General features: G+C 36.3%; 2 pseudogenes; both read left to right on the top strand.

Annotated features, from left to right (window-relative positions):
- Positions 1–59,665: 59,665 nt before the first annotated feature.
- On the top strand, positions 59,666–101,681 carry LOC149828500 (uncharacterized; annotated as a pseudogene).
- A 6,582-nt stretch (positions 101,682–108,263) lies between these two features.
- LOC149828499 (uncharacterized) lies at positions 108,264–109,156 on the top strand (annotated as a pseudogene).
- The last annotated feature ends 35,023 nt before the right edge of the window (positions 109,157–144,179 follow it).

Raw genomic sequence — 144,179 nt, 5'->3', positions numbered from 1 at the left:
CTTTTTAACCTTATATCCCTTTATATATTTTTCGTTAATACTACCAGCCACCAACTGTGGTTTGTATTCACTCATACTTCCTATTGTATCAGTATATCACATTCCATCCATGGCCCTTCCTTCACTTAGCACAATTTTTTTTTCTCCACAACAGTAGCTATCGTAAGCCATGTTCATATACGCAACCTCCATGGCATTCGTTGTGTGCCTTGCATCATTACCTGTCACCTTTGGTTGTGGCATCATTGTGCGTATGTTCATCACTTGCTGAATTCTTCACCATTACACCCATTTATCACCGAGGGCATCAGTAGCTATGTCTTACTTGTATACCACGTAGGATATCCTCTGTATTACAGCCCATGACAGTTAGAACCCATTCCCCATGTGAATTTTCTACCAGCACCACTGCACCTTTCACTGCTGCAACTACAACAGTAGTTGCATCTCATCCATCTCTACCCTGCTGCAAATCCATACATATTGGCAGCTATACCTCAGCCACACTGTGCAATTAACCCTCTACTTACTCTTCACAGTATCAATCATCTTCCAGCTCCAACACATGATAGCACTACTATCATGAGCTGCTGCAAACCAGTTTTCTGCACTCATTTTATTTCGTAACTTCCATTTCTATAGCCATTCCAATTGTCACCTATACCTCCTCTATCTCACTAACTATCATCCACCTATGTTGCATGTAGGCCATAGATGTATATACATACCTATATATATATATATATATATATATATATATATATATATATATATATATATATATATATATATATATATATACATGTATGTATATGGGTATATACCGTTTTTTTCATCTTTCCACATCATATATACCTTGGCCTGTGAGCATCTTTTGATATCCATATGATATATACAAATTTTCTCCATTTTTATACTAATCAGGTGTTTTGCAGGGAATATGTGGAAAATATCATTATTTGGAGTTGTAAATTCAATTTCGATGTATTGTAATAGTTAGATCTTAATGAGAATTTACATTTCTTGTTTTATTTAGAATGAATGAGCATTGTAAAGATCATAAATTGCTTTTTTTTATACTTTTTTTCTTTTTTTTCTACCTTTATTTTTCCAAAATCTCACAAATGGGAACACGAATGGCACGTGCACCATTTCGTAAGAGGCAATTAATCCTAAGTTGATGATTTACATCAATGGCCATAGTCAGGATGTAAACAAAACTTAGGATTTTTATCTTTTATAAAATAACATTGGATCCACACTGAATCCCTCTTAAAAAAAAATCATCATATTTTTAAATATTTTCTTCTTTTATCAGAGTTTGATTTAAAATTAATTCAATCTATATATCAATGGCCATAGTCAGGATATATTGAAAATTAATTTCATTTTAAACTCTATAAAAGCACTAAAATGTATTTTATTCTTCATTTGAATTTAGATATGATTATTATATAATACATTCAATGACCATAGTCAAGGATGTATTATATCTTCAATCTTATTTTAATTCATTTAAAGAATGAAATAGCTTTTCAAAATCCAATTTCAAATTCTTTAAATTCATTCATCATTTAGGATAGAATTGCATCATATTTTGAAAATTTCCTTTTTCAAAATTCCAAGTGATTCTTTTCTCAGATCAAATCTTATTCATAGATTCAAATTCAATTCTATCTCATTTCAAGATTCCAAAACTCAACTTCAAAGTCCAATTTGACTTTGGAATTTCAAAATCATTTTATATTCAAACTCCAAAATTCCAATTCAATTCAAAATTCAATTTAACTTTGAAGTTTTGATTCATTCTCAAAATCAAAATCAAGTTTTATCTTCTTACCTTCAAATTCAAAATCAAGGTTTGAGATTGATTCTGAATCTCAAAACTTGACTCTTCTTAAAATTTTAAATTCAAATCTGGGTTTTCAAAACCCAGATCCATCTTCAGAAGTCTGATTTGGACTTTCAGAATCCAAGTCCAAAGTTAGATCCTAATCCCAACTTGGATCCAGATGTCCAAGTACAAATCTCCACTTTTTGGATCTCAGACTTCAGATCCAATTCCATTTTAGGATCCAGAATCCAATTCTACTTTGGATTTCAAACTTTAGATCCAAATCCATTTAGGATCCAGAATCCAATTTCATCTTGGATCTCAGACTTCAGGTCCAATTCTATTTTAGGATCCAAAATCTAGTTCCACCTTGGATCTCAGACTTCAGATCCAATTCTATTTTAGGATCCAAAAATCCAGTTCCACCTTGGATCTCAGACTTCAGATCCAATTCCATTTTAGGATCCAGAATCCAATTCCATCTTGGATCTTAGACTTCAGATCTAAATTCTATTTAGGATCCAGAGTCCAACTCTATCTTGGATCTTAGATTTCCGATCCTAAATCCATTTTAAGATCCAAAATCCATTTTAGGATTCAGAATCCAATTCCATCTTGGATTCCAGATCTTGGATCCAATTCTATTTAGGATCCAGAATCCAATTCCATTCCCAATTCCAATTTTTCAAATCCAACTTCATTTCATTCTAGATTTCAAAAACCAAGTTTATCTTGATTCCTAAAAATTCCAAAAGCCAATTCCATTTCTCAATCTTATTTGGATCTCTTAGAACTCATTCTGATTTCAAACTTCAAAGTTAGAATTCAATTACATTCCAAACATTTATCCAAGTTCTAAACTCTAAAGTCCATTTATGACTTTAAAGTTTCCTTCCTTCTCCTTTTATCTTAATTTCAGGATCCTTCCTTATTTTTCCAAGCTCTGATTATTCCAAAAACTCAGAATTTTTTTTCTGAGTTAGAAACCATTTCTTCACTCTATTTCATCTCAAAAACACCTGGAGATTTCCAAAATCATGTTTTGAAAGAGCATACATCCTTGCATTTGCACAAGCATGATTCTTTGTGCATTTAAACTTAGGATAAATTCTTAGATAATTTTCTTAGCAAAGCAAAAGCATGAATTTGACCCTTGGTAAAGGCGCCAGGAACGGTCGAACCTCGTACCGACGAGCGAATCCCGTCTCCCAGTTTTCACGCAAATTTTCAAAAACGGAGGAGAGTTAATTTTCTAAATATTTTCAAATCAAGGTCAAGTGAGACCCCGCAAAAGAGTTCCTCTTCTCTTCTTCCTTTCTTTTCTCTTCTCTCTTCTTTTCTGTCTTTTATTCTTCTGCTTTCAAAAAGGAGGAAAATAGAGGTTAGAAAAGGAAAAAAGAAGGAAAAGAGAGAAACCACAAGAGAGGAAAAATTTTGCGATGATCACAGTTTTGGCGACCGTGATGGTAGCCGTCTTCGTCTGGTTGAATCTATGCCTTTGCTTTGCATTAATCTTATCTAAGTCTCTATTCTATAAATGTCAGCTACATTTCTATGCAAACCTTAGGAGCCTAGAGTCTGTCCTAAGCTGACATCATTGCATATATCTAAGTATGGTTTGGTAAGACCATATTGAGAAAATTATTCCATGTTTACATTAGACTTAGGTCTGAAATACAACTCTCCTCAATTTTAGGGATTGAATGCAAACAATGTATGCAAGTGTATGCTTCTTTTGATTTAAATCTATCTCTTTTAGGACTTACATTAGAGCTTTTCTGGTTTTATTGCATGTTGATCATGTTTTCAAAAACATCTCTACCTATATTATCCCGGTCTTCACGATGCTGGGCTGTCTCACTGAACCATAGTTCGGGAGAGAGCCTCACAACTGGGCCACTTATTGGGTTTGCGCCCTCCTACCACGTAACTAAGGGCCATAGTCCGAGGTATATCGGTAGGTGCTCAAGGATGTTGGGAAGCCTTTACCATAGAACCAAAGAGATATTTTTATATGCCACGTACTTCGAGCTTCGGCTTGAGTATATCAGCATACCTTGATTGGAATCACATGATCTAAATCTTAGAGTTAGGATTAAGGTCCTATTAGCCATTTCAAATATTGCATATAGAGTCAGCCTTAGGGAGTGTTGTTTGTGCATCCTTGTTTGTATATCTGTGATTGTCTGATATTTTATATATTTCTTATGTTTTCCAAAACCCTGGGTATATATTATTCAAAACTTTCTCTTTTTAAAACCCAGGTGTATTTTGCTTCTTCTTCTTTTCTTCTTCTAAAATTTCTTCAAAATTCTTCTGATCCCGCCTGCAAGTTCTTCAAATTTTAAATCTTTACCATTTATTCTCAAAATTTCATTTTCCCTCTTATTTTTCTGATTTTATATTCTTATTTATATTTTCATAAAATCTCTTTCCGTCAAGAGATATCCTTTTCAAAATAAGCATTTTTTCGTATTTTAGTTGGTTACTCTCCCTCGTAGAGTAAACAACGCAATTGTCACAAATTTCGTGGCGACTCAAATTTTAGTAATGGGATATAATTTTTAACAGATTTCAACCTAATCTTTCCTCTTGTCAAAACTTCTCCAAAGGTTTCTTCGGTCTAAAAACCTCCACTTTCCTCTACAGGGAGCGCTGATATTAAAAAATGGTTCAGACAAGAGTTGGAAAAGAAACAGTTCCTCAACACAGCGACAGTGAGACGGAAGGGATAAACTCTCCTAAATCGGTCAGGGGACAGGGTCAGAACAAAGGAGATGACATTGACCCCGCTATGTATGGTATGTTCCAAAAGATGATGGCAAAGATGATGTCAGAGCAAAACGAGGCCAATCTGAAAGAGGCAGTTCCTAAAAGCAAGCTGAGGAAGAAGCCTGTAAAAAAGCAAGTCAGAATCATCAGAAAGAAGGTACAACCAGATGCTACTTCTGAGGAATCAGAGTCAGTCAAGGAAGAATCAGAAGAGGAAGAGCAGATTGTCTACAAACAGAATCCTCTGAGGCAGTCTGTAAAGATAGCTGCAGAAGAGCTCGAATCCGTCAACAAGCCCAAGTCTGGGACCCCAGCAGAGGACCCGATGGGTAAGCAAATGAAGGAGATGAATCGAGCAATCAAGGGCATTCAAGCCAAGGGTAAGGGCAAGCAGACCTACACTGGCAAGGATTTTTACGATGGCCTAGATGAGGATGATAACTTAGAGAATCTTCCTCGCAAGTTTCTCAAATTTGACGGGACTGGCAACCCTAAAGCCCACTTAGCCACCTTTTATGCAGAATGTTGCCAATTTAGAAAGGATAACAGGGCTGTATTCATTCGTTTTCCCCGCAGTCTGTTGGGTATAGCAGCCAGGTGGTATGCCGACCACATCAATCCTATCGAACTATGAGAGTTCGATAAAGTGGTAAATTTGTTCAATGAGCACTTCTTATTCAACATTGAGGCCTCACCTACACTCAATCACCTTTACAACTTAAAGCAGAATGAGACTGAAAGAGTAGAAGAATTCATTCACAGGTGGAGAAGCACCTACAACAAGATGAAAGTTCTCATTCCAGAGGAGCATGCATTGCAAATAATCCTCAGCAATTTCTCTCAGCCCCTAAGAAGCCTCATTGCCACTTCTCCAGCAAAATCCTTTATCAAATTGATTGAGCGAGCCGAATGGCTCGAGGCAGGAATAGAAAGCGGGCTTTACGAGGGCATGCCTCTGGCCAAAAGCATCCAAGACCAGAAAAAGAAAGTGCAGTTCACTCGTGGAGCTGATACCTCTGGCAATGATCATGACAGCAGCAGAAGAAACAAAAATGACAGCAAGAATGGCCAGAACCACGACGCAACTCAAAGAGAGAAGTCTTCCAAGCAGAATGATAAGCCGTCTCAGTCTAACTTTCCGCAAAAAGAAAAGATAAAGCACGAAGGTTGGAGTAATGATCGTGAGTTCACTCCTCTGAAGCAAACACTCGAAGAATCCCTTGAATTCATGCTTACCAAAGGGTTGGTGAAACTCCCAAAAGTCACAAATCCTACCACAGTTATGGGAAGGTTCATGAATTAGTTCTGCAAGTTCCATCGAGCAATGGGGCATGACACCGATCACTGCTTCGTCTTCAAAAATATTGTTCAGGATTGCGTCGACAAAAGTCTCTTTGTTGAAGACGAAGAGGAAGACGAGCTAGCCGTGATGACCAAGCCTCTCTCGGGCTACTCAGAAGACTGAAGATGCCAGAATTTTCCTACTTTTCTCTCCTTTTGTCAGTCACCTTGTAAGGGGCCAGTCAACCCAGTCCTTTTGTGACCTTTTGGTCAAAGTACTTGTAAATATTTCAGTCATTTGTTATCAGTTTTGCTCATCAATAAAATGTCAATTTTCCTTCATATCTTTGACATCAAAATACTTCCTTCCTCTGCCACATAGGGGCATTTATTTTTGAAAATCTATATTTCAAAAATCTCTTCATCAGCTTCTATTAAAATCACATTTTAATTCCTGTTCTTTTCAGAATGTGGGACCGATTCTGACATCATTCACGAGAGAAATGATATTACCTATGAGGGTTTTTCAAAAATCATGAAATTTTGAAAGTCTTTATAAAAAAAAGTTCAAATATTCTTTTATCCAACTTTTGTCAAAGATCAACCTTCGTGTTGATCATATTTTCAAAAATAGGTTTTGAACCATTGCATTGAAAGATCAACCCTCGTGTTGATCATATCTTTCAAAAATAGGCTTTCAAACCATTGCATTGAAAGATCAACCCTCGTGTTGATCATATCTTTCAAAAATAGGCTTTCAAATCATTATATTCAAAGATCAACCCTTATGTTGGTCTTATCTTCCAAAATGGGTTTCAAATCATTATATTCAAAGATCAACCCTTGTATTGATCTTATTATCAATTTCAAACTGTTATTTTCAGAAATCAGATCTATTGTTGATCTTCTTTTTCAAAAATTGGTTTTCAAACCATTGCCTTCAAAAATTGACCCTCATGATGATCTCTCGTGTTTGATTCCCTTTCAGAGATTCAGTCCTCGCACTGATCATTCTTCTCACAATTGATTTCTCTTCCCAAAAATGATTTCTCACTTATCCCTTTAAATGAACATATTCCTTTCAAGATCCCATATGCAGGCAGGATCAGAAACACTCATTTTTCTCAAATCTTATAAATTTTCAGCTAATTTTGTTATCTTTATCAATTTCATTCATTTTATTCATATTTTTATCAAGTTTATATCAATTTTTATCAAATTTTATCAAGTTTTATCAAATTTTTCTCAATTTTATTAAATTTTATCGAAACTGAACCCTTTCAAGTTAAGGGGTAAACCTGATGCCTCTTTTCAATGAGGTATTCTTTTCTTTACCCTTTCAGGTTAAGGGACAAACCTGACCCTCGTTGTTCGAGGTGTTCCCATTCAGGACAAGGGAAAATCCTGAGACCTCTCGTAGGAGCAATAACGCTACCTATGAGAATTCTTTTGCAAATACAAGTTTCATCAATCTTTATTGATTTTCTAAATTTATATCAATTTCTCTTCATTAAATTTTCTTAAATTCTTGTCCCCATTCAGGATAAGGGATAGTCCTGAAACCCCTCATAGGAGCAACAAGGCTACCTGTGAGAATTCTTTTCAAAAACAAAATTATCATAAATTTATTTGATCTTTTCCCACTTTTTATAAATTTTATTCTTTACCCTTTCAGGTTAAGGGATAAACCTGATGCCTCTTTCCCATGAAGTATTCCTTTCCCCTTTCAGGTTAAGGGATAAACCTGAACCTCGGTCTTCGAGGTATTTTCTTTTTTCCTTTCAGGTTAAGATGAACCTGAACCTCATTTATCGAGACATTTCTCCTTCTTCCTTCAGGATAAGGGATAATCGTGAAGTCTTTTATCATAAAATTTTCCACCAATTTTACCAAGTTTTCATCAGACTTTCGTCAGTCCTTATCAATTTTTATTCCTTGTCAATTTTTGCCAAATTTATTGATTCTTTATCAATTTTTATCAATTTTATTTGATGCTTTGTCAATATTTTTCAAACCTTTTCTTTATTAAAATTTTTATCAATTTTATTCTTCATCAACTCTTATCACTTTTTGTCAAAATCTATTTCCTTTTTTCTCTTCAGGGTAAGGGATAATCCTGAAAACCCCGACAATCATTCTCACTTTAAATTTCCAAATAGATGCCGGTCTCCTCTTCTGACTCTCGGTCAAAAAAGCCAAAGCTCGTGCGGGTACAATTTCAAAATCTCGTACTCATACTGGGGCATTTCTTGAAAAACCCAGTGCTCGCACTAATACATCTAGTGCTCGTTCTAGTGTTTGGCTGACCGATCAGTTAGCCCCTCAGGTTCAGTCTTTGCACTAACCATTCATCAAAAAGCTCTAAATCCAATTTTTACCTTCGGGTTATTTAAATCTCAATTTCAAGCCTTCATGTTATAATCTTTTCTCAATTTTCCTTAATTTCTGCTAATCTTTCAAAAAAATCTTCTCATCAAACTCTCCTTTGAGATTCAAGCCCTGACTCGAACTTTCCTGCTTTCCTTTGAAGATTTGAGTTTTAACTCAAATCTTCTTTCCTTCAATATCTAAAGCATTCCAGTTTCCTTTTGAGATTCGAGCCCTGACTCAAACTTTTCTGCTTTCCTCCGAAGATTTGAGATTTAACTCGAGTTTTCTTTCCTTCAAAAATCATAATTTTCCAGTTTTTCTTTTGAGATTCGAGCCCTGACTCGAACTTTTTTGCTTTCCTTCAAAGATTTGAGTTTTTAACTCGAGTTTTCTTTCCTTCAAAATCTGAACTTCCCAGTTTTCCTTTGAGATTCGAGCCCCGACTCGAACAATCCAGCTTTCCTTTGAATATTTGAGTTTCGACTCGAATTTTCTTTTCTTCAAAAATCTGAATTGGTCTGGTTTTTCCTTTGAAGATTTGGGTTTTGACCCGAACTTTCTCTCCTTAGAAACCAAAATCTTCCTAGCTTTCTTTCGAAGGCTCAAGTTTCGACTCGAATCTTCTAGCTTTCGGTTGGTCTTTCAAAACCAACTTTTGAGTTAGGCTTACCTTCAAAATCTAGTTTTATGCCAAGCTTGCCTTCAGAACTTTAAATTTATATTTACCTTCAGAATTCAGCCTCGTGTTGGGTTTCTCTCCAGAATCCCACTGATGTGTCAAAAACTCGATGTTAAGCAAAGTTTTTTTTCATCAAAAAATTCGGGAATATCTTGCCAAATTGCCATAAAATAGTTGTTGATCTCAAACTTTTATTACATAAAGAATTTCCTCAAATCTCCTTAGTATTCCTTCCAAAAAGGTGAAGCTTTTGTGAAGAAAGGCTCAAACTTCAAGCTTTCTGTTGGTCAACCAAGAGGATGAAGAAAAATCCTCGATATGATTGGCGAAGGAAAATTCAATGACGTTGAAAAGCCATAAGTGAGCTGATATTGATCATAACCATGGCACATTCTTAAAGATTATTCTTTGGCAGTAAGATAGTGGAAATATCCTGGGCAGTAAAAAGAACCTACCCAATCCATATCTCCTCAATCATTTGAACTGCAATCAAATATCCGCAAAAGGGATCTCTCAATTGTCGTCAAGATGAAGACGAATAGGCGAGTTAGATCTCTGGGGCCAAAGAAGATTTGGATCATCTCTGAGATGAAGGGGTTTGTAAAGGATCCTTCCAGGGAAAGTTTAGATCACTGTCGAGATGAAGGCGAGTGTGATGAACCTACCGGCAAACCCTAAAAGATATTTGATTTCTGCTATCATCTAAAGACCTTTTAGGACCGATATCATTAAGCCTAATCTCTGAGAATGAAAAAAAAAGATCGGAGCATCTTCAAGATGAAGGAGTTTGTGACGTACCCTTCCCCGAAAAAGTGAGAAAAGTCAGGACATCTCCAAAATGAAGGATGGTGTAAAAAGCCCAAGAAAGCTCCATGACTCAAAAAGAGTGCGAAAAGATCATCATGGGAAAACCCCAGGATATCAAACTGCCCAAACTATCAAGAATCTTCTTTATCTATGTAAAATTCTTCTATTAATATCTTTTCATTCAATTGCTTTTATGAAGCTAAGAATATTTCCTCTCTTTTCATATCAAGGAAATTGATAGCTTCCTTGAAAAAAACCAACAAACAATAATTTGACTTTGATTCTGGACTCTATAGAGTTAACCCAGTTGGGGGTAATACTCTAGGTAGAAGAGGAAACATCTTTCAAAAGTGCTCACCTTCAATAACCTTGAAACAACTACAACTTTTATCACTTTGGCAATATTTTCCTGCTTTCTTGATAAAAAATAATAACTTGATGTCTGTTTTGATACATGTTGGTGTTGCCTTTTCCTTCTTTCGCATAGTCGAAAGAGTTGCCTTCCCCTCTTTCATAAGAGTTGCTTTCTCCATCTTTCGCTTTGATCGAAAGATTCACCTTCTCCTTGCCAAAAGGATTGCCTTCTCCATCTTTCGCTTTGATCGAAAGATTCGCCTTCTCCTTGATAAAAGGATCGCCTTCTCCGTCTTTCGCTTTGATCGAAAGATTCACTTTCTCCTTGATAAAAGGATCGCCTTCTCCGTCTTTCACTTTGATCGAAAGATTCACCTTCTCCTTGATAAAAGGATTGCCTTATTCATCTTTCGCTTTGATCGAAAGATTTGCCTTCTCTTTTCTAAAAAAGATCGCCTTATTCATCTTTCGCTTTGATCGAAAGATTTGCCTTCTCCTTACCAAAAGGATTGCCTTATTCATCTTTCGCTTTGATCGAAAGATTTGCCTTCTCCTTGCTAAAAGGATTACTTTCTTCATATTTCACTTTTGCCTTCTCCTTGCTAAAAGGATTACCATCTTCATATTTCGTTTTCACCTTCTCCTTTCCAAAAAGGATTGCCCTCCTCATCTTTCGCTTTGATCGAAAGGCTTGCCTTCTCCTTACTAAAAGGATCGCCTTATTCCATCTTTTGCCTTGTCAAAAGATTCTCCTTCTCCTTGCTAAAAGGATCGCCTTATTATCTTTCACACCATCGAAAGATTCGCCTCCTGTTACCTTATTCATCGTTCATTTTTTTTAAAATAATTGTCTCACATCTCCTTATTTTCCATCTTTCACATTCCCAGAAGAGTTGCCTCATTCAGCTGAAGTATCTCTCTTGTCCCATCACGGTTTCTCCATTTGAGAATTCCGTATGGTCGTACCCATTCAGATTAAGGGTCAAACCTGTACCTTTTGCGATAGGTCATTGATTTCAAAAGCTATTTCAGTCTCAGCAATGACACGCTCAAAATAATTCCTTTTTCAAGCTTTAGGGAACCCCATTTTTCTCCTTTCGCAAACCTTTTTCGGATTTGTTCGTCCAAACCCCGAAGGTCCCATCATGGTTTCTTCGTTCGAGGATTCCACTTGGTTGTCCCCTTCAGGATAAGGGTTAAGCCTGAACCTCACTCCTCAAGGTATCTTCCTTTTTCAGGTTTTGGTTAAACCTGAATCTCGTTTCAATGAGGTTCCTCGTTTCAACGAGATGTTTTCTTCCAATCCCATCATGGTTCTTCCCATCGAGGAACCCATGCCTTGTATATCCATCCAGGACAGGATCCTACTTAAGCATTATCTTCTTTTCCAAAAATGTCCCATCAAGGTCATCATATATTCCTTCCCTCATTCAAATTATCTTGATATATCTTCGTCCCATCCAGATTAAGGGCTAAAAACCTGAGTCGTTCCAAAAAGCTTATCTCGCCTCACCCACGAGACTTGATCTAAATTCTTATCCTTCATCATTTTGGGATCTTCATCAAAAGTCCCATCACGATTTCCTCATCCTCTATTATTCAGTCATGTCATTTTCGAGGATTTTGTCTCCCCCAAGCCATCCAGGATAAGGTTTTAAACCTGAAACCATGTCCTTCAAAAAAATTCTTCCGCACCTAGTTCAGGTTTGCTAAACTGGGGCATTTTTCAAAATTTGGAGTGTTTTCTTTGCCACTAAGCTCGGCTTTCAACCGGCTTAGTAGCAAAGAGGGGCATCTGTGAACACTCCAATTTTTTTAAAATCTTTTAAATATTCCCTTTTTGCCCCTGATTTCATTGAGTCACTTTTTAAATCTAAATTCTAGTTCATTTCTCAAATTTTACTGAAATTAAATTCATTTTACATATCTGACTCAATTTCGGATCCGGATCCAGATAAAAGATCTAAATCTAAGCTTCGTTATCCAATCTTAAAATCAAATTCTCGAAATTTCCAAAATAACTTTTTGAAAAGCTCAGACAGTTCATCCGGTATCCGTTTGGATCCATCGAGTTGTATTTCTCAAATTCGAGGTTTAAAACTCAAATATCTTCTGAAAGCTTGGGTCCAAACTCATTTTCTGAAGAAATTTTCTCCAAAATAGCCTTGAAACCCTTCTTTTGTAAATATTTCTCAAAAATACAAAAAAAATTATTTTAAATCCTTGTTTTCTCGTAAATTTTAGGATTTTATTCCAAAAATGTCAAATATATATATATATATATATATATATATATATATATATATATATATATATATATAATGAAGAAAAGAACAAAAAAATAAAAATATAGAAAAGAAACAAAAATCGGATTTTGAAAAACTCTTTTTGAAAACAATCTTTTTAACTAAAACTAGTTTTCTGTAAAAACTTTTGGAAAAGAACCGGCCTTTTGAAAATCTTTAAAACGGGAGGGTTTTAACGAAAAAAAGAAATGTGTTTTCTTTAGGGTTACGAAGGCCCTCTCATTCCTTCTTCTCCGCCCTTCACGAAGCTTCCAACTTCCTCTCCCTATCAAGCCCCTCCATGGCCAACCCCACCGATGGACCTTCCTCTCTTTGCCACCCTCCGATCCTCCATGGCCATCTTCCACCCTCGATCCCTAACTACTCCATTCGGGATCCTTCCTCCCCCTCTTTAAAAATCGGTTAAGGGGAAACCCTCAGACCATCGCTTCTTCACCACCGCACCCTTCGTTCCTTCTCCTTCGTCTCTACGATCCGCCCTCTACCCTGAAGCTTCTCCTCTAATCGATTGAAAGATCTTCAGTTCCAATAATACAAATAAGCCAGGGGCGGCTGAAGAGACATCGATTCTCTCCTTCAGGACCCCTGTATGATCACGGTGAGTCCTCTCTCCCCTTTCCTTCCATATTATTTATCCCACCTGTGTCTTCACTACATGCTTTTCTGATTTTTTCTTTTCTTTTAATAAGTTTCCTTTTCCCTTTGGGGCTTTCCATAAGATTTCTTTTGCATAATTGGCAAGATCGACTTGCATATCGCAACGTCGATCTACCTGATGCTATAGTGAAGGAACATTCATATTCCAATAGACTTACCTTTTTTTTTTACTCTGAATATCTGCTTATGTTTGATTCCTTGTTTTAATGGTATCAGATCGTATCTCATGTACCTTCCTTAACGATATTCCATTCAAGCTAATGGCGATGGCACTATGCTATCTACTGCATTCCGGTTTGATTTCATCCAATTCTCTGGATTTTTCTCAAGAGTTCCTGCGTTCTATGGCTCTTCTGTTTATTCGTGTATTTTGCATAACTTCATACCCTCGATTGGAGATCAGACTAACCCAGGACAGAGGTGTACAACAGAGGTTGTACAGGATCCCTATCTGAGAATGTTTGAAGCTCTCGAAGCTCAAACCATGCCCTCAAATGTTTGGCTGAGGGCTCTATTTGAAAGCCCCGTGAATCAAAAGGTGTGAGGATTCTGTTTCAAATATTGTAAAGACTTCAAACTTTTTAACTGTCCAACCTTCGCATCTACTTTTGGTTTTCCTCCTTTGTGTCCATATCTGTACAACCCATGGCATTCATATTCTATTTTTCTGTAGTATAAGTTCATCATGGTACAATGATATTGTGTTCCCTGTAATTTTTAGTGTTTCTTTTGCACAAGGGTCATGAAGGACCTATCGGTCTGTTGCATAACTCACTCATCTGCTAACCAAATATATCAAAAATGGGTTGATCATAAGTCCATCATATTTTTGCTAGATAATTCCATCTCATCTCATCGATTTCCAATATATATCGTACATGCTTCTCACGCTGGATTGGATTATAAATAACATACAAGAACGTTACGCTGCTGCCGGCAATACTTTGTGAATCGCCTGAGTTGCGGAAGTTGAATTCCATCAGTTATTCTCTGCCTTCCCATTAATCATTCTACTATGCAGAGTAGTCATCAGGTATAATCGTTCTATCTGGCCACTATAATCGCTGGAAACTGAATACTTTTACAACACTCTATAGGCCAGGATTGAAAATTGTAGTAGCGTGGTATTGCATTTTTGTGGTTGCTTTCTCTTTTCTGATTAACATCTGCTTTGTGATGCTTGGCATGTGTAAATGAGTTCCCTAAGGCAGAACTGCGTGAGATGAGAATACCCAACGCATCTCAAATGCTTTGGATAAGTCTGTTTCCCATCTCAATCTTCGCTTTGTATTTTGATTCCGGTGCACCAGGGGTTCGATATCACAAAAAAAAATTGTCCTGTGTCTGAAGCCAAAATCAGGAGAGCAATTTTTCATTTTGCTTATGGTAAGATTTTCAAAATTGAACTTATCCCATCTGAGATAATTATATGCAAGTGAGGTTGTAGATATTGAGAATCTTCAAGATATGTGTTCAAAATTATGCTTGATAAATCAAGACTTATGGATGACCAAATCGAATCAGGTAAGAAAGATGCGTCATCAACACCTACCTTACCTAGTGCATTCAGCTTGCCCCTGTATTCATACCTTGCTGCATCCTTTTGCCTTACGTAATGTCTTGTCATTTACTTGTTAATATTTAGTCTATCTAATTTCAGTTATATAATCCCATGTTGTGATATGTTATTAGATCGATCTTCGTTTGTTGTAATTTGTGGGTGTCATTGAAACATGTAGTTTATGGGTGACCTGTACGTTATCACAGGAAGCTATACATTAGGAGTTGTCTAATTCGTACTTATGAAATGGGATCTGATAATGCTCCTTTGTCTAAAACTTGATCCAAGTGTGTTGTATAAGACAACCCTCTTGTTGCTGGTACTACCTACTAGTTTCCCTTGAAAGTTGGTCATGATCTGTGTCATCTCTACCTACTATACACTCAGGCTATTGATCCGAGTGCACACTACTTAGGACTGGCATTCAGAATTCTGAAAGATCTTCAATGCATCTCGGTTATTTGTGAGTTTAATGCTGGGATATTCGAAGCCCGTACATTGTCTTTTGGCACTAAAATCTGGAATCTTGTGTTTACAGGAATCTAAAATTTTAGGATTGTACAGTTATATCACCAGGAAAGTGTGAGATATTCATGCCTGCAACCTAGTTACCGGATGGGATGGTGTTATCGTCGCGAAATTTTTCCCCGTCTTCCCTTCCTTGCGGAAGAGAAAAAGAGGAAACGCTTTCACGCTTCAAACTTGACCAGATTTTGGAAATTGTTTTGAAATACTCGCCTCCGTTTTGAAAAATGCAGGAAAATCTATGGGATGGGGCTCGACCTGTCGGTACGAGGTTTGACCGTTCCTGCCGCCTTTAACAGGGGTAATCGAACCAAGGACCAAAATTGTGCTTGACTTAGTTAAATCATCAAAATCGTGTTCTATCCTATATGCACAGAGAATTCAGGCATGTGCTATGAGACTTTGGAAAATGTAAGTTGGAAAACATGATGTATGCTCAGAAAACATTTGGAGTTGGAAAGAATCTCTCAGGAAAAATGTCAATTTCTCAGGAAACTCAGATAAAAAGGGTTTTTGAAAACATGAGAAAGTTCATAAAGATGTGAGAAAATCATGAATAGTTGAAAATCCTGGGAAAATAGAAGTGATTCTTGAGAAAAGGTGAACGTTTGAAAAGGGAAACACTTCTTAGGCAAACTCGAACTTTGAGAATTTTCTCAGGAAAATGATGGAAAATTTATAGGAAAACTCATTGGAGAAGGAAATTCAAAACTTGAAATCCTGGGAATCTTATCCTTGGAATACTTGGAAATCAAATTTTTTTTTTCTTGAGAAAGATTGGAAAACTCTTTTTGAAGATCATAAGAAAATAACCTTTTCCAAGGAAAGTTGAGGGAAACTTTTATCTTGGAAATCCAACTTAGAAGTTTTCTTGAGGGACTGGTTTTCATGGGAAACTGTGAAAACTTGACTTGGGAAAACCGATTTTGGAAAATCTTCAGAGTTTCTTGAGAAATCGATTTCTTGATAATGAAGTTTTCCTAAGAAAATCATGAGAAAATCGATGATCTCATGATGCAAATGACATGAGTAAATGAATGCCCTTTGAAAAGACTTTCTGAGGAATTGGTTGGAAAATGTGCATTAAGTCCAAATAAATCCTTCACATATTCTGACTGTGGCCATGAATATGTTCGGAACTTAGTTGATTTGATGCACATGGTTTTGAAAACTTTGGAAATATGATGTGCATTTTAAGATAGCCTAAGAGTGTAGGCTCAATGTGACTAGTAGAAAGATGACGGATCTGGGTCTCGTCCATATTCCGACTAGGGCCGTAAATATGGATTCCACCGAGTCCATCAACTCCCTAAGAGTTGGTGCGCGTGCCATTTGTGAACATCCATAGTGCTTTTGAAATAAGATGTATGCATCACATAAGCAGGATATTTGTATAAATTCAAACTATATGATATGCATCCTAGTCTAAGCAGGAAATTAACTCTCTTATTCCAAAATTTACATTATTACATCACTAAATAAAGGAAATAAATGGAAATTGCAGACTTCAGCTCCTTCTTTTGAATGTCCCTGCCAAACTTGAAATAAGGTTAGCTCAAATATGTGGGTTTTTCCAAGATTTTCCAATAATATTATGAAATCATTGGACTTAATTGGATATAAACCCTATTCTCATGCTTCCTTGATATTTTGAAATGATGAAAATGCTAGAAATTCAGTAGAAAACAATTTGAAATTCGGAATTGAGGTTAAAATGACCAAAATACCCCTAAATTTAAAGTTACATCTTTAAAATCAGGGTTTTTTGAAGGAAAACTAGGTAAAATTGAGATTTCGAAATTCAAATTGAATCCAATGATGATAAAATGAAGTATGAGGCATGATGACATGCTGCCAAACATATTATGACTGTAAAATAAGACTTTGACATTTTGAAATTTAGCCAAAATAGCGAATTTCGCTTGTTTTTCGCTTGGATCCGGGTCCTGCGGGACCCTGTTTTGGTATTATGGCTAATCCGAACCTCAAATGGATTCCAAATTGCACCAAATTCGGTATGAAGCATCTAATTACTCTGATAAACAACCTAGAATGCTAAAAATCACGAAATGATATGATTTAAATGCTAAAATTTAAAGAAAGTCCTAAAATGGTGGATTTTGCCTATGGATCCGAACCAAATGCAATGCCTAATATGATAATGCAAAATTTACACCATGGAAACTTCTGATATTTTGCAGACTGCTAAAAGACCCTAAATGGAACATTTTGTATTTTTACAGTCTCGGGATTTGAGCCATGGTGAGTTCGGCAACGGGGGTTTAGTTCTGACAGAGGTAAAAATCACACTAATCTTATGTAAAATGCCAAAAAAATATAAAAAAGCCATGGAAATTTATGCAATTAATAAGAGCTATGCACGACACCTACATGAACAACTTTTATGTTTATGACTTTGGCATTTGATCAACAGAAACACAGATAAAAATATAACTAATCCTACCTAAACTAACAGAACAGACAAATGTAGCAAAACAGGGGACTGACAAGAAAAATCCGAATCAGGGGTCAACACTGTTCTAAAAATTACAGGCTTTCAGATGCAAACAGAAGATATCACAGACATAACTTTCACTTTTTACAGTTTTGGATTTTGAGCAACACACAAAGAGAAACCATCGCCCTAAGTCGATCCAATATCTCAGAGGCCCAAATTAGGCTCTGACACGTGTCCCGAACTCTCAGATTTTTGTCAGATAAAAAAAAATCAGAAAAATCTGAAAACATCATATTACAAATTAGACATTCTCCTGAGTTCAGAACATTTTTCGGATTGAAAATTGAATCTCCCATGAGGGATATCTCGATTTTACAAGTCGGCAAATGATTTTCAAAATGCATCCCGAGTAAAAAAACCCGACTTGCCATTTTGAATGTTTACCATAGTAAACAAATTCAAATGCCTCCAAATTTCTGGAAAAATTTTAGGGACACATAAGGGCGCATTCCTTGATTTTTTTGGGATTTTTAATAAAAAATAAATGCATGAAATGACGTGTGGACTGACTGACAAAAACAGAGACCTACTGAAGATAAGCAGAATTGAAATAAATGCTAAATTAATCCTAATTAATTCATGAAATGTGCTAAATGAATGAAATAAAATGCAAATTAAATCTAGCTAACTACATGCATGTTAAAAATCATCAAGGAAGCATAATGAAACATTTGATATATGTCGTTTTGTGAGAATAGCTCAATTCATCCCTCGGATGAGCTCTTTCTTCAAACGACTCCCGATTCGAATTATAGAATCAAATCAATGGGGAAAAGAAGTGCACCTTGTTTCGTTACTCAGCGTAGGAGCTCTTGAAAGGGGCAGCTATCACGAGCTTCCTTCGTTCTTCGCTCCGGGCTTCAGATGGTTCACAAAAATCGACCTCTATTGGAATCGAATTGGCCACAGCACGAGCTCTACTCCACCTTCTTCAATGCGCCAAAGGGGGCACGATTTCCACAGTTCAAAATCTGATTCTAGGAAGGCTAGGTCGGATTTTCCAAGTTCACCAGAGCTAAAAAAAGAGATGATCCTCCTAGGCTGGGCGTGAACCCTTGTTTTTATAAATTTTCTGAAAAATTTTGAAATTCAAACAGGCTCGATCTGAGCCCTCCATGTGGCGCCATCTCAGGGGGTGCCATTTGAGGGGTTTGAAATTCGAATTTGTCTTTTGCAGGGAGCCCTCAGGTGGCGCCACCTCAAAAGGCTATTTTGATTTTTTGAGAAAAATAAAAAATGGAAATTTTGTGGGTGAGACACCTTAGCAGGGGGAATTTGGAATTTTTTAAAAGTTTGCTTGATTCTCTCTGCAGGGAACTCCCAGGAGGCGCCACCTCAGAGGGTGCTCTCTTGGAGTTTGAATTTCAAATTCACTTTTTGTAGGGAGTCCTCAGGTGGCACCACCTCATGGTGGGCTACCTTTATTAAAAATAAAATAAAAAATAAAAATGGAGCCAAGTGGAGTCTTGGAATGGTGCCACCTCAAAAGGTGTTTGACACATGTCAGAAGGTCAGAGCAGTGGGCTCAGAAGGTGCCACCTCAAAGGAATTTGAATTTTGCTTTTTCTGGTGAAAGGAGATCTGGACATGTGGCAGTCCAGGATGGTTCCAAGTGTCAGCCTGCTGGAGGAGGTTCTTCAGATGGCGCCACCTCAGAGGAGAATTCGAATTTCAAATGGAGGTTGGCCCTAGAGGAATGGAGGAGGGACATGTGGCGCCACCTCAGGGTGGCTTCTACAATGCCATGTGGCAAGAGGGAGGAAAAAGAGGGCAGTGACATGTGTCTCCTACTTTTCTGAAAAAAATAGGGAGAAGACATGTGTCCTCTACTTTTTCTGAAAGAAGCAGAGAATGACACGTGGCAGAGGGAAGAGAAGGTGGGCCAGGCCATGTGGCGCCATCTCAGACAACCTGGAAAAGGTAGAAGTTCAGGATTTTCGCCACCTATGAGGAGTTTTGAACTTTTGAATTCTAGTTTTTCTGAAGAAAGCAGAAAACGACACATGGCGTGTACTTTTTCTGAGAAACTGAGAGATTGCCATGTGTCCTCTGCAGGAGACACTCCAGATGGCGCCACCTCAGAGGAGACAAGCCTACCTTTTCTATAGGAATTTAGGAGTGACATGTGTCTCCTACTTTTCTGAGAAAAGTAGGGAGAAGACATGTGTCAGGCTACTTTTCTAGAAGGAGTAAGAGGTTGACATGTGTCCCCTGTAGGAGACACACTTCAAGTGGCGCCACCTCAGAGGAGACAAGCTCCACTTTTCTAGACAGGACAACCTATGACACTTGGCATCTCCTGGTAGTCTTTGCAATGACACATGGCGCAAGATGGATAGGGTGACACATGGCAGATAATTGGGATGACATGTGGCGGCTTCTGAAGGTAACCCCCACACTGACACGTGGCAGAAGAGGGAAGGTGACATGTGGCACCAACTCTAGGTGAACCCTATGCTGACACATGGCATGTAAATGGAAGGAGAGAGAAATGACAAGTGGCACCAATCCAGGGGACAAGGCTCCTATATTTTTGGGTTTTTTCAAAATTCAAATTTTTCAAAAGAAAAGCTTGTGTGACACCACCTCAGTGTGGGTCCCACATTGCTTCTTTATTGAAATAAGGATAAAACCACAACTTCTTTTAGGAATTTTCATAAAATCTGGACTAATGGGCAAAACAGGAATTTTGGAAAGAGTTGGCCCTTGTAGGGCGATTTTGTAAAAGAAAGATATTTGAAATTGTCAAAAAGGGCAAAATCTGAGGTGAAGTGACTGAAATCCACATTAAAAACTATCCAGATCGTCTTACTGAGAAAATATTTTGACATTCAGAGTCCTGGGGGTAAAATGGGAAGAATTGATAATTTTGAAGACCCAGGGTTTTGAAATCAATTTTGAAAAGAGTTGAAATTCTAATCTGGATTGAAAATTTTGAAACCAGGAGTTCTAAACCTCGAAATGACATGCTGTGCAGTGCAGTGATTTGAAATGCTCATGCAATGATATGCAATGTCATGTCTTATGAAATGCAATCTTGAACCAAGACTCTGGAGATGTCTGTCTCCTGTCAGGAGTAAAATCTTGAATATCTGAGATAAAAATAGAGAAAAATTGAGAGTTTCAGATGAAATTTGGACTTTTGCAAGGTCCGGGCTCAGAAAATGACCATTTTTCCCTCCAGCGATTTCAGAGGCTGGATGATGATGCTTGGTGAAAATGTAGGGGAGGTGAGTGAAAATTTGGGGTATTTACAGATGGTTATCTTCAGTCGAATTCTATTATGTAGCCAGAGTCTATTCAGGCCATCATCAGCATGATTGATCCAACACCATCTCTATTCGCCAAGGAATCAATGCCTATCCTTAAGGAAGCTGCTTTGGGCATTCTCCCCTCAGCTTAACACGAAAACCCTAACTATTTGGTAAGTAATGTTTTTTTTTTGTGCTTCTTAACTATTGACTGTATCAGCTAAAAAAAAAAAGAGAATTACTTGGAAATTGCTTAACTATGGACAGTTTGTGTTGCTTAAGTATTGCCTAGATACCCTCAGTAATGGCCTTTGGATACAATTGTATGTCTTGTTGTTTCTCCCTTATCCTTGTTGCTTACTACAGCTCCGGGTAACATAAGTTGCTCTTATATCTTGTTTAGTTTGTTTATTCCTGAGGATGCCTAGGCAAGCCACAACCCAGTCAACTAGCTGGCATGGTAATAAACTGTTGACAGTGGGTGTCTTTTTTATCGAAATGGGTCCACCAAAATGCAAAATGGCTCCAGGTTTGTTTGCAGATCCACTCAGGAGCAATGATAAATAAAGGAATGGGGAAAATGTTTTATTTCATTTGCATCAAATAAAAGCAAGCAAAAGAGAGGATGCTATATATATATATATATATATATATATATATATATATATATATATATATATATATATATATGTAGATATTTCTCTTCATCAGCATTGAAGCCCCAACCGTTAGGATTTCTCTTGGTAATTGTTTTCTCTCACCTTCTTTCAGCATGTCCAAGTTACAGGGAAACATACTATGGGAGTCTACTGAGATTACCCCTTTCCATTTTTCAAGTTGTTAAAGAGGTAATAGTAGCATCTGAAGGGAAAAGACAGAGTTAAAGTTTTCGTTTTTGAAGAAAGAAAAGAGGTTGTGGGCTCAAAAGAAGACTATCTTGATAATGATGTTGGTCATGCATCAAGGCTCTCTTTAGGGGGGGGGTGGGCCTTGAATCAGTAATTTGTCATGGTTTCCCTGAGCTTTCACATTCCACTATTCAGGAATAGTGGTGTTACTAAAATATTGTGATAGGAATAGGGTTGACAGCCCTAGAATCGGTTGTAAGAAGGACTCTTCTTTTCTTTTTGGCAATTCCATCATCAATGTCACAATGACAATACATACAGATGGTGTTTCACAGTTCAAAAAGCTTCAATAACAGTAGTATTATTTATCACTTCACATCACCATTTGCTGTAACTACACCTGCAGTCCATTGTTTATCATTTACTACATCTATCTTATGCACATTCCTATCAGATTTTCACAACACCTTCCTGTTGTATGTGTCTAACAACACCCTGTTGTTATCACTCACAACACTATCTGCACCCTCACCATCTAACCTACACGGCCGCATACCACCTTCACTCACATTATTTCCAGACCCATCATACGTATTGTCACTATCCAGGGTAGTATTTCTTCCTTGTTACTTATTGAAAGTATAGCCACACACCCCTTGTGCTGCATCATACCCAACATTACCTGTTGCATCTTCATGCCTACCATATGCATCTACCTAACTTCAACCCCACACCTACACAGCAACACCTATCACATTGCTCATACAACAGCCACCAACTTGTTGGCAATATTACCTCTTGCAGCACTTGACCCCCAATCCCAGCATAACATCCATTGTTATACTATTGCAGCCACATGCTTATGTTGTGCAATCTCACATCAGCCATCTGCTATACTACCGCTGCCATGAGTATTTGATGCAAACTTGATTCACATATTGCTGTAGGACAAAAGAATTTGGCTGTAAAATTCTGATGCACAAATTCTTTAGTTGAGTCTTTGGTAGGTTTGCCAAATCAAAGTTTATATTTAAGAAGTATATTCTTAATTCAATGCTAGATATGTATCTTATCCATTTGCATAATATCATCACATAAGTATCCTGGTCGGCCTAAGACATCATTCATATATTTTAGTGTTGATTGTTCATTGGTTTGGGATATTTCAAGCACATTTTGATATTTCATTCCTCATTAATTTGATACATCGTTCCAATACAGGTTTTGTCACTTACATTGCACCCTCACTTGTATGTGCTTGAATACTTCATTAGGTCCAATGTGATATCATGTAAATTGCCCTCTGTACATATCTTATGCTAACTTGAAGTTTTGCAGGAATCAGTTAGAAATTGCTTCTTCCTTCTTAGTTTAGGAACTTCAATTTCCATTTGACCTCAAATTTGTAATAGCTAAATGTTAATGAGAAAAACTTCATTTCAAGTACTAGATTAGAATGGATGAGCATGCAAATACCGTTTGTCTCATTATTTTCTTTTATTTCAAAATTTCACAAATTGTGAAACACGAATGGCACGTGCACCATTCTAATAGGAGATAATTAATCCTAAGTTGATGATTTGCATCAATGGCCATAGTCAGGATGTGAACAAAACTTAAGATTTTCATCTTTTATGGAAAAACACTGATCCACACTAGATCCTCTTCAAAAATCATCATATTTTCAAATATTTTCTTCTTTTTTTAGAGTTTAACTTAAAATTGGCTCAAAACAAATATCAATGGCCATAGTCAGGATATATTGAGAACTAATTTCATTCTAAACTGTATAAAAGCACCAAAATATGTTTTATTCTTCACCTGAATTTAAATATAGATTATTTTATAATACATTCAATGACCATAGTCAAGGATGTATTATATTTTCAATCTTATTTTGATTTATTTAAAGAATGAGATATGCTTTTCAAAATCCAATTTTAAATTCTTTAAATTCATTCATCATCTAGGATAGAATTGCATCATATTTTCAAAATTCTTATTCAAAAATCCAAGTGATTTCCTTCAAAATATCTTCTTCACTTCTGAAGTCAATTTTCAACTCTTATAAATTCAAATATCATCTTCAGATTCTAACTTTAAATTCAAAGTCCAATTTGACTTTGAAATCCATTTGTATATCCAAGATTCAAACTCTAATTCAAATCAAATTTCAAAGTTCAATTTAAACTTTGCAATTTCCGATTCATCTTTTGATTCAAAATCAAGTTTATTTTTCTCATCTTTAAGGTTTGAGATCGATTCTGAAATCTCAAAACTTGACCTTTCTTAGATTTTAAATTCAATTTGGGTTTTCAAAACCCAGATCCATCTTCGAAGGTCCCATTTTGGACTTTCAGAATCCAAATCCAAAGTTAGATCCTAATCTCAACTTGGATCCAGTAAACACCCCAAATTTTCACTCACCTTCTTGACATCACCCTCAATCGGCACATTTCAGTTCTTCAGAAGCAATAAAGGGCAAAATAGTCATTTTTCAAGATTGAACCTTGCAGAAAGTCCTAAATTTCATTCTTGAGCATCAAAATTTCTATATTTAGGTTCAGAGACATCTTCAAATTGCGAAATTTCAAAATCCTTTTTCTGGACAAAAAGCTAAAATTTCCAAGTTTGAGCTCAGAGTGACATTTCATAGAACATGTCTTTGCATAGCATTGCATTATTTCACTGCACAGCATGTCATTTTGAGATCCAGAACTCCTGATTTTCAAAATTGTCAATCCATATTTGATTTTAAACTTTTTTAAATTGATTTTTAAAAACCCTCGGTATTCAAAGTTACCAATTTTTCCCATTTTACCCCCAGGACTTCGAATTACAAAAGTTTTTCTCAAGGAAAACAATCTGGATATTTGGATATTGATTTTAAAATTTTTATCTCAAGACTTTTTGCAAAAAGAATTTAAATCTCTTTACAAATTTTTTACATTTATCCATATTTTTGCCCTAAAAAACCAATTTTTCCAAATTCTTGAAAACAAATAATGTTTTATCTCGTATTTTCAAATAAATAGAGCGGGACCCGCCTTTGAACTAGCATCATACTTAGACTCTCAGGTAAGTTGTGTATTCTCAAGCGGGACCCACCCAGAGTTCGTACCAATGTGCAAAATTTTCTTTTTAAATTCTCAATACTTATTTATTTATTTTTTTAGTTAGTGGGCCCACACACATGTAGCACACCAATTGAAAATAAAAGACTTTCAAAAACAAAACAAAAACTTTATTTTCAAAAAGGATTTTAAAAGTGGGTTGAGGTGGCATTTCAATACTCACTTTTTATTTTATTTCTTTTTATTGATTTGTTTAAATAAATTTTTTTTTAGAAGGAGGCAGCCTTAAATGGCACAGCCGAATTTCCCTAAAGTCATAAATTTGATTTTGCCTAAAACTTAGGGAAATGAAACCAAATTTTGAAAAAAAAAGGGAATGCGCCCCTCTTGAAACGGCTATTTCAAAGAAAAAAAATTCAAAAAATGAGGTAACGGAACCTCATAAATGGAGGGCTGCAGTTTTCTCTAAGAGGACATTCAAAATTCTTTAAGAAGGGAGGCTATGGATCGATGAAAAGGAGGGGGGAGGAATTTTGATTTGGGGTTTTCTTTTGATTTGGCAGGAGAGGATATTCAACGTGGAGCTCTCCACCTCCAAGAGCAGCTGTCCACCTTCTTCAGCCCATCCTTCACCCTGCTTTCAGCAGAAGAAATCCAGGATTTCCTTCTCAGCATAGATATCCCTTTCACCTCCAACGTGGTGCTGCCATCCCTCTTCCACCTTCAGCCAACTGCATCCACATCCCCTCCAACCCAACGTCTTCATCCATTTCCAGCCCAACCTCATTTCAGTCCAGCTGCAACCCAGCAGAAGACGTGGTCTTCATCCCCTTCTTCAAGCTACGAGAGGCTGCCATACACCACCAGCAACAGGGGATCCATCAGCCAAACTGCATCTACAGCAGCCCAGCAGGAGAACGTGGCTGCCATCACCTTCAGCCCATCAACGTTTTACCCATCTTCCTTCAGCCGCAGGACATTGCCCCTTTCTTGCTGGTGCAGGGGATTCACACGAAGGTCTCCTCCAACAGCAGCTACATTGTGAGTCCCTCTTCATCTTCTTCATCTTCTTCATTCTTCTTCTTCTTTGTCTTTTCAATTTATTTCTGTTTTATAAAAAAAGAAAAAGAAAAAAAGAAAAAGAAAAAGAAAAACCCATTTCTCTATTGTTTTTCCCGTTTCAATGCATCGTGTAATTTTTGTTTTCTGTTTTAGTCTAGATTAGCTAATATTGTTTTACATTTCATTTCCTGTAATTGGCTTTGTGAATGGCTGTGTGAAAACCAACTGTTTTGGTTGTGTGAATGGCTCATGAAGATCATTTCCTGCAATTGGGCTGTGTGAATGGCTCATGAAGATCATTTCCTGCAATTGGGCTGTGTGAATGGCTCAAAAAGATTATTTCCTGCAATTAGCTGTGTGAATGGCTGTGTGAAAAAAATTCATTTCCTACAAGTAGATGTGTGAATGGCTGCAAAAAGATCATTTCCTGCAATTGGCTGTGTGAATGGCTGCAAAAGATCATTTCCTGCAAGTAGTTGTGTGAATGGCTGTGTGAAAAATCATTTCCTGCAAGTAGCTGTGTGAATGGCTGTGTGAAAAAAATCATTTCCTGCAAGTAGCTATGTGAATGGCTGTGTAAAAAAAAATCATTTCCGATGATTAGCTGTGTGAAAAAAAATCATTTCCTGCAAGTAGCTGTGTGAATGGCTGTGTAAAAAAAAATCATTTCCTGCGATTAGCTGCGTGAATGGGCTGTGTGAAAATAAACTATTTTAGCTATGACAAGGTTGTAAGGATCACTAAATACTTGGAAAAAGTCATTCGCCATGAAGGGCCTTCAACTGGTTATTATGGCTACATAGATGGTTCCGCATTTGCTGTCAAGGTAATGAAGGATGCATTGTCAAAAGTTAAAATGTTCATTGTAGAGATTGAGATTCTATTAAGGATCCATCACAAGAACTTGATTTCTTTAATCGGGTATTGTGAAGAAGGTAACAACCTCATCCTTGTATATGGCCAATGGAAGATTTCTCTATGTTACTGTCAAACAAATCAAACATGAGTAGAGTCTTAACCTGGAATCGATGATTTCAAATAGCACTATGTGCAGCAATAGGTTTGGAATATCTACCTGGTTGCAAACCAATAGTCATTCACAGGGATGTTAAGTCCACACCATCTTCACCTCTCCACTAAGTTTTCACATTCTTATCATAATATTCTTGAAAACAGCTCATTGCTCCCACAGTGCATTTCCTGCACATATCCATTTTCTGCTGCAAATGTGCAGTCTTGACAATCGGCTATGTTCATGAACGAATATATCCATATCCGTTCATGATCTATATGCCATCTTTGGCATGCTTTGTTATTGGTATATGGGGAAGCTCCATACCCATTTTTATTGAAAAATACATTATAATTTGAGAAATATGGCTTCGTGAAATCCCCTACAGAAACTGTATGTACCTGTATTTTCTGATTTTACCCATTATATGGATTTTCCATTAATATGTATATTTTCTCATTACATGTATATATATATATATATATATATATATTGTATATCTACCTATATGTATATATATATATGTATATATATATATGCATATATATATACTTATATATATATATATATATATATATATATATATATATATATATATATATATATATATATATATATATATATATATATATATATATATATATTCCTTCATGTGCACTTGTTATCACATATATTTTCTTTTCTTTTACTTTTTTGTGAATATATCTTCATTACCATATATCATTTAGCATAAATTCAAATATTTCTATGTCTACATATATATCTTCGTTGTACTAACTCTCATTTTGCAGGAAAATCTAGAAGATGCTGATTCTTTTGCTCCATTTCAATTTTTTTTACTTTATGTTAGCAATGTAACAATCCAATGTAAACCTTGGAATAAGATTTACTTTTACTGCTTAGATTAGGCTGCATCTCATATAGTTCGATTTCAGTAATATCCTGATTCTATGATGCATATATCTCAATTTTCCAAATTCACCATGGATGAACACGAATGGCACGTGCACCAACTCTTAGAGAGTTGATGAACTCGGTGGAGTCCATATTTACGGCGCTAGTCGGAATATGGACGAGACCCAGATCCATCATCTCTCTACCAGTCACATTGAGCCTACACTCTTAGGCTATCTTGAAAATGCACCTCATATTTCTAAATTTTCAAAATATTGTGAATTAACTCAAGTAAGCTCTAAACATATTCATGGCCACAGTCAGAATATGTGAAGGATTTACTTTGGCTTAATCCACATTTTTCCAACCAATTTTTCAGAAATCTTTTCAAAGTGCATTCATTCATTCACATCATCTGTTTTTCCCATGATTTTCTCAAGAGATTTTCACTTTATGGAACCGATTTCTCAAGAAACTATGATGATATTCGGAGTTGGATTTCCCAAATCAAAGTTTTCCCGTGATTTTCCTTAAAAAGTTATTTTCTTAAGATCCATTTTCAAAAGGAATTTTCATCTTTCTCAAGAATAAAAAGCTGATTTTCAGATATTTCAAAAGATGAAATTCTCAGGATTTCAATTTCCTAAGTTCTAAATTTCCGTCTCCAATGAATTTTCCTATAAATTTTCTATCCTTTTCTTAAGAAAATTCTCAAAGTCCAAGTTTTCTCTATATTTATCTTTTCTCAAGAATTCCTTCCATTTTCCCGAAATTCTCATTTCTTCATAGTTTTCCAAGTCTTTATAAATTTTCTCAACATTTTTCGGAGATTCTCATTTCTTCATAGTTTTTTAAGTATTTCTAAACTTTCTCAAGATTTTCTTGAGATTCTCACTTCTTCAAAATTTTCCAACTCTTTATAAACTTTCTCGAGATTTCAAATCTTCTTCGTCTGAGTTTTCCTGAGAGATTAATTTCCATCTTTTCCTGAGAAATGCTTTTCAACTCCAAATGTTTTCTAATCATACATCATATTTTCCAATTTACATTTTCCAAAATTCTCATAGCACATGCCTGAATTCTCTGTGCATTTAGGATAGAACACAATTTCGGTAACTTCACTAAGTCAAGCACAATTTTGGTCCTTGGTTCGATTACCCCTGTTAAAGGCGGCAGGAACGGTCGAACCTCGTACCGACAGGTCGAGCCCCATCCCATGGATTTTTCCCACAATTTTCAAAAACGAAGGCGAGTATTTCAAAACAATTTTCAAAATCCGGTCAAGTTTGAATCGCAAAAGCCTTTCCATCTCTCTTCCGCAAGGAAGGGAAGACGGGAAAAATTTTGCGACGATAATAGGTTTGGCGACCGTGATGGGACTGTCCTTGTCTGACCTAAATTGTGCTTGACTTAGTTCAATTATCGAAATTGTGTTCACAATATGTCAGCTCTTTACGTTTGCTATCATGCGAACCTAGGAGCTTAGATTCTGACCTAGCTGACATTGATTGCATATAACTTAGGCATGGTTTGGTAGGACCAGATTGAGGAGAAATTTTCATGCTCACATAGACTTAGGTCTAAATACAACTCTCCTCAATTTAGGATCTGAATGCAAACAATGTATGCTTCTTCAAAGTTTTCAAAATCTATCTCTCTAGGACTTAGAGCCCTCTATTTCTAGCATGTGATCATTTTTTCAAACCTCACTTACCTACTTTTACCCGATCTTCACGTTGCTGGGCTCTCTTCCAGAACCCTAGTTCGGGACAGAGCCTCACAACTGGGCCAATTTTTTGGGTTAACACCCCCTACCACGTACCGCGGGCCACAGTCCGAAGTATATCGGTAGGCGCTCAAGGATGTTGGAAAACCTTACCTTAGAACCGAAGTTGAAATTATATGCCACGTACCTCGGATTTCGATTCGGGTATATCGGCGTAACTGGATTGGACAAAGATGATCTGAACTTAGAGTTAGGATTAAGGTCCTACAACTGTTTTTCAAAATGATGCATCTAGAGTCAGCCTTTTAGGGAGTGCTGTATGTGCATAAATGTTTGTGCAGGATGTGATTGTTCGTATATTACTTCTATTTCCTTACATTTTCCCAAAATATTTTCAAATATCCATATTTCTCATCTTTTCCCTTTATTTTCTCAAACCCTGGAAGATTTTCCCAAATATCCAATTTCTTTCAAAACTCCAGGTGATTTTTTCCATTCTACTGGATCTCGAATTTTCAGCTGCATTTTTATCCTGCCTGCAATCTTTCAAAATCATATGTTTTCTTTCATTAGATTTTCAATCCTTTTTGTCTATTTGCAAAATTCTTCATCTTATTTTCCTCGTGCATACCTTGATTATTGCGGTGGAAATTGTTTACCCACTTGCCTTCTCCTAATTCTGAATCCGTTTGCGGATTGTTTTTCCAAGAGATATCTCTTTCCTTCAAAATGGTGTTTTCCTCGTGGTTGACGACCTCGCCTAGGTAACAAGGCACATTTCTCGTTGTTTATTTCCCTTGCAAAAGGATGACAACACAATTGTCATAATCCTTATGACGACTCAATCCCTAGTAATGGGATACTCTTCCAATGGTCTACCATATTTTCCTCAATATTTTCCTCCAAAAATCCAAAAAATTTCCTCAAAATTTGATCCTGTCTTTGCCCTGCAGAGTCCTGCAGAGAGCCTTCTTTAAATTTTATTCCCTCTCCCTAGTTACACTGGGGCATCTTTTGAAAATTCATTTTCAAACATTCTGTATGCAGGCAGGATAAACCAATCTCTCATTTTGCATGTATATGCACCCACTTGCATTAATTTTGCATTCATTTACATTTCATGTGCATTTGCATTTCATTTTGCATTAATTCTGCATCCATTTTCCTTCCCCTTCATGTTAAGGGATAAACCTGAATCATTTCTCATAATTTCCCCAAAATTCTCTAAATTCTAGTCATATCCCTGTTCAGGATAAGGGGTTTAATCCTGAAAATCAGACCACATACATCTAAATATGATGGTCTTTTTCATTGCAAGTCAAATAATCCAGTCCTCGAACTGGCCATTCTCAAAACTTTCAATCCCAGCTCTCGCACTGTCGATTTTCAAAATTCAATCTTCTAATTAAAGACTTTCCTTTGAGATTCGAGCCCTGACTCGAACTTTCCTGCTTTCCTTCGAAGATTTAAGTTTTAACTCAAGTTTTCTTTCCTTCAAAATCTGAACTTCCCAGTTTTCCTTTGAGATTCGAGCCCCGACTCGAACTTTCCAAATTTCCTTTGAATATTTGAGTTTCGACTCAAACTGAATTGACCTAACTTTTCCTTTTAAGATTTGGGTTTCGACCCAAACTTTATCTCCTTAGAAACCGAACTTCCTAGCTTTCCTTCGAAGGCTCGAGTTTTGACTCGAATCTTCCAGCTTTCCCTGTAAAACCTGAGTCCTCATTCGGATGGTCTTTCAAAACCAACTTTTGAGTTAGGCTTACCTTCAAAATCCAGTATTATGCTAGGACTTACCTTCAAAATTCCAACTTCGTATTGGATTTACCTTCAAAATTGAGTACCATCTCAGGGATGTGTGAATTCGGATGTCAAGCGATCTCTTTTACTAAGGATTTCAAGAACACTTTGTCAATTTGTCAATCAATTACCTGTTGATTTCAGAATTTTATTGCACAAATTTTTACCTCAGTTTACCTTCAGTATTACTTCCAAAAGGGCAAATCTTTTGTGAAGAAGGATTCAAAATCCAAATTCTTTCTATTGGCCAACCAAAAGGATGAAGGATAAATCCTCGATATGGCCAGAAAAGAAGATTCAATGTTTTTGCAAAGCCATAAATGATTGATATTGATCGCAGTCAATGACACATTTTTAAAGACCATTCTTGTGAAAATGAGGCAGTGGAAATATCCTGAGCGCTAGAAAAAGAGAGAATTCATCCAAGCCCTGTCTCCTCAAAATCACCTAAGCTGCAATTAAATATCCGCAAAAGGGATCTCTCAATTGTCGTCAAGATGAAGGCAAATTAAGCGAGCAGACCCCGGGGGCCAAAGAAGATTTGAAACATCTCCAAGATGACGAAGTTTGTGACGGATCCTTCCAGGGAAAGTCCAAAGCACTGTCGAGATGAAGGCAGATGCGATGAACCTCCCGACAATCCCCAAAAGATATTTAATTTCCGCTATCATCCAAAGATCTCTAGCCCATGAGCCAATATCGTCAAAGAAGGATCGAAACATCTCCAAGTTGAAGAAGTTTGTAACGTACCCTTCCAAAAAAGAGAGAAAGAGAGGAAAAAGAAAGAGAGAAAAAGTCAGAACATCTCCAAAATGAAGGAGAATGTAGCAAAAACCCAAGAGAGTCAAAAGAGCGCAGGAAAATTATCATGAGAGAAGCTCCCAGGATATCAAACTGTCAAATCTATCAAGAAATCTTATTTAAATTTGTGAAATGCTATTATCAGTATTCTTTCATCAATGGCTTTCATAATATCAAATTCTCTTTCCTGTTCATATCAAGGAAATTGATAACTTCTTTGAAGAAGGTCAATCGCAAGCAATTTGGATTTCAAATCTTGATTCTACGAAGTGAATCTCGTTTGGAGGTAATACTTCAGGTAGAAAAGAAGGAATATTTTCACAACAATGAGCATCATTTTCAATTACTTTGAATCAACAAAATTTTCAACATTTTGACAATATTTTCTAGCTATTCTGACGTTAAGTGAGAGCTTGATGTCCATATTGATGCATCTTGACCCCTTTGAGAGATTTTCCTTTGTCGTCTTTTACATTGTTGAAAGATTAGCCTTATCTTCGAAAGGATAGCCTTTATCATCTTTCACGTTGTTGAAAGATTAGCCTTCTCTCTGAAAGGATAGCCTTTTATCTTCTTTCGCGTTGTCGAAAGAATAGCCTTAATCCTTTGGATTACCTTTGTCATCTTTCGCGTTGTCGAAAGAATCACTTTTCTCCTTTGGATTACCTTTGTCATCTTTCGCGGTGTCGAAAGAATCGCCTTTCTCCTTTGGATCGCCTTTTTCATCTTTCGCGTTGTCGAAAGACTCGCCTTATTCCTTTGGATTGCCTTTATCATCTTTCGCATTGTTGAAAGAATCACCTTATTCCTTTGGATTACCTTTGTCATCTTTCGCATTGTCGAAAGACTCGCCTTGTTCCTTTGGATTGCCTTTTGTCATCTTTCGCATTGTCGAAAGAATCGCCTTGCTCCTTTGGATTACCTTTGTCGTCTTTCATGGTGTCGAAAGACTCGCCTTATTCCTTTGGATTACCTTTTGTCATCTTTCGCGTTGTCGAAAGAATTGCCTTATTCCTTTTGGATTACCTTTGTCATCTTTCGCGTTGTCGAAAGAATCGCCTTACTCCTTTGGATTGCCTTATCATCTTTCGCGTTGTCGAAAGAATCGCCTTACTCCTTTGGATCCCCTTATCATCTTTTGCGTTGTCGAAGACTCGCCTTGTTCCTTTGGATTACCTTTGGCATCTTTCGCGTTGTCGAAAGATTCACCTTACTACTTTGGATCGCCTTATCATCTTTCGCGTTGTCGAAAGACTTGCCTTGTTCCTTTGGATTACCTTTGTTATCTTTCGCGTTGTCGAAAGAATTGCCTTATTCCTTTGGATTGCCTTTATCATCTTTCGCGTTGTCGAAAGAATCGCCCTACTCCTTTGGATCACCTTTGTCATCTTTCGCATTGTCGAAAGAATTGCCTTATTCCTTTGGATTGCTTTTATCATCTTTCGCGTTGTCGAAAGAATTGCCTTATTCCTTTTGATTGCCTTTATCATCTTTCGCATTGTCGAAAGAATTGCCTTACTCCTTTGGATCGCCTTATCATCTTTCGCGTTGTCGAAAGAATCGTCTTACTCCTTTGGATTGCCTTATCATCTTTCGCGTTGTCGAAAGAATCGCCTTACTCCTTTGGATTGCCTTATCATCTTTTGCGTTGTCGAAAGACTCACCTTATTCCTTTGGATTGCCTTTGTTATCTTTCACGTTGTCGAAAGAATTGCCTTATTCCTTTGGATTGCCTTTATCATCTTTCGCGTTGTCGAAAGAATAGCCTTACTCCTTTGGATCGCCTTATCATCTTTCGCGTTGTCGAAAGACTCGCCTTGTTCCTTTGGATTACCTTTGGCATCTTTCGCGTTGTCGAAAGAATCACCTTGCTCCTTTGGATTGCCTTTGTTATCTTTCGCGTTGTCGAAAGAATTGCCTTATTCTTTTGGATTGCCTTTATCATCTTTCGCGGTGTCGAAAGAATCGCCTTGTTCCTTTGGATTGCCTTATCATCTTTCGCGTTGTCGAAAGACTCACCTTGTTCCTTTGGATTACCTTTGGCATCTTTCGCGTTGTCGAAAGAATCACCTTACTCCTTTGGATTGCCTTTATCATCTTTCGCGTTGTCGAAAGACTCGCCTTGTTCCTTTGGATTACCTTTGTTATCTTTCGCGTTGTCGAAAGAATTGCCTTATTCCTTTGGATTGCCTTTATAATCTTTCGCGTTGTCGAAAGAATCGCCTTACTCCTTTGGATTGCCTTATCATCTTTCGCGTTGTCGAAAGAATCGCCTTACTCCTTTGGATTGCCTTATCATTGATCATGCATATAATTCAGGGTTTATTAACATTTAAATATGCATGATTTTATGAAATAATGTTTTAAAAACCCAATTTTATGTTAGTTTTTGAGTAAATGTGCTAAAATGATTTAAAAATAGAAAATGCATGAAAAATAGTTTTATTTTTACATTTTTATACATATTTTAGTTTTTGTTATATTCATAGTAGTTTAGTTTTAGTTTGCAATTAAAAATGAAATAAAAATAATAATATAGAAAAATATTTTTTCATTTTAAGTGTTTGTTTTTTTTAAAAAAGAGAAAAAAAAATTTTAATAGTTTTTTTTTAGTTCTTCATAAATAAGTTTTGTTTTTAAATCGTTGAAAATTTTATATAGTTTTTGATTTTTGAAAATTGCAAAAATAAACACGAACCGGTTCACCCGGTTTGCTTTTAAAAAAATAAATAAACAAACCGGCTTGAACCGGTTTGCATTTGTTTCAAACCGGTTCCAGCCGGTTCGTTACTTTTAAAAACCCCAAAAACAGGGAGCGGAAGGCGCCTCCCCCATTTACGCCTGAAACCTCTCCTCTTTCCCCTCTTTCCCTCTCTTTCCCTCTTTTCTTACCATCTTCCACTAACACCGGTGGCTATTCCCTTCCCTACCTTCCCTTTCTCCCTCTTTCTCTGTCAAATCCGGCAATCGGCGGTGGTGGAACTTCCTTCCGGCGACGGCAGCGGTGGTGGAGGTCGCCAGCTTCTTCCCTCAGGTTCACGGTGCGGTGAGTGTTGAGTCTTTCTCTTCTTCTTCTTCTACTTCTTCTTCTTCTTCTTCAGAACTTCCTCTTCTTTTTCATTTCTATTTCTTCATCCGTTTCTTCTTCTGCAGCTTCTTCTTTTTCCACTTCTTCTTCCGATCTCTTCTTCTTCTTCTTCTTTTTTTTCCTCCGATCTTCAGCATTTTCTTCTTCCAATTGTTTTTCTTCTTCCGATTTTGATTTCTTCTTCAGTTTCTTCTTCTTCTGCAGCTTCTTCTTCTTCTTCTGATATTCTTCTTCTTCTTCTTCTTCAGCTTCGTTAATTCTTTTTCTTCATCTTGTATTTCATTTCTGATTGTGCTGTTTTACTTCTGAAAAAAAAAAACGGGAATAAATAGATCAAAATACAGATTATGTAGTTGTTCTGGTTTTTATCAATTACAGATTTGTTCAATTTTTTAGATTTGAGTTCCTGTTATGTTTTTTTTTTCTTTTGGTTGTTGTTTTTCATTCATTAAGTTTACTCTTTTGCATTAGTTAATATCATGTTTACTTTTATTGAATTTCTGATTTTTTTAGTTTGGCATATTCTGTTTTACATTCTTTCATGTAATTGTCTGTTTGATTTTTGTGTCGCTGCTATAGTCTAGGTTAGATTGATTTTTAATTTCTGTTCTGCAATTCATATTTGTTGTTTTCCTTTATTCAATTTACATATTCTTAGTTGCTTTCAATTCAATTGCTGTTTGTTGAATTTTACATTTCATGTTGTTAGTTTAATTTTCCTGTTTTCTACACAATTAGTTGCCTTTCTTCTGCAATTTGTTCGTTTGTTTTTGTTCATTCTGAAATTCCTGTTTTTCATTAGTTTCTTATTATCTTAGTTGTTTTCTTGTAAATCATTTCATGTTTGCTTTTATTCTTGTAGCAGTTATTTTCTAATTCATTGTCTAGTATACATGTTATTTCTTCTATATCTGGTACTGCTCGTGTTCCTTTGAATTGTGCAGGATAGCACAGACTGGAGCGGAAGCGATTACGTGACACGAAGTACGAAAAATAAAGTCTTTTTACTTTTTAGTTTAGATTTAGGAATTTAATTGGGTTTGTAAATATTGCACTTTACGCCCTCTGCGAAGGGTATTCATTTGTTGTAATAGCTAGTTGTGTTTACTTTTCTGAACATTTTACATTTCCATAATTCGGCAATAAAAAATAGTTTAGATTTGTGTACTTGAATACAATATATTCCCGTTCCCTGAGTTCGACCCGGTCTCATCCACTAGTGAGAACCGGTTTTTATTATTTGATGTCTGGTTTTCACATGTTTTTCATATAAAAATCTTTTCAAAATTACAACGATTTAAAAGAAGACATCAAATTTTTGGCGCCGTTGCCGGGGAACGGCGTAATATTAGTATTCGCTTTATTGCCTAGTGTTTGTGAGCATTTAGGTTTAGAACCACGTATGTGCATATCTTAGAGACGAGCTTACTTTTCTGCACAGCCCACCTATTAGGATCCCCTTAGAGGTGACTGTGTACGATTGGTACCGTACACATAGATTCATATTTCTTATGCATAATCTTTGTTATGTGTAACTGCGTGGTGTTTGTTTAGTTTCTGTTGTTTTTAGTTCACTCGCTTTGTGGTTTGCGTGGTTTGGCCGCTTAGTGCGTTAGTTAGGTAGAAAACCCAAAGTTAGGACGTGTGCTACACCGGTCTACTCTAAGGTGTACGCAATGGCTGACGATCATCATTTGATCCGTCCTTTGAGGGAGTACTTCATGCCAAATACGTATACTCCCACCTCCTGCATCACGAGACCTGATGTAGGAGCGAGCCATTTTGAGATTAAGGCCAGTGTGATTCAAATGTTACCTTCGTTTTATGGCCTTAGCAATGAAGACCCATATCGTCATCTCGACGAATTCCTTGAGATTTGCTCGACTGTGCGAATCAATAATTTTGGAGACGACGCTATGAGGTTAACTTTGTTTCCGTTCTCTCTCAAAGATAAAGCCAAGCACTGGTTAAAATCTCTTGAGACGGTTCGTATTACTACTTGGGAAGGAATGCAAAAAGAATTTTTAAAAAAATATTTCTCAATTAGTAAAACGAACCAGTTTCGTAAAGCTATAACCAGTTTTTCTCAAATTGAGGGAGAACAATTTCACGAGTCTTGGGAGAGATTGAAAGATCTTCTCCGCAAGTGTCCCCATCACCAGGTGCCTCGTTGGCAGTTGGTGCAGTATTTTTATGATGGGCTTACTAAAAAGCATCGTCAAATGGTTGATTCGTCTTGTGGGGGCACTTTTATGCTCAAGAGTGAAGATGAGGCGTGGTCTCTATTTGAGACCTTGAGTGAAAACACGATGCATCATAATTTGTCTTCACGGCTCGATAGGACTACATCTCTGCCTAGTGGTCCTAGGAAGGTTGGGATTTCCGAAGTTGGGTCCGAATTAGAATTGCGTACCAAGGTTGACCAATTGACTAGGAAGTTAGATCAATTCCTAGCCAATTCTTCGAGAAATCCAGTAGAAAGAGTGTGCGAGCTATGTACTAGCCCTGCACATTGTGTTTCAGATTATCCGGCAGCGCCATTATATCCTGAATTTGTTCAGGAGCAGGTGAATGCTGCCCAAGGTTGGCGAAACCAATCCATTCCCCTATCCCATCAGCCCTCCCAGACACAGTATAGACCCAGTAACCCTTCATAAGGTTACTCGCACCCCATTTTTTCACAGGTTCATCCCCCAGCCCAACATGCTTATCATCAACCCCATCCTCATGAGCCTTCATTTAGTCAATCCTTCCAAGATAGGATATTACAAGTTTTGAGTTCCCATACGCAGTCAATAGCCAAGCTAGAGACTCAAATGGGACAATTGGTTGAGACTTTCAGTAGGCAAAGCGAGGTGAACCCATCTAGTCATTCTGTTGTCACATCCAAGGGAGAGGATTTCATGTCATTTGACTTGCAACCCACTGATTCACATCATGAGCAAGTCAAATCTGTTACATCCCTTCAGTATGGGAAGGCGTGTCACCCCACTCAGGAATCAACTCATGAACCTCATATAATTTCTACTGACGAGTCGATCTTCATGATACCTCAGCAGAAAGGGCATTACTCACAGCATACATTTTCATCATATAAAGCCCCATTTTCTCAGCCTTTAGGATCACCAATTTTTACTAAGCAAGAGGAACAGATGCAGAAGGTGCTTGACCAAGTCAAGCCAGATCATATTCACCACTTGTCTGAAGTTGCATTCATTGATACTCGGTCGGTCCTAGACTCTCGATTCTTGACCAGTCTCTCAGATGAGACTAATCTCCGTTCTTCACGTCGAGAGAGTTATGATCATACAGTTGGAGGTAGAAGGGATGGAAACACAGTGCGTAGTGTCACAGATGATACTCTTTTCTTCATAGAGCCCGGTTGAGTCTGACTTCATGTCCATTGATCTCATGGATGATGAAGGTTTTTCCAGGGATCCGTCTGGCTGGAGACGTGAAACTTAGCGCTTTATGGGAAGCAACCCATATCTTGTATATTATTAGATTTGATTAGAATTTATAGATTTTATTGTATTTTTACTTTTTCATGAGTTTTTCATGTTCTTTTTGTTTCATTCATGAGTTTTATGTTTTGTCATGTATACATTGCATTTATTATATTCATAGAACGTTTATTTTTAATTCATGTCAGGTCATTCTACTCTTTTCCCTCATTTATTCTTCTCATGAGCATTCACTTAGTTTCATTCAAGCATGGGGGGAGTGCCACTGGGACAGTGTCATTCAAGCATGGGGGAGGGTGTAGAATGCACACCTTGATATTTTTGTTTACGTTCTTGCACATGTATACACATCTCTCATAAAAAGTAGATTTTTAAAGAAAGAGTTTGAACTTATATGAATGTTATTTCAAATCTGATGTTTTTAGAGGATTTTTAAGCCCCACGAATTTTTTTTTCTGACATAGATCTAAAAATTATGGTTGTTTATGCGGATTTCGAGGAAATGATGATAGATACATGTTAGAATTTATTTTGAATCATAAATATGAATATGCACAGTTTTATTTTTGAAAAACTAAGCAAATGAACAAAAGCATAAAAATGAGCTCAAAAAGTGAAATATAGCATGCGTTAGGTTGTTTGGATAATTCCACAATCCTTAGTAGATGGAACTTAGATGTAAGTTGAAACTTTTAATTCCATTTTCGAAAAGGAGAGTGGAAAACTTCATGATCCTAAGTAACTGAGAACAGATACAAGTTGAAATGTTTGACTCTCATGTTATAAGGGTGAATGAAGGAAGTCACTTTTATGTCTTAGTTGATATCTTTTGATATGTATTGAAAAAAAAGTATAAAAGATGTTGACATTGCACAAGGCATAAAAGCAGACCACACGCAATCTATATGAGAAAAATAAGTGCGCAAAAAAAAAGAAAAAACGTGAAAAGAAAAAAAAGAGGAAAGAGCTTAAAAAGAAAGAAAAGTTCAATGCTTAGAAGTATGATTGAGAAAACCTGTGTAGAAAACATATGAGTGAGGATAAGTAAATAATAATATGTTTTTATTGGATTTTCTAAGAATAAAACATAAATAACTGTGATATTTAGAAAAGTGAAAGAAATTCTTTTTCTGTGGTGGTACATAAAAAACTCTAATTATATTTTGATTTTGAAATAACAGGAAATATTTGTGAAAATAAAGTCTTTGATTACCTACTGATTGTGAGGATGTGTAATATTATGCATACATGACAGAGATGTTTGTGGGTAGCATCACTGCAAACCCTCACGAGACCTTACTCGTCCACTGGGGTAACCCAGGGGTTGAAAGGGCTTGTTGCATGAGCTAAATGCAACCGTGATTCCTACGAAAGTGAGTTAGGTGATAGTTTGATTTCTTGCATTTTTCTAGTTTGCTCGAGGACTAGCAAAACATAAGCATGGGGGTATTTGATCATGCATATAATTCAGGGTTTATTAACATTTAAATATGCATGATTTTATGAAATAATGTTTCAAAAACCCAATTTTATGTTAGTTTTTGAGTAAATGTGCTAAAATGATTTAAAAATAGAAAATGCATGAAAAATAGTTTTATTTTTACATTTTTATACATATTTTAGTTTTTGTTATATTCATAGTAGTTTAGTTTTAGTTTGCAATTAAAAATGAAATAAAAATAATAATATAGAAAAATATTTTTTCATTTTAAGTGTTTGTTTTTTTTAAAAAAGAGAAAAAAAAATTTAATAGTTTTTTTTAGTTCTTCATAAATAAGTTTTGTTTTTAAATCTTTGAAAATTTTATATAGTTTTTGATTTTTGAAAATTGAAAAAATAAACACAAACCGGTTCACCCGGTTTGCTTTTAAAAAAATAAATAAACAAACCGGCTTGAACCGGTTTGCATTTGTTTCAAACCGGTTCCAGCCGGTTCGTTACTTTTAAAAACCCCAAAAACAGGGAGCGGAAGGCGCCTCCCCCATTTACGCCTGAAACCTCTCCTCTTTCCCCTCTTTCCCTCTCTTTCCTTCTTTTCTCACCATCTTCCACTAACACCGGTGGCTATTCCCTTCCCTACCTTCCCTTTCTCCCTCTTTCTCTGTCAAATCCGGCAACCGGCGGTGGTGGAACTTCCTTCCGGCGACGGCAGCGGTGGTGGAGGTCGCCAGCTTCTTCCCTCAGGTTCACGGTGCGGTGAGTGCTGAGTCTTTCGCTTCTTCTTCTTCTACTTCTTCTTCTTCTTCTTCAGAACTTCCTCTTCTTTTTCATTTCTATTTCTTCATCCGTTTCTTCTTCTGCAGCTTCTTCTTTTTCCACTTCTTCTTCCGATCTCTTCTTCTTCTTCTTCTTCTTCTTTTTCTTCCTCCGATCTTCAGCATTTTCTTCTTCCAATTGTTTTTCTTCTTCCGATTTCGATTTCTTCTTCTTCTGCAGCTTCTTCTTCTTCTTCTGATATTCTTCTTCTTCTTCTTCTTCAGCTTCGTTAATTCTTTTTCTTCATCTTGTATTTCATTTCTGATTGTGCTGTTTTACTTCTGAAAAAAAAAAAACGGGAATAAATAGATCAAAATACAGATTATGTAGTTGTTCTGGTTTTTATCAATTACAGATTTGTTTAATTTTTTAGATTTGAGTTCCTGTTATGTTTTTTTTTTCTTTCGGTTGTTGTTTTTCATTCATTAAGTTTACTCTTTTGCATTAGTTAATATCATGTTTACTTTCATTGAATTTCTGATTTTTTTAGTTTGGCATATTCTGTTTTACATTCTTTCATGTAATTGTTTGTTTGATTTTTGTGTCGCTGCTATAGTCTAGGTTAGATCGATTTTTAATTTCTGTTCTGCAATTCATATTTGTTGTTTTCCTTTATTCAATTTACATATTCTTAGTTGCTTTCAATTCAATTGCTGTTTGTTGAATTTTACATTTCATGTTGTTAGTTTAATTTTCCTGTTTTCTACACAATTAGTTGCCTTTCTTCTGCAATTTGTTCGTTTGTTTTTGTTCACTCTAAAATTCCTGTTTTTCATTAGTTTCTTATTATCTTAGTTGTTTTCTTGTAAATCATTTCATGTTTGCTTTTATTCTTGTAGCAGTTATTTTCTAATTCATTGTCTAGTATACATGTTATTTCTTCTATATCTGGTACTGCTCGTGTTCCTTTGAATTGTGCAGGATAGCACAGACTGGAGCGGAAGCGATTACGTGACACAAAGTACGAAAAATAAAGTCTTTTTACTTTTTAGTTTAGATTTAGGAATTTAATTGGGTTTGTAAATATTGCACTTTACGCCCTCTGCGAAGGGTATTCATTTGTTGTAATAGCTAGTTGTGTTTACTTTTCTGAACATTTTACATTTCCATAATTCGACAATAAAGAATAGTTTAGATTTGTGTACTTGAATACAATATATTCCCGTTCCCTGAGTTTGACCCGGTCTCATCCACTAGTGAGAACCGGTTTTTATTAGTTGATGTCTGGTTTTCACATGTTTTTCATATAAAAATCTTTTCAAAATTACAACGATTTAAAAGAAGACATCAATCATCTTTCGCATTGTCGAAAGACTCGCCTTATTCCTTTGGATTGCCTTTGTTATCTTTCGCGTTGTCGAAAGAATTGCCTTATTCCTTTGGATTGGATTTATCATCTTTCGCGTTGTCGAAAGAATCGCCTTACTCCTTTGGATCGCCTTATCATCTTTCGCGTTGTCGAAAGACTCGCCTTGTTCCTTTGGATTACCTTTGGCATCTTTCGCGTTGTCGAAAGAATCACCTTGCTCTTTTGGATTGCCTTTGTTATCTTTCGCGTTGTCGAAAGAATTGCCTTATTCCTTTGGATTGCCTTTATCATCTTTCGTGGTGTCGAAAGAATCGCCTTGTTCCTTTGGATCGCCTTATCATCTTTCGCGTTGTCGAAAGACTCGCCTTGTTCCTTTGGATTACCTTTGGCATCTTTCGCGTTGTCGAAAGAATCACCTTACTCCTTTGGATTGCCTTTATCATCTTTCGCGTTGTCAAAAGAATCGCCTTGTTCCTTTGGATTACCTTTATCATTTTTTGCGTTATAAAAAATCGCCTTGTTTCTTTGGATCGCCTGCGTTCATCTTTCGCATTGCCGAAAGATTTGCCTTATTCTTCGTTGAAAAAATTGTCTTATTCATCTTTTGCATTGTCAAAAGAGTTGCCTTACTCTTCTTTGAAAGAGTTTGCCTTGTTTGTCTTTCGCGTTGCCGAAATAGTTACCTTATTCTCGTCAAAAGATTGCCATATCCATCTTTCACATTGTTGAAAGAGTCGTCTTACTCCTTACCTTCTTCATATTTCACAATGATGAAAAATTCACCGGATCGTCTTGATCATTTTCCAAAATTTCCTATTACAATTCCATTTCCATCGCCTCGTTCATCTTCAAGAAAAGTTGCCTTATTCACCTTCCAAATATTTCATTTTTCACCCGATCAGGATAAGGGTATAAACTTGAGCCTCATTCAAAGAGGTATTCCATTTTCCGCCTAATCAGGTTAAGGGTACAAACCTGAGTCTCATTTCTATGAGATATTTTAATCCCCAATCAGGTTAAGGGTCAAACCTGAGCTTCGTTCCATGCGAGGTATTTCTGTCCCATCGAGGTTAAGGGCAAAAATCTGAACTTCGCTCTCTCAGAGCAAATCTATTTTCTCTTTATTCTCCATTTCATATCTATCATATTCCTCGGGCTTAATTTCTTCATACTCAGTTAGATCCTTCTAACTGGGGCATTTTTTTTATATAGCCCAAATTTGGTGTGTTTTCTTTGCCACTAAGCTCGGCCATAAGCCGGCTTAGTAGCAAAGAGGGGCATCTGTAAACACCCCAAATTTTCACTCACCTTCTTGACATCACCCTCAATCGGCACATTTCAGTTCTTCAGAAGCAATGAAGGGCAAAATACTCATTTTTCAAGATTGAACCTTGCAGAAAGTCCTAAATTTCATTCTTGAGCCTCAAAATTTCTATATTTAGGTTCAGAGACATCTTCAAATTGCGAAATTTCAAAATCCTTTTTCTGGACAAAAAGCTAAAATTTCCAAGTTCGAGCTCAGAGTGACATTTCATAGAACATGTCTTTGCATAGCATTGCATCATTTCACTGCACAGCATGTCATTTTGAGATCCAGAACTCCTGATTTTCAAAATTGTCAATCCAGATTTGATTTTAAACTTTTTCAAATTGATTTTTAAAAACCCTGGGTATTCAAAGTTACCAATTTTTCCCATTTTACCCCCAGGACTTCGAATTACAAAAGTTTTTCTCAAGGAAAACAATCTGGATATTTGGATATTGATTTTAAAAATTTTATCTCAAGACTTTTTGCAAAAAGATTTTAAATCTCTTTACAAAATTTTTTACATTTATCCATATTTTTGCCCTGAAAAACCAATTTTTCCAAATTCTTGAAAACAAATAATGTTTTATCTCGTATTTTCAAATAAATGGAGCGGGACCCGCCTTTGAACTAGCATCATACTTAGACTCTCAGGTAAGTTGTGTATTCTCAAGCGGGAACCACCCGGAGTTCGTACCAATGTGCAAAATTTTCTTTTTAATTTCTTAATACTTATTTATTTATTTTTTTAGTTAGTGGGCGCACACACATGTGGCACCCCAATTGAAAATAAAATACTTTCAAAAACAAAACAAAAACTTTATTTTCAAAAGGATTTTAAAAGTGGGTTGAGGTGGCATTTCCATAAAAGCCTCTCATTTATTTCAATACTCATTTTTATTTTATTTCTTTTTATTGATTTGTTTAAATAAAATTTTTTTTAGAAGGAGGCAGCCTTAAATGGCACAGCCGAATTTCCCTAAAGTCATAAATTTGATTTTGCCTAAAACTTAGGGAAATGAAACCAAATTTTAAAAAAAAAAAGGGAATGCGCCCCTCTTGAAACGGCTATTTCAAAGAAAAAAATTTCAAAAAATGAGGTAACGGAACCTCATAAATGGAGGGTTGCGGTTTTCTTCAAGAGGACATTCAAAATTCTTTAAGAACGGAGGCTATGGATCGATGAAAAGGAGGGGGGTGGAATTTTGATTTGGGGTTTTCTTTTGATTTGGCAGGAGAGGATATTCAACGTGGATCTCTCCTCCACCTCCAAGAGCAGTTGTTCACCTTCTTCAGCCCATCCTTCACCCTGCTTTCAGCAGAAGAAATCCAGGATTTCCTTCTCAGCATAGATATCCCTTTCACCTCCAACGTGTTGCTGCCATCCCTCTTCCACCTTCAGCCAACTGCATCCACATCCCCTCCAACCCAACGTCTTCATCCATTTCCAGCCCAACCTCATTTCAGCCCAGTAGAAGACGTGGTCTTCATCCCCTTCTTCAAGCCACCAGAGGCTGCCATACACCACCAGCAACAGGGGATCCATCAGCCAAACTGCATCTACAGCAGCCCAGCAGGAGAACGTGGCTGCCATCACCTTCAGCCCATCAACGTTTTACCCATCTTCCTTCAGCCGCAGGACATTGCCCCTTTCTTGCTGGTGCAGGGGATTCACACGAAGGTCTCTTCCAACAGCAGCTACATTGTGAGTCCCTCTTCATCTTCTTCATTCTTCTTCTTCTTTGTCTTTTCAATTTATTTCTGTTTTATAAAAAAAAAGAAAAAGAAAAACCCATTTCTCTATTGTTTTTCCTGTTTCAATGCATCGTGTAATTTTTGTTTTCTGTTTTAGTCTAGATTAGCTAATATTGTTTTACATTTCATTTCCTGTAATTGGCTTTGTGAATGGCTGTGTGAAAACCAACTGTTTTGGTTGTGTGAATGGCTCATGAAGATCATTTCCTGCAATTGGGCTGTGTGAATGGCTCATGAAGATCATTTCCTGCAATTGGGCTGTGTGAATGACTCAAAAAGATCATTTCCTGCAATTAGCTGTGTGAAAAAAATTCATTTCCTGCAAGTAGCTGTGTGAATGGCTGCAAAAAGATCATTGCCTGCAATTGGCTGTGTGAATGGCTGCAAAAGATCATTTCCTGCAAGTAGCTGTGTGAATGGCTGTGTGAAAAATCATTTCCTGCAAGTAGCTATGTGAATGGCTGTGTGAAAAAAATCATTTCCTGCAAGCAGCTGTGTGAATGGCTGTGTAAAAAAAAATCATTTCCTGCGATTAGCTATGTGAAAAAAAATCATTTCCTGCAAGTAGCTGTGTGAATGGCTGTGTAAAAAAAAATCATTTCCTGCGATTAGCTGCGTGAATGGGCTGTGTGAAAATAAACTATTTTAGCTATGACAAGGTTGTAAGGATCACTAAATACTTGAAAAAAGTCATTCGCCATGAAGGGCCTTCAACTGGTTATTATGGCTACATAGATGGTTCCGCATTTGCTGTCAAGGTAATGAAGGATGCATTGTCAAAAGTGAAAATGTTCGTTGCAGAGATTGAGATTCTATTAAGGATCCATCACAAGAACTTGATTTCTTTAATCGGGTATTGTGAAGAAGGTAACAACCTCATCCTTGTATATGGCCAATGGAAGATTTCTCTATGTTACTGTCAAACAAATCAAACATGAGTAGAGTCTTAACCTGGAATCGATGATTTCAAATAGCACTATGTGCAGCAATAGGTTTGGAATATCTACCTGGTTGCAAACCAATAGTCATTCACAGGGATGTTAAGTCCACACCATCTTCACCTCTCCACTAAGTTTTCACATTCTTATCATAATATTCTTGAAAACAGCTCATTGCTCCCACAGTGCATTTCCTGCACATATCCATTTTCTGCTGCAAATGTGCAGTCTTGACAATCGGCTATGTTCATGAACAGATATATCCATATCCGTTCATGATCTATATGCCATCTTTGGCATGCTTTGTTATTGGTATATGGGGAAGCTCCATACCCATTTTTATTGAAAAATACATTATAATTTGAGAAATATGGCTTCATGAAATCCCCTACAGAAACTGTATATACCTGTATTTTCTGATTTTACCCATTATATGGATTTTCCATTAATATGTATATTTTCTCATTACATGTATATATATATATATATATATATATATATATATATATCTATTGTATATCTACCTATATGTATACGTATATATGTATATATATGTATATATATATATGCATATATATATATATATATACTTATATATATATATATATATATATATTCTTTCATGTGTACTTGTTATTACATATATTTTCTTTTCTTTTACTTTTTTGTGAATATATCTTCATTACCATATATCATTTAGCATAAATTCAAATATTTCTATGTCTACATATATATCTTCGTTGTACTAACTCTCATTTTGCAGGAAAATCTAGAAGATGCTGATTCCTTTGCTCCATTTCAATTTTTTTTACTTTATGTTAGCAATGTAACAATCCAATGTAAACCTTGGAATAAGATTTACTTTTACTGCTTAGATTATGCCGCATCTCATATAGTTCGATTTCAGTAATATCCTGATTCTATGATGCATATATCTCAATTTTCCAAATTCATCGTGGATGAACACGAATGGCACGTGCACCAACTCTTAGAGAGTTGATGAACTTGGTGGAGTCCATATTTACGGCCCTAGTCGGAATATGGACGAGACCCAGATCCATTATCTCTCTACCAGTCACATTGAGTCTACACTCTTAGGCTATCTTGAAAATGCACCTCATATTTCTAAATTTTCAAAATATTGTGAATAAACTCAAGTAAGCTCTAAACATATTCATGGCCTCAGTCAGAATATGTGAAAGATTTACTTTGGCTTAATCCACATTTTTCCAACCAATTTTTCAGAAATCTTTTCAAAGTGCATTCATTCATTCACATCATCTGCATCATCTGTTTTTCCCATGATTTTCTCAAGAGATTTTCACTTCATGGAACCGATTTCTCAAGAAACTATGATGATATTCGGAGTTGGATTTCCCGAATCAATGTTTTCCTGTGATTTTCCTTAAAAAGTTATTTTCTTAAGATCCATTTTCAAAAGGAATTTTCATCTTTCTCAAGAATAAAAAGCTGATTTTCAGATATTTCAAAAGATGAAATTCTCAGGATTTCAATTTCCTAAGTTCTAAATTTCCGTCTCCAATGAATTTTCCTATAAATTTTCTATCCTTTTCTTAAGAAAATTCTAAAAGTCCAAGTTTTCCCGATAAATGTTTTCTCTATATTTATCTTTTCTCAAGAATTCCTTCCATTTTTCCCGAAATTCTCATTTCTTCATAGTTTTCCAAGTCTTTATAAATTTTCTCAAAATTTTTCAGAGATTCTCATTTCTTCATAGTTTTCTAAGTATTTCTAAACTTTCTCAAGATTTTCTCGAGAGTCTCACTTCTTCAAGATTTTCCAACTCTTTATAAACTTTCTCGAGATTTCAAATCTTCTTCGTCTGAGTTTTCCTGAGAGATTGATTTCCATCTTTTCCTGAGAAATGCTTTTCAACTCCAAATGTTTTCTAATCATACATCATATTTTCCAATTTACATTTTCCAAAATTTTCATAGCACATGTCTGAATTCTCTGTGCATTTAGGATAGAACACAATTTCGGTAACTTCACTAAGTCAAGCACAATTTTGGTCCTTGGTTCGATTACCCTTGTTAAAGGCGGCAGGAACGGTCGAACCTCGTACCGACAGGTCGAGCCCCATCCCATGGATTTTCCCGCAATTTTCAAAAACGGAGGCGAGTATTTCAAAACAATTTTCAAAATCCGGTCAAGTTTGAATCGCGAAAGCCTTTCCATCTCTCTTCCGCAAGGAAGGGAAGACGGGAAAAATTTTGCGACGATAACAGATCCAGATTTCCAAGTACAATCTCTACTCTTGGATCTCAGACTTCAGATCCAATTCCATTTTAGGATCCAAAATCCAACTCCACTTTGGATCTCAGACTTCAGATCCAATTCCATTTTAGGATCCAGAATCCAACTCCACTTTGGATCTCAGACTTCAGATCCAAAATTCATTTTAGGATCCAGAATCCAGTTCCATATTGGATCTCAGGTCCAAATTCCATCTAGAATCCAATTCCCTCTCGGATCTTAAACTTCAGATCCAAAATCCCTTTAGGATCCAGAATTCAATTTTACCTTAGATCTCAGATCCAAATTCTATTCCAGATCTTGGATCCAATTCCATTCTAAAACCAGAATTCAATTTCATCTTGGATTTCAAATCTATTTTAGGTCCAGACCTTGGATTCAAAATCCATTCTCAATTCCAATTTTTCAAATCCAACTCCATTTCATTCTAGATTTCAAAAACCAAGTTTATCTTGATTCCTAAAAATTCCAAAAGTCAATTCCATTTCTCAACCTTATTTGGATCTCTTAGAACTTCAAAGTTAGAATTCAAAACATTTATCCAAGTTCTAAACTCTAATTCAAAGTCCATTTATGACTTTGAAGTTTCCTTTCTTCTCCTTTTATCTCAATTTCAAGATCCTTCCTTTTAAAAGTCTAGATGATTTTCCCAAGCTCTGATTATTCCAAAAATTCAGAATTTTAAATCTTAAGTTCTGAGTTAGAAACCATTTCTTCACTCTATTCATCTCAGAAATACTTGGAGAGTTCCAAATCATTTTCTCAAAAGAGCATACATCCTTGCATTGCACAAGCATGATTCTTTGTGCATTTAGATTTAGAATAAATTTATAGATAATATTTAAGTAAAGCAAAAAGGCATAAATTCGATCCTTGGTTCGATTACCCCTGGTAAAGGCGCCAGGAACAGTCGAACCTCGTACCGACGAGCGAATCCCGTCTCTCCATTTTCCCACAATATTTTCAAAACGGAGGTGAGTAATTCTCTAAATATTTTCAAATCAAGGTCAAGTGAGACCCCGCAAAAGAGTCTCCTCTTCTCTTCTTTTCTTTTTTCTTCTCTCTTCTTTTGTCTTTTATTTTTCTCCCTTTAAAAAGGAGGAAAATAGAGGTTCGAAAAGGAAAAGAGAAAGGAAAAGAGAAAAACACAAAGAGAGGAAAAAATTTGCGATGATCACAGTTTTGTCTGTGAACACCCCAAATTTTTTAAAATCTTTAATATATCCCCTTTTTGCCCCTGATTTCATTTTTTTAGCAATTGAGTCACTTTTACATCTAAATTCCAGTTTATTTCTCAATTTTTTCTAAATTTAAATTCATTTTATACATCTGACTCAATTTCGGATCCGGATCCAGATAAAAGATCCAAATTTGAGCTTCGTTGTCCAATTTTTGAATCAAATTCTCAAAATTACCAAAATAACCTTTTAACAGGCTCAAACAGTTCATCTAATATCCGTTTGGATCCATCACATTATGTTCCTCGATTCGAGGTTTAAAACTCGAATATTTTTCTCAAAACTTGGGTCCAAACTCATTTTTCTGAAGAAATTTTCCTCAAAATAGCCTTGAAAACCTTCTTTTTGTGAATATTTCTCAAAAATACAAAAAAATTAGTTTAAATCCTAGTTTTTCCGTAAATTTTAGGATTTTTATTCCAAAAATATCAAAAAATATAGAAAATGAAGAAAATAACAAAAAAATAAAAATATAAAAAAAAAAAGTAGAAACGAAAATCGGTTTTTTTAAAAAACTTCTTTTTGAAAAATAAGCCTTTTTTTTACTAAAAACAGTTTTTGCAAATGCTTTTGAAAAAAGAATCGGCTTTTTAAAAAAAAATCTTTGATAAAAAAATCTTTGATAAAAAAATCTTTTTAACAAAAAAAACCGAGGGTTATAAGGGCTCCCTCCATTCTCTCTCTCTCCCTGTCCTCTCTCTCGGACACTCTCGAACCTTCTCTCTGGGCATCTCTTCCATCCACCCTCCATCACCAATCCTCCACGAGCTTCTCCATAGCCACCGCCCATCATCAACGGCTTGCCGCACCCCTCATCCGCCCTTCATCTGCAACAACCTTGTACACCTCCTTCATCCCCTTCGCTCATCTTGAACGAAATCCTCCCCTTCTCTCTCTCGCAGGCTCGACGCATCGATTACATCCATCATCACCCTTCAATCACCACACTCTCTTCCTCCACCCACGATTTCCAACAAAATCGCCATCGTTCCTTCCAAAATCCTCCTCCTCTCCTATAAAAGGGGAGCCCAGAGGGAAGAAAGGAGGATCGTTTTGAGCCCCCCCCTAACTTCCTCGATTCCCCCCACTAAAAGGGAGATCTCTCAAAGTATTTCATCTGGGGTCGCTGGAAGGGAACCGAGACCCTCTGCAAACAAGCTGAAAAGGGGTTCAACGAAAGGATAAAAAGAGAGCTCTCTGCTTCAGGATTGGATTCCAACAAAGTCACGGTAGGTGACCCTCCTCCTCCCTTTCTCTTCGATTTTCTTTCTTTTATATAAATGATTCCTTACAACATCGTTCTACTATAATTTTGTTCTTCTTCATTTTCCTTTTGTTGCTTTCTTTCTCTTCTTTTCATTTTTTTTTTCTTCTTTCAAGGCAACAACGGTAGGATCGATCTGCGTATAGCAAGATCGATCCGCCTAATGCTACAACAATGGAGCAAACTGACTCCAGCACTTGTTTTGTTTCTTTTTAAATTCCTTTATGTTTAAGCATTTTGAATCATAATTTGATCGAGCATTTCATTTCTGTGTATTATGGTTATCGTGCATCATGTTTTATCACATACAACAGATGTTTATGCTGGGTTGTGGCACAAACATATTCCCTCAGTTCTCGAGGTTTTGATGTAAGCATATGTTTAGGCTTCAATCATAGCTTAAACACACACTTCACCCTCTCCATCATCAAAAAGAAAATCCTGGAGGCTGCCTCGATTCAGATAAAGCAAAATTATGGGCCTCAGAATCCATTTGTTTTAATCGTTGCATACACCACCGCTCACAACACTGACAGTTCTAGCTTCAAATACTTGATCCAGGAGGTGGTTGTCTTTCTGGGTTGCTTATGGGCTTATTGCATATCTTCTTGGAGTTACCATTGATGTATCAGTAGCGTTTATTTCGTGGTGAAATGATCGAAAAGTTATTAATTATTTCAAACTTGAAAGATTACTCACAATCACACTTCTCAAGTTATTGACATGTGAATTTCCAGAATCTAATGGTTGCTTTGAGCAGCAATCCAATCAAGGCCTTGTTGCCTCAGAACAACTTGTTGTTTTTATTTTTGTTTTTTTTTATCAGTGCTATTCCAGTTATTTTGTAATTTCTTCAGCATATGGTCTCCATCTTAGTTTTGATTGATTTCAAAGTCATGTTAGGAATTCCATAAATTTGTTTTTGCTTGGTTTGTCTGTCGATCGGCCTATTAGGGGTGGTCAATATAACACTCAGCTTCATCCACAATATGCTGGTTATTAAATATATATATATATATATATATATATATATATATATATATATATATATATATATATATATATATATACACATACACCAACAATTAACATGAAGTGGAGATCTAAATCCTTGAGCCAAAAAAAAATATATAAAATTAAATTAAATTAAGTTGTTAACACTCCTGTAGTTGAGATAACTGCTGCCAGTTCACCTGGATTGTGCAAATCATGATCATTAGATCCCCAACATTCTCTTTGACAATTGGCAGTTCTGAATATATATTCATACTGGGTCTAATGACCCCTCTTTGGCGTCATCACCATGACTGTAAAGCTGCATTATATGTCCATTATATCTTCTTTTATTATCTCTAGTATACCTTAGCTTCAGATTCTATAATGTAGTTGCTTTCTCTGTTAGACTCTGGTCTTCTCTGCGTTATTTTCCACAACATTCATCCATCTTTTTTAGAAAATCCCTAAGTTTGGCACTACCGCCATATGCATTCATCACCTAATATCCCTATTATACCCCCATTCTGTGGGTTTTTATATAAAGACAAGTGCTAGGTTGGGTCGCTAATTCGAGCATCATCGCAGAGCTCAATGGATGGTTTGGTATGCTCACTTACCTTAATGGCAATCGAAGTAAGCTAAGAGGCAGTAACTCAGATTGCATCGCTGTTTTCCTGCTTCTTCTTCTTCCTCTAAATGATTGCAATGTAATATCTGTTGGCGAGATGAAGACTAACATTCTTTCAGCTGCTTATAGGTTGGTGTCTATCGTGATTTTGGTGTAATCCCTGCAGGTGATAGGTCGTGATACAGGGGTAAGTAATGTTATTTTTAACTATGATGTAATTAGTAAGATTTGTTCATATTCTTGCAATACCATGAATTGTTTTTTTTTTCTTTTTAGACTATGGAATTGTTTTCTGCTAAAACCTATACTGTTAAGAATTCATCCTCTATTAAAACCCACAATCTAATGTGCTTCCCATTTCAATTGATTAGGACCCCGAAAACTTAGATCTGATAAAGATAGAAAAGATGTTGGGTTTGTTCATTCTAGACCCACTTCTTCAGCCATCAAGAAATTGAAATTCCCCTCCCTCTCCACACGCTGCTAGTCAGTATCACTGGGCCCTGTGATAACTTTCTTAACTGCACCAGAGATGAATGTGACTCTAAAAAGGGGTTGTCGCTTCATCAGCCATATTTCTTAGTGCTTCCACCACTGCCGCACTCCACTGATTTGTGAACCCTTATGTTCACAAACTCAAATGGGTGCCTGGTTCAAATACATTTGAGGTTGGGATGATGTCATGATTGGCAGGACAATAAGGTTTATTGATGGCAAACCACCAGGCACCGAATGGCCATCTGTGACTTTCAAAGTCAATTACTTCATCAATGAAGGGCACTGTCGAAGCAAGGCTCTCTTAGCAAGGTTGACACTCAAGGGACCAATGCACGAATCAGCTTTCAAGAACTTGTGATCACATACTATGCGTGCGTTACTCTCCTTGTAGCATGCAACAGGAGTTGGTCTTCCAAGAACAAGTTTGAGACATAAATAATTGAGGTAGATCAATTTTACAGGGTGAAACCATGGTAGGATCTCTTGAATTCCATTACAGTTAAAATTTTGTATTTTGTCACACTTCCATTTATAAATAGTTTGTTTGGTTTAATATTAATCCTTGCTTTGCGGCAAGATTTCTTTTTCTTTTCATATAAGCTCAACATGAATTATGCCATATCCACCTTCCACAGCCTATATTTACATACCATCAGTCTAGCTGTTGTAGCCATTCTTTCTTTAAAAAAAAAAATTAATCGTTTTAACCCTATATCCCTTTATATATTTTTCGTTAATACTACCAGCCACCAACTGTGGTTTGTATTCACTCATACTTCCTACTGTATCAGTATATCACATTCCATCCATGGCCCTTCCTTTACTTAGCACAGTTTTTTTTTTCTCCACAACAATAGCTTTTGTAAGCCATGTTCATATACTCAACCTCCATGGCATTCGTTGTGTGCCTTGCATGATTACCTGTCACCTCTGGTTGTGGCATCACCTGTGCGTATGTTCATCACTTGCTGAATTCTTCACCCTTACACCCCTTTATCACCGAGGGCATCATTAGCTATGTCTTACTTGCATACCACGTAGGATATCCCCTGTATTACAGCCCATGACAGTTAGAACCCATTCCCCATGTGAATTTTCTACCAGCATCATTGCACTTTTCACTGCTGCAACTACAACAGTAGTTGCATCTCATCCATCTCTACCCTGCTGCAAATCCATACATATTGGCAGCTATACCTCAGCCACACTGTGCAATTAACCCTCTACTTACTCTTCACAGTATCAATCATCTTCCAGCTCCAACACATGATAGCACTACTATCATGAGCTGCTGCAAACCAGTTTTCTGCACTCATTTTATTTCGTAACTTCCACTTCTATAGCCATTCCAATTGTCACCTATACCTCCTCTATCTCACTAACTATCATCCACCTATGTTGCATGTAGGCCATAGATGTATATACATACCTATATATATATACCCTTTTTTTCATCTTTCCACATCATAAATACCTTGGCCTGTGAGCATCTTTTGATATCCATATGATATATACAAATTTTTTCCATTTTTATACTAATTAGGTGTTTTGCAAGGAATATGTAGAAAATATCATTATTTGGAGTTGTAAATTCAATTTCATGTATTGTAATAGTTAGATCTTAATAAAAATTTACATTTCTTGTTTTAGATAGAATGAATGAGCATTGTAAAGATCATAAATTGCTTATTTTCATGCTTTTTTTATTTTTTTTACCTTTATTTTTTCAAAATCTCACAAATGGGAACACGAATGGCACGTGCACCATTTCGTAAGAGGCAATTAATCCTAAGTTGATGATTTACATCAATGGCCATAGTCAGGATGTAAACAAAACTTAGAATTTTTATCTTTTATAAAATAACATTGGATCCACACTGGATCCCTCTTAAAAAAAATCATCATATTTTTAAATATTTTCTTTTTTTATCAGAGTTTGATTTAAAATTAATTCAATATATATATCAATGGCCATAGTCAGGATATATTGAGAATTAATTTCATTTTAAACTCTATAAAAGCACTAAAATGTATTTTATTCTTCATTTGAATTTAGATATGATTATTATATAATACATTCAACGACCATAGTCAAGGATGCATTATATCTTCAATCTTATTTTAATTCATTTAAAGAATGAAATATCTTTTCAAAATCCAATTTCAAATTCTTTAAATTCATTCATCATTTAGGATAGAATTGCATCATATTTTCAAATTTTCCTTTTTCAAAATTCCAAGTGATTCTTTTCTCAGATCAAATCTTATTCATAGATTCAAATTCAATTCTATCGCTTTTTAAGATTCAAAAACTCAATTTCAAAGTCCAATTTGACTTTGGAATTTCAAAATCATTTTATATTCAAACTCCAAAATTCCAATTCAATTCAAAATTCAATTTAACTTTGAAGTTTTGATTCATTCTCAAAATTAAAATCAAGTTTTATCTTCTTACCTTTAAATTCAAAATCAAGGTTTGAGATTGATTCTGAATCTCAAAACTTGACCCTTCTTAAAATTTTAAATTCAAATCTGGGTTTTCAAAACCCAGATCCATCTTCAGAAGTCCCATTTGGACTTTCAGAATCCAAATACAAAGTTAGATCCTAATCCCAACTTGGATCCAGATTTCCAAGTACAAATCTCCACTTTTTGGATCTTAGACTTCAGATCCAATTCCATTTTAGGATCCATAATCCAATTCTACTTTGGATTTCAAACTTCATATCCAAATCCATTTAGGATCCAGAATCCAATTCTATCTTGGGTCTCAGACTTCAGGTCCAATTCTATTTTAGGATCCAAAATCTAGTTCCACCTTGGATCTCAGACTTCAGATCCAATTCTATTTTAGGTTCCAAAAATCGAGTTCTACCTTAGATCTCAGACTTCAGATCCAATTCCATTTTAGGATCTAGAATCCAATTTCATCTTGGATCTCAGACTTCAGATCCAAATTTCATTTAGAATCCAGAGTCCAATTCTATCTTGGATCTTAGATTTAAGATCCTAAATCCATTTTAAGATCCAAAATCCATTTTAGGATTCAGAATCCAATTCCATTTTGGATTCCAGATCATGGATCCAAATCTATTTAGGATCCAGAATCCAATTCCATTCCCAATTCCAATTTTTCAAATCCAACTCCATTTCATTATAGATTTCAAAAACCAAGTTTATCTTGATTCCTAAAAATTCCAAAAGCCAATTCCATTTCTCAATCTTATTCGGATCTCTTAGAACTCATTATGATTTCAAACTTCAAAGTTAGAATTCAATTACATTCCAAACATTTATCTAAGTTCTAAACTCTAAAGTACACTTATGACTTTGAAGTTTCCTTCCTTCTCCTTTTATCTCAATTTCAGGATCCTTCCTTATTTTCCCAAGATTTGATTATTCCAAAAACTCAGAAATTTTTTTCTGAGTTAGAAGCCATTTCTTCACTCTATTCATCTCAAAAACACTTGGAGATTTCCAAAATCATTTTTTGAAAGAGCATATATCCTTGCATTTGCATAAGCATGGTTCTTTGTGTATTTGAACTTAGGATAAATTCTTAGTTTCTTAGCAAAGCAAAAGGCATGAATTCGACCCTTGGTTTGATTAGCCCTGGTAAAGGCGCTAGGAACAATTGAACCTCGTACCGACGAGCGAATCTCGTCTCCCAGTTTTCCCACAAATTTTCAAAAATGGAGGCGAATTAATTTCCTAAATATTTTCAAATCAAGGTCAAGTGAGACCCCGCAAAAGAGTTCCTCTTTTCTCTTCTCTCTTCTTTTTTGTCTTTTATTTTCTCCCTTCAAAAAGGAGGAAATAGGGATTAGAAAGGAAAAGAGAAGGAAGAGAGAGAAACCACAAGAGAGGAAAATTTTTGCGATGATCACAGTTTTGGCGACCGAGATGGAACCCGTCTTGGTCCGGTCGGATTTGTGCCTTTGCTTTGCTTTAATATTCTCTAAGTCTTTATTTTTCTATGTCAGCTTCATTTTCCATGCAAACCTTAGGAGCCTAGACTCTGTCCTAAGCTGACATCATTGCATATAGGATCTAAGTATGGTTTGGTAGGACCATGTTGAGGAGATTATTCCATTAGATTTAGGTTTGAAATGCAAATCTCCTCAATTCTAGGGATTGAATACAAACAATGTATGCAAGTGTATGCTTCTATTCATTTGAATTCTATCTCTTTAGGACTTGTATTAGAGCCTTGTGACTTTATTTTGCATGTTGATCATGTTTTTGAAATCATCCCTACCTATATTGTCCCGGTCTTCACATTGCTGGGTTGTCTCACTGAACCATAGTTCGGGAGAGAGCCTCACAACTGGACCACTTATTTGGGTTCGCGCTCCCCTACCACGTACCTAAGGGCCATAGTCGGAGGTATATCGGTAGGCGCTCAAGGATGTTGGGAAGCCAGTACCTTAGAATCGGAGAATTATTTCTATGCCACGTACTTCGAGCTTTGGCTTGAGTATATCGGCATGCCTTGATTGGAATCAGATGATCTGAACCATAGAGTTAGGATTAAGGTTCTACAAGCTATCTCAAAAATTGCATTTAGAGTCAGCTTTTAGGGAGTGTTGTGTGTGCATCCTTGTTGGTGCAGCTCTGATTGTGCGATGTTTTCTTGTATTCTCCTATATATATCGAAACCCTGGGTGTATTATTCAAAATTTCCTCTTATTTTAAAAAACCCCAGGTGTATATTTTTTCTTTTCCTACATTCTTTTTCTCTTTTATCAAATTTTCCTTAAAAACCCTGGAAATTCTTTTTTAAATCCCTTGATCTTTCAAAATTTCCAAGAGTTGTGTCTATCCTCTTTTTCATCAAGAGTCTATTTGTAAGTCCTGCATTCTATCTGATTCTCTTCCTCTTTTGCCTCAGTATCATTCCGATGGCGTCTGATTCTCTCGATGTTATCTTTCCCAGGGATCATATCTTCTATCAAATGAGGGATGGAACCCCGGATCATGGGGTTATCCAGTCTCATTCCATCTTCCCTCGGTGGTATTATTCTTGGTTCGCCACCTTCTCGCGTATGTTCCCAGACCACTTGGATGATTATGGATTGGAGATGACATCAGCAGTGGGCAAGCGAACCATCAATGATAGTTTGATTCAGGCTATGGCAGAACAATGGAATCCACGTACCTGTACATTTTGGTTTCCATGGGGAGAGATGACTCTCCTAATAGATAAGTTCAGTGACATCATGGGATTGCCAGAGCCAGTTATTCAGCCAGATGACCCTGTCGAGCAGCAATTCCTGATCAACGTCAAGGGGATAGATGCTCAAGAAGCATTAGCCAGGGCTACAGGGAGCAGATCTTGGCCTCTCACGGAGATCAACAGAAGTCAGTTCATCAATCTGTTCAGACTCTATCGCAAGTATGAAGCCTACGAGGAAGTTGACACCTTGTCTCGGGCAGCGAAGGAAAGAATCCAGCACGCCATGGTCCTATGCACAGTAGGATTAGCGTTCTTTCAAGACGGTTAGAATTTCATCGATGTCAGAATTGCTCAACACTTTCGAAGATGGGGAAGCAAGCAGACTCGTCAGCTTTCAGTATCTATTGCAGCTCTAGCCTTTCTCTATAGAGGCTTAGCTCATTTTGCCCTTGGAGAGACTATTTTGGTGGAAGGATGCACGTATGCCTTGCAGTCTTGGTTCTTGCGACATGTGTCGTCGAAAGCCAGTTCCTTCAGGTTCAACAACAAGAAGCCAAAGTCTGTTGTTCAGTACCAAACTTTGTTCGAGAATCTGCACCAGGAAGAGATCCTCTGGGATTACTTTGGCAGACAAGAATCAGTTCCTCGCTACACTTATGCTCGTAGCAAGCGTTATAGATTGCTTGGACCTTTCTTCTGTGTCGACTATCAGCCAGAGAGATGTCTCAGACAGTTCTCGCAGCGGCAGATTTGTGTCAACACTCGCTTCCCGATGGGCCACATACCAGAATTCGATCTACAGTCGAATCAGTGGTCTGGGGCATACCATGTAACCAAATACACTTGGGACTCCTTCATTACTTTGTCTGTGTTTCTTGGTCATAATGTATCTTCGGAATATCGAGAATGGTGGCAAAATGTCTGCCCACTTTCTCTTTGTATTTGAATTTTGTCATCAATAAGAATACAACTTTGTGTTCTGTTAAAAAGCTCTTTGTGGCCAAAATTTTATTTTCTTATTTTGTTTTATATGGTCACGATCCCTGTGACGACCTCATCCCTAATTATAAGACTTTGCCTTATATTCTTCTTCAAATTATCTCTTATCATGATGGACGACCTCGCCTAGGTAACAAGGTGCATTCTTTGTTACCGCAAGATGGTGACACAATTATCACAAAATTTGTGATGACCTAATCCCTGGTGATGGGATAACTTGTTTAATTGTCTATCAATTCCCCCTTTCCTGTCTTTTTCTAAAAAGGTCGTGTTTTCAAAAATTCCTCCGAGCTCTAACCATTCCTTTATTCTGCAAGAAAATCATTGGCATTGACAAGATGGTGCAGACCAGAGCTGGAAAAGAGACTGCTCCTCAGCACAGCGACAACGAAGTCAAAGCAACGAACTCTCCCAAGTCAGTCAGAGGGCAAAATCAGAACAAAGGCGATGATATTGATCCTGCTATGTACAGCTTGTTTCAGAGAATAATGGCCAGAATGATGTCAGAGCAAGCTGAGGCCAGTCAGAAGGAGGTCGTTCCGAAGAGCAAACTGAAAAAGAAAGTTGTGAAAAAGCCGGTCAGGATCATCATAAAGAATGTCCAGCCTGACACCACTTCTAGGGGATCAGAATTAGAGGAAGAAGAGCAGTTTGTCTACCATCAGAATCCTCTGCAGCAGTTCATGAAGATCACCGTAGAACCTGAATCTGTGAATAAGCCTATTCCAGTTAATAATCTGATGCACGAGCAGATGAAAGAAATAAATCGGGCCATTAAGGATATTCAGGCCAAAAGCAAAGGCAAACAGACTTACTCTGGTGAGGATTTTTACAATGGCCTGGACAGAGATGACAATCTGGAAAATCTCCCTCGAAAGTTCCTCAAATTTGACGAAACAGGCAACCCTAAGGCTTATTTGGCCACATTCTATGCTGAGTGCGGCCGTTTCACGAAAGACAACTGGGCATTATTCATTTGCTTTCCTCGAAGCCTAGAGGGAACAACCGCCAGGTGGTATGCAGACCACATTAATCCTATCGAACTACGAGAGTTCGATAAAGTTGTTAACTTGTTCATTGAACACTTCATGTTCAATGTCGAAGCATCACCAACCCTCAACCATCTATACAATTTGAAGCAACACGAGAATTAAAAAGCTAGTGAATTCATCCACAGGTGGAGGAGCACTTGTAACAGAATGAAGGTTCCCATCCCGGAGGAACACGCCCTACAAAATATTTTGAATAACTTTGCTCAGCCTCCGAGGAACCTCATTTCTACATCTCCCGCCAAATCATTCATCAAGTTGATTGAGAGAGCCGAGTGGCTCGAGACCGGCTTGGACAATGGTCTGTATGAAGGATATCCTTTTGTCAGAGGGAATCCTGATCAAAAGAAGAAGGCGCACGTCGCCTATTCTACAGAGTTTTTGGATCATGGCAGCGGCTGTAACAGCAAGAAGAGCAAGAAAAACCGCAACAAGAATGTCGAACACTCCAGGGTCGAAAGAACGAACTCTGCAGCCCAAAAGGGAAAATTTGTCAAGCCACAACCTGTTCAGTCAGCGCCGCAGCCAGAAGCAAAACAGCCAGAAAAGTCGAAGCATGAAGGCTGGAGTTATGATCGGGAATTCACGGCCCTAGAGCAGTCTCGCGAAGACATCTTGGAATATATGATGTCGAAGGGAATGATCAAACTCCCCAAGGTGGCAGATCCTCCCGTTGCTATGGAAAAATGGACTGATAAGTTCTGCAAGTTTCACCGGACTGTTGGACATGACACCGAGCATTGTTTTGTCCTTAAAAATATCATTCAGGACTATATTGACAAAAACTTGTTAATCGAAGATGAGGAAGAAGAGCCGAAAATCTTGTCCAAGCCATTTCCTAAACATTCTACATCGGTGATTTCAGAACAAAAAGTCTTTCTCAAGAACAGTATCCAGCCATGTTCCAGCCAGGACATTCAGGATCCGCATCAGGTCCTGGTCCTTCGTCAAGCGTAGTCTTCCGCCAAGAGGGTGGATATTACTGTATTTTCCATCAACAAAAAAGCAACCAAGGAGCCAGCAAAGGTGACAACAGAGATTGCCAAACAAGTTCTCAGGATTCCAAAGCGCTTCGTCAAGGCAGCTTTGAAAAAGGGAGAAACTTCAAGGTCAGTTCAGAAGCCAATTACTACTCTATGGAACATTTCTATTTTAGACTTGACCCACGCTTCGCCTGAGCACCAGCAAGTGCTAGAAGATCTGCTAAGAAAGATCAAAGTCAAGCCTAGCACCACTCCGCAGGATATGGCTCAGATCGTCAATAAAGCAATGACGAATGCACCAATCACTTTTTCTGATGAAGATTTGCCGAAGCCTCATTCTTTCTACAACAACGCTCTCTATATAGTGGTGCGGACCAGGGGCATGACAGTCCCTCATGTATTGGTCGATGGAGGCAGCAGCCTCAATATCTGTCCCGAGATGATAGCCAAGGCCTTGGGACTGAAAGAAGAAGAGTATACCTCAGATCCCATAATGATCTACGGTTTCGACAACCATGGGAAGACAACCAAGGGGAAGATATTTCTCGAAATTTTCATCAACTACTTGGTGCATACCGTGCTCTTCCACGTGGTCAATGTGCTGCCCACATACAATCTTTTGCTCGGGCGCACTTGGATCCACAATGCCAACGCTGTCCCTTCAACCCTTCACCAATGCATCAAATGGTCGAAGGGAGGCATGATCACTACGGTCCTAGGAGAGGACCCGAAAGAGCGACTCCTGCAGCCAATGATACCCCGTCCTACTTTCACTGCCAACATCCCAAGCATCAAGGAAGTCGATGAAATCAATCTGAGTGAAAGTCTAGACATGTTAAAGTTAAAAGAGGTCTAGCCGACAGAAAGCGTGGCAACAGTAACCCAGTGGTAGGGGCCTCACTTCTTCAAGCTAGGTGGGCGCCTCGGCTGCACTTTCTTCAATGATCACCCTCTATTTTCTCAATTCTTGAAAACTAAGAAAGGGTTTGATCTTCTGATGAAACATGGCTACCAGCCCTTCAGGGGCCTTGGTAAGAATGGGGATGGCATTCTGGAGCCAATCATCCCCGCTCGGCATGTCACCAGTGCAGGTTTGGGTTTCTCAAGACAGTCATCCGGCAAGCACACTACCTTCATCAAAGGAGCAAAATGAAGACAATGCCAGTGTTTTTCTGCTTTTCCTTCTTTAATGTCATCTTGTAGGGGCAAAAATCCGCCCCAGTTTTTTTTCTATCTTCAACAAATCATATGTAAATATCAAAGAGATTTTTGATCAATGAAATTTCGGTTTCCTATTCTCATCTTGGTGTACACAAATTCTCTAATTATATCTTTTTCTATGATTGTCATTCTTTGTTTCTGTACAAAAGGCTACTTTCAAACCTTTTATCCTTTTCTCAAAAACCTTCTTTGCGCTTACAGGGGATTGCCGAAATCATGGCTCCTAAATCGCTCAAAAGGCTCATTATCAATAACAACTTTTCTCAAAATAAATCCAAACCGGCCAGAATCTGCAAGGCAAAGGCAGGGGCAAAGGTCAGCAAGGTAACGGAGCAGATCGAAGAGTTAGCAGAGTTCGACTCAGCGATTCAAGAGTTGCCAGAGATTGTCATTATTCAGAAGCAGGATGATTCATCGCCGTTGGTTCAGGATCCAACAAAGGATGTCAACATCGGTTCAGATGATGATCCAAAAATCCTCAAAATTGGCTCCAGCTTAAGTTCAGATGAGAAGAAGAAACTCATCCATTTCCTCAAACAGCACCAAGAAGTCTTTGCTTGGACTTATGTGGATATGTCGGGCTTAGATCCCAAGCTGGTCGAACATCGTCTTGTGCTTAGACCGGATTGCAAGCCAATCAAGCAGAAACTGAGGAAGATGGATCCCCAAGTAGCACCGCAAGTTAAAGAAGGACTTGAAGAGTTGCTAAAGGCAGGATTCATCCGGACTATTGAATACCCAAACTGGTTGGCGAACATCGTGGCAGTTCCCAAAAAGAATGGCAAAGTTCGAATCTATATCAATTTCAGGGATTTGAACAATGCCACCCGAAAGGATGATTATCCATTCCCCAACATCGATCTTTTGATCGATAGCACGACGGGCCATGCCATGTTTTCCTTTATGGATGGGTACTCAGGCTATAATCAGATCAAATTGGCCGCTCGTGACCAATCCAAAACTTCTTTTACCATGCCTTGGGGTACATTTTGCTATACAGTCATGCCATTTGGGCTCAAAAATGCTAGGGCAACCTATCAGAGAGCAATGGAAGTTATTTTTCATGACCAGATGCACAAGAACATGGATGCCTATGTGGATGACATCCTGGTCAAGTCAAAAGAAGGAGAGGATCATCTTGATGCTCTCGGCCAAGTCTTTGAAAGACTTATTCTCTACAAGTTGAGACTCAATCCGCAGAAGTGTGTCTTCGAAGTAGAGTCAGGAAAGCTACTTGGCTACATGATCAGCAAGAAAGGCATAGAGGTAGATCCTGCCAAGGCAAAGGCACCTCCCACCAATTTGAAAGAACTGCGAAGTCTTCAAGGGCGCATTCAGTCTATCCGTCGTTTTATCTTCAATTTGGCCATGAGATGCGAACCCTTCAATCACTTGCTGAGAAAAAAGTGAAATTTGAGTGGGAACCAGAGTGTCAGCTCTCGTTTGAGCGCATCAAGCAATATCTCTTCAATCCACCTATTCTGAAGCCACCAGAACTAGGGAAGCCACTTCTCTTATACATTTCTGTCAATCATAATGCTTGTGGCGGATTTCTCGCACAGTATGAGGAAGGTAGCCGGATAGAGCACACCATCTACTACATCAGCAAGACTTTCATTGATTATGAAAAGAGATACTCTCAAATAGAGAAGACATGTCTGACATTAGTGTGGATGTGTCAAAAGCTGAGACATTATCTTTTAGCTTCAGAAATCAAAATTTTATCAAGACTCAATCCTCTCAAGTACATCCTTGAGCAGCCTTTCCTTACTGGACGGATTGCGAAATGACAAGTCCTCTTGATGCAGTACGATTTGGAATATGTATCTCAGAAGTCAGTCAAGGGTCAGTCCATCGCAGATCAGATGGCAGATTTCCCGTTGACAGAAGAGATCAAGGCAGAAGATGATTTTCTCAATGATTGCATCTGCAGTATTCAAGAGTCCCCAGTTTGGACTCTGTTCTTCGACGAAGCCAGAAATATGTCCGTCATAGGGATTGGGATCTTGTTAATCACTCTCGAAAAGGAGATGATCCCTTATTCCCTCAAACTCAGCTTTGAATGTACTCACAATATGGCCGAGTATGAAGCTCTAATACAAGGCCTCAAAATTTTGCAAGATTTCAATGTCAAGAGAGTACATGCCTTTGGCGACTCATTGCTTGTTGTCAGTCAAGTTAATGCTGAATGGCAAGTTAAGGATTCAAAATTAATTCCCTATCAGAAGATTGCCTTAGCTCTCATAGGCAACTTTGAAGGATTTCAACTCAACCATGTTAAGAGGGAATACAACCACATAGCGGATGGCCTAGCCTGTCTGGGTTCCATTTTGTCTTTTAAAGACAGTGAATCCTGTCGTTCCTTCAAGATTGGAAAACTTGATCAACCTGCCTTCATTCCAGTTGAGCAAGTGAACCAAGCTGCTCAGAAAGAGAAGCCTTGGTACCAAGACATCAAAAGCTTTATTGAAACTGGTGAATTTCCATCTGAAATGCCAAGAAAGGAGCAACATGCGATCCAACGCATGTCGGCCCGTTATTTCATCCTTGCCAATACTCTTTACCGTCGTGGGTTCAGTGCTGAGTACGCCAAATGCTTAGACAAGGATGAAGCCATGGAAGTTGTCCGAGAGGCACATGAAGGAATTTATGGTGGTCACATCGGCTACCAAACACTTGTCAAACAGATTATCCGAGCAGGGTATTACTGGAAAACCATGCACCAGGATTGCCGTCAATTTGTAATGAAGTGCGTCAAATGTACGCACCTTCCATTCATCCGCCAACCGCATATTTGCAGTATGTGGTTTCTCCTTGGCCTTTCTCGATGTGGGCTTTCGACGTAGTATGTCCGATCACCCCTTCGGCCTCTAACGGCCACCGATATTTCCTCGTAGCTACAGAATACTTCACCAAATAGGTCAAAGTTGTAACTCTGTGAACAATGGAAGGCCGACATGTGGTTTCTTTTATCCATAAAAATCTTCTTTCCCGCTTCGGCGTCCCACATGATATTGTGTCAGACAATGGCAATCACTTTAAGAATGAGAGGATGAAGACTTTCTGCTCGAAGTTCAGGATTCATCATCATTTCTCAGCTCCTTATTATCCTCAAGGAAATGGCCAGGCAGAGGTCACCAACAAGATTTTGATCCGCATCCTGGAAAGAACTGTGGAGACGGGCCGCGATTGGCACGAGAAGATGCATGATGCACTTTGGGCGTATCAAACCACCATTCGAACCCCAACCAATGCTACTCCTTCAGAGCTTGTCTACGGGACCGAGGTAGTATTACCTCTCCACGTTCAGAAGCCTGCACTCAAGTTTGCATCACTCATCGAACTTTCACTTGATCAATATCAGCAACAGAGGTTAGTACAGCTAGATTTGCTAGACGAGAGAAGACTCAAGGCAACAGAGGATGCTCAAGCCTATCGTCAGAGGATAGCTCGACACTACGCCAAATCAGTTATTGAGAGAAGATTTTGTGCTCAGATCAACAGCTCATCTCAGGTATCGGCCAAAGGGCAAGTGGTCACCCAATTGGGAAGGCTCTTATGTGGTCAAGGAAGTGCTGCCTCACAATTCCTATCGCCTGATCAACGCAGATGGGGTGGAACTGCCAGACCCTATCAATGCTCTACATTTGAAGAGATTTTACACTTAAATTGTTCATCCTAGCCTTTTGTACTCTTCAAAAGTCTCTTTCAATAAAGCAATAATCTTCTATTGAATTCTCACATACTTCTCCCTGATACTGGGGAATTTTATTTTGATCTATACTTATCTCCCTTCATCATATGCAGGCAGGATCAGATGAAATCTTTTTCTAAAATCTTATCAAATTTTTTAATCTTGTTATCTTTATTAACTGCATTCATTTCATTTTCAAATTTAATCAAGTTTTCATCAATTTATTGTCAATTTCATCAATTTTTGTCAAGTTTTATTGATTTTTACTAAATTTTATCAAATCTTTATAAAACTCTTTCAGGATAAGGGATAAGCCTGATGCCTTGTTTCAATGAGGTATTTCCCTTTCAGGTTAAGGGCTAAACCTGAGCCTCGTTCCGCGAGGTCCTTCTTCCTTCAGGATAGAGGATAATCCTAAATTCTTCTATCATCAGTTTTTTCTCAAATTTCTGTCAATTTCTACTAAAATCTTTATTGTCAATTTCATTAATTTATTCCTTTTGTCAATCCTTTTTATCCTTTATCAATTTCTATCAATCTTTTAGATGTTGTCAAATTCTCTTCGGGATAGGGGACAAAATCCTGAAAACCATCCTAAATAAAATTCAAATCTCAGCCCATCTTGGGTCGAGGATCTTGAATAAGTTTTTGTCCTCATCGTCGGAATCTATTCACGCTTTTTGTCGATCTTTCTGAAATCCGACTTTTGGGAAAGAGTTATTTCCTTCCCGTCTGAGTTCCGACTCAGGTTTTGTTTTCATTTTTTATTTCTGGAAGATCCGAGTCCTGACTCGGGTTTTCCCCTTTAATCTTTTGTCTGAAGCTTCGAGTTCCGACTTGGGCTTCCTTTTGGTCCCAATGTTCGCATTGGACCAATTGCTACGTCAAGAATTTGAGTTCTCAAACTCGATTCTCATTCATTCTTTTATTTTGAAAAATCGGGTTCCGACTCGGATTTTCCCTTTTGTATATTCTTATTTCTGAAGCTTCGAGTTCCGACTTGGGCTTCTTTTTGGTCCTGATATTCGCATTGGACCAATTGCTACATCAAGAATTCGAGTTCTCAAACTCGATTCTCATTCATTCTTTTATTTTGAAAAGTCGGGTTCCGACTCAGATTTTCCCTTTTGTATATTCTTATTTCTGAAGCTTTGAGTTCCGACTTGGGCTTCTTTTTGGTCCTGATATTCGCATTGGACCAATTGCTACGTCAAGAATTCGAGTTCTCAAACTCTATTCTCATTCATTCTTTTATTTTGAAAAACCGGGTTCTGACTCAGATTTTCCCTTTTGTATACTCTTATTTCTGAAGCTTCGAGTTCCGACTTGGACTTCCTTTTGGATCCAATGCTCATGTTGGAACCAATCGTTGCGTCGAGAATTCGAGTTCTCAAACTCAATTCTCACTCATTCTTTTTTGAAGAACCGAGTTCCGACTCGGATTTTCGTTTTTGTATATTCTTATTCTCTCGAGTTCCGACTCAAATTTCTCCTGTTGATCCAATGCTCGTATTGGACCAAAAGTTCTCCTTGCCTTTTCGCTTTCAGGTTAAGGGACAAACCTGAACTTCCCCTTCAGGATAAGGGATAATCCTGAAACACCGAAAATCATTCTTGCTTAAATTCTCAAATATCTTCAAATGTCGGTCTCTTTCTCAAATCTCCGTTGGAAAACCCAGTGCTGGTATGCATTTTCGAAACCCCGTGCTCGTGCTGGTATGCATTTTTAAAAACCCAGTGCTCGTGCTGGTGTGCACTTTTGAAACCCAGTGCTCGTACTGGTGTGCATTTCAAAACCCAGTGCTCGTGCTGGTATGCAATTTCGAAAACCCAGTGCTCGTACTGATACAACTTCAAATCCAGTGCTTATGCTGGTACATCTAGCGCTCGTGCTAGTGTTTGGATGACTAATCAGTTAGCTCTCCAGGTTCAGTCCTTGTACTAACGAATCATCAACAATTCAAGCTCTAAATTCTCAAATTCAACCTTCGGGTTATCATTTTGTCAAAAATTCAAAATCTTGTTCTCTTGCGAAGGACCCTCTTCAGGGAGAGTTCGAGGGAGCTCGTTCCTTTCGCATGCCACCATCTTTCGTTCGCAAGAACCCTCTTCTAGGGAGAGTTTGAAGGGACTCATTTTCTTCGTGAATAGTTTGCAAAACGACAACCAACTTTACACAAAAGAACCCTTTTCCCAGAGAGAGCTTCGACGGAAGCTCGTTTCTTTTCGTGGCCCCCGTTTTTCTCATCTTTGGCCAACCCCTTCACAGAGGACCCTCTTCTAGGGAGAGTGTGATGGACTCATTTCTCTGTGATACTTTTTCAACTTCGTTTTTCGGTCGCCTTTTCATAAGAGAAGCCTAAAGATAGGGAGTTTTGACGAAAACTTAATTTCTCTTCGAAAGTTCCGTTTTGCAAACACCTCATCTTTGGGGAAGAGAGGAGTATTTTCAACTTCCCATTCAGGTAAGGGCTAAGCCTGAGTCTCTCTTTTGGGGGAAAAAGAGAGGAGAATTTTGTCATGGACGTGTCGATTCGATATTGAGCAATTACACTCATCAAGGATTTCTAGAATATTTTGCCAATTTGCTATCAAAAGTCATTGTTGATCTCAAAGTTTTCATCATATAAAGAATTATCTCAAACTACCTTTCGTATTATTTCCAAAAGAGCAAGACTTTTGCGAAATAAGAACTAAATTCAAGCTTTTTCTGTTGGCCGACCAAGAGGATGAAGAAAAATCTTCGATATGACCGGCAAAGGGAAATTCAATGATGTTGAAAAGCCATAAGTGAATTGATATTGATGATAGCTATGGCACATTCTTAAAAATCATTCTCTTGGCAGTAAGACAGTGGAAATATCCTGGGCAGTAAAAAGAAACCTACCCAATCCATATATCCTCAGTCCTTCAAAGATGCAATCAAATATCTGCAAAAGGGATCTCTCAATTGTCGTCAAGATGAAGACGAATATGCGAGTTAGACCCTCGGGGCAAAAGAAGATCTGGATCATCTCCGAGATGAAGGAGTTTGTGAAGGATCTTTCCAGGGAACGTTCAGAGCACCGTCAAGATGAAGGCGACTGCAATGAACCTCCCGACAAACCCTAAAAGATATTTGATTTCTGCTATCATCTAGAGAGATTTTGACCAATGAATCTATATCATCAAGCCTAATTCCTGAAAAAGAAAAAGAAGAATCGGAGCATCTCCAAGATGAAGGAGTTTGTGACGTACCCTTCCCCGAAAAAGAGAGAAAAATCAGGACATCTCCAAAATGAAGGATGATGTAAAAGACCAAGGGAGCTCCATGACTCAAAAGAGTGCAAAAAGATTATCATGGGAAATGCTCAGGATATCAAACTGCCCGAACTGTCGAAAATCATCTTTATCTATGTGAAATTCTTTATCAATATCTTTTCACTCAACTGCTTTTATGAAGGTAAGAATATTTCCTCTCTTTTCATATCAAGGAAATTGATATCTTCCTTGAAGAAGCTCAACAACAACAAATTTTGAATTTAATTCTTAATTCTACGGAGTTAGACCAATTGGAGCTAATACTCTAGGTAGAAAGAGGTGATATTTTCACATATATGCAAAATTCAATCATTCTGAATCAACTATAATTTTTGGCATCTTATTGGCAATATTTTCTCGTTATCCCAACATGAAGCAAGAACTTGATGTTTGTTTTGATGTATCCTGACGTCATCCCTCCTTAGGATTGAAAAGTCCTTTTCTTTCGTCTGATTTGAGCGCTCTCAGATTCACACATTTCCCTGTGTTCCCCATTGTCCCGCTATAGACAGTTCTCGCTCAAGATAAGGGTTAAAACTGAACTTTCTGCAAAAGGTCTGTTATTGTCAAAAGCTATTTTTAGTCTCAGCAATGAGGCGCCCAAGAACAACCCCTTTTCAAGCTTTAGAAACCCCTTTTTTCATCCTTTTGCAAACCTCTCTTGGACTTGTTGTGCAAAGTCTAGAGGTCCCATCACAGTTTCCCCACTCTTCAAGGATTCTGTATCCATTCAGGTTAAGGATTAAACCTGTTACCTCACTCCATGAGGTATCACCCAAACCTTCTGCGAGAGGTCGTCTATTTTTAGAAAGCTGATTTAGTCTCAGCAATGAGACGCCCCAGATCATCCCTTTTCCAAGCTTTAGGGAATCCCTTGTTTTTCTCTTCTCACAAAACCCCTTTCGGATTTGTTCGTCTAAATTCCGAAAGTCCCATCATGGTTTCTTCATCCGAGGATTCCGTATGGTCGCCCCTTTCAGGTTAAGGGTTAAGCCTGAACCTCGCCTCGCGAGGTATCCTTTCATTCAGGTTATGGTTAAACCTGAGTCTCACTTCAACTAGATATCCTTTCTAGTCCTACCACAGTTTCTTCATTCGAGAATCCTGTGCGGTTTTCCCCCACTCAAGTCAAGGGTAAAACCTGAATCTCGCTTTGGCGATACATTTTGTTGTCCCATCACGGCTTCCTCGTTCAAGGATCCCGTATGGTCGTCCCTTTCAGGATAAGGGTTAAGCCTGAACCTCGTTCCACGAGGTATCTTCCTTTCAGGTTTGGGTTAAACCTGAATCTCGTTCCGACGAGGTAATCCTCCTAATCCCATCATGGTTTTCCCCACGTAGGAATCCATATTTTTGTATATCCATCCAGGAAAGGATCATGCTTGAATTTCATCTCACGAGACATTTTTCTCTCAAAATGTCCCATCGAGGTCCGCTTATATTCCTTTCTCCATCTAAAACTATCTTGATCTATCTTCGTCCCATCCAAGCTAAGGGCTAAACCTGACTCATTCCAAAAGGTTGATCTTGTCTCACCCATAAGACTTGATCAAAATTCTTATCTTTCATCATTTCGGGATCTTCGCCCAAAGTCCCATCACGATTTCCTCATTTTTATCATTCATTCATATCATTGTCGAGGATTTCGTCCGCCCAGGACCGCTCAGGATAAGTTTTTAAGCCTGAAAAATCATGTCTCTTCAAAACAATTCTTCCACACCCAGGTCAGGTTTGCTAAACTGGGGCATTTTTCAAAATTTGGAGTGTTTTCTTTGCCACTAAGCTCGGCCTTTAACCGTCTTAGTAGCAAAGAGGGGCATCTGTGAACACCCAAAATTTCCAAAATCTTTTAAATATCCCTTTTTTGCCCTGATTTCATTTTTTGAGCAATTGAGTCACTTTTAAATCTAAATTCTAGTTCATTTCTCAATTTTTCTGAAATTAAATTCATTTTATACATCTGACTCAATTTCGGATCCGGATTCAGATAAAAGATCCAAATCTGAGCTTCGTTGTCCAATTTTTGAATCAAATTCTCAAAATTACTAAAATAACCTTTTAACAGGCTCAGACAGTTCATCCGATATCTGTTTGGATCCATCGCGTTATGTTTCTCGATTCGAGGTTTAAAACTCGAATATTTTTCTCGAAACTTGGGTCCAAACTCATTTTTCTTAAGAAATTTTCATCAAAATAGCCTTGAAAGCCTTCTTTTTGTAAATATTTCTCAAAAATACAAAAAAATAGTTTAAATCCTTGGTTTTCCGTAAATTTTAGGATTTTTATTCTAAAAATATCAAAAAAATATAGAAAATAAAGAAAAGAACAAAAAAATATATAAAAAAAATAGAAACGAAAATCTGTTTTTTTGAAAAAACTTCTTTTTGAAAATAAGCCTTTTTTTACTAAAAACAGTTTTTGCAAAAACTTTTGGAAAAAGAATCGGCTTTTTAAAAAAAAATCTTTGATAAAAAATCTTTTTAACAAAAAAAACCGAGGGTTATAAGGGCTCCCTCCACTCTCTCTCTCTCTCTCCTCTCTCTCGGACACTCTCAAACCTTCTCTCTGGGCATCTCCTCCATCCACCCTCCATCACTGATCCTCCACGAGCTTCTCCATAGCCACCGCCCATCATCAACGGCTTGCCGCACCCCTCATCTGCCCTCCATTTGCAACAACCCTGTACACCTCCTTCATCCCCTTCGCTCATCTTCAACGAAATCCTCCCCTTCTCTCTTTCGCAGGCTCAATGCATCGATTACATCCATCTTCACCCTTCAATCACCACGCTCTCTTCCTCCACCCTCGATTTCCAACGGAATCGCCATCGTTCCTTCCGGAATCCTCCTCTTCTCCTATAAAAGGGGAGCCCAGGGGGAAGAAAGGAGGATCGTTTTGAGCCCCTCCTTAACTTCCTCGATTCCCCCCAGTAAAAGGGCGATCTCTCAAAGTATTTCATCTGGGGTCGCTCGAAGGGAACCGAGACCCTCTGCAAACAAGCTGAAAAGGGGTTCAACGAAAGGATAAAAAGAGAGCTCTCTGCTTCAGGATTCCAACAGAGTCACGGTAGGTGACCCTCCTCCTCCCTTTCTCTTCGATTTTCTTTCTTTTATATAAATGATTCCTTGCAGCATCGTTCTACTATAAATTTGTTCTTCTTCATTTTCCTTTTGTTGCTTTCTCTCTTCTTTTCGTTTTTTTTTTTTCTCTTCTTTCAAGGCAACAACGATAGGATCGATCTGCATATAGCAAGATCGATCCGCCTAATGCTACAGCAATGGAGCAAACCGACTCCAACACTTGTTTTGTTTCTTTTTAAATTCCTTTATGTTTAAGCATTTTGAATCATAATTTGATCGAGCATTTCATTTTTGTGTATTATGGTTATCGTGCGTCATGTTTTATCACATACAACAGATGTTTATGTTGGGTTGTGGCATAAACATATGCCCTCAGTTCTCGAGGTTTTGATGTAAGCATATGTTTAGGCTTCAATCATAGCTTAAACACACGCTTCACCCTCTCCATCATCAAAAAGAAAATCCTGGAGGCTGCCTTGATTCCGATAAAGAAAAATGGTGGGCCTCAGAATCCATTTGTTTTAATCATTGCATATACCACCGCTCACGACACTGACAGTTCTAGCTTCAAATACTTGATCCGGGAGGTGGTTGTCTTTCTGGGTTGCTTATGGGCTTATTGCATATCTTCTTGGAGTCACCATTGATGTAACAGTAGCGTTTCTTTCATGGTGAAATGATCGAAAAGTTATTAATTATTTCAAACTTGAACGATTACTCACAGTCATGCTTCTCAAGTTATTGATGTGTGCATTTCCAGAATCTAATGGCTGCTTGGAGCAGCAATCCAATCAAGGTCTTGTTGCCTCAGAACAACTTGTTGTTTTTCCCATTGTTTTTTTTATTAGTGCTATTCCAGTTATTTTCTAATTTCATCAGCATATGGTCTCCATCTTAGTTTTGATTGATTTCAAAGTCATGTTAGGAATTCCATATGCTTGGTTTGTCTGTCGATCGGCCTATTAGGGGTGGTCAATATAACACTCAGCTTCATCCACAATATGCTGGTTATTAAATATATATATATATATATATATATATATATATATATATATATACACACACATATACACCAGCAATTAACATCAAGTGGAGATCTAAATCCTTGAGCCAAAAAAATATATATATATAAAATAAAATAAAATTCAGTTGTTCACACTCTTGTAGTTGAGATAACTGCTGCCAGTTCACCTGGATTGTGAAAATCATGATCATTAGATCCCCAACATTCAATTTGACAATTGGCAATTCTGAATATATGTTCATACTGGGTCTGATGACCCCTCTTTGGCGTCATCAACATGACTGTAAAGCTGCATTATCTGTCCATTATATCTTCTTTTATTATCTCTAGTATACCTTAGCTTCAGATTCTATAATGTAGTTGCTTCCTGTGTTAGACTCTGGTCTGCTCTGCGTTATGTTCCACAACATTCATCCATCTTTTTTAGAAAATCCCTAAGTTTGGCGCTACCGCCGTATGCATTCATCACCTAATATCCCTATTATACCCCATTCTGTGGGTTTTTATATAAAGACAAGTGCTAGGTTGGGTCGTTGATTCGAGCATCATCGCAGAGCTCAATGGATGGTTTGGTATGCTCACTTACCTGAATGGCAATTGAAGTAAGCTAAGAGGCAGTAACTCAGATTGTATCACTGTTTTCCTGCTTCTTCTTCTTCCTCTAAATGATTGCAATGTAATATCTGTTGGTGAGATAAAGACTAACATTCTTTCAGCTGCTAATAGGTTGGTGTCTATCATGATTTTGGTGTAATCCCTGCAGGTGATAGGTCATGATACAGGGGTAAGTAATGTTATTTTTAACTATGATGTAATTAGTAAGATTTGTTCATATTCCTGCAATACCATGAAATGTTTTTTTTTCTTTTTAGACTATGGAATTGTTTCCTGCTAAAACCTATACTGTTAAGAATTCATCCCCTATTAAAACCCACAATCTAATGTGCTTCCCATTTCAATTGATTAGGACCCCGAAAACTTAGATCTGATAAATATAGAAAAGACGTTGGGTTTGTTCATTCTAGACCCACTTCTTCAGCCATCAAGAAATTGAAATTCCCCTCCCTCTCCACACGCTGCTAGTCAATATCACTGGGCCCTGTGATAACTTTCTTAACTACACCAGAGATGAATGTGACTCTCAAAAGGGGTTGTCGCTTCATCAGCCATATTTCTTAGTGCTTCCACCACTGCCGCACTCCACTGATTTGTGAACCCTTATGTTCACAAACTCAAATGGGTGCCTGGTTCAAATACATTTGAGGTTGGGATGATGTCATGATTGGCAGGACAATAAGGTCTGTTGATGTCAAACCACCAGGCACCGAATGGCCATCTGTGACTTTCAAAGTCAATTCCTTCATCAATGAAGGGCACTGTCGAAGCAAGGCTCTCTTAGTAAGGTTGACACTCAAGAAACCAATGCACGAATCAGCTTTCAAGAACTTGTGATCACATACTATGTGTGCATTACTTTCCTTGTTGCATGCAACAGGAGTTGGTCTTCCATGAACAAGATTGAGACATAAATAATTGAGGTAGATCAATTTTACAGGGTGAAACCATGGTAGGATCTCTTGAATTCCATTACAGTTAAAATTTTGTATTTTGTCACACTTCCATTTATAAATAGTTTGATTGGTTTAATATTAATCCTTGCTCTGCGGCAAGATTTCTTTTTCTTTTTATATAAGCTCCACATGAATTATTGTTGAGAAACTCTATTTTGATGTCACATAATATGATACACTGTCGTATTTGATTTTATATAATATGATAATATGTCTTCTTGAAAAATGTTATATTATGACTGAATATGTTTTGCCATATATCTAACGAGTATTTGATGCAAGGATATCTCACTCAAAAAGGATGGAGACCTCCTGTTCAAGTACAACTATGGTGCAATCATACTCCTTGAAGAAAATGCTTGATGAGCCATGCATTCCTAAAGACCATCTAAAGAGATCGGCTACCTCAAGTTGAAGACTTGTTTCTTCTTTAGAGTCATATGTAACAGAACCTTCAGAAGCATGCATATTGCATATTACATACTCATTCAGAAAAGCTATTTCATAAAAGTATACGATAGTTTAAAAAGCTCCTTTTTGAAAACCAATAATTGTACCTTCTTACAAACCTTTATGGAAAAGGTATTTTGACATGATATAATTCATGATTTCAAAAAGCAATAATTGTACCTTCTATCATATACAAGACAACTTGAAAAGTAATGATTTTAAAAGTAGGAAAAAGACAAAACATGGAAATCGGCTACACAAAGAAAAACAAATATAATACTTGTTGAAAAGACTTTAGTCACCTTTTTAAAGAAATGATTTCAAATGTGTAGGAAAAAGACAAAACATGAAAATCGGCTACACAAAGAAAAACAAATATAATACTTGGTGAAAAGACTTTAGTTACCTTTTTACAAACCCATAGAATGTCGACTTACTTGAAGTAACCATTCTCTTTGTATAGCATTAAATACCTCCTGTAAGAAATCCTTGTTAATATCCATCTCAAGAATGTCGACTTGTTTAAAGTCTTCATTCTCTCTGTAGACATTGAAAAACACATCATAAAGAAAACTCTTGATATGACTATGTACAAATAAATATCTCAAAGCATTTATTGTACTTACACTCATTTAAAGTAAAGAAGTACTTATGTACCACAAATCATTAATTAGGATAAGACAAAACTACATGACAGCCTACAATCCAACGTTCAATGTACTATTATAAGAAATAGACTTTTTACATAAAATATATATTACCTAAAATATTACAACAACTATTGTACCCTATATTTTACTTTTATGGAAAGAAGACTTTTTCGAAAACCCATAAATTTGGTTTTTGAAATGACATGACATTTCACATCTCAAAAAGACTACGATTTCAAATAAGTAACGACTACTTTTTTAAAGCTATATAAACACACTCAATTGAACTATTCCAACAAGAAAAATGGATATGTGAGCTTACAACGAGAAAAATTCCTATTCGATATTTGAAAGAGAGCCTAGAAAAAGAAAGAGAAAAGAAAGAGAAAAGGTCAAGAATAGCTCTTTGACAAAGAGTATCTTTTGAGTGAAAAGAACAGAACATTCTGAGAATCCTTCATTCGTGCATTCATATCATTCTGAAGGTTCTATAGAAAGTATTGTAACTTTCTGTTATTCACTGTATTCCTTCTTTGTTGAAAGAAGTAGACCTCTGAGAAAGAGGGTGTTGCCCTTCTCTATTGAGAGAAGAAGACCTCTGTGAAAGAGGGTGTTGTCCTTCTCTGTTGAGAGAAGAAGACCTCTGTGGAAGAGGGTGTGCCCCTTCTCTGTTGAGAGAAGAAGACCTCTGAGGAAGAGGGTGTTGTACTATTTATCCTGTGACTTGGATGTTATAGTGGAAAGCTCAAGTGGTTTGCTTGGGGACTGGATGTAGGTCAGGGTTTTGACCGAACCAGTATATATTCTGTGTTTATGTGTTGTGCCTTTATTGCATCATATTTTTAATTTATTGATCTGTTTAGTAATTCCCTATTCACCCCCCCTGTAGTGGAATTTCATTTGGTATCAGAGCAGGTTTGCTGGTTTTGACATAACAAGTCTTCCAGCACAAATGACCTCTACCTCCTACGCTCATGATATTGAAGGTCAACACGCATCTCGTCCTCCTTTCTTCAATGACTCCAACTATGGGTATTGGAAGTGCAGAATGACTATATTTCTCAAGTCCATAGATTTTGCTGTATGGAAAATTGTTGAGCATCCATACACATCTCCATCCACAGAATATAGCTTATGGTCTGATGAAGAAAAGAAAATGGCAAATATAAATGCAAAGGCTATGAATGCCTTATATTGTGCCATTGATCAGAATGAATTCAATAGAATATCTATATGTGAATCTGCATATGATATTTGGCATTCTTTGGAGGTTATTCATGAAGGAACCAACGAAGTGAAAGAAGCCAAAATCTCATCTCTTGTTAGAAAATATGAGTTGTTCAAAATGAACAAAGATGAACCCATCACAGAGATGTTCACCAGATTCACCAACATCACCAACGATCTGAAATCTCTGAGTGTAACCCACTCTCAGACAGAAAAGGTGAAGAAAGTCTTGAGATCTCTCACAACTGATTGGGAGAAAAAGACTACTGCTATTGAAGAAGCTCAAGATTTGTCCAAGCATACCCTGGACGATTTAATAGGCAATCTTATGGCCTATGAAGTCCACATGAAGGAAAGAAGGGAAGAGGAACAACCTTTAAAGAAAACTCTAGCCTTCCCAGCCCTATCTGAGGATGAGGACTCAGAAAAAGAAACTGAGATTGCGCTACTCACCAGAAAATTCCAGCGCTTTATGAGAAGGAACCGGCTTCCAAATAAGCACAAAGAAAGAAAAGACCCAAAGGAAGATTCTATGTGCTACCAGTGTAATAAGCCAGGTCACTTGAGACGTGACTGTCATCTTCTCAAAAGAAAATCCAAGATTGAGGAACCAAAGAAAAAGGTTCTTCAAGAAAAAGGCTCTCAATGCTCAATGGGATGATTCAGAACCATCCACAAGTGAAGAGTCAAATGATGATGAAGCAGAAACCGCCAACATGTGCTTCATGGCAGAAAGCTCTGTAAGTGAATCCCTTGATTTCTCCTTTGAAGAACTTCAAAATGCTTTTCAGGAACTTTTAGAAGAATCAAGGAAAACGATTCTCAAAAATAGACATTTGAAATCTGAGAATCTAGAGCTCATTCTGAAAAATGAAAAACTCAGTATTGAAAATTCTGAGTTACAAAAGAAAAATCTTCTTATTACTTCTAAAATCTCTTCTACTAGCTCCAAGACTAAAAATCTGCAAGTAGAAATTTTAGAATTAAAAAGTAAAACTCAGAACCTTATGAAAACAGTTTTCAAGTTTACTAAAGGAAAAGAGAACTTGGATAAACTCCTATCCTGTCAAAAAGTCTCTTTCTACAAGAATGGTATTGGCTACTCTCATTTCAACAAGGCTTCTTGTATGAATCAAAAGACCACTTTTGTAAAAAGTTCTTCTGAACCTAAAAAGGAGTACTATAATTTTAATTCCTTAAACTCCTTTAAAGCTGTAGATATACCTAAATCAAAATGGATTTGTGTTCCAAAATCTAATAAAAAGGGACCCGACTGGGTACCAAAAAGAAGTTTTACTTAATGTTATGCAGGCTCCAAAGAAGAAGAACAAATGGATACTAGACAGTGGATGTTCAAAGCACATGACAGGACATCCAGACCTTTTTGTTGTTCTTCATCATAAAGAAGGAGGAACGGTCACCTTTGGAGATAACAACAAAGGTTTGATAATTGGTATTGGTAATATTGATAAACCTCTTATCAAAGACGTTCTCCTGGTTAAAGGCTTAAAACATAACCTTCTAAGTATTAGTCAAATGTGTGACACAGGTTATAATGTTAGCTTTAATCATGATGCTTGTCTTATAGCAGACACCAACAAGAACATCATCTTAAAAGGTATAAGAAGAAATAATATGTATGAACTATACCTAGAAAACATCAATGAACATTGCCTTATAGCTAATAATGACACTCAATATTTATGGCACATGAGAATGGGTCTTGTCAACTCCAAATACATGTCTAAATTAGCTAAAGATAAGTTAGTACGTGGGTTACCCAAAATATCTTTTAAAAAGGATTATTTTTGTGATGCATGTCAACTAGGAAAACTATCAAAATCATCTTTCAAATCAAAAAATATCATTTCAAGCAAAAGACCTTTAGAGCTTCTCCACCTGGATCTTTTTGGTCCTTCTAGAGTAGCTAGTCTTAATCACAATAAATACGTTTTTGTCATTGTGGATGACTACTCAAGATTTACTTGGGTAATATTTTTGAAAAACAAAAGTGACACGTTTTGTCAATTTGAAATTTTGTGCAAAAAATTACAAAATGAAAAATCTTGTTCCATTATAAAAATCCGTAGTGACCATGGAGGAGAATTTGAAAATGAACTTTTTGAAAATTTTTGTAACTTGCATGGTATTTCTCATAACTTTGCCTTTCCTAGAGCTGCACCTCAAAATGGGGTAGTAGAAAGAAAAAATAGAACCCTTCAGGAATCTGCTAGAACTATGCTCCAACATAATAATCTTGCTAAATCTTTCTGGGCAGAAGCTGTTAATACTGCATGCTATATATCAAATAGAGTTCTTATTAGACCCTTATTAAATAAAACTCCCTATGAATTATTCTATGACAGGACTCCAAGAATAGACTATTTTAAAGTCTTTGGATGTAAATGCTTTATCCTTAACACAAAAGATAGCCTGGATAAATTTGATGCTGAATCTATTGAAGGCATATTCTTAGGATATTCAAGTCATAGTAAAGCTTATAGAGATTTTAATAAGAGTTCATATACTATTGAAGAATCTATGTATGTCAGTTTTTGTGAATCTATTGATCAATCTGTTCTTAAACAGACTAACGATGATGATGTTGAAAGTACAGATTTGTTCCTAGATAACACAGCCAAATCTAATGAAGATGATCATCAAAGAACATTTGTCGAAATCAAAGATCATCCTCAAAAGCAGATTTTGGGAGACCTGACAAAGGGGGTTCAGACTAGAGCTCAGCTAAAACGGATTGCAAATATGGCATTCATTTCTCAACTTGAACCAAAGAAGATTGATGAAGCCATCATCGATGAGTTCTGGATGCTAGCCATGACTGAAGAACTAAATCAATTCCAAAGAAATGAAGTTTGGGATCTTGTACCAAGACCAAAGGATCATCAGATCATTGGGACAAGATGGATCTTCAGAAACAAGCTAGATGAAACAGGTAATGTTATAAGAAACAAGGCAAGACTAGTAGCTCAAGGATACAACCAGGAGGAAGGTATTGATTTTGATGAAACATTTGCTCTTGTTGCTAGACTTGAATCTATTAGGATGTTTTTAGCATATGCAAGCTATATGGATTTTAAACTTTATCAAATGGATGTTAAAAGTGCCTTTCTTGTTGGTTTTATAAATGAAGAAGTTTATGTAAAACAACCTCCAGGCTTTGAAAATGAACAATATCTAGATCATGTTTTCAAACTAAAACGTGCCTTATATGGATTAAAACAAGCACCTCGTGCTTGGTATGATAGACTCAAAACCTTTTTATTAAAAACCGGTTTTTCGGTAGGCAAAGCAAACTCTACTCTATTTGTAAAAGTTGTGAATAATCATACCTTAATTGTTCAAGTTTATGTGGACGATATCATCTTTGGATCTACTAACAACACTCTCTGTGAAGAATTTTCTAAGTCCATGCAGAAGGAATTCGAAATGAGTATGATGGGAGAACTCAACTACTTTCTTGGACTGCATATTAAGCAAACCAAGGATGGAGTTTTCATCAATCAATCCAAGTATGCTCATGAACTTCTAAAGAGGTTCAACATGAACTCAACAGCTTCAAAAACCACTCCTATGAGCACAACCACAATTTTGGACAAAGATGAAGATGGTAAGTTTGTTGATACAAAGGTATACCGAGGTATGATAGGATCACTTCTGTATTTAACTGCTAGCCGTCCAGATATTATGTTCAGTGTTTGCTTGTGTGCTAGATTTCAGTCAAATCCAAAAGAATCACATCTTAAAGCTGTAAAAAGAATAATGAGATATTTAAAAGACACAGTTGATTTTGGATTATTCTATTCAAAATCCTCTACATTTGATCTAATCTCATACAGCGATGCTGACTTTGCTGGAAGTAAATCTAACAGAAAAAGCACAAGTGGAACATGTCATATGCTAGGGCACTCACTAGTTTCACGGTTCAGTAAGAAACAAAACTGTGTATCCTTATCAACTACTGAAGCTGAATGCATTGCTGCTAGCCTAGCTTGTACACAAGTTATCTGGATGAAACAAACTTTGAAAGATTTTGGTTTAAATTTTGAAAATACAACTATTTTATGTGATAATACTAGTGCTATAAACCTATCTAAAAAGCCTATTTTACACTCACGAACTAAGCATATTCAAATAAGACACCACTTCTTAAGAGAACAAGTCTTAAACAACATAATTAAACTCGAATTCATACCCACTAATCAACAGTTAGCAGACATCTTTACTAAACCATTAAAACATGAAGACTTTACACGAATTAGAAGAGATTTAGGAATATGCAAACTAAGTGACTTATAATTAATCTCACCTACTAAGACTAAAACATCTTATGAGTTCTATTAAAATTTTATTTTATTCGGTTTCATTCTTATCTGTTTCTTATATTTATTTAAAAAAAAAAAAACTATGTTTCTATATTCACGTATACTCTAAACACTTATAAAAACACATTCATCATGACACATTCTTTATGTCTTTCAACTTGTCATCTTTCAAGTACACATCTATAATGACTCCTTGTCCTATTTCCTTTCACTCATATCCATAAGAACTAATTATATTAAGTAAAAGCTATCATAACATTGTTCACATCACTCATCTCATAACACCTTTTATTATTTTTGTCCTTTTATGAAAACTTCTCTTACGATAAGTTAGTTCACCTTCAACATGATAACATATTCCTCTCAACTTGCCTACGTAACTTAAACAAGAATAGTATTTTATGAGAAATCTTGCTTTTCAAATTTTAGTCAAAATCGAATGATTATCTTTTTAGTTCTCTTTACCTTCTTCTAAAGATTAAGTTGTTGTATTTCACGTATAATTTTACTATATCATTTGTTATATCATATATTACGTACACTCTATTTCTATCATGTCATCATTCACACCTATTTATGAATAATTATTATTTTCAAAAACTTGTCCACCATTCTTATGTACTATTTAGTACCACATTTTTTTTTGTCGCTCTTCATCCAATACAAAGTGAATCTCCATCCGTGACCATTATACATTTAAATTTATTGTTTTCAAAAACCATGAACTCCCTCCTTTAAAACCTTGTCCTCTTAGCCAAACATCAATCATGACTTTATGTCATACATCAAGTGATTGTTGTCCTTTATAATCTCTCTCTCTCTCTCTTTCAAATTCGTATATCAACTCATCTGTCTTTATAATTTTTTTTTTCACTCTCCTACAAAAATTCTTCTCAAATAAGAAATTATTGCATCCTTGCTTGCCCTATTCCGAATTCATCTCTCACGGATTTGGTATGCTTTCATATAAAGTAACATAATATTTGGCTTAAAAAGTTGTTTGTTTTATTAGGCCATTATTTCCTTCACTATACATCTTTTCTCACATCTCTTCATCACACGAAACTCTTTAAAATCCTAGTCTAATAAGATAGTCCATATGCATCACATGACACATATCAAACTTCGACAAACTCTCCCATAGTAAACCTTTCTCTATATAGAAAACTTTAAAAACTATGTCCTTCTTAACATACAATACACTATCATCCAAAAAAAAAAAACTGATTTGATTTGTCATTCACAAGCCTCTTTATTTCCAACTCACACATTTCCTCTTTTAGCTAAAATCTAAAAATCCTTCACTTCCAATGTCATTCATTTCTTATCACCATTACTTTTCTCCTTCTATTTAATAGATTGATTCATCTCTCACCAATTCCCCACGAATATCTCTATTCTCTTACAAACTACTACTCCTTCCAAGCTCTTCTCTTTTGCTCGTTTTTCCTAAGCTCTTGCAATGACTTTCTCTTGCACATCCGACTTACTCCAAGCTTCGGAGTTGAGATTTCTGGATCTCATTCACACTTATCACTCCATAAAATCTTTGACCATCCTACCAGGCAGCTTGGTTCACCTTGAAGCCTTTCTAGCTTTTGACTTACAAACTTATCTTTCCGAACTTATTCATGTTCTAGCCTCTCCAAAACAAATGCCCATCTATCCTCATCTTATCAAAATATTCTACACCAACCTTTCTATCGACCATGATCACTCTTCTATCACTTCCATGGTACATGGAAAAATTTTCTCCTTCGACATATCTCAGTTAGGCAACATTTTGAATATTTCTTCTTACGGTATTGAGCTTCCCAACATTGTTCCTCTCGACCACTCTGTGTTTCAGAAAATCCTCCTCTCCACTCGCTCCACTCACTTCCCATGGCATGAGAGCAATCTCCAATCTCATGCTTTATTGTTGTCCAAAATTCTTTGCTCCAATATCGTCCCCAAGTCGCCCTCTAGGAGATTTATTGCAAATGAAGTCTCCCTTCTTCTTTATGCCATTTTCTCTGCCTTTTCCATCAACTGGTCCAGTGTCATCTTCCACAACATGATCAACTTTCGTTCCTTTAAGTCTCTTCCCTTCGGATATTTCATCACACTCATTCTTGAATTCTTCCAGATTCCTCTTGCAACAGATGTCGTCTACTACTCAAACAATATATTTGATGACTCCTCTCTCCATGAAGAAGAGTCCTCTCACCTAAACTCTGACGACGAAGGCCCTTAAGAAGCAGATCAAGCAGCAACTTCTGACCTTGACATCTTCTCAGCTCTTGTCAATGTCCAAAACACCCAGGATCTCCTTCTGAAGAATCAAGCTTCACTACAACTCGGCCAAGATGCATTACTCCGAAAGTTTCACCCTTCCTCCGGATCAAAATAAACTCTTTTTGGACTGTAATAACTTTACATTATTTTGGTTTAACTTTATTTTTTTTGGTTTGTAATAACTCTGCTTACTCTGATCCCTTCCTTTTTGTCCATGACAAAGGGGGAGAAAAACCTGTCTCCATTATTGGAGAAAAATACTCGTCTTTGACATTTTTCAATATTTTTATGATAGTATTATTTCTATGCATAATGTCTTTTTGACAGGGGGAGCATATTTTGTCATCATCAAAAAGGGGGAGAATGTTGAGAAACTCTATTTTGATGTCACATAATATGATACACTGTCGTATTTGATTTTATATAATATGATAATATGTCTTCTTGAAAAATGTTATATTATGACTGGATATGTTTTGCCATATATCTAACGAGTATTTGATGCTAGGATATCTCACTCAAAAAGGATGGAGACCTCCTGTTCAAGTACAACTATGGTGCAATCATACTCCTTGAAGAAAATGCTTGATGAGCCATGCATTCCTAAAGACCATCTAAAGAGATCGGCTACCTCAAGTTGAAGACTTGTTTCTTCTTTAGAGTCATATGTAACAGAACCTTCAGAAGCATGCATATTTCATATTACATACTCATTCAGAAAAGCTATTTCATAAAAGTATACGATAGTTTCAAAAAGCTCCTTTTTGAAAACCAATAATTGTACCTTCTTACAAACCTTTATGGAAAAGGTATTTTGACATGATATAATTCATGATTTCAAAAAGCAATAATTGTACCTTCTATCATATACAAGACAACTTGAAAAGTAATGATTTTAAAAGTAGGAAAAAGACAAAACATGGAAATCGGCTACACAAAGAAAAACAAATATAATACTTGTTGAAAAGACTTTAGTCACCTTTTTAAAGAAATGATTTCAAATGTGTAGGAAAAAGACAAAACATGGAAATCGGCTACATAAAGAAAAACAAATATAATACTTGGTGAAAAGACTTTAGTTACCTTTTTACAAACCCATAGAATGTCGACTTACTTGAAGTCATCATTCTCTTTGTATAACAATAAATACCTCCTGTAAGAAATCCTTGTTAATATCCATCTCAAGAATGTCGACTTGTTTAAAGTGTTCATTCTCTCTGTAGACATTGAAAAACACATCATAAAGAAAACTCTTGATATGACTATGTACAAATAAATATCTCAAAGCATTTATTGTACTTACACTCATTTAAAGTAAAGAAGTACTTATGTACCACAAATCATTAATTAGGATAAAGACAAAACTACATGACAGCCTACAATCCAACGTTCAATGTACTATTGTAAGAAATAGACTTTTTACATAAAATATATATTACCTAAAATATTACAACGACTATTGTACCCTATATTTTACTTTTATGGAAAAAAGACTTTTTCAAAAACCCATAAATTTAGTTTTTGAAATGACATGACATTTCACATCTCAAAAAGACTATGATTTCAAATAAGTAACAACTACTTTTTTAAAGCTATATAAACACACTCAATTGAACTATTCCAACAAGAAAAATGGATATGTGAGCTTTCAACGAGAAAAATTCCTATTCGATATTTGAAAGAGAGCCTAGAAAAAGAAAGAGAAAAAGTCAAGAATAGCTCTTTGACAAAGAGTATCTTCTGAGTGAAAAGAACAGAACATTCTGAGAATCCTTCATTCGTGCATTCATATCATTCTGAAGGTTTTATAGGAAGTATTGTAACTTTCTGTTATTCACTGTATTCCTTCTTTGTTGAAAGAAGTAGACCTCTGAGAAAGAGGGTGTTGCCCTTCTCTGTTGAGAGAAGAAGACCTCTGTGAAAGAGGGTGTTGTCCTTCATTGTTGAGAGAAGAAGACCTCTGTGGAAGAGGGTGTGCCCCTTCTTTGTTGAGAGAAGAAGACCTTTGAGGAAATAGGTGTTGTACTATTTATCCGGTGACTCGGATGTTATAGTGGAAAGCTCAAGTGGTTTGCTTGGGGACTGGATGTAGGTCAGGGTTTTGACCGAACCAGTATATATTCTGTGTTTATGTGTTGTGCCTTTATTGTATCATATTTTTAATTTATCGATCTGTTTAGTAATTCCCTATTCACCCCCCCTCCAGTAGAATTTCATTTGGTATCAGAGCAGGTTTGCTGGTTTTGACATAACAAGTCTTCCAGCACAAATGACCTCTACCTCCTACGCTCATGATATTGAAGGTCAACACGCATCTCGTCCTCCTTTCTTCAATGACTCCAACTATGGGTATTGGAAGTGCAGAATGACTATATTTCTCAAGTCCATAGATTTTGCTGTATGGAAAATTGTTGAGCATCCATACACATCTCCATCCACAGAATATAGCTTATGGTCTGATGAAGAAAAGAAAATGGCAAATATAAATGCAAAGGCTATGAATGCCTTATATTGTGCCATTGATCAGAATGAATTCAATAGAATATCTATATGTGAATCTGCATATGATATTTGGCATTCTTTGGAGGTTATTCATGAAGGAACCAACGAAGTGAAAGAAGCCAAAATCTCATCTCTTGTTAGAAAATATGAGTTGTTCAAAATGAACAAAGATGAACCCATCACAGAGATGTTCACCAGATTCACCAACATCACCAACGATCTGAAATCTCTGAGTGTAACCCACTCTCAGACAGAAAAGGTGAAGAAAATCTTGAGATCTCTCACAACTGATTGGGAGAAAAAGACTACTGCTATTGAAGAAGCTCAAGATTTGTCCAAGCATACCCTGGACGATTTAATAGGCAATCTTATGGCCTATGAAGTCCACATAAAGGAAAGAAGGGAAGAGGAACAACCTTTAAAGAAAACTCTAGCCTTCCCAGCCCTATCTGAGGATGAGGACTCAGAAAAAGAAACTGAGATTGCGCTACTCACCAGAAAATTCCAGCGCTTTATGAGAAGGAACCGGCTTCCAAATAAGCACAAAGAAAGAAAAGACCTAAAGGAAGATTCTATGTGCTACCAGTGTAATAAGCCAGGTCACTTGAGACGTGACTGTCATCTTCTCAAAAGAAAATCCAAGATTGAGGAAGCAAAGAAAAAGGTTCTTCAAGAAAAAGGCTCTCAATGCTCAATGGGATGATTCAGAACCATCCACAAGTGAAAAGTCAAATGATGATGAAGCAGAAACCGCCAACATGTGCTTCATGGCAGAAAGCTCTGTAAGTGAATCCCTTGATTTCTCCTTTGAAGAACTTCAAAATGCTTTTCAGGAACTTTTTGAAGAATCAAGGAAAACGATTCTTAAAAATAGACATTTGAAATCTGAGAATCTAGAGCTCATTCTGAAAAATGAAAAACTCAGTATTGAAAATTCTGAGTTACAAAAGAAAAATCTTCTTATTACTTCTGAAATCTCTTCTACTAGCTCCAAGACTAAAAATCTGCAAGTAGAAATTTCAGAATTAAAAAGTAAAACTCAGAACCTTATGAAAATGGTTTTCAAGTTTACTATAGGAAAAGAAAACTTGGATAAACTCCTATCCTCTCAAAAAGTCTCTTTCTACAAGAATGGTATTGGCTACTCTCATTTCAACAAGGCTTCTTGTATGAATCAAAAGACCACTTTTATGAAAAGTTCTTCTGGACTTAAAAATGAGTACTATAATTTTAATTCCTTAAACTCCTTTAATGTTGTAGACAAACCTAAATCAAAATGGATTTGGGTTCCAAAATCTAACAAAAAGGGACTCGACTGGGTACCAAAAAGAAGTTTTACTTAATGTTATGCAGGCTCCAAAGAAGAAGAACAGATGGATACTAGACAGTGGATGTTCAAAGCACATGACAGGACATCCAGACCTTTTTGTTGTTCTTCATCATAAAGAAGGAGGAATGGTCACCTTTGGAGATAACAACAAAGGTTTGATAATTGGTATTGGTAATATTGATAAACCTCTTATCAAAGACGTTCTCCTGGTTAAAGGCTAAAAACAAAACCTTCTAAGTATTAGTCAAATGTGTGACACAGGTTATAATGTTAGCTTTAATCATGATGCTTGTCTTATAGCAGACACCAACAAGAACATCATCTTAAAAGGTATAAGAAGAAATAATATATATGAACTATACCTAGAAAACATCAATGAACATTGCCTTATAGCTAATAATGACACTCAATATTTATGGCACATGAGAATGGGTCATGTCAACTCCAAATACATGTCTAAATTAGCTAAAGATAAGTTAGTACGTGGGTTACCCAAAATATCTTTTAAAAAGGATTATTTTTGTGATGCATGTCAACTAGGAAAACTATCAAAATCATCTTTCAAATCAAAAAATATCATTTCAAGCAAAGGACCTTTAGAGCTTCTCCACCTAGATCTTTTTGGTCCTTCTAGAGTAGCTAGTCTTAATCACAATAAATACGTTTTTGTCATTGTGGATGACTACTCAAGATTTACTTGGGTAATATTTTTGAAAAACAAAAGTGACACGTTTTGTCAATTTGAAATTTTGTGCAAAAAATTACAAAATGAAAAATCTTGTTCCATTATAAAAATCCGTAGTGACCATGGAGGAGAATTTGAAAATGAACTTTTTGAAAATTTTTGTAACTTGCATGGTATTTCTCATAACTTTGCCTTTCCTAGAGCTGCACCTCAAAATGGGGTAGTAGAAAGAAAAAATAGAACCCTTCAGGAATCTGCTAGAACTATGCTCCAACATAATAATCTTGCTAAATCTTTCTGGGCAGAAGCTGTTAATACTGCATGCTATATATCAAATAGAGTTCTTATTAGACCCTTATTAAATAAAACTCCCTATGAATTATTCTATGACAGGACTCCAAGAATAGACTATTTTAAAGTCTTTGGATGTAAATGCTTTATCCTTAACACAAAAGATAGCCTGGATAAATTTGATGCTGAATCTATTGAAGGCATATTCTTAGGATATTCAAGTCATAGTAAAGCTTATAGAGATTTTAATAAGAGTTCATATACTATTGAAGAATCTATGTATGTCAGTTTTTGTGAATCTATTGATCAATCTGTTCTTAAACAGACTAACGATGATGATGTTGAAAGTACAGATTTGTTCCTAGATAACACAGCCAAATCTAATGAAGATGATCATCAAAGAACATTTGTCGAAATCAAAGATCATCCTCAAAAGCAGATTTTGGGAGACCTGACAAAGGGGGTTCAGACTAGAGCTCAGCTAAAACGGATTGCAAATATGGCATTCATTTCTCAACTTGAACCAAAGAAGATTGATGAAGCCATCATCGATGAGTTCTGGATGCTAGCCTTGACTGAAGAACTAAATCAATTCCAAAGAAATGAAGTTTGGGATCTTGTACCAAGACCAAAGGATCATCAGATCATTGGGACAAGATGGATCTTCAGAAACAAGCTAGATGAAACAGGTAATGTTATAAGAAACAAGGCAAGACTAGTAGCTCAAGGATACAACCAGGAGGAAGGTATTGATTTTGATGAAACATTTGCTCTTGTTGCTAGACTTGAATCTATTAGGATGTTTTTAGCATATGCAAGCTATATGGATTTTAAACTTTATCAAATGGATGTTAAAAGTGCCTTTCTTGTTGGTTTTATAAATGAAGAAGTTTATGTAAAACAACCTCCAGGCTTTGAAAATGAACAATATCTAGATCATGTTTTCAAACTAAAACGTGCCTTATATGGATTAAAACAAGCACCTCGTGCTTGGTATGATAGACTCAAAACCTTTTTATTAAAAACCGGTTTTTCGGTAAGCAAAGCAGACTCTACTCTATTTGTAAAAGTTGTGAATAATCATACCTTAATTGTTCAAGTTTATGTGGACAATATCATCTTTGGATCTACTAACAACACTCTCTGTGAAGAATTTTCTAAGTCCATGCAGAAGGAATTCGAAATGAGTTTGATGGGAGAACTCAACTACTTTCTTGGACTGCATATTAAGCAAACCAAGGATGGAGTTTTCATCAATCAATCCAAGTATGCTCATGAACTTCTAAAGAGGTTCAACATGAACTCAACAACTTCAAAAACCACTCCTATGAGCACAACCACAGTTTTGGACAAAGATGAAGATGGTAAGTTTGTTGATACAAAGGTATACCGAGGTATGATAGGATCACTTCTGTATTTAACTGCTAGCCGTCCAGATATTATGTTCAGTGTTTGCTTGTGTGCTAGATTTCAGTCAAATCCAAAAGAATCACATCTTAAAGCTGTAAAAAGAATAATGAGATATTTAAAAGACACAGTTGATTTTGGATTATTCTATTCAAAATCCTCTACATTTGATCTAATCTCATACAGCGATGCTGACTTTGCTGGAAGTAAATCTAACAGAAAAAGCACAAGTGGAACATGTCATATGCTAGGGCACTCACTAGTTTCACGGTTCAGTAAGAAACAAAACTGTGTATCCTTATCAACTACTGAAGCTGAATGCATTGCTGCTAGCCTAGCTTGTACACAAGTTATCTGGATGAAACAAACTTTGAAAGATTTTGGTTTAAATTTTGAAAATACAACTATTTTATGTGATAATACTAGTGCTATAAACCTATCTAAAAAGCCTATTTTACACTCACGAACTAAGCATATTCAAATAAAACACCACTTCTTAAGAGAACAAGTCTTAAACAACATAATTAAACTCGAATTCATACCCACTAATCAACAGTTAGCAGACATCTTTACTAAACCATTAAAATATGAAGACTTTACACGAATTAGAAGAGATTTAGGAATATGCAAACTAAGTGACTTATAATTAATCTCACCTACTAAGACTAAAACATCTTATGAGTTCTATTAAAATTTTATTTTATTCGGTTTCATTCTTATCTGTTATATTTATTTAAAAAAAAAAAAACAAACAAACTATGTTTCTATATTCACGTATACTCTAAACACTTATAAAAACACATTCATCATGACACATTCTTTATGTCTTTCAACTTGTCATCTTTCAAGTACACATCTATAATGACTCCTTGTCCTATTTCCTTTCACTCATATCCATAAGAACTAATTATATTAAGTAAAAGCTATCATAACATTGTTCACATCACTCATCTCATAACACCTTTTATTATTTTTGTCCTTTTGTGAAAACTTCTCTTACGATAAGTTAGTTCACCTTCAACATGATAACATATTCCTCTCAACTTGCCTACGTAACTTAAACAAGAATAGTATTTTATGAGAAATCTTGCTTTTCAAATTTTAGTCAAAATCGAATGATTATCTTTTTAGTTCTCTTTACCTTCTTCTAAAGATTAAGTTGTTGTATTTCACGTATAATTTTACTATATCATTTGTTATATCATATATTACATACACTCTATTTCTATCATGTCATCATTCACACCTCTTTATGAATAATTATTATTTTCAAAAACTTGTCCACCATTCTTATGTACTATTTAGTACCACATTTTTTTTTTGTCGCTCTTCATCCAATACAAAGTGAATCTCCATCCGTGACCATTATACATTTAAATTTATTGTTTTCAAAAACCATGAACTCCCTCCTTTAAAGCCTTGTCCTCTTAGCCAAACATCAATCATGACTTTATGTCATACATCAAGTGATTGTTGTCCTTTATAATCTCTCTCTCTCTCTCTTTCAAATTCGTATATCAACTCATCTGTCTTTATAAATTTTTTTTTTCACTCTCCTACAAAAATTCTTCTCAAATAAGAAATTATTGCATCCTTGCTTGCCCTATTCCGAATTCATCTCTCACGGATTTGGTATGCTTTCATATAAAGTAACATAATATTTGGCTTAAAAAGTTGTTTGTTTTATTAGGCCATTATTTCCTTCACTATACATCTTTTCTCACATCTCTTCATCACACGAAACTCTTTAAAATCCTAGTCTAATAAGATAGTCCATATGCATCACATGACACATATCAAACTTCGACAAACTCTCCCATAGTAAACCTTTCTCTATATAGAAAACTTTAAAAACTATGTCCTTCTTAACATACAATACACTATCATCCAAAAAAAAAAAACTGATTTGATTTGTCATTCACAAGCCTCTTTATTTCCAACTCACACATTTCCTCTTTCAGCTAAAATCTAAAAATCCTTCACTTCCAATGTCATTCATTTCTTATCACCATTACTTTTCTCCTTCTATTTAATAGATTGATTCATCTCTCACCAATTCCCCACGAATATCTCTATTCTCTTACAAACTACTACTCCTTCCAAGCTCTTCTCTCTTGCTCGTTTTTCCTAAGCTCTTGCAATGACTTTCTCTTGCACATCCGACTTACTCCAAGCTTCAGAGTTGAGATTTCTGGATCTCATTCACACTTATCACTCCATAAAATCTTTGAATATCCTACCAGGCAACTTGGTTCACCTTGAAGCCTTTCCAGCTTTTGACTTACAAACTTCTCTTTCCGAACTTATTCATGTTCTAGCCTCATCTTATCAAAATATTCTACACCAACCTTTCTATCGACCATGATCACTCTTCTATCTTATCAAAACATTCACACTGTCGTATTTGATTTTATATAATATGATAATATGTCTTCTTGAAAAATGTTATATTATGACTGGATATGTTTTGCCATATATCTAACGAGTATTTGATGCTAGGATATCTCACTAAAAAAGGATGGAGACCTCCTGTTCAAGTACAACTATGGTGCAATCATACTCCTTGAAGAAAATGCTTGATGAGCCATGCATTCCTAAAGACCATCTAAAGAGATCGGCTACCTCAAGTTGAAGACTTGTTTCTTCTTTAGAATCATATGTAACAGAACCTTCAGAAGCATATATTTTCATATTACATACTCATTCAGAAAAGTTATTTCATAAAAGTATACGATAGTTTCAAAAAGCTCCTTTTTTAAAACCAATAATTGTACCTTCTTACAAACCTTTATGGAAAAGGTATTTTGACATGATATAATTCATGATTTCAAAAAGCAATAATTGTACCTTCTATCATATGCAAGACAACTTGAAAAGTAATGATTTTAAAAGTAGGAAAAAGACAAAACATGGAAATCGGCTACACAAAGAAAAACAAATATAATACTTGTTGAAAAGACTTTAGTCACCTTTTTAAAGAAATGATTTCAAATGTGTAGGAAAAAGACAAAACATGGAAATTGGCTACACAAAGAAAAACAAATATAATACTTGGTGAAAAGACTTTAGTTACCTTTTTACAAACCCATAGAATGTCGACTTACTTGAAGTCATCATTCTCTTTGTATAGCATTAAATACCTCCTGTAAGAAATCCTTGTTAATATCCATCTCAAGAATGTCGACTTGTTTAAAGTCTTCATTCTCTCTGTAGACATTGAAAAACACATCATAAAGAAAACTCTTGATATGACTATGTACAAATAAATATCTCAAAGCATTTATTGTACTTACACTCATTTAAAGTAAAGAAGTACTTATGTACCACAAATCATTAATTAGGATAAGACAAAACTACATGACAGCCTACAATCCAACGTTCAATGTACTATTATAAGAAATAGACTTTTTACATAAAATATATATTACCTAAAATATTACAACAACTATTGTACCCTATATTTTACTTTTATGGAAAGAAGACTTTTTCGAAAACCCATAAATTTGGTTTTTGAAATGACATGACATTTCACATCTCAAAAAGACTACGATTTCAAATAAGTAACGACTACTTTTTTAAAGCTATATAAACACACTCAATTGAACTATTCCAACAAGAAAAATGGATATATGAGCTTACAACGAGAAAAATTCCTATTCGATATTTGAAAGAGAGCTTAGAAAAAGAAAGAGAAAAAAAAGAGAAAAGAAAGAGAAAAAGTCAAGAATAGCTCTTTGACAAAGAGTATCTTCTAAGTGAAAAGAAAAAAACATTCTGAGAATCCTTCATTCGTGCATTCATATCATTCTAAAGGTTCTATAGGAAGTATTGTAACTTTCTGTTATTCAATGTATTCCTTCTTTGTTGAAAGAAGTAGACCTCTGAGAAAGAGGGTGTTGCCCTTCTCTGTTGAGAGAAGAAGACCTATATGAAAGAGGGTGTTGTCATTCTCTGTTGAGAGAAGAAGACCTCTGTGGAAGAGGGTGTGCCCCTTCTCTGTTGAGAGAAGAAGACCTCTGAGGAAGAGGGTGTTGTACTATTTATCCGGTGACTCGGATGTTATAGTGGAAAGCTCAAGTGGTTTGCTTGGGGACTGGATATAGGTCACGGTTTTGACCGAACTAGTATATATTCTGTGTTTATGTGTTGTGCCTTTATTGCATCATATTTTTAATTTATCGATCTGTTTAGTAATTCCCAATTCACCCCCCCTCTAGTGGAATTTCAATTATGCCATATCCACCTTCCACAGCCTGTATTTACATACCATCAGTCTAGTTGTTGTAGCCATTCTTTCTTTAAAAAAAAAATTAATCTTTTTAACCTTATATCCCTTTATATATTTTTCGTTAATACTACCAGCCACCAACTGTGGTTTGTATTCACTCATACTTCCTACTGTATCAGTATATCACATTCCATCCATGGCCCTTCACTTAGCATAGTTTTTTTTTTCTCCACAACAGTAGCTATCGTAAGCCATGTTCTTATACTCAACCTCCATGGCATTCACTGTGTGCCTTGCATCATTACCTGTCACCCCTGGCTGTGGCATCACCTGTGCGTATGTTCATCACTTGCTGAATTCTTTTCCATTACACCCCTTCATCATTGAGGGCATAATTTGCTATGTCTTACTTGTATACCACGTAGGATATCCCCTGTATTACAGCCCATGACAGTTAGAACCCATTCCCCTTGTGAATTTTCTACCAGCACCAATGCACCTTTCACTGCTGCAACTACAACAGTAGTTGCATCTCATCCATCTTTACCCTGTTGCAAATCCATACATATTGGCAGCTATACCCGAGCCACACTGTGGAATTAACCCTCTACTTACTCTTCATAGTATCAATCATCTTCCAACTCCAACACATGATAGCACTACTATCATAAGCTGCTGCAAACCAGTTTTCTGCACTCATTTTATTTTGTAACTTCCACTTCTATAGACATTCAAATTGTCACATATACCTCCTCTATCTCACTAACTATCATCCACCTATGTTTCATATAGGCCATAGATGTATATACATACCTATATATATATATATATATATATATATATATATATATATATATATATATATATATATATATATATATATATATATATATATATATAGAAATAGATATGTTTATATGTATATATGTATATGCATATATATATATATATGTGTGTGTGTGTGTGTGTGTGTGTATACATGTATGTATATAGGTATATACCATTTTTTTCATCTTTCCACATCATAAATACCTTGGTCTGTGAGCATATTTTGATATCCATATGATATATACAATTTTTCTCCATTTTTATACTAATCAGGTGTTTTGCAGGGAATATGTGGAAAATATCATTATTTGGAGTTGTAAATTCAATTTCATGTATTGTAATAATTAGATCTTAATCAGAATTTACATTTCTTGTTTTAGATAGAATGAATGAGCATTGTAAAGATCATAAATTGCTTATTTTCATGTTTTTTTTTCTTTTTTTTACCTTTATTTTTCAAAAATCTCACAAATGAGAACACGAATGGCACGTGCACCATTTCATAAGAGGCAATTAATCCTAAGTTGATGATTTACATAAATGGCCATACTGAGGATGTAAACAACACTTAGGATTTTTATCTTTTATAAAATAACATTGGATCCACACTGGATCCCTCTTCAAAAAAAAATCATCATATTTTTAAATATTTTCTTCTTTTATCAGAGTTTGATTTAAAATTAATTCAATATATATATCAATGGCCATAGTCAAGATATATTGAGAATTAATTTCATTTTAAACTCTATAAAAGCACTAAAATGTATTTTATTCTTCATTTGAATTTAGATATGATTATTATATAATACATTCAATGCCATAGTCAAGGATGTATTATATCTTCAATCTTATTTTAATTCATTTAAACAATGGAATAACTTTTCAAAATCCAATTTCTAATTCTTTAAATTCATTCATCATTTAGGATAGAATTGCATCATATTTTCAAAATTTCCTTTTTTTCAAAATTCTAAGTGATTCTTTTCTCAGATCAAATCTTATTCATAGATTTAAATTCAATTCTATCTCATTTCAAGATTCAAAAAATCAATTTCAAAGTCCAATTTGACTTTGTAATTTCAAAATCATTTTATATTCAAACTCCAAAATTCCAATTCAATTCAAAATTCAATTTAACTTTGAAGTTTTGATTCATTCTCAAAATCAAAATCAAGTTTTATCTTCTTACATTCAAATTCAAAATCAAGGTTTGAGATTGATTCTGAATCTCAAAACTTGACACTTCTTAAAATTTTAAATTCAAATATGGGTTTTCAAAACCCAGATCCATCTTCAGAAGTCCCATTTGGACTTTCAGAATCCAAATCCAAAGTTAGATCCTAATCCCAACTTGGATCCAGATTTCCAAGTACAAATCTCCACTTTTTGGATCTCAGACTTCAGATCCAATTCCATTTTAGGATCCAGAATCCAATTCTACTTTGGATTTCAGACTTCAGATCCAAATCCATTTAGGATCCAGAATCCAATTCCATCTTGGATCTCAGACTTCAGGTCCAATTCTATTTTAGGATCCAAAATCTAGTTCCACCTTGGATCTCAGACTTCGGATCCAATTCTATTTTAAGATCCAAAAATCCAGTTTCACCTTGGATCTCAGACTTAAGATCCAATTCCATTTTAGGATCCAGAATCCAATTCCATCTTGGATCTCAGACTTCAGATCCAAATTCCATTTAGGATCCAGAGTCCAACTCAATCTTGGATCTTATATCTCAGATCCTAAATCCATTTTAAGATCCAAAATCCATTTTAGGAATCAAAATCCAATTCCATCTTGGATTCCGGATCTTGGATCCAATTCTATTTAGGATCCAGAATCCAATTCCATTCCCAATTCCAATTTTTCAAATCCAACTCCATTTCATTCTAGATTTCAGAAACCAAGTTTATCTTGATTCCTAAAAATTCTAAAAGCCAATTCCATTTCTCAATCTTATTTTGATCTCTTAGAATTCATTCTGATTTCAAACTTCAAAGTTAGAATTCAATTACATTCTAAACATTTATCCAAGTTCTAAACTCTAAAGTCCATTTATGACTTTGAAGTTTCCTTCCTTCTCCTTTTATCTCAATTTCAGGATCCTTCCTTATTTTTCCAAGCTCTGATTATTCCAAAAACTCATAATTTTTTTTCTGAGTTAGAAACCATTTCTTCACTCTATTCATCTAAAAAACACTTGGAGATTTCCAAAATCATTTTTTGAAAGAGCATACATCCTTGCATTTGCACAAGCATGGTTCTTTGTGCACTTAAACTTAGGATAAATTCTTAGATAATTTTCTTAGCAAAGCAAAAGACATGAATTCGACCCTTGGTTTGATTACCCCTGGTAAAGGCACCAGGAACGGTCGAACCTCGTACCGACGAGCGAATCCCGTCTCCCGGTTTTCCCACAAATTTTCAAAAATGGAGGTGAGTTAATTTTCTAAATATTTTCAAATCAAGGTCAAGTGAGACACCGCAAAAGACTTCCTCTTCTCTCTTCTTTTCTTTTCTCTTCTCTCTTCTTTTCTGTCTTTTATTTTCTCCCTTCAAATAGGAGGAAATGGGGATTAGAAAGGAAAAGAGAAGGAAGAGAGATAAACCACAAGAGAGAAAATTTTTTGCGAATATCATAGTTTTTCTGTGAACATCACAAATTTTTCAAAATCTTTTAAATTTCCCCTTTTTGCCCCTGATTTCATTTTTTTAGAAATTGAGTCACTTTTAAATCTAAATTCCAGTTTATTTCTCAATTTTTTCTGAAATTAAATTCATTTTATATATCTGACTCAATTTCGGATCCGGATCCAGATAAAAGATCCAAATCTGAGCTTCGTTGTCCAATTTTTGAATCAAATTCTCAAAATTACCAAAATAACCTTTTAACAGGCTCAGACAGTTCATCCGATATCCGTTTGGATCCATCGCGTTATGTTAGTCGATTCGAGGTTTAAAACCCGAATATTTTTCTCGAAACTTGGGTCCAAACTCATTTTTATGAAAAATTTTTCCTCAAAATAGCCTTAAAAACCTTCTTTTTGTAAATATTTCTCAAAAATACAAAAAATTAGTTTAAATCCTTGTTTTTCCGTAAATTTTAGGATTTTTATTCCAAAAATATCAAAAAAATTTAGAAAATGAAGAAAATAACAAAATAATAAAAAAATAGAATAGAAAATCTTTTTTTTGAGAAAACTTCTTTTTGAAAAGTAAGCCTTTTTTACTAAAAACAGTTTTTGGAAAAGCTTTTGGAAAAAGAATCAGCTTTTAAAAAAAAAATCTTTTTTAACAAAAAAACCGAGGGTTATAAGGGCTCCCTCCATTCTCTCTCTCTCTCTCCTCTCTCTCGAACACTCTCGAACCTTCTCTCTGGGCATCTCCTCCATCCACCCTCCATCACCGATCTCCACAGCCACCGCCCATCATCAACGGCTTGCCGCACCCCTCATCTGCCCTTCATCTGCAATAACCCTGTACACCTCCTTCATCCCCTTCGCTCATCTTCAACGAAATCCTCCTCTTCTCCTATAAAAGGGGAGCCTAGGGGGAAGAAAGGAGAGGATCGTTTTGAGCCCCCCTAACTTCCTTGCTTCCCCCCAGTAAAAGGGCGATCTCTCAAAGTATTTCATCTGGGGTCGCTCGAAGGGAACCGAGACCCTCTGCAAACAAGCTGAAAAGGGGTTCAACAAAAGGATAAAAAGAGAGCTCTCTGCTTCAGGATTCCAACAGAGTCACGGTAGGTGACCCTCCTCCTCCCTTTCTCTTCGATTTTCTTTCTTTTATATAAATGATTCCTTACAACATCGTTCTACTATAATTTTGTTCTTCTTCATTTTCCTTTTGTTGCTTTCTTTCTCTTCTTTTCATTTTTTTTCTCTTCTTTCAAGGCAACAATGGTAGGATCGATATGCGTATAGCAAGATCAATCCGCTTAATGCTATAGCAATGGAGCAAACCGACTCCAACACTTGTTTCGTTTCTTTTTAAATTCCTTTATGTTTAAGCATTTTGAATCATAATTTGATAGAGCATTTCATTTCTGTGTATTATAGTTATCGTGCGTCATGTTTTATCACATACAACAGACGTTTATGCTGGGTTGTGGCATAAACATATGCCCTCAGTTCTCGAGGTTTTGATGTAAGCATATGTTTAGGCTTCAATCATAGCTTAAACACACGCTTCACCCTCTCCATCATCAAAAAGAAAATCCTGGAGGCTGCCTCGATTCAGATAAAGCAAAATTGTGGGCCTCGAAATCCATTTGTTTTAATCGTTGCATACACCACCGCTCATGACACTGACAATTCTAGCTTCAAATACTTGATCTGGGAGGTGGTTGTCTTTCTAGGTTGCTTATGGGCTTATTGCATATCTTCTTGGAGTCACCATTGATGTAACAGTAGTGTTTCTTTCATGGTGAGATGATCGAAAAGTCATTAATTATTTCAAACTTGAAAGATTACTCCCAGACACGCTTCTCAAGTTATTGACGTGTGTATTTCTAGAATATAATGGCTGCTTCGAGCAACAATCCAATCAAGGTCTTGTTGCTTCAGAACAACTTGCTGTTTTTCCCTTGTTTTTTTTTATCAGTGCTGTTCTAGTTATTTTTGTAATTTCTTCATCATATGGTATCCATCTTAGTTTTGTTTGATTTCAAAGTCATGTTAGGAATTCCATAAATTTGTTTTTGCTTGGTTTGTCTGTCGATCGGCCTATTAGGGGTGGTCAATATAACACTCAGCTTCATCCACAATATGCTGGTTATTAAATATATATATATATATACACACACACATACACCAGCAATTAACATGAAGTGGAGATCTAAATCCTTGAGGCAAAAAAAAACATATATAAAATAAAATAAAATTCAGTTGTTAACACTCTTGTAGTTGAGATAACTGCCGCCAGTTCACCTGGATTGTGAAAATCATGATCATTAGATCCCCAACATTCTCTTTGACAATTGGCAGTTCTGAATAGATGTTCATACTGGGTCTGATAACCCCTCTTTGGCGTCATCACCATGACTGTAAAGCTACATTATCTGTCCATTGTATCTTCTTTTATTATCTCTAATATACCTTAGCTTCAGATTCTATAATGTAGTTGCTTCCTGTGTTAGACTCTGGTCTGCTCTGCGTTATGTTCCACAGCATTCATCCATCTTTTTTAGAAAATCCCTAAGTTTGGCGCTACCGCCGTATGCATTCATCACCTAATATCCCTATTATACCCCATTCTGTGGGTTTTTATATAAAGACAAGTGCTAGGTTGGGTCGCTGATTCGAGCATCATCGCATGGCTCAATGGATGGTTTGGTATGCTCACTTACCTGAATGTCAATCAAAGTAAGTTGAGTGGCAGTAACTCAGATTGCATCGCTGTTTTCTTGCTTCTTCTTCTTCCTCTAAATGATTGCAATGTAATATCTGTTGGCGAGATGAAGACTAACATTCTTTCAACTGCTTATAGGTTGGTGTCTATCGTGATTTTGGTGTAATCTCTGCAGGTGATAGGTCGTGATACAGGGGTAAGTAATGTTATTTTTAACTATGATGTAATTAGTAAGATTTGTTCATATTCCTGCAATACCATGAAATGTTTTTCTTTTTTTTTAGACTATGGAATTGTTTCCTGCTAAAACCTATACTATTAAGAATTCAGCCCCTGTTAAAACCCACAATCTAATGTGCTTCCCATTTCAATTGATTAGGACCCCGGAATCTTAGATCTGATAAAGATAGAAAAGACGTTGGGTTTGTTCATTCTGGACCCACTTATTCAACCATCAAGAAATTGAAATTCCCCTCCCACTCCACACGCTGCTAGTCAGTATCACTGGGCCCTGTGATAACTTTCTTAACTGCACCAGAGATGAATGTGACTCTCAAAAGGGGCTGTTGCTTCATCAGCCATATTTCTTAGTGCTTCCACCACTGCCACATAGCACTGATTTGTGAACTCTTATGTTCACAAACTCAAATGGGTGCCTGGTTCAAATACATTTGAGGTTGGGATAATGTCATGATTGGCAGGACAATAAGGTTTATTGATGTCGAACCACCAGGCACTGAATGGCCATATGTGACTTTCAAAGTCAATTACTTCATCAATGAAGGGTATTGTCGAAGCAAGGCTCTCTTAGCAAGGTTGACACTCAAGGGACCAATGCACGAATCAGCTTTCAAGAACTTGTGACCACATACTATGCGTGCGTTACTCTCCTTCTTGCATGCAGCAAGAGTTGATCTTCCGTGAACAAGTTTGAGACATAAATTATTGAGGTAGATCAATTTTACAGGGTGAAACCATGGTAGGATCTCTTGAATTCCATTACAGTTAAAATTTTGTATTTTGTCACACTTCCATTTATAAATAGTTTGTTTGGTTTAATATTAATCCTTGCTCTGCGGCAAGATTTCTTTTTCTTTTTATATAAGCTCAACATGAATTATGCCATATCCACCATCCACAACCTGTATTTACATACCATCAGTCTAGCTGTTGTAGCCATTCTTTCTTAAAAAAAAAAAATTAATCTTTTTAACCTTATATCCCTTTATATATTTTTCGTTAATACTACCAGCCACCAACTGTGGTTTGTATTCACTCATACTTCCTACTGTATCAGTATATCACATTCCATCCATTGCCCTTCACTTAGCACAGTTTTTTTTTTCTCCACAACAGTAGCTATCGTAAGCCATGTTCATATACTCAACCTCCATGGCATTCGCTGTGTGCCTTGCATAATTACATGTCACCTCTAGCTGTGGCATCACCTGTGCGTATGTTCATCACTTGCTGAATTCTTCACCATTACACCCCTTTATCACTGAGGGCATCATTAGCTATGTCTTACTTGTATACCACGTAGGATATCCCCTGTATTACAGCCCATGACAGTTAGAACCCATTCCCCATTTGAATTTTCTACCAGCACCACTGCACCTTTCACTGTTGCAACTACAACAATAGTTGCATCTCATCCATCTCTACCCTGCTGAAAATCCATACATATTGGCAGCTATACCCCAGCCACACTGTGCAATTAACCCTCTACTTACTCTTCATAGTATCAATCATCCTCCAGCTCCAACACATGATAGCACTACTATCATGAGCTGCTGCAAACCAGTTTTCTGCACTCATTTTATTCTGTAACTTCCACTTCTATAGCCATTCCAATTGTCACCTATACCTCCTCTATCTCACTAACTATCATCCACCTATGTTGCATATAGGCCATAGATGTATATACATACCTATATATATATAGATATGTATATATGTATATGCACATATATATATATTATACCCCAGCCACACTGTGCAATTAACCCTCTACTTACTCTTCATAGTATCAATCATCTTCCAGCTCCAACACATGATAGCACTACTATCATGAGCTACTGCAAACCAGTTTTCTGCACTCATTTTATTCTGTAACTTCCACTTCTATAGCCATTCCAATTGTCACCTATACCTCCTCTATCTCACTAACTATCATCCACCTATGTTGCATATAGGCCATAGATGTATATATATATATATATATATATATATATATATATATATATATATATATATATATATATATATATACAGGTATGTATATGGGTATATACCATTTTTTTCATCTTTCCACATCATAAATACCTTGGTCTGTGAGCATCTTTTGATATCCATATGATATATACAAATTTTCTCCATTTTTATACTAATCAGGTGTTTTGCAGGGAATATGTGGAAAATATCATTATTTGGAGTTGTAAAATCAAATTCATGTATTGTAATAGTTAGATCTTAATGAGAATTTACATTTCTTGTTTTAGATAGAATGAATGAGCATTGTAAAGACCATAAATTGCTTTTTTTCATGCTTTTTTTCTTTTTTTTACCTTTATTTTTCCAAAATCTCACAAATGGGAACACGAATGGCACGTGCACCATTTCACAAGAGGCAATTAATCCTAAGTTGATGATTTACATCAATGGCCATAGTCAGGATGTAAACAACACTTAGGATTTTTATCTTTTATAAAATAACATTGGATCCACATTGGATCCCTCTTCAAAAAAAAATCATCATATTTTTAAATATTTTCTTCTTTTATCAGAGTTTGATTTAAAATTAATTCAATATATATATCAATGGCTATAGTCAGGATATATTGAGAATTGATTTCATTTTAATCTCTATAAAAGCACTAAAATGTATTTTATTCTTCATTTGAATTTAGATATGATTATTATATAATACATTCAATGACCATAGTCAAGGATGTATTATATCTTCAATCTCATTTTAATTCATTTAAAGAATGGAATAGCTTTTCAAAATCCAATTTCTAATTCTTTAAATTCATTCATCATTTAGGATAGAATTGCATCATATTTTCAAAATTTCCTTTTTCAAAATTCCAAGTGATTCTTTTCTCAGATCAAATCTTATTCATAGATTCAAATTCAATTCTATCTCATTTCAAGATTCAAAAACTCAATTTCAAAGTCCATTTTGACTTTGGAATTTCAAAATCATTTTATATTCAAACTCCAAAATTCCAATTCAATTCAAAATTCAATTTAACTTTGAAGTTTTGATTCATTCTCAAAATCAAAATCAAGTTTTATCTTCTTACCTTCAAATTCAAAATCAAGGTTTGAGATTGATTCTGAATCTCAAAACTTGACCCTTCTTAAAATTTTAAATTCAAATATGGGTTTTCAAAACCCAGATCCATCTTCAGAAGTCCCATTTGGACTTTCAGAATCCAAATCCAAAGTTAGATCCTAATCCCAACTTGGATCCAGATTTCCAAGTACAAATCTCCACTTTTTGGATCTCAGACTTCAGATCCAATTCCATTTTAGGATTCAGAATCCAATTCTACTTTGGATTTCAAACTTCAGATCCAAATCCATTTAGGATCCAGAATCCAATTCCATCTTGGATCTCAGACTTCAGGTCCAATTCTATTTTAGGATCCAAAATCTAGTTCCACCTTGGATCTCAGACTTCAGATCCAATTCTATTTTAGGATCCAAAAAACCAGTTCCACCTTGGATCTCAGAATTCAGATCCAATTCCATTTTAGGATCCAGAATCCAATTCCATCTTGGATCTCAGACTTCAGATCCAAATTTCATTTAGGATCCAGAGTCCAACTCTATCTTGGATCTTAGATTTCAGATCCTAAATCCATTTTAAGATCCAAAATCCATTTTAGGAATCAGAATCCAATTCCATCTTGGATTCCAGATCTTGGATCCAATTCTATTTAGGATCCAGAATCCAATTCCATTCCCAATTCCAATTTTTCAAATCCAACTCCATTTCATTCTAGATTTCAAAAACCAAGTTTATCTTGATTCCTAAAAATTCCAAAAGCCAATTCCATTTCTCAATCTTATTTCAATTTCTTAGAACTCATTCTGATTTCAAACTTCAAAGTTAGAATTCAATTACATTCCAAACATTTATCCAAGTTCTAAACTCTAAAGTCCATTTATGACTTTGAAGTTTCCTTCCTTCTCCTTTTATCTCAATTTCAGGATCCTTCCTTATTTTCCCAAGCTCTGATTATTCCAAAAACTCATAATTTTTTTTCTGAGTTAGAAACCATTTCTTCACTCTATTCATCTCAAAAACACTTGGAGATTTCCAAAATCATTTTTTGAAAGAGCATACATCCATGCATTTACACAAGGATGGTTCTTTATGCATTTACACTTAGGATAAATTCTTAGATAATTTTCTTAGCAAAGCAAAAGGCATGAATTCGACCCTTGGTTCGATTACCCCTGGTAAAGGCGCCAGGAACGGTCGAACCTCGTACCGACGAGCGAATACCGTCTCCCAGTTTTCCCGTAAATTTTTAAAAACGGAGGCGAGCTAATTTTCTAAATATTTTCAAATCAAGGTCAAGTGAGACCCCGCAAAAGAGTTCCTTTTTTCTCTTCTCTCTTCTTTTCTGTCTTTTATTTTCTCCCTTCAAATAGGAGGAAATGGGGATTAGAAAGGAAAAGAGAAGAAAGAGAGAGAAACCATAAGAGAGGAAAAATTTTGCGAATATCATAGTTTTTCTGTGAACACCCCAAATTTTTCAAAATCTTTTAAATTTCCCCTTTTTGCCCCTGATTTCATTTTTTTAGCAATTGAGTCACTTTTAAATCTAAATTCCAGTTTATTTCTCAATTTTTTCTGAAATTAAATTCATTTTATATATCTGACTCAATTTCGGATCCGGATCCAGATAAAAGATCCAAATCTGAGCTTCGTTGTCCAATTTTTGAATCAAATTCCTAAAATTACCAAAATAACCTTTTAACAGGCTTAGGCAATTCATCCGATATTCGTTTGGATCCATCGCGTTATGTTCCTGGATTCGAGGTTTAAAACTCGAATATTTTTCTCGAAACTTGGGTCCAAACTCATTTTTCTGAAGAAATTTTCCTTAAAATAGCCTTGAAAACCTTATTTTTGTAAATATTTCTCAAAAATATGAAAAATTAGTTTAAATCCTTGTTTTTCCGTAAATTTTAGGATTTTTATTCCAAAAATATCAAAAAAATATAGAAAATGAAGAAAAGAACAAAATAATAAAAAAATAGAAACGAAAATCAGTTTTTTTTATCAAACTTCTTTTTGAAAAATAAGCCTTCTTTTACTAAAAACAGTTTTTGCAAAAGCTTTTGGAAAAAGAATCAGCTTTTAAAAAAAATCTTTGATAAAAAAATCTTTTTTAACAAAAAAACTGAGGGTTATAAGGGCTCCCTCCATTCTCTCTCTCTCTCTCTCCTCTCTCTCGAACACTCTCGAACCTTCTCTCTAGGCATCTCCTCCATCCACCCTCCATCACCGATCCTCCACGAGCTTCTCCACAGCCACCGCCCATCATCAACGGCTTGCCGCACCCCTCATCTGCAATAACCCTGTACACCTCCTTCATCCCCTTCGCTCATCTTCAACGAAATCCTCCTCTTCTCCTATAAAAGGGGAGCCTAGGGGGAAGAAAGGAGAGGATCGTTTTGAGCCCCCCTAACTTCCTTGCTTCCCCCCAGTAAAAGGGCAATCTCTCAAAGTATTTCATCTGGGGTCGCTCGAAGGGAACCGAGACCCTCTGCAAACAAGCTGAAAAGGGGTTCAACAAAAGGATAAAAAGAGAGCTCTCTGCTTCAGGATTCCAACAGAGTCACGATAGGTGACCCTCCTCCTCCCTTTTTCTTCGATTTTCTTTCTTTTATATAAATGATTCCTTACAACATCGTTCTACTATAATTTTGTTCTTCTTCATTTTCCTTTTGTTGCTTTCTTTCTCTTCTTTTCATTTTTTTTCTCTTCTTTCAAGGCAACAATGGTAGGATCGATATGCGTATAGCAAGATCAATCCGCTTAATGCTATAGCAATGGAGCAAACCGACTCCAACACTTGTTTCGTTTCTTTTTAAATTCCTTTATGTTTAAGCATTTTGAATCATAATTTGATAGAGCATTTCATTTCTGTGTATTATAGTTATCGTGCGTCATGTTTTATCACATATAGCAGACGTTTATGCTGGGTTGTGGCATAAACATATGCCCTCAGTTCTCGAGGTTTTGATGTAAGCATATGTTTAGGCTTCAATCATAGCTTAAACACACGCTTCACCCTCTCCATCATCAAAAAGAAAATCCTGGAGGCTGCCTCGATTCAGATAAAGCAAAATTGTGGGCCTTAGAATCCATTTGTTTTAATCGTTGCATACACCACCACTCATGACACTGACAATTCTAGCTTCAAATACTTGATCCGAGAGGTGATTGTCTTTCTGGGTTGCTTATGGGCTTATTGCATATCTTCTTGGAGTCACCATTGATGTAACAGTAGCGTTTCTTTCATTGTGAAATGATCGAAAAGTTATTAACTATTTCAAACATGAAAGATTACTCACAGTCACGCTTCTCAAGTTATTGACGTGTGCATTTCCAGAATCTAATGGCTGCTTCGAGCAGCAATCCAATCAAGGTCTTGTTGCCTCAGAACAACTTGTTGTTTTTCCCTTTGTTTTTTTTTTATCAGTGCTGTTCTAGTTATTTTGTAATTTCTTCAGCATATGGTATCCATCTTAGTTTTGCTTGATTTCAAAGTCATGTTAGGAATTCCATAAATTTGTTTTTGCTTGGTTTGTCTGTCGATCGGCCTATTAGGGGTGGTCAATATAACAATCAGCTTTATCCAGAATATGTTGGTTATTAAATATATATATATATATACACACACACATACACCAGCAATTAACATGGAGTGGAGATCTAAATCCTTGAGCCAAAAAAACACATATATAAAATAAAATAAAATTCAGTTGTTAACACTCCTGTAGTTGAGATAACTGCCGCCAGTTCACCTGGATTGTAAAAATCATGATCATTAGATCCCCAACATTCTCTTTGACAATTGGCAGTTCTAAATAGATGTTCATACTGGGTCTGATAACCCCTCTTTGGCGTCATCACCATGACTGTAAAGCTACATTATCTGTCCATTGTATCTTCTTTTATTATCTCTAGTATACCTTAGCTTCAGATTCTATAATGTAGTTGCTTCCTGTGTTAGACTCTGGTCTGCTCTGCGTTATGTTCCACAGCATTCATCCATCTTTTTTAGAAAATCCCTAAGTTTGGCGCTACCGCCGTATGCATTCATCACCTAATATCCCTATTATACCCCATTTTGTGGGTTTTTATATAAAGACAAGTGCTAGGTTGGGTCGCTGATTCGAGCATCATCTCAGAGCTCAATGGATGGTTTGGTATGCTCACCTACCTGAATGTCAATCAAAGTAAGCTGAGTGGCAGTAACTCAGATTGCATCGCTGTTTTCTTGCTTCTTCTTCTTCCTCTAAATGATTGCAATGTAATATCTGTTGGCGAGATGAAGACTAACATTCTTTCAACTGCTTATAGGTTGGTGTCTATCGTGATTTTGGTGTAATCCCTGCAGGTGATAGGTCGTGATACAGGGGTAAGTAATGTTATTTTTAACTATGATGTAATTAGTAAGATTTGTTCATATTCCTGCAATACCATGAAATGTTTTTCTTTTTTTTTTAGACTATGGAATTGTTTCCTGCTAAAACCTATACTATTAAGAATTCAGCCCCTGTTAAAACCCACAATCTAATGTGCTTCCCATTTCAATTGATTAGGACCCCGGAATCTTAGATCTGATAAAGATAGAAAAGACGTTGGGTTTGTTCATTCTGGACCCACTTCTTCAACCATCAAGAAATTGAAATTCCCCTCCCTCTCCACACGCTGCTAGTCAGTATCACTGGGCCCTGTGATAACTTTCTTAACTGCACCAGAGATGAATGTGACTCTCAAAAGGGGTTGTCGCTTCATCAGCCATATTTCTTAGTGCTTCCACCACTGCCACACTGCACTGATTTGTGAACCCTTATGTTCACAAACTCAAATGGGTGCCTGGTTCAAATACATTTGAGGTTGGGATGATGTCATGATTGGCAGGACAATAAGGTTTATTGATGTCGAACCACCAGGCACCCAATGGCCATATGTGACTTTCAAAGTCAATTACTTCATCAATGAAGGGCATTGTCGAAGCAAGGCTCTCTTAGCAAGATTGACACTCAAGGGACCAATGCACGAATCAGCTTTCAAGAACTTGTGATCACATACTATGTGTGTGTTACTCTCCTTCTTGCATGCAGCAAGAGTTGATCTTCCGTGAACAAGTTTGAGACATAAATAATTGAGGTAGATCAATTTTACAGGGTGAAACCATGGTAGGATCTCTTGAATTCCATTACAGTTAAAATTTTGTATTTTGTCACTCTTCCATTTATAAATAGTTTGTTTGGTTTAATATTAATCCTTGCTCTGCGGCAAGATTTCTTTTTCTTTTCATGTAAGCTCAACATGAATTATGCCATATCCACCTTCCACAGCCTGTATTTACATACCGTCAGTCTAGCTGTTGTAGTCATTCTTTCTTAAAAAAATAATAATAATAATCTTTTTAACCTTATATCCCTTTATATATTTTTCGTTAATACTACCAGCCACCAACTATGGTTTGTTTTCACTCATACTTCCTACTGTATCAGTATATCACATTCCATCCATGGCCCTTCCTTCACTTAGGACAGTTTTTTTTTCTCCACAATAGTAGCTATCGTAAGCCATGTTCATATACTCAACCTCCATGGCATTCGCTGTGTGCCTTGAATCATTACCTGTCACCTCTGGCTGTGGCATCACATGTGCGTATGTTCATCACTTGCTGAATTCTTCACCATTACACCCCTTTATCACTGAGGGCATCATTAGCTATGTCTTACTTGTATACCACGTAGGATATCCCCTGTATTACAGCCCATGACAGTTAGAACCCATTCCCCATGTGAATTTTCTACCAGCACCATTGCACCTTTCACTGCTGCAACTATAACAGTAGTTGCATCTCATCCATCTCTACCCTGCTACAAATCCATACATATTGGCAGCTATACCCCAGCCACACTGTGCAATTAACCCTCTACTTACTCTTCACAGTATCAATCATCTTCCACCTCCAACATATGATAGCACTACTATCATGAGCTGCTGCAAACCAATTTTCTGCACTCATTTTATTCTGTAACTTCCACTTCTATAGCCATTCCAATTGTCGCCTATACCTCCTCTATCTCAATAACTATCATCCACCTATGTTGCATATAGGCCATAGATGTATATACATACCTATATATATATGCTTGTATATACATGTATGTATATGGGTATATACCATTTTTTTCATCTTTCCACATCATAAATACCTTGGCCTGTGAGCATCTTTTGATATCCATATGTTATATACAAATTTTCTCCATTTTTATACTAATCAGGTGTTTTGCAGGGAATATGTGGAAAATATCATTATTTGGAGTTGTAAATTCAATTTCATGTATTATAATAGTTAGATCTAATGAGAATTTACATTTCTTGTTTTAGATAGAATGAATGAGCATTGAAAAGATCATAAACTGCTTATTTTCATGCTTTTTTTCTTTTTTTTTACCTTTATTTTTCCAAAATCTCACAAATGGGAACACGAATGGCACGTGCACCATTTCGTAAGAGGCAATTAATCCTAAGTTGATGATTTACATCAATGGCCATAGTCAGGATGTAAACAAAACTTAGGATTTTTATCTTTTATAAAATAACATTGGATCGACACTGGATCCCTCTTAAAAAAAATCATCATATTTTTAAATATTTTCTTCTTTTATCAGAGTTTGATTTAAAATTAATTCAATATATATATCAATGGCTATAGTCAGGATATATTGAGAATTAATTTCATTTTAAACTCTATAAAAGCACTAAAATGTATTTTATTCTTCATTTGAAATTAGATATGATTGTTATATAATACATTCAATGACCATAGTCAAGGATGTTATATATCTTCAATCTTATTTCAATTCATTTAAAGAATGAAATAGCTTTTCAAAATCCAATTTCAAATTCTTTAAATTCATTCATCATTTAGGATAGAAGTGCATCATATTTTCAAAATTTTCTTTTTCAAAATTCCAAGTGATTTTTTTCTCAGATCAAATCTTATTCATAGATTCAAATTCAATTTTATCTCATTTCAAGATTCAAAAACTCAATTTTAAAGTCCAATTTGACTTTAGAATTTCAAAATCATTTTCTATTCAAAATCCAAAATTTCAATTCAATTCAAAATTCAATTTAACTTTGAAGTTTTGATTCAGTCTCAAAATCAAGTTTTATCTTCTTAGCTTCAAATTCAAAATCAAGGTTTGAGATTGATTTTGAATCTCAAAACTTGACCCTATTAAAATTTTAAACTCAAATCTGGGTTTTCAAAACCCAGATCCATCTTTAGAAGTCCCATTTGGACTTTCAGAATCCAAATCCAAAGTTAAATCCTAATCCCAACTTGGATCTAGTTTCCAAGTACAAATATCCACTTTTTGGATCTCAGACTTCATATCCAATTTCATTTTGGGATCCAGAATCCAATTCTACTTTGGATTTTAGACTTTAGATCCAAATCCATTTAGGATCCAGAATCCAATTCCATCTTGGATCTCAGACTTCAGGTCCAATTCTATTTTAGGATCCAAAATCTAGTTCCACCTTGGATCTCAGACTTCAGATCCAATTCTGTTTTAGGATTCAAAAATCTAGTTCCACCTTGGATCTCAGACTTCAGATCTAATTCCATTTTAGGATCCAGAATCCAATTCCATCTTGGATCTCAGACTTCAGATCCAAATGCCGTTTAGGATCCAGAGTCCAACTCTATCTTGGATCTTAGATTTCAGATCCTAAATCCATTTTAAGATCCAAAATCCATTTTAGGATTCAAAATCCAATTCCATCTTAGATTCCAGATCTTGGATCCAATTCTATTTAGGATCTAGAATCCAATTCCATTCCCAATTCCAATTTTTCAAATCCAACTCCATTTCATTCTAGATTTCCAAAACCAAGTTTATCTTGATTCCTAAAAATTCCAAAAGCCAATTCCATTTCTCAATCTTATTTGGATCTCTTAGAACTCATTCTGATTTCAAACTTCAAAGTTAGAATTCAATTACATTCTAAACATTTATCCAAGTTCTAAACTCTAAAGTCCATTTATGACTTTGAAGTTTCCTTCCTTCTCCTTTTATCTCAATTTCAGGATCCTTCCTTATTTTCCCAAGCTCTGATTATTCCAAAAACTCATAATTTTTTTCTGAGTTACAAACCTTTTCTTCACTCTATTCATCTCAAAACACTTGGAGATTTCCAAAATTATTTTTTGAAAGAGCATACATCCTTGCATTTGCACAAGCATGATTCTTTGTGCATTTAAACTTAGGATAAATTCTTAGATAATTTTCTTAGCAAAGCAAAAGGCATGAATTCGACCCTTGGTTTGATTACCCCTGGTAAAGGCACCAGGAACGGTCAAACCTCGTACCGACGAGCGAATCCCGTCTCCCAGTTTTCCCACAAATTTTCAAAAACGGAGGTGAGTTAATTTTCTAAATATTTTCAAATCAAGGTCAAGTGAGACCCCGCAAAAGAGTTCATCTTCTCTTTTCTTTTCTTTTCTTTTCTTTTCTCTCTTCTTTTCTGTCTTTTATTTTCTCCCTTCAAAAAGGAGGAAATACGGATTAGAAAGGAAAAGAGAAGGAAGAGAGAGAAACCACAAGAGAGGAAAATTTTTGCGATAATCACAGTTTTGGCAACCGTGATGGGACCCGTCTTCGTCTTGTCGGATTTGTGCCTTTGCTTTGCTTTAATATTCTCTAAGTCTTTATTCTTCTATGTGAGCTTCATTTTCCATGCAAACCTTAGGAGCCTAGACTTTGTCCTAAGCTGACATCATTGCGTATAGGATCTAAGTATGGTTTGGTAGGACCATATTGAGGAGACTATTCCAATGTCGAAGCATCACCAACCCTCAAAGGATCTAAGTATGGTTTGGTACTTCGTGTCACTTAATCGCTTCCGCTCCAGTCTGTGCTATCCTGCACAAATCAAATGAACACGAGCAGTACAAGAGATCGAAATAGAAATTGTACTAAACAACTTATTTAAATGCTAAAAATATTATGACTAAGCACTTTTACGAACTAAATTTAAAATCAAAACTAACTAACAACTAACTCAATTAACTAACAAGACAGTAAACTAACTTATGAAAACAAAACAAGAAATCAATGAAGGAAACATGAATTGATTGTAATAAAAGAACAAGAATTTAAGAATTCGAAAAAAACAACATTAACTCCAAGAATTAAAGAAAACAAGAAATGACTGAATGAGGAAAAACAAAAAGAAATCAGAAAATAAAATTCAGAAAGTTAAACAAAAGAAACTCAGAATGTAAAAGAAATACAGGAAATACAAGATGTGAAAAATAAGAAAGAAATGCATTATTTGAAATACTGAAAAACAAGAACACGGTACATTGAAATGAAATGAAACTTAATTGAAAGACACGGCATCAAAAACAGGAGAAAAAAAAAAACTGAAACAGAAATTGGAAATGGAATTAGAAATTTTAAAGAAAACTAGAAATGAACTAAAAACTGAAAAATGAAATAACCAGGAATTTACTTGAAGATAACATGAGATTAAGAATGCTAAGCAGGAAAACAAGCTTAATGAAAAATCTGGAAATCTATGCAACAAATCTATTGTAATGCAGAAACAGAGAATTAATGAATGTAAAACAAGTTTGAAAACAACATGTATACAGATCTAACACAGAAAATAGAATCATAGTAAAACAATCCGATTAAACAAACAGAAATTAAAACTGAAAATGAATAACACTGAAAACAAAACAAGAATGAAATCACACATGAAATCTCTGCAAATTACAAATAAAAACAGAATTACAAATGCAGGAATCGATTAACACTAATGTACGAATTACAGATTAAGAACAAGATATGAATGAATCAACAAAAAAAAATTTAACTACAAATGAAATACAAAAGAGAAGATCGGATGATGAAAAGCATAAACTGAAACAACATCCATCGATTTTTCTTTCTTTTCGTTTTTAATTTTTTTTTATTCTGTTTTTCATAATCAACACAGTTGAAGAAAAATTAACAAAGCTGAAGAAGAAGAAGAAGTAGAAGAAGAAGAAAAGGATCGGATGAAGAAAAATCGGAGGAAAAGAAAAAGAAACTGCAGAAATTGAAAGAAGAAGAAGATCTGAAGAAGTAGAAGAAGAAGAAGCTGCAGAAGATGAAGATTCGGATGAAGAAGAAATAAAGAAGAAGAAGAAGAACACTCAACACTCACCGTGAACCTGAGGGGTTTGGGGAGAATGTGGCGACCTCCACCACCACGCCGTCGCCGGACTGAAGCTTCACCACCACCGGTTGCCGGATTTGACAGAGAAAGAGGGAGAAAGGGAAGGTAGGGAAGGGAATAGCCACCGGTGTTAGTGGAGGATGGTGAGAAAAGAGGGAAAGAGAGGGAAAGAGGGGAAAAAGGAAGTTTCAGGCGTAAATGGAGGAGGCGCCTGGCTTTTTTCGTTGCTTTGGGTTTTTAAAACATTACAAACCGGTTCACCGGTTTGTAACAGATTTTATTTTGAAATGCAAACCGGTTGGAACCGGTTTGTGATATATTTTTTCATTTTTTTCAAGAAATCAAACCGTGTAAAACGGTTTGTTATTTTATATTTTTTTTTTTCAGTTTTTTAAAATTCAAAAACTATGTAAACCTAGTTTATTATAAAGTTTTCAAAAATTAAAATCAAAACTTATAAAGACTTAAAAACTATTCTAACTATTTATTTCTATTTAATTTTTTTTCTTTTCTAAAAAAAACAAACATTTAAAATGATTTTATTAACAATATAAAACTATTTTCTCTATTCTTTATTTTTTTATTTTATTTTTTAATTGAAAACTAAAACTACATTACTATGACTATAACAAAAACTAAAATATGCATAAAAATGTAAAATAAAACTATTTTTCGTGCATTTTCTATTTTTAAATCATTTTAGCACATTTACTCAAAAACTAACATAAAATTGGGTTTTTGAAACATTATTTTATAAAATCATGCATATTTAAATGTTAATAAACCCTGAATTATATGCATGATCAGCAAGAAAAACTGCAACAAGAATGTCGGACACTCTAGGGCCGAAAGAACGAACTCTACAGCCCAGAAGGGAAAATTTGTCAAGCCACAGCTTGTTCAGTCAGCGCCGCAGCCAGAAGCAAAACAACTAGAAAAGCCGAAGCATGAAGGCTGGAGTTATGATCGGGAATTCACGGCCCTAGAGCAGTCCCGCGAAGACATCTTGGAATATATGATGTCGAAGGGATTGATCAAACTCCCCAAGGTGGCAGATCCTCCCGTTGCTATGGAAAAATGGACTGATAAGTTCTGCAAGTTTCACCGGACTGTTGGACATGACACCGAGCATTTTTTTGTCCTTAAAAATATCATTCGGTACTGTATTGACAAGAACTTGTTAATCGAAGATGAGGAAGAATAGCCGGAAATCTTGTCCAAGCCATTTCCTAAACATTCTGCATCAGTGATTTCAGAACAAACAGTCTTTCTCAAGAACAGTATCCAGCCATGTTCCAGCCAGGACATTCAGGATCAGCATCAGATCCTGGTCCTTCGTCAAGCGCAGTCTTTCGCCAAGAGGGTGGATATTACTGCATTTTCCAGCAACAAAAAGCAACCAAGGAGCCAACAAAGGTGACAGCAGAGATTGCCAAACAAGTTCTCAGGATTCCGAAGCGCTTTGTCAAGGCAGCTTCGAAAAAGGGAGAAACTTAAGAGTCAGTTCAGAAGCCAATTACTGCTCTATCGAACATTTCTATCCTAGACTTGACCCACACTTTGCCTGAGCACCAGCAGGTGCTAGAAGATCTGCTAAGAAAGATCAAAGTCAAGCCTAGCACCACTCCGCAAGATATGGCTCAGATCGTCAATCAAGCAATGACGAATGCACCAATTACTTTTTTTGATGAAGATTTGCCGAAGCCTCATTCTTTCCACAACAACGCTCTCTACATAGTGCTGTGGACCAGGGGCATGACAGTCCCTTATGTATTGGTCGATGGAGGCAGCAGCCTCAATATCTGTCCCGAGATGACAGCCAAGGCCTTGAGACTGAAAGAAGAAGAGTATACCTCATATCCCATAACGATCTACGGTTTCGACAACCATGGGCAGACAACCAAGGGGAAGATATTTCTCGAAATTTTCATCAACTACTCGGTGCATACCGTGCTCTTCCACGTGATCAATGTGCCGCCCACATACAATCTTTTGCTTGGGCGCACTTGGATTCACAATGCCAACGCTGTCCCTTCAACCCTTCACCAATGCATTAAATGGTCGAAGGGAGGCATGATCACTACGGTCTTAGGAGAGGACCCGGAAGAGCGACTATCGCAGCCAATGATACCCCGTCCTACTTTCACTGCCGACATCCCAAGCATCAGGGAAGTCGATGAAATCATTTTGAATGAAAGTCTAGACATATTAAAGTTAAAAGAGGTCCAGCCGACAATAAGCGTGGCAGCAGTAACCCAGTGGCAGGGGCCTCACTTCTTCAAGCTAGGTGGGCGCCTTGACTGCACTTTCTTCAAGGATCACCCTCTGTTTTCTCAATTCTCGAAAACTAAGAAAGGGTTTGATCTTCTGATGAAACATGACTACCATCCCTTCATGGGCCTTGGTAAGAATGGGGATGGCATTCTGGAGCCAATCATCCCCACTCGGCATGTCACCAGTGCAGGTTTGGGTTTCTCAGAACAGTTATCCGGCAAGCGCACTACCTTCATCAAAGGAGCACAATGCCAGTGTTTTTCTGCTTTTCCTTCTTTAATGTCATCTTGTAGGGGCAAAAATCCGCCTTAGTTTTCTTTCTATCTTCAACAAATCATATGTAAATATCAAAGAGATTTTTTATCAATGAAATTTCGGTTTCCTATTCTCATCTTGGCGTACACAAATTCTCTACTTATATCTTTTTCTATGATTGTCATTCTTTGATTCTGTACAAAAGGCTACTTTTAAACCTTTTATCCTTTTCTCAAAAACCTTCTTTGCGCTTACAGGGGATTGCTAAAATCATGGCTCCTAAATCACTTAAAAGGCTCGTTATCAATACCAACTTTTCTCAAAATAAATCCAAACCGGCTAGAATCTGCAAGGCAAAGGCAGGGGCAGAGGTCAGCAAGGTAACGGGGCAGATCGAAGAGTTAGCAGAGTTCGACTGAGCGATTCAAGAGTTGCCAGTATTCAGAAGCAGGACGAACCATCGCCGTTGGTTCAGGATCCAACAGAGGATGTCAACATCGGTTCAGATGATGATCCGAAAATCCTCAAAATTGGCTCCAGCTTAAGTTCAGATGAGAAGAAGAAACTCATCTGCTTCCTCAAACAACACCAAGAAGTCTTTGCTTGGACTTATGAGGATATGCCAGGCTTAGATCTCAAGCTGGTCGAACATCGTCTTGTGCTTAGACCGGATTGCAAGCCAATCAAGCAGAAACTAAGGAAGATGTATCCCTGAGTAGCACCGCAAGTTAAAGAAGGACTTGAAGAGTTGCTAAAGGCAGGATTCATCCAGACTATTGAATACCCAAACTGGTTGACAAACATCGTGGTAGTTCCCAAAAAGAATGTCAAAGTCCGAATATGTATCGATTTCAGGGATTTGAACAAGGCCACCCCAAAGAATGATTATCCACTCCCCAACATCGATCTTTTGATCGATAGCACGATGGGCCATGCAATGTTTTCCTTTATGGATGGGTACTCAGGCTATAATCAGATCAAATTGGCCGCTCGTGACCAATCCAAAACTTTCTTTACCACGCCTTAGGGTACATTTTGCTATATAGTCATGTCGTTTGGGCTCAAGAATGCTGGGGCAACCTATCAGAGAGCAATGGCAGTTATTTTCCACGACCAGATGCACAAGAACATGGATGCCTATGTGGATGACATCTTGGTCAAGTCAAAAGAAGGAGAGGATTATCTTGATGCTCTCGGCCAAGTCTTTGAAAGACTTATTCTCTACAAGTTGAGACTCAATCCGCAGAAGTGTGTCTTCGGAGTAGAGTCAGGCAAGCTACTTGGCTACATGATCAGCAAGAAAGGCATAGAGGTGGATCCTGCCAAGGCAAAAGCAATCATTGATATGCCGCCTCCCACCAATCTGAAAGAACTGCGAAGCCTTCATGTGCGCATTTAGTCTATCCGTCATTTTATCTCCAATTTGGCCATGAGATGCAAACCCTTCAATCACTTGCTAAGAAAAGAAGTAAAATTTGAGTGGGGACCAGAGTGTCAGCTCTCGTTTGAGCGCATCAAGCAATATTTCCTCAATCCACTTGTTCTGAAGCCACCAGAACTAGGGAAGTCACTTCTCTTATACATTTTCGTCAACCATAATGCTTGTGGCGGATTTCTCGCACAGTATGAGGAAGGTAGCCGGATAGAGCACACCATCTACTACATCAGCAAGACTTTCATTGATTATGAAAAGAGATACTCTCAAATGGAGAAGACATGTCTGTCATTAGTGCGGATGTGTCAAAAGCTGAGACATTATCTTTTAGCTTCAGAAATCAAAATTTTATCAAGACTCAATCCTCTCAAGTACATCCTTGAGCAGCCTTTCCTTACTGGACGGATTGTGAAATGACAAGTCCTCTTGATGCAGTACGATTTAGAATATGTATCTCAGAAGTCAGTCAAGGGTCAGCCCATCGCAGATCAGCTGGCAAATTTTCCGTTGACAGAAGAGATCAAGGCAGAAGATGATTTTCCCGATAATCGCATCTGCAATAATCAGGAGTCTCCAGTTTGGACTCTGTTCTTCGACGGAGCCAGAAATATGTCTGGCATAGGGATTATGATCTTGTTAATCACTCCCAAAAAGGAGATGATCCCTTATTCCCTCAAACTGAGCTTTCAATGTATTCACAATATGGCCGAGTATGAAACTCTAATACAAGGCCTCAAAATTTTGCAAGATTTCAATGTCAAGAGAGTACATGCCTTTGGAGACTCATTGCTTGTTGTTAGTCAAGTTAATGCTGAATGGCAAGTCAAGGATTCAAAATTAATTCCCTATCAGAAGATTGCCTTAGCTCTCATAGGCAACTTTGAAGAATTTCAGCTCAACCATGTTAAGAGGGAATACAACCACATAGTGGATGGCCTAGCCTGTCTGGGTTCCATTTTGTCTTTTAAAGACAGTGAATCCTATCGTTCCTTTGAGATTGGCAAACTTGATCAACTTGCCTTCATTCCAGTTGATCAAGTGAACCAAGCCGCTCAGAAAGAGAAGCCTTGGCACCAAGACATCAAAAGCTTTATTGAAACTGGTGAATTTCCATCTGAAATGCCAAGAAAGGAGCAACATGCGATCCAACGCATGTCGGCCCGTTATTTCATCCTTGCCAATACTCTTTACCGTCGTGGGTTCAGTGTTGAGTACGCCAGATGCTTAGACAAGGATGAAGCCATGAAAGTTGTCCGAGAGGCACACGAAAGAATTTGTGGTGGTCACGTCGGCTACCAAACACTCGTCAAACAGATTATCTAAGCAGGGTATTACTGGAAAACCATGCAGCAGGATTACCATCAATTTGTAAGGAAGTGCGTCAAATGTCAAATGCACGCACCTTCCATTCATGCGCCAGCCGCATATTTGCAGTCTGTGGTTTCTCCTTGGCCTTTCTCGATGTGGGCTTTCGACGTAGTAGGTCCGATCACCCCTTTGGCCTCTAACGACCACCGATATTTCCTCGCAGCTACAGAATACTTTACCAAATGGGTCGAAGTTGTAACTCTGCGAACAGTGGAAGGCCGACATGTGGTTTCTTTTATCCATAAAAATCTTCTTTGCCGCTTCGGCGTCCCACATGATATTGTGTCAGACAATGGCAGTCACTTCAAGAATGAGAGGATGAAGACTTTTTGATCGAAGGTCAGGATTCATCATCATTTCTCAGCTCCTTATTATCCTCAAGGAAATGGCCAGGCAGAGGTCACCAACAAGATTTTGATTCGCATCCTGGAAAGAACTGTGGAGATGGGCCGCGATTGGCACGAGAAGATGCACGATGCACTTTAGGCGTATCGAACCACCATTCGAACCCTAACCAATGCTACTCCTTTAGAGCTTGTCTACGGGATCGAGGTAGTATTACCTCTCCACGTTCACAAGCCCGCACTCAAGTTTGCATCACTCATCGAACTTCCGCTTGATCATAATCAGCAGCAGAGGTTAGTACAACTAGATCTGCTAGGCGAGAGAAGACTCAAGGCAGCAGAACATGCTCAAGCCTATCGTCAGAGGATAGCTCGACACTACGCCAAATCAGTTATTGAGAGAAGATTCTGAGTCAATGATCTTGTGCTCAAATCGACAGCTCATCTCAAGTATCGGCCAAAGGGCAAGTGGTCACCCAATTGGGAAGACCCTTATGTGGTCAAGGAAGCGCTGCCTCGCAACTCCTATCGCCTGATCAACGCAGATGGGGTGGAACTGCCAGACCTTATCAATGCTCTACATTTGAAGAGATTTTACACTTAAATTGTTCATCCTAGCCTTTTGTACTCTTCAAAAGTATCTTTCAATAAAGCAATAATCTTCTATTGAGTTCTCACATACTTCTCCCTGATACTGGGGCATTTTATTTTTGATATATACTTATCTTCCTTCATCATATGCAGGCAGGATCAGACGAAATCTTTTTCTAAAATCTTATCAAATTTTTTAATCTTGTTATCTTTATTAACTGCATTCATTTCATTTTTAAATTTAATCAAGTTTTCATCAATTTATTGTCAATTTTATCAATTTTTGTCAAGTTTTATTGATTTTTACTAAATTTTATCAAATCTTTATAAAACCCTTTCAGGATAAGGGATAAGCCTGATGCCTCATTTCAATGAGGTATTTCTCTTTTAGGTTAAGGGCTAAACCTGAGCCTCGTTCCGCGAGGTTCTTCTTCCTTCAGGATAGAGGATAATCCTAAATTCCTCTATCATCAGTTTTTCCTCAAATTTCTGTCAATTTCTACTAAAATCTTTATTGTCAATTTCATTAATTTATTCCTTTTGTCAATCCTTTTTATTATCAATTTCTATCAATCTTTTAGATGTCAAATTCTCTTCAGGATAGGGGACAAAATCCTAAAAACCATCCTAAATAAAATTCAAATCTCAGGCCATCTTGGGTCGAGGATCTTGAATAAGTTTTCATCCTCATCGTCGGAATCTATTCGCGCTTTTTTGTCGATCCTTCAGAAATCTGACTTTAGGGAAAGAGTTATTTCCTTCTCATCTGAGTTCCGACTCAGGTTTTGTTTTCATTTTTTATTTCTGGAAGATTCGAGTCCCGACTCGGGTTTTCCCCTTTTATCTTTCGTCTAAAGCTTCGAGTTCCGACTTGGGCTTCCTTTTGGTCCCTGTTATCATCGCAAAATTTTTCCCCTCTCTTGCAAGAGAGAAATGAATTTCGCGAGTCAAACTTGACCAAAGTTTTGAAAATGGTTTTGAAAATTACTCGCCTCCATTTTGAAAATTTGCAGGAAAATTCCGTGGAATGGGATCCGCCTGTTGGTACGAGGTTCAACCGTTCCTGGCGCCTTTACCAGGGGTAATTGAACCAAGGATCAATTATGCGCTCTAACTTGACTCAACTATCTAAATAATGCTCTATTTTCCTAGAATGCACAAAGAATCATGATGTTTGCTTTGGAAAATTGAAATGCATTTGGAAAATTGGATGTGAATGATCATCAATTATAAGGGATCAATATACATTTGCCTCCGGCGATAATCTGGATCATCGTGACTGAGAATCCGGCGATGATTTGAGTATCAGATTAGTGTTTGCTTGTGTGAAAAATCAGCACGATCACTTGATCTACTGAGCTCTGGTGTTGTTCGGTGTTCTGGATTGATTTTCTTCCATCAAAATTCGAGTTATCATCGTGACTGAGAATCCGGCGACGATTGTATCCCAAACTAATTGAATTTGATTACCAGCTAATTCTAGCCGATTGAAATCTTGTTGAACTCTGTTTCGGGTTAGAATCTCTGGTTTAAGCAAAATATCACTTCACGTTTATCGTGAAGATGTAAAACAGGCATTTTCCTTCTTGAGCCACCGTGAGATTCATTTCACAACTGATTTTTTTTTCGGTGGATGATGTTTGTTCTGTTTAACGTTTAAATAAATGTTCCTGTTTGAAATTTAAATCAATGTTTTGTTTGAAATTTAAATTGATGTTTGCTAGGAAAATCTGATTAATACTTACTGTTGAAATTTTTTATTGATGCTGGTACTGTTTTCCGGTGACTGTTGTTCACCACATCTTTCGGTGAATGCTACTGTTGTTGGAAATACCAGTGAATGCTATTGTTGTTAATTCCGGGGAATATTTTTAATAAAATTTGATCAGATGTCTGAATCTGATGGGAATGTTGTGATTAATGATTTTTGAATCGGGGGTTATTATTATCCAGTGAAGGCACTGAGGTCTATCTGAGCATTGTTTTTACACTAAATTCCGGCGAAGCGACTGTTCTCTGATGATTGAAGACGAAAGTTGATTATTAGAGTTTGCTGAGATAAATGAGTAGTGTTTTCTGGGATAATTGAAATCTGAGTTTCCTATAATGTGTTGATTGTTTGAGTACTATTGGACTCCAGACCAATTGAGTTACCACATCTATAAATCTATTGATTCTTGAGCACTACTTGATGAGCATTGTCAAATTTGAATGAACATTAAGAATTCAAAAATATAGAATTAGTATGGAAAAAAATGAATTGGATTTCAGGTGTTGTTGCTAAATGTCTAATAAAATGTTGTTAGATTAAGTGAGTCATTAGTTGTTAATTAGTAATTAGTTAGTCGGAATTAATTAGAATTTATTTTCAATTGTAATAAGTCATTTAGATTTCGTGCATAATTTCCTTTATATGTTAGCATTTAGTTAGTTTAGTATAATTTCTACTTTTATCTCGTGTTCTTTTTACTTGTGCAGGATCGCATAGAAGTGGAGCTGAAGCGCATACGTGACATGAAGTACATGAAGATAGAAGATATTTTTTTCTTTTATTTTAGAATTTAGGCATTTAATTGGGTTTGTAAATATCGCTTTTTACGCCCTCTGTGAAGCGTATTCATTTATTTTAATAGTTAGTTGTTTTTACTTTTCTCGTACATTTTACATTTCATAATACGGCAATAAAGAATAGTTTAAATTTGTTTGCTTAAATACGAAATATTCTCGTTCCCTGAGTTCGACCCGGTCTCATCTACTAGTGAGAACCGGTTTTTATTATTTGATGTCTGGTTTTCACATGTTTTACATATAAAAATCTTTTTAAAATTACAACGATTTAAAAGAAGGCATCAAATTTTGGCGCCGTTGCCGGGGAACGGCGTAATATTAGTATTCACTTTATTGCCTAGTGTTTGTTTGCATTTAGGTTTATAACCACATGTGTGCATATCGTAGAGACGAGCTTACTTTTCTGCACAGCCTACCTACTAGGATCTCCTTAGAGGTGACGGTGTACGATTGATACTCTACACATAGATTTCATATTTCTTATTTATAATCTCTGTTATGTGTAACTGCGTGGTGTTTGTTTAGTTTTTGATGTACGTGCTTTGTGGTTTGCGTGGTTTGGCCGCTAGCACGTTAGTTAGATAGAAAACCCAAAAATTAGGATGTGTGCTACACTGGTCTACTTCAAGGTGTATGCACAGGCAACAACCACTCAACCCAAGCTAATTGAGTCCCGAGTTTCTTGTTAGGAGAACTCCTCATCCTATTACCATGGCCGAAAATCGGTCGTTGTTCCGTACCCTTAAGGAGTACTTCATGCCCACCATATACACTCCCACCTTCTGCATCACGAGATCTGATGTAGGAGCCAATCAATTTGAAATAAAGGCCAGTATCATTCAAATGCTACCATCCTTTCATGGCCTTAGCAACGAAGACCCATATAGTCATCTTGATGATTTTCTAGAGATCTGCTCGACAGTGTGGATCAACAACTTTGGAGATGACGCATTGAGGTTGACGTTGTTTCCATTCTCTCTCAAAGATAAAGCTAAGCATTGGCTAAAGGCTCTCGATACGGTTCAGATTACCAATTGGGAAGGAATGCAGCACGAGTTCCTTAAAAAGTACTTCCCAATTGGTAAGACAAATCAGTTTTGTAAAGCCATAATCAGTTTCGCGCAGATTGAGGGAAAACAATTCTACGAGACTTGGGAGAGGATGAAAGATCTTCTCCGCAAGTGTCCCCACCACCAGGTGCCTAGCTGGCAACTGGTGCAGTATTTTTACGATGGCCTGACCGAGAAGGACAGAAAAATAGTGGATTCGTCGTGTGGGGGCACTTTTATGCTAAAAAGTGAGGATGAAGCGTGGTCGCTTTTTGAGACATTGAGCAAAAATTTGATGCACCATGCGCCAACTTCACGGTTCGATAGGGTTGCACCTGCATAGGATAGTACTAAGAAGGCAGGTATTTTTGAAATAGGGATAAACCTTGAGTTGAGCAACAATGTAGACCAACTGTCCCAGAAATTAGATCAGTTTTTGTTGGGTCCCTCTCCTGCCATGCAGGTGTGCGCGTTGTGTGCGAGTCCTGCACACCATGTCTTTCAGTGCCCAGTTGCGCCACAGTACCCTGAGTTTGTCCAAGAGCAAGCTCAGATGGCTCAAAACTTCACTAGACCCGTACCCAATCCATTTGCCAACACTTATAACCTGGGCTGGCGAAACCATCCCAATTTTTCATGGCACAACTCATAGATCCAACCCCCTAACCCTTCCCAGAGTCAACCCAGTCAAGGCGGTTATGCGCCTGGATTTCAGAGATCCAGTTATCCCCCAGCCCAACTTGTTTATACTCATCCCCAATCTCATGAGCCTTCGTATAGTCAGTCCTTCAAGGACAAGATGCTATAAGCATTTTCTGATATTAAAGCAAATTTGAGCTCGCATAATAAGTCTTTTGCAAAATTAGAGACTCAAATGGGGCAGCTCGCTGAGGCGCTTAGCAGGCGAAGTGAGGGGACACTGCCTAGCCAGCCTATTGTCAACCCTAGGGGAAAGGAACCCATGCGTAGCTTGCATCTAACAGATACACATCAAGAGCAGGCTCAAGTAGTAACCCTTAGGAGTGGGAAGCAGTACCAAGCGAGGGAGGCTGCAGAAGAAAGAGAGAAGATAAGTGAGAAGCAGTCTGTCCCTAGTGTTTTACCTCAGGAAAGCGAGAAGGTTCTTCCATCTGAGCCTTCACCATCCTACATTCCCAAAGCCCCCTTTCCTGAAGTGTTAGAGAGACCGAGAGCACTAAGTAAGTCCAGAGTGAACATGCAAGAAATGCTTGAGATATTCAAGCACGTCTAGATAAACATTCCCTTACTAGATGCTATCCAGCAAGTCCCTGCATATGCAAAGTTCCTCAAAGAGCTTTGTACGCAGAAAAGGAAGTCGAGCTCCCATGTGCAGAAAAAGATTTATTTGAATGGGTAGGTGAGCACAGTATTGCAACACCACACACCACCTAAGCTCAAGGACCCAGAGACTCCTATCATCTCATGTGTCATAAGAAACATCACTGTTGGGCGTGTATTGCTCGACCTTAGAGCAAGTGTGAACATCTTGCCGGGTTTCTTCTATGACCAATTTGGATTGAAAGAGATGAAACCTACACCTATGACTCTTCAGCTTGCAGATAGATCAATCAAGGTCCCAAGAGGGATACTTGAAGATGTTTTAGTCAAGGTGGAAGATTGTTATTTCCCTGTCGACTTCATGATATTAGATATGGAGGGAGCTGATAACCTACAACAGACCCCTATTATTCTCGGTCACCCCTTCCTAGCTACTGCCAACGCGTGCATTAATTGCCGCACTGGTGAGATGGATGTGTCATTCGAAAATAGGAAGATGAGGCTGAACATTTTTCATGCTGCTATGGGGTCTGCTGTTGAGGAGGCTTTTTTTGAGGTTGATGTCGTTCAAGACCTCGTAGAAGTAGAATATGCTTGGTTGTTGAGTGATCCACCACCTCAGGAGGAGGATAATGAATCACTCGAGGAGGATCATCGAGGATTACTTGAAAATCAGATAGGTGAGTTGAGTTGGATCGGGCACTTAGAGCCATTTAGAGGTAGACATGATGGGAACACGGTGCACAATGTCACAGATGACACTCTTTTCTTCATAGAGCCTAATTGAGCCTGACTTCATGTCCATTGATCTCATGGACGATGAAGGTTTTTCCAGGGATCTGTCTGGCTGGGGATGTGAAACTTAGCGCTTTATGGGAGGCAACCCATATCTTCTATATTATTAGATTTGCTTAAAATTTATAGATTTTATTTTGTTTTTACTTTTTCGTTTTATTCATGAGTTTTTCATGTTCTTTTTGTTTCATTCATGGTTTTCATATCATGTCATGTATACGTTGCATTCATTATATTCATAGAACGTGCATTTTTAATTCATGTCAAGTTGTTTCTACTCTTTTCCCTCATTTATTTCCTCTCATGTGCATTCACTCAGTTTCATATAAGCATGGGGGAGTGCCACTGGGACAGTGTCATTCAAGCATGGGGGAGGGTGTAGTTTGCATACCTTGATATTTCTGTTTACGTTCTTGCACATGTTTACGCATCTCTCATGAAAACTAGATTTTTAAAGAAAGAGTTTGAACTTATATGAATGTTATTTCAAATCTGATGTTTTTAGAGGATTTTTAAGCCCCACGAAAAATTTTTTTTGACATAGATCTAAAAATTATGGTTGTTTATGTGGATTTCGAAGAAATGATGATAGATACATGTTAGAATTTATTTTGAATCGCAAATATAAATATGCATAGTTCTATTTTTGAAAAACTAAGCAAATGAACAAAAGCGTCAAAAAAAAAAAAGTGAAAAAAGAGCATGCGTTAGGTTGTTTGGATAATTCCACAATCCTTAGTAGATGGGACTTAGATGTAAGTTGAAACTTTTGGATTCCATTTCGAAAAGAAGAGTGGAAAACTTTGTGATCCTAAGTAGCTGAGAACAGATACAAGTTGAAATATTTGACTCTCAAGTTATAAAGGTGAATGAAGGAAGTCACTGTTATGTCTTAGTTGATATCTTTTGGTATGCATTGAAAAAGTATAGAAGATATTGACATTGCACAAGGAATAAAAGCAGACCACATGCAAGCTATCAGAGAAGAATAAGTGCGCAAAAAGAAAAAGCGTGAAAAGAAAAAAAAAAAGAGAAAAGAGCTTAAAAAGAAAGAAACGTTCAGTGCTTAGAAGTGTGATTGAGAAAACTTGTGGAGAAAATATATGAGTAAGGATAAGTAAATAATAACTTGTTTTTATTAGATTTTCTAAGAATAAAACATAAATAATTGTGATATTTAGAAAAGTGAAAGAATTTCTTTTTCTGTGGTGGTATATAAAAGATTCTAATTATATTGTGATTTTGAAATAACAGGAAATATTTGTGAAAATAAAGTCTTTAATTAACTACTACTTATGAGGATGTATAATATTTTGCATACATGGCAGAGATGTTTGTGGGTAGCATCACTGCAAACCCTCACGAGACCTTACTCGTCCACTGGGGTAACCCAGGGGTTGAAAGGGCTTGTTGCATGAGCTAAATGCAACTGTGATTCCTACGAAAGTGAGTTAGTTGATAGTTTTGATTTCGTGCATTTGTCTAGTTTGCTCGAGGACTAGCAAAACATAAGCATAAGGGTATTTCATCATGCATATATTTTAGGGATATTTCATATAAAAATATGCATGATTTCATGAGAAAATGATTTAAAAACCCAATTTTATGTTAGTTTCGAGTAAATGTGCTAAAATAATATAAGAATAGAAAATGCATGAAAAATAGTGTTATTTTACATTTTAATGCATATTTTAGTGTTTGACATAATTGTAGTAGTTTAGTTTTTGAAAATCATAAAAAAATTAGAGTTAAAATAGACTTAGTTTTACAATTTCTAAAACATAGTCATTTTGAGTTATTTTGCAAATAAATTTTTGAAAAGAGTTGAAATGCAATGGTAAAAAGAAGATGGACTTATGGACAAAACTTCAAAATTATAAATATGATACGTAGGGGGAATTTCAAATTGTCTTCTCTCTTATGCCTTTTCCCTCTCTTCTAACCCTTCCCCTCCACCTCTTCTTGCCCTTACTTCCCCTTCTCCCTTGTTTTCTCTTCTTTCTCAATTCGGTGGAGGCATCCAGCTACGACAATGGCATACGGGAGGAGTCCACCTCTCTTCTAATCCCTCTGGTTCAGTAAGTTCTTCTTATCTTCTTCTTCTTCTTCTTCTTTTTCTATTTTGATAATTTGATTTGCTGAAATTAGTAGATAGTATGTGTGATTCCAGTTTTATGTTACATTTTTAATTCATCGTAGGTAGCATTAGCATTAGCATTAGCATTAGCATTAGCATCTGAATTTTCAAAATATTTTCTTTGTTTGTTTGTTTTCAAGTTTTGTTTTTACAGCATCGCAGTGTGAGTACAGTGAAATATCAGAAATCCGGCTTACTTTGATCTGAGATCTGATATTCTTTTGCCTTTATCAGCATGACTTAGGCATCTAAACCGGAAGTAATTATATTCAAATCATCATATATGTGTTTGTGCATTCATCAGATTTCAACAAATTTGTTTCTGATTGATCGATCATCTGGATCGAACATTGTGTTTTTCGGCAATCACTGTTTTCAAAGATATTTGAAGTTGATTTCCGACATCGATTGAAAAACTAAAGCTCATCTGATCGATTATCAATTCTTTTGGCAATCAATTGCATAATTTTGAACAACAGAGGCCGATTTATGTGAAGGATGAATAATTGGATGTGAATGATCATCAATTATAAGGGATCAATATAATTTTGCCTCCGGCGATAATCTGGATCATCGTGACTGAGAATTCGGCGATAATTTGAGTATCGGATTAGTGTTTGCTTGTGTGAAAAAGCAGCACGATCACTTGATCTACTGAGCTCCGGTGTTGTTCGGTGTTCTGGATTGATTTTCTTCCATCAAAATTCGAGTTATCATCGTGACTGAGAATTCGGCGGCGATTGTATCCCAAACTAACTGAATTTGATTACCGGCTAATTCTACCGGATTGAAATCTTGTTGAACTTTGTTTCTGGTTAGAATCTCTAGTTTAAGCAAAATATCACTTCACGTTTATTGTGAAGATGTAAAACAGGTGTTTTCCTTCTTGAGCCACCGTGAGATTCATTTCATAACTGATTTTTTTTCCGGTGGATGATGTATGTTCTGTTTATCATTTAAATAAATGTTCCTGTTTGAAATTTAAATCAATGTTTTGTTTGAAATTTAAATCGATGTTTGCTAGGAAAATTTGATTAATACTTACTGTTGAAATTTTTTATTGATGTTGGTACTATTTTCCGGTGACTGTTGTTCACCACATCTTCCAATGAATGCTACTGCTGTTGGAAATACCAGTGAATGCTATTGTTGTTAATTCCGGGGAATATTTTCAATAAAATTTGATCAGATGTCTGAATCTGATGGGAATGTTGTGATTAATGATTTTTGAATCGGGGGTTATTATTTTCCAGTGAAGGCACTGAGGTCTGTCTGAGCATTGTTTTTACACTAACTTCCGGCGAAGGGACTGTCTCTGATGATTGAAGACGAAAGTTGATTATTAGAGTTTGCTGAGATAAATGAGTAGTGTTTTCTGGGATAATTGACATCTAAGTTTCTTATAATATCTTGATTGTCTAAGTACTATTGAACTCCAGACCAATTGAGATACCACATCTATTGATCTATTGATTCTTGAGCACTACTTGATGAGCATTGTCAAATTTGAATGAACGTTAAGAATTCAAAAATATAGAATTAGTATGGAAAAAAATGAATCGGATTTCAGGTGCTGTTGCTAAATGTCTGATAAAATGTTGTTAAATTAAGTGAGTCATTAGTTGTTAATTAGTAATTAGTTAGTCAGAATTAATTAGAATTCATTTTCAATTGTAATAAGTCATTTAGATTTCGTGCATGATTTCCTTTATATGTTAGCATTTAGTTAGTTTAGTATAATTTCTACTTTTATCTCGTGTTCTTTTTACTTGTGCAGGATCGCATAGAAGTGGAGCTGAAGCGCATACGCGACATGAAGTACATGAAGATAGAAGATATTTTTTTTCTTTTATTTTAGAATTTAGGCATTTAATTGGGTTTGTAAATATCGCTTTTTACGCCCTCTGCGAAGGGTATTCATTTGTTGTAATAGTTAGTTGTTTTTACTTTTCTCGTACATTTTACATTTCATAATACGGCAATAAAGAATAGTTTAGATTTGTTTGCTTGAATACGAAATATTCCCGTTCCCTGAGTTCGACCCGGTCTCATCCACTAGTAAGAACCGGTTTTTATTATTTGATGTCTGGTTTTCACATGTTTTACATATAAAAATCTTTTCAAAATTACAACGATTTAAAAGAAGACATCAAAATTCCTCTGATGATTCTATTGATAGCCTTCAACAGTATATACTGAAATTAGTCTATAAGGGTTGATTTGTTTTGAGTAATGTAAAAATATAGATAGCATAAATCATTTCCTTATGTTATGTTTTGATATGCAAATAAATTGATCATATCGTTGTACCCTGCCTGAATATACCTTCTCATTTCTAACAATAAGGCATCGTCTATACATGTCAGTTTTTACATATTCTTTACTCTTTTCTGTATCTTGTTTTATGCCAAACTTGTTCTGCAGGGGTATATGAGAAATGTTGATTCCCTCCTCTAAATTAGAGCTTCATTCTCAGATTTCTATTGTAATAGCTAGATTATCAATGAGAATTTACATTTTCCTGCACTAGATAGAATGAATGAGCATTGTAAATGTCATAAATTGCATGTTTTCATGCTTTTACCTTTATTTTTCAAATTTTCACAAATGGGAACATGAATGGCACGTGCACCATTTCGTAAGGTAATTGATCCTAAGTTGATGATCTACATCAATGGCCATAGTCAGGATGTAAATAAAACTTAGGATTTTTATCTTTTATAAAATAACACTGGATCCACACTGGATCATTTTTCAAAAAATCATCATGTTTTCTTTAAATATTTTCCTCTTTTATCAGAGTTTAGTTTAAAATTAATTCAATACGTATACCAATGGCCATAGTCAGGGTATGCTGAGAGTTAATTTCTTTCTAAACTCTATAAAAACACCAAAATATGTTTGATTCTTCATTTGAATTTAGATATGATCATTATATAATACATTCAATGACCATAGTCAGGAGTATATTATATCATTAATCTTATTTACATTCATTTAAAGAATGAAATATGATTTTCAAAATCCAATTTCAAAGTTATTTAAATTCATTCATCATTTAGGATAGAGTTGCATCATATTTTCAAAATTCCCTTTTCAAAAACCCAAGTGATTGTCAATATCTCTTCTTCAGTTTCTACTTCAATTCATCAATTCTATCTCATCTTCAAAGCCCAAATTTTAACTTTGAAATCAAATTCAAAGTTCAATTTAACTTTAAAATTCTTGATTCAAGCTTCAAATTCAAAATCCAATTTGACTTTGAAAAATACAAAATTATTTTGTATTCAAAATTCAAATTTCCAAACCAAAATCCAAACTTCAAAGTTCAATTTAACTTTGAAGTCATCTTTTGTTTCAAAATCAAGTTTATTTTTCTCATCTTCAAATTCAAAATCAAGGTATGAGATTGATTCTGAATCTCGAAGCTTGACCCTTCCTAAATTTTAAATTCAATCTGTGTTTTCAAAACCCAGATCCATCTTCAAAAGTCCCATTTGGACTTTCAAGATCCAGAATCCAATTTCACCTTGGATCTCAGACTTCAGATCCAAAATCCATTCTAAGATCCAGAATCCAACTTCACCTTGAATCTCAGATTTCAGATCCAAAATCCATTTTCAGGATCCAGATCCAATTTTATCTTGGATCTCAGATCTTAGATCCAATTCCCATTTAGGATTCTAAATCTAGAATTCAACCTCATCTTGGATTTCAATTCTATTTAGAATCCAAACTTTGATTCAAATTTCATCCTGAATTTCAAATTTCAAAATCAAATTCTATCTCCAAATCTAACTCCATTTTTTCATTCAGATTTCAAAATCCAAGTTTATCTTGATTCTCAAAAATCCAAAAATCAATTCTATTTCTCAATTCTACTTGGATTTCTCAAATCTTACTTCAAACTTTAAAACTGAAATTCAAATCACATTCCATCTCTATCCTGATTCAAAATCCTAATTCAAAGTCCATTTATGACTTTGAATTTTCCTTTCTTCTCCTTTTATCTCGACTTCAAAATCATTCCTTTTGAAGTTCAGATTTTATTTTTTCAAGCTCTGATTATTCCAAAAAAACTTAAAACTTTAAATCCTAAAGTTCTAAGTTAGAAACCAATTCTTCACTCTATTCATCAGAATAACTTGGAGATTTTCAAATCATTTCCAAAAAGAGCATACATCATTGCATTGCACAAGCATGATTCTTTGTGCATTTAGACTTAGGATAAATTCTTAGATAATCTTTTAGCAAAGCAAAAAGGCATGAATTCAACCCTTGGTTCGATTACCCCTGGTAAAGGTGCTAGGAACGGTCGAACCTCGTACCGAAGAGCGAATCCCGTCTCCCAGTTTTCCCGCAAATATTTCAAAACGGAGGTGAGTTATTTTTTATATTTTCAAAATTAAGGTCAAGTGAGACCCCGCAAAAGAGTTTTTCTTTTCTCTTCTTTTCTTTTCTCTTCTCTTCTCTCTTCTATTCTGTCTTTTATCTTCTCCCTTCAAAAAGGAGGAAATAGAGGTTAGAAAAGAAGAGAGAAGGAAGAGAGAGAAACCACAAGAGGAAAAATTTTGTGATGATCACAGTGATACCTTGACAAACACTTCATCTCCCACTTCAAAACTAAGCTCTCTGTGTCGCTGATCCGCATAGCTTTTTTGTTGACTCAGTGCTGCTTTAAGCCAATCTCGTATTCTTTGTATTTGTTTTGTGTAATGTTGAAGTACCATTGGTGACTCAACTACTCTTTTGCCAACTTTGTCCCAATGTACCGGAGATCTGCAAGGTCGCCCATATAATGCTTCAAAAGGCGCCATGCCAATACTCGCTTGGTAGTTGTTGTTGTAGGCAAATTCTGCTAGTACCACGTGAGTGTCCCATTCACCTTTCCAATCTAGCATACAGGCACGTAACATGTCTTTCAGTGTCTGTATGGTCTTTTCTGACTGTCCATCAGTCTGTGGATGAAAGGTAGTGTTGAATTTCAATTTAGTTCCTAATGCATTTTGTAACTGCCCCCACAGTCATGAGGTGAATCGAGGGTCTTTGTCGAAAATGATCGAGACTGGCACCCCATGTAGTCGTACTATCTTCTGGATATACAGGTCGGTTAGACTCTCCAATGACTGACCCTTCCTCATTGGTAGGAAGTGTGTTGACTTAGTGAGTCGGTCAACTACTACCCAAATAGCGTCATGGTTTTTTCAGGTTCGTGGTAACCTCATCACGAAATCCATCGTGATATGTTCCCATTTCCATCAAGGAATTTCCATCAACTGCATTGTTCCTCTTGGCCTTTGATGCTCAATCTTGATTTGTTGACACGTCAAACACTTCGCGACGTATCTGGAATTATAGCAAAAATTAGCATAATTTCGATCTTATATTGATAGGAAGAACAACCTAATTAGAATACATAAATGGTATTCGTGAATTGATTACCTTGCAACATCACGCTTCATACCATTCGACCACTACCTGTATTGTAGATCTTTGAACATCTTGGTACTGCCCAAGTGAATGGTATACTTGCTCTTATGTGTCTTTGCCAATAACTCTTCTCTGGTCTCTGAGTCGTTCGACACCCATAGTCGATCATTAAACCATATACTTCCATCCGCTTTTCGTTGGAAAACAGTGTCTTCTTGCAACGCTAATGCCTCCATTTTCCCGTACTGCGAGTCTTCCTTTTGCTTAATCAAGAACCGCTCCCGCAGTTCTGATCGTACCATTAGGCTAGACAGCCTAAGTACGCCTTGATCGTCGGAGAAAGGTCTCCATTCTGTGAACTCAGAAATCATCTTTCATCCAAGACTTACCAGGCTAGAAAGATTTTCCCCAGCCTTGCGACTAAGGGCATCAACAACTATATTGGCTTTCCCCAGATGGTAAGAGATTGTAAACTTGTAGTCCTTGATGAACTCGAGCTATCGCCTTTGTCACATATTGAGTTCCTTCTGAGAAAACAGGTACTTCAAGCTCTTATGATCTGTGAAGACTTCAAATTGCTCCCCATATAAATAGTGTGTCCAAACCTTCAAAGCAAAAACCACGGTTGCCAAATCCAGGTCGTGAGTGAGATAATTTCTCTCACGAGTCTTCAGTTGTCGTGATGCATAGGCAATAACCTTGTTGTGCTGCATCAACACACAACCCAACTCGGTACCAGAAGCGTCAGTGTACACCACGAATCCTCCACTTCCAGATGGTAAGGCTAACACTAGAGCCGTAGTAAGCTTATCTTTGAGGGTTTGAAAGCTTTCTTCACTCTTCTCATTCCATTCGAACTTTACCCCTTTTCGTAGGAGCTTTGTCATTGGCATAGCGATTCAGGAGAAGTCTTGAATGAATCGCCTATAGTAGCCAGCTAATCCTAGGAAGCTTCGGATTTCGCTGACGTTCTTCGGTTGTTACCAATTCATCACAGCTTCAACCTTGGCAGGATCCACTGAAACTCTGTCCTTCGAGATCACATGCCCATAGAACATGACTTCTTCAAGCCAAAATTCGCATTTCGAGAACTTGGCATATAACTGATGTGTCTGAAGGGTTTCCAAAACGATTTTCAAATATTCTTTGTGTTCCTCCGCATTTTCTGAATATATCAGTATGTCATCGATGAAGATGATGACGAATGAGTCTAAGTATGGCCTGAATACCCGATTCATTAGGTCCATGAATGTTGTTGGGGCATTAGTGAGTCCAAATGGCATCACCACGAACTCAAAATGCCCATATCTGGTTTGAAACACTGATTTTGGGATATTTTCATCTTTTATTCTCAATTGGTGATAACTTGACCTCAAATCAATCTTAGAAAATACCTTTGCTCTTTTCAGTTGATCAAATAGGTCCTCAATACGGGGTAGAGGATATTTGTTCTTCACAGTTGCTTGGTTCAATATTCTATAGTCTATGCATAGTCTCATAGACCCGTCCTTCTTTTTCACGAACAGGACTGATGCTCCCCATGGAGACGTGCTCGGTGTGAACATCCCAAATTTTTCAAAAGTTTGTAAATATTCCCTTTTTACCCTTTGCCCCCATTTTCTGGGTAATTGAGTCAGTTTTAAATCTAAATTCTATTTTATTTCTCAAATTTTACTCATTTTATATATCTGACTCGATTTCGGATACGAATCCGATATCAGAATCCGAATCTGAGCTTTGTCATCCAATTTTAAATTAAATTCTCAAAATTACCAAAATAACCTTTTGAAGAGCTCAGACAAATTCTTCTGGTATCCATTTGGGTCCATCGTGTTGTATTCCTCGATTTGAGGTTTAAAACTCGAATATTTTCTCAAAACTTGGGTCCAAACCCATTTTCTGAAGAAATTTCCCAAAAATAACCTTGATTTCTCAAAAAACCCTCTTTTGTAAATATTTCTCAAAAAAAAAAAAAAAATAGTTTTAAATCTTTGTTTTTTCATAAATTTTAGGGCTTTATTTCAAAAATACCAAAAAAATATAGAAAAGGAAGAAAAGAACAAAAAAATAAAAAAATATGGAAAAGAAAAAAATAGTTTTGAAAACCTCCTTTTTTAAAATATCCTTTTTCTAAAAACCTTTTTGAAAATTGTTTTTTTTTTTTTATAAAGAACTACTTTTTAGAAAACCTTGTAAGGGATCCCCATCTTTGTAAAATCTTGAAAATAAAAGGGCCCCCTTTGCAAATCCATTTTTTTAGGGTTTCTTTGAAGACCGTTCGTAACAAAGAAGTCGGAGGCCGAAGATGGCGCCTCTTCTCTCTCCATTCTCTCTCCATTCGCCCATCCTCCTCCAAAAGCTTCCTCCCCATCTCCCGCTCATGGCTAGCCGTCGATCCTTAACAACCTCTCCCCCTTCCCGATTCTTCCATCCTCCTCTTTAAAAATCGGCTAAAGGGAAACCCTCAGACCACCGCTTCTTCACCACCACACCCCTCTTCTACAGCAGTGATCTGTTATCACCCCTCCCTTACCTTCACCTCTCAATCGCCACATCATCCGCCTTCACCTCCCCATTTCTTCCTTCTTTGCATACCGCCTCTTCACCCCCGCACCTTCATCATCACACCTCTCTTCATTTCCTCAATCTCCTTCTTCCCCATTCACTCTGACCGCCTCTTCATCCCGACATCAGCGAGAAGAAAGAGAATTCTCTTTTGGGTTTCAGAGTTGCAGAGAACCCTCTTCCCTCCTTCAAAAACCCTGCAAAACCAAGATTGCGCTTCTGCCTCTGCTTCTTCACGGTCTAACTTTCCCCTTTCTTCCTCTTCTTCTTATTCCTCTTCTTTGATTTCCCCCCATCGCTGAAGGGAACGATCCATCCCAAATGCCATGGGTCTTCAGCTCCAACAACACAAGCAAACCAGCAACATTCTAAAAAGGTGCTCCTCGCACACCTCTCTCCTTTAAAACCTCTGTGAAGTCGCACTTCATCCCCTGGCGGATGGGGGAAGACCTCCGTGCCTTCAGCAAACAAATCGATCGATCAAACTATGGTCGGCTAAGAGGAGTCGATCAATCCCAAAGTTACAGGTAAATGCTCTCCCCTCTTTGATTATTCTAAAATTTCCTCCCCCTTTCAGAACATCGCCCTATTCCTCTTTCATTTTTTTTTCTCTTCATAAAGCAAAATGGTGGGGATCGACCTGCCTATAATAGGATCGACCACCTTTCGCTGCTATATCAATGGAGCCACTGGACTCCAACACTTGCTTCATTCTTTTCTTTTCAAAATTTTCTTTATACTCAAACGAGTTTGAATATTTGTCGACTCAAGATTTTTTTTTTATCTTAATCTTTCTGTTGATATTATCAATCTGGCATCCCCTTCCAGCATTTTTTTTTAGCATTGTATCCCGATTTATAGTTTGTTCTATTTTCCCCTTCTACTTATTCTTTTTGTTTGCAGCTAATTCATGTTTTCCTATCAATGATCGACTGGTTTTCTCTGTCCATGCTTTTATCCTTTTTTTTTATTATGAGTCATCATTTCATTAGATATTTCTGCATTTTCTGTAATGGATTCATAGCATCGACGCTTGACAGTTTCATTATTGACATATTATATGAGCACTTTTGTATTTTACAAAGCCATTTCTCCACTGCATTATGTACAACTTCTCCTCTATTCCATGTTTTCAGCATATGCATCATCTTTGATTGTGGCATTTTACATCAATCCATGTATGTCTCATGTGGATTTTCCTGTAGCATTTCACACTCATGCAACATTATACATCACATCTGTTCAACACTCTCTTTCGGTGTTTAGTCACTTATATTTCTCTTTGGCATCGTGTACGCTCTCTTTGTCTTTTATTTGTGTTCTTGAGATGGCCACTAAAGCCTTCAAGCATATTCTGCAAGTTATTATTACTGACATCAAATACAAGAACGACTTGGCTGGAGTCACAATTGGGCAACTAAACTTCTTATTAGAAGCATCAGTGAAAGATTGTGACCCTGCTAAAGTCTAGAAGCTCCCACAACTTTACAAGTTAATACTATTTTTGCTGAAAGTGGGCAGAATTTGCTGCATTTCCTACATATTCTGGAATTGTCTGCATGGTAATGATATGTTCGGGTTCATTTAGTATATGTTGCTGTGATATTTCTCTTCTTATCCGGTACATTCCATGTCCTGAATGTTAATACCTCCATCCCTTTATTCAATTCATTTGTTGATCTCATTTCGTTAAATCTAGTTGTCTAGATCATTTTTTTTTTGTTGCTTGAGTTATTTACTGTATACATTGTTGCAGGATGCTCTGTACATAGCACAATATCTCTGTTCCACCTGATTCGTGTGTTTTATTTACCATGTATGAGTGATTTGCTGAATTTGCCATATGTGAATCTAAGTAGGTAACAACGTTTGCCATATGATTAATTCACAGAACAATTCTTCTAGATGCTTTAGTTTGGTGAAAACTGAGCTATTGGTGTATCTAGCCGTTTGGTGGTTTATCGGAACATCCATCTGGCTGTTTGACAGAAGGTATGTCTTCATTGCTCAGTAGAATAAGTGTTACATTCATGTATTTCATGCTTGATTCTTGTGTATCTCATTCCCTTAGGTCTACCACCTCCAGTTTTGTAGATTCACTGTTAATATCATGTGTCGTGCATTCTGGATGTCTTTTCTGCAATTCTGATTTGTATCCCTCGTCATTATACACCTTAATACAAATTTCTTCTCCTTCTCTTTTTTTCTGCTAGATGTTTTCTCCTGCATGTCTGTTGATATTTAGCCTTGTATAAGTTAGCTGGCAGGATTGAGTCCCCAGCAAATCAAATTGCTATGAGCGATTAACCTGTTGTATGTCTTACTGTCCCTCTTATCCAATGTTCTCATTTGATGGGTTATAGATTTCTCGTTTTGACTTGCTGTAAAGACTGGTTGTTATCACCAGAATATTGCGTGACAATGTCTCTTGGACATAGCCTTGCTGGGAATTTTTCATTTGCATTTTGGTGGTTTTTCATCTTGAAGAATAGATTGGCTTGCTTCATCAGACGCATCCCTATCTGGCACTTCACTATACCTTCAATCTCTCCAAGCACTACTTGCATCTGTAAGTTCAGTTGGATTCACAACTCTTGCAACCAGTCGACTGAGATTAAGCAAGGACCAACTCGTCAGGTTTTATTATATCCAGTTTAAGCTCCCAGCCCAAAAGCATCCCTCCAGCTTCCCTGCAACATTCACATTCACCTGCTGCTTGCATTCTCTGTGTGGATATAATGGCTGAGCCCACTCACTGGACTCATCTATTACGTGCATTCTCTGTAGGTATGTCTATAGAAATCATTCATTGCATTTATCTCAGCATGTTATAATATCTCATTCGCATATTCATTTCATAATATTTGAACATAGGTGTTTTTTCTTGTTAGGTTCTGTAATTGCATCTATTGGCTTCAACCTTTTATTATCAATTTTTCTTCTTTTGTTTTATTGTTGTTGTTGTCCCATTGGACATCATATGCTTGATTTGTCATATTCATGGCATTGTGTTAGTTAACCCTACAACTCAATATTTATTCCACTGTATCTGCTCACTAACTCTTCATATACACAGTCACCATCTCACCTGTATCATGCTCCATTTACTGCATTCTCACTATATCATCATGCACTGTCGCAGCACATGTATCACACACAACAACCCTTGCTGTCACCACTGCCACAAACCAGCACCATCTTCCATTAGTAGGAGTCGGTTCACTGATGAATTAGTCTTCATCAAACCACCATTACAGTTCATTCTAATACCCACTGTGCGCTAACCCTGCACATTTCCAACAGTAACACCTTGTATTGGTTGCTGCCACATTGGTTGCACCCCTGTATTAACACCTTATACCTGTGTGCACAATTGTAACACCCATACTAACCCCAATTCTCATCTTTCTTATTCCGCAAGGTATTGTATATGTCATATATGTATATATATACATATATATATATGTATGTATATATATATATGTGTGTGTGTGTGTGTGTGTGCATATATGCATATATACATAGGCATGTATATAAGTATATATATCTTTTTCTATCTTTTCCTCATAAATATCTTAACATATGAGCATTTCACCATTGGCATCTCTGAAATCCATATATGAGCAATTCTTTTCTATATTCATATTAACTAAGTGTTTTTTTCAGGAAATATGTGGAAAATATCATTACTTGGGATTTATATTTTCAATTTTAAGTGTTGTAATAAGTTAGGTCTTAATGAGAATTTACATTACCAGCTTTTAGATAGAATGAATGAGCATAGTAGATGTCATGAATTGCTTGTTTTCATGCTTTTTGCCTTTATTTTCCAAAATCTCACAATGGTGAAACACGAATGACACGTGCACCATTTTGCAAAAGGTAATTAATCCTAAGTTGACGATTTACATCAATGGCCATAGTCAGGATGTAAACAAAACTTAGGATTTTTATCTTTTATAAAATAACACTGGATCCTTTTTAAAGTTCATCATATTTTCTTTAAATATTTTCCTCTTTTATCAAAGTTTAGTTTAAAATTTAATTCAATATATATATCAATAGCCATAGTCAGGATATATTGAGAGTTAATTTCATTTTAAACTCTATAAAAGCACTAAAATATATTTTATTCTTCACTTGAATTTAAATATGATTATTATATAATACATTCAATGACCATAGTCAGGGATGTATTATATCTTTAATCTTATCTCTAATTCATGTAAAGAATGAAATATGCTTTTCAAATCCAATTTCAAAAATACTTTTCATTCATCATTTTGGATAGAATTGCATCATATTTTCGATTTTTTTTTTCAAAAATTCAAGTGGTTTTGAGTATCTTCTTCAAATCAATCTTATTTACATATTCAAATTCAATTCTATCTCATTTTCAAAATCCAAAAGTTTGATTTTAAAGTCTAAATTGACTCTGAAAATCCAAATTCATTTTGTATTCAAAATTTCAATTTCCAAATTCAAAATTCAAAATTCAATTTAACTTTAAGGTTCCTCATTCATCTTCTGATTTAAAATCAAGTTTATCTTCTTATCTTCAAATTCAAAATCAAAGGTCAAGATTGATTCTGAATCTCAAAGACTTGACTCTCCCTAAATCTTAAAATCAATCTAGGTTTTCAAAACCCAGATCCATCTTCAAAAGTCCCATTTGGACTTTTAAAATTCAAATCCAAAGTTAGAACCCAATCTAATCTTGGATCTCAGACTTCAGATCCAAAATCCATTTTAGAATCCAGAATCCAATTCCATCTTGGATCTCAGACTTCAGATCCAAATTCCATTTTAGGATCCCGAATCCAACTCCATCTTGGATCTCAGACTTCAGATCCAAATTCCATTTTAGGATCTAGAATCCAACTCCATCTTGGATCTCGAACTTCAGATCCAAAATCCATTTTAGGATCCAGAATTCAATTTCCATCTTGAATCTCCGACTTCAGATCCAAATTCCACTTAGGATCCAGAATTCAACTCTATCTTGGATTCCAGATCTTGGATCCAATTCCATTTAGGATCCAGAATTCAAATCTCATCTTGGATCCTAGACTTCGGATCCAATTCCCATTTAGGATTCTAGATCCAGAATTCAACTCTATCTTGGATTCTAGATCTTGGATCCAAGTCCATTTAGGGTCCATGTTATCATCGCAAAATTTTTTTCCCTCCCTTGCGAGAGAGAAACAAATTTGCGAGTCAAACTCGACCAAAGTTTTGAAAATGGTTTTTGAAAATTAACTCGCCTCCGTTTTGAAAATTTGCAGGAAAATTTCGTGGAATGGGATCCGCCTATCGGTACGAGGTTCAACCGTTCCTGGCGCCTTTACCAGGGGTAATTGAACCAAGGATCAATTATGTGCTTTAGCTTGACTCAAATATCTAAATTATGCTCTATTTTTCTTAGAATGCACAGAGAATCAGGCTTGTGCTATGAAATTTTGAAAATAATGCAATGTTTGAGAAAATATGATGTTTGCTTTGGAAAATTAAAATATGCTTGAAAATTGATTGGAAAAGTACTTGAAAATTGAATTCTTGAGAAAATCATTGAATTTCATTGGAAATCAGAAATTTGCATTGGAAAGTGATTTCTCAAGAAAACTTGAAAATCTGAGAAAATTGGTTTTAAGATTGGAAACTTGGAATTGATTTTATGACAAAATGGATTTGAGAAATGCTGGGAAAATCAGGAAATTCATTGGAAAAGGATTTCTGAAAAGGAAAATGAATTCTCAGGAAAATGGGAATTCTGAGAAGATGGATTTATGAAAACTTGGGATTTTGAAATTTGAGAATGTTAAAACATAGGAAAATCTTGATTTGAACTTGGGAATTGCTTTGAAATGTCATTTGAAAACTTAGGATTTTGAGAAAATCAGATCCTCAGAAAGACTTGGAAATTCTTGAGAAAACTGATTTTTTTTTCTTTTTGAAATTGAAATTAGAAAATGAATTTGACAATAATGCAATTTGAATGATGTAAATGAATGAATATGAATTTGAAAAGGGAATTTTATTGGGGAATTGAGAAATCCTTTTGAAGTTTTGAAAAATGCAGTGCATTTTTGAAGTTAGCCTAAGAGTGTAGGCTGAATGTGGCTAATATGAAGATCATAAATCTTGGTTTTTTTCGTATTCTGACTATGGCCATAAATACAAATCCCACCGAGTTTATAAACTCCATAAGAGCTTGTGCATGTGCCATTCGTGTAAACCATAGTGAATTTGAAATAATGTGCATGAATCATACATCACATATTAAAATTTGCATAAATTAAACTATATGCAATGCAGCCCTATTCTAAGCAGAAAAGTAACTCTTATTCCAAATATTACATTGATTTTTACATTGAATTGAATAAAATAAATAAATAAAATGGCTAAGTCTTCTTCTTGAATATTCCTGCAAAACTGGAAAACAAGGTTAGCACAAAAATGTAGGTTTTTTCTCAATTTATCCAAAAATATAGAAAATTATCGGATATTATTCAGATATAAACCCAAAGTCATACCCCCTTTGATATAAGCATAATAAATAATGAATAAATTTTGAAAATAAACTTGAAAATTCGAAATTGTGGCCAAAATGACCAAAATACCCCTGATGACCTTGAAATCAGGGTTTTCTGAAAGAATTTTTGTAAATTTTGGAATTTTGAAAATCAAATAAAATAAATCAAACATAATATGATGAAATATGATTATATTCATGAAATTTTGGAGAATTAGAAGTTAAAATTTCAAAATTTAGGTCAAAATGACCAAAATACCCCCGATAACAAGACTATGGCCTTGAGACCAGGTTTTTCTGAAATAAATTTTGCAAAATTGAAAAATATGAAATGCAAAGGAGATTGAAATTAACCCTAATATGATTCTACATGCTTATGTACATGATAAAAACCCTAAAATGGCGAAAATATCATAAAATATCGAATTTAACCTGATTTTCGCTTCTGAATTTAAAGATAAACTAACACAAGGAGCAAATGAACTTGGAATTAAACCAAATTTGGCATGGACACCTAAAATAACCTTAAAAACAGAATGGAGCTCGAAAATCTATTTTTTTGTATTTTTAAATATGAAAATTCAAATAAGAACCCTAAATTTTATGATTTTTGCCTAAAATATTGATTCTAAAGGAGATTTAGGATATCAAATTTCCATAACAATTTCCCAAATTTTATGGGGGGATATAGGACAGTAGGGCAAGGATTTTTGCCTTTTACACTTTCTGGTTTTGACCTATGGTCGGAGCTGTACCACTCCGGCAAGTCGGATCGGAATCCGGCGACTCTAATAAATGAAGGAAACAGACAGGTTTCGGTAGAAAATGTGGGAAAAATAGCAGACAGATGGGAAAATGGCTGAAATTGTGGGAAAATGTCCCTGACAAACAGAGGAAGATTTGATATTTTGACACCATTGGGATTCGGGTTACGGTTTGGAAAAGGCCACACTGTTATCAGAGACATAAATCTCTGGAATTTCTGGACATTAGAATATGTTAGACAGAAGGAGAAAATCTGGGAAAAAATAATGAAACAGATCCAAAAATCCCCAAATTTTGGGAAATGATAGTAAAATATGTTAGAAACAACTTTTATGTTGAAAGTGTTTGCAGAAAGGTTACAGATTGGATGGACTCGGTGCATTAGGGTCTGTCTATACCCTGACGAAAGAAATTTGAGATTTTCCCAGAGGTCTGAGAAATC

This window comes from Nuphar pumila, chromosome 9 (assembly GCF_984573655.1).
Source record: "Nuphar pumila chromosome 9, dmNupPumi1.hap1.1, whole genome shotgun sequence".
NCBI lineage: Eukaryota > Viridiplantae > Streptophyta > Magnoliopsida > Nymphaeales > Nymphaeaceae > Nuphar > Nuphar pumila.
The sequence above is the reverse complement of the archived record's forward strand: the minus strand, read 5'-3'. Positions and strand labels throughout refer to the sequence as shown.